We start from the raw sequence: 144179 nt of genomic DNA on the forward strand, positions 1-144179 counted from the left end.
AAGATGGCCGCTATACATAGATTCTTATGAGACGCCCTTGGGATGCCTGCGCAAGATGGCGGTTGCTCTTATGAGGCGGCTTAAGGGTCCTTGCACAAGATGGCTAGAGACGCCCTAAGGATGCTTGCACAAGATGGCGGACACAAGATGGTTGCTATAAACGACTCCTTACGAGAGGCCTTAAGGGTGCTTGCGCAAGATGGCTGCTGCTCTTATGAAGAAAGTTAGCTTAGGGGCTAACGTGTCGTGCTAGTTCGATTCATTAAATTTAGGGCTTAAATGCAAAATGATAAATATCTCGAAAACGGTGCATCGTAGAGCAAAACGGACAAATTTTTTCCGCCTAGTACGTAGGTTCGCAGTATGAGGAACAAGAAAACAGAGTCTAATGATGGGATCAACGGTTCGGTTCCTCCTTAGGTCCTTTGGGATTTGCTCTGTTTTAGCTTGTATTGAAGCGAGTCTTCGTAAAATGATCAGGTCTAGCTATGGTAGAGAGTATAACGTACCGTGCTGGTTCGATTCATTAAATTTGGGGCTTAAATGCAAAATGTTAAATATCTCGAAAATGGTGCATCGTAGAGCAAAACGGACAAAATGTTTCCGCCTAATACCTAGGCTCGCAGTATCAGGAACAAGAGAAACATAGTCTAATGATGAGATTGACGGTTCGTTTCCTACTTAGGCCCTTTTGGCATTTGCTCTGTTTAGCTTGTATTGAAGCAAGTCTTCGTAACATGATGAGGTCTAGCTATGGTAGAGAGTATAACGTACCGTGCTGGTTCGATTCATTAAATTTGGGCTTAAATTCAAAATGTCAAATATCTCGAAAACGGTGCATCGTAGAGCAAAACGGACAAAATTTTTCCGCCTAATACCCAGGCTCGCAGTATCAGGAACAAGAGAAACATAGTCTAATGATGAGATGGACGGTTCGGTTCCTACTTAGGCCCTTTGGCATTTGCTCTGTTTTAGCTTGTATTGAAGCAAGTCTTCGTAACATGATCAAGTCTAGCTATGGTAGAGAGTATAACGTACCGTGCTGGTTCGATTCATTAAATTTGGGGCTTAAATGCAAAATGTTAAATATCTCGAAAACGGTGCATCGTAGAGCAAAACGGACAAACGTTTTCCGCCCAGTACGTAGGTTCGCAGTATGAGGAACAAGAAAAACAGAGTCTAATGATGGGATCAACGGTTCGGTTTCTCCTTAGGTCCTTTGGGATTTGCTCTGTTATAGCTTGTATTGAAGCGAGTCTTCGTAAAATGATCAGGTCTAGCTATGGTAGAGAGTATAACCTACCGTGCTGGTTCGATTCATTAAATTTGGGGCTTAAATGCAAAATGTTAAATATCTCGAAAACGGTGCATCGTAGAGCAAAACAGACAAAATTTTTCCGCCTAATACCTAGGTTCGCAGTATCAGGAACAAGAGAAACATAGTATAATGATGAGATCGACGGTTCGGTTCCTACTTAGGCCCTTTGGCATTTGCTCTGTTTTAGCTTGTATTGAAGCAAGTCTTCGTAACATGATCAGGTCTAGCTATGGTAGAGAGTATAATGTACCGTGCTGGTTCGATTCATTAAATTTGGGGCTTAAATGCAAAATGTTAAATATCCCGAAAACTGTGCATCGTAGAGTAAAACGGACAAAATTTTTCCGCCTAATACTTAGGTTCGCAGTATCAGGAACAAGAGAAACATAGTCTAATAATGAGATCAACGGTTCTATTCCTACTTAAGCCCCTTGGCATTGGCAGCTATCTAATTCTACAAGATGGTGGCTGTTCTTATGAGACACAAGATGGCTTGAGACGTATTAGGGATGCTTACGCAAGATGGTGGACACAAAATGGTGACTATACTTAGCTCCTTATGAGACAGCCTAGGGGTGCTCGCACAAGATGGCGGCTAGTCTTATGAAGAAAGCTAGCTTAGAGGCTACTGCGCAAGATAACGCCTGCTGTTATGCATGCGGTGTAGGGCAATTTGAAATTCTATGTGCAAAATCAACAGAGCACCCCACTGCCCTCTTTAGCTGAAATGTGTTGGCGGATAATTTGAAAAATTCTTTTGACAGCTGTCATCTTTAAACAATGGTGACTATACATAGGCTGTTAAAGCCTTATCATGATGACTTAACAAAACCTTCGACTTCGTCATCCGTCCCATTTAACTTTACACAGGAAGACTTACAAGGCCTAGATATACAGCCTGATCGGCCCTGTCTTAGTATTAAATTGAACGATGAGCCTTAAGTTGTCCAGCAGCCGTTTGGAACAATTTCACAATCACAACCTGAGGTAACCTTTCCTAATTCATTTTCTATAGATGATCCTCCTTCTTTGGAATGCCTATTAAATTCAGTAGTTGAGAATGTCCAAAACAAAACGTAATGGTGGATTTTTCGAAATGTCTGCGAACTTACAATGATGGTAAAAGAACATTGTCTCAAAGCATGTTTAAGAGTACCCTTCATGGTAAGGACGTTGTTTTATTAGACTGGTTACTGTATTCACAGTCAACTGGGAAAGTATTATGTATTCAGTGTTGTTTATTTCAACCAGACAATGCAAAAACTCGTTTCTCTACCAGTTTTACTGACTGGAAGCATAGCTACGAACAATGCAAACATCATGAACATTCTCATGACCACAGGCGTAATGTTCTTACGTACATCTTCAGACAAAGACAGTTAATGCAGGTTGATACAATTCTGTTTACTCAGTATGAAGAAGAGGTAAACTACTGGCGAAGTATATTCTCAAGAATAATTTCTGTTGTACGATTTTTGGCAGTTAGGGGTTTACCTTTCCAAGGAGACAATGAGGATTTTGGATCAACTTCAAATGGTTATATCTTGGATGCCTCTAGTTAATCAGTGAATATGACCCTTTCCTTGCCCAGCTCGTCGGGAAATATGGTAACAAAGGTCAAGGGCATATCTCAAATTTTCTTTTCAAATATGTTATGAATTTATTGAAGTAATGGGGAATTGTGTGCTTAAAACTGTAGTTGATGAAGTAAAAGAAGCTAGATACTTCACTCGCATTGTAGATTCGACGCCTTATCGCTCTCACACTGACCAGTTGGCTATGCTTTTCGATATGTACCTAAAACAGAGCCAAAGCCTGTAGAACGACTCATTAAGCTTTTGTCTGGAATATCACATACATATGCTGGACTAGGTAAAGCTGTATTTGACTGTCTTGAGACTTTCGAAATCAACAAGAACTGTAGGGGCCAAAGTTATGATAATGCTTCCAATATGTTAGGAGTTTACTCAGGACTTCAGTCCCGAATAAAGCAGCGAAGTCCCTTTACTGAATACATACCGTGTGCAGCACATTCATTAAATCCTGCTGGTTCGCCTGCCGCAGAATGCTGCACTGCCACAGTAGTTTTCTTTGGCTTCGTCCAGTGTAAAACCTGCTTGTAGACTTAAGGCACAAAACCTTGAAACTAAATTTTGGAATTTCGAGACCACTTTTCTGTCAGTTGTGTGGAACGACATTTTGGAATAAGTTGACAAGTGTTCTAAAAACTTGCAGTATAAACATCTTAATCTTGAGGGAGCAGTAAAACAATTGAAAACCCTTTAAGGATTCATCAAAGCGAAAAGGGATGCGTTTTACACATATGAGCAAACTGCTTTGAAAATACTCAAGAGTAAGAAAATGGAAAATATTTGCAGATGAAACACGTGGGATTGAAGGAGACCTAGATGAAAGAACAATTTTTAAAAATAATGTGTTCCTTAAAATAATGGACACACTTATAGGAAACTTAGCAAGAAGAAAAGAAGCATATGATGTCGTAGCTTCCAAATTTCAACTGTTACCTCTACTACTGACTTGCTCATTCGAATCATCAGAAGTGAAGAACGGTGCTTTGAAACTTAGTTCGCTGTACCCTGAAGACATCAGTCAAGATTTTGTAAATGAGTGTGCAAACTTTCAAATGTAGTTGAACTCGAGGGATTCCAAAACTTGCCTAAGTGTTTTCTTGTATTGAGCAAAACAATTTGTTAAGTACTTTTCCCAACCTTGCAATGGCAATTAGGATGTTTTTGACCTTACCAATAACCAACTGTACTGCAGAAAGGGATTTTTCAGTTTTAAGCAGAGTAAAAATGCTAAGAGGGCAACACTTCTTAATTAAAAGTTAAAAGATTTAACCTTGAAAACCAACTTTGATGAAACTTTTCAAGAGTTTGCTAGGAAAAAATCTTTTATGTAAAGTAATATTATAATTATACAAGTAGCCTATATACAAAACTTGTATTTTTAAATGTGATCGAAATATATTACAATAAATTAATGATAATTTATATGTGTCTTATTTCTAAAATTATTTACTTACACACAAACTATCAAATTGTACCAATGGCCTTTTAAATAGAAATCAAAACAGCATGATTCTTATTTGGCTGTTACCTTCATTTAGCTTGATAAATTTAATTATGATAATTAACTTTGATTGCATAATGTGGTGTTTTAAAACTCACGATCTTGAAAATGTAATCTTTAATTTGTAAACGATTATATTTTTTAGAGGAACAGAAAAGAGATCGGGGGTGGGGGGGCTGCTAAATATTGTTTGCCCAGGGCTCTAACTACTTGAAATCGGGGCCTGGGTCTAAACAATCCAAATTGCGAATTAATGATAGTAATTTTCAACTGTGAGGTTTTCTATAAGGTGAATGGTGAAAATCTTGTAATGTAGAAAATTTTGAATGACAAATGTACCAAAACATGTTTTACAAAGTGCTAGAATTTAAAAGTAAAAATTGTTCGACACTTCTTCAAATTTCGACACTGCGCTGTTTTGGACATTAAAAATAATGTACGAATACGAGGTAAAGTATATGGGACTGCTTCGGAAAAAGGAGAAAACTGTAAACAAGGAATTGAATATTATTATATTGTAAATACTGTAATATAAGGAGACACTACATTTGTAATGTATTACTTAAATTTTATATTATTTTTAAAATGTGCTGCCTGAGCAAGTTAACCAACGTTGCAACCCATTGACGTGTAATGAGGTGAGTCGTGTTGAGAAATCGTACTTCTTCTCCTCAAACGAAAGGAATCTCTGTAAAAATAAAAGAATACTGTTAACTTTGCCAAAGTAATAGAAATCAATATTCTCCACAGCTCGTGGGTCACACCCCTTAAAAGTCAAGGTAACTGATTATCAGTGCAATACTTCAGGTTGGGAGAGAAGATTTCTCTATGTAAGCAGTTACTTTATTCCTATTTTCTTCCTGAACGTAACATTTTTTCTTGAGTGTTCAGTTGAATAAACTAAAATCCTCTGTTCATTAAAACTGCATTAGCTGATTAGATTCATAACACTCACCAAAAATTAATTATATTTTTATATAGAATATTTTTTAAATACTGGTAAATAAGAAAAGGGACAAAATTTAAGAAGATAGAAACAAGCCTAAAATCCCTGGTACTTGGGTGTGTTCGTCTTCGTATATCACATTTCAGCGCTATTTTTGTACGAAGAATATTTTTCTTATTATTTCGACAACATTTAAAACATTCAAAATAGCTCTGAACCAATTTCACGCAAGGATGAAACACGGACTGAGCGTATATGGTATCCAAACCTTCTATCACAATAAATTTATATATCTTCGACAGTGACAAATTACCACGTCAAATTCCACGATTTAGGAATGACAGTAGCCTGTATCAACACCACGTCATTCCTTATTTTAGTGTTTGGCGATACAGCGGCGAATAGCTTACGTAGAACCTCTTCTACTTATCCATAATAATAATAAAACGATATATTAGTCAGCTATTTTTTCTAATATTTCTCCAGTGATAATACATGCTCAGTTTGGTTGTTAAGAGGAAAATTATAATGACATTGCTTTTACAATCACCGTCTCGAGTAAAACTTACAAAATATACTAACATTTATATTGAGTAACCTTTTGAGAACTGCTGAGAATGAGTATTTCTACATTATAATAGTTTAGCATTATTTTATGGCTTGTAAAACAGTAAAAATTATAGGAATATACAAGGGTGGGGTGGTCATTTGTCTTACCAACGTAGTGCAGGAATGAACCATAATAGTAGGCGAGCATACCTATTCTTTAGAGAACCCTACAGAGTCCAATGACAAGGCCTTGCTGTTATTGTCTTGGGACACGGATGGCGTGGTCTTTAAAAGGTAAGAGGGACTTCCACTCATGATGGGATGGCAATAAGGACCAATCTAGACGTACCATGCGAGAGTAGAGGAAGGTGAGGTCTATACAGGCATGTGAGAAAACAGCGAGAGACTGGCCTTAAAGCTTTTGTGGAACGTGCTTGCCTTAAATTTTTATGGAAGGTGGTTGACTTGAAATTTTTGTGGAATGTGTATGTAGTCCTGAGCACGTAAGACCATACACTAAGGGTGCAACCTTACCCTTTATAGTTACTTTTATAGTTACTTTTCTTGCTGTTGGGTATTTTGCAGTTTTTTCCGTGTCGGTAACCATACAGTTTAGGGACCCTACTTGCCGATACGACGTCTTACATTTACCGTCAATCTGGTACGTTGGCAGAGTTCAGTCGCAGTCCTAGCCTGAATTACGTATTGCCACTGCATTACTGTTAAAATCACAAGTGATTCATTTGCGAGAATATTTAAAGCATATTTTCTTTTTCTTTGGGACTGTAAATCTATTTGGCTATTACCAGGTAAGTAGAATTGTGGCATGTACGGATAATGCATTTAATAACATAGTTGTGTGAAATGATGAACACATCATTTTATTAATTACGTTCCTATTTCGTCCCATACTTACGTACAGAATTCGATTGGGATGTCTAGGAAGGAAGAAAATGCTGCAAGAACTCCTCCGAAAAGGAAAGAAACGTTACTTCCTTTACAAAATTCAATTCAGAGATTGCTACGAGGTATTGAAAAAGGAAGACGACGAGTTATCATTTGTACTGATATGGACCTTATGAGAAGAGTTTCACAATTAACTGGGGGTAAGTGTTCATTTAAATTTAAATTTTGTTTCTATGATAAGATTCAGACAGTGAGAATCAGTTGAAGTGGAAACTATTTCGTTATTAACCTAACCTAACCTAACCTAAACATGTCTTGTCTCGACGTCGATACGGTTTACAGACCCAGCCTTCGTGTATTCTTATTGACTTACGGCATATGTGTATGTAATATATTTGCTCATGTGTATTATTACAACGTGGTTTCAGTTCAGATTTCTAATCTGTTTACTAGGTAATATCTGCCACATGGGCGACTGTCCTAATTGCATATCAGTGATGATTGATTGATTGATTGATTGATTGATTGATTGATTGATTGATTGATTGATTGATTGATTGATTGATTGATTGATTGATTGATTGATTGATTGATTGATTGATTGATTGATTGATTGATTGATTGATTGATTGATTGATTGATTGATTGATTGATTCAAATCGACTGGCATGATTTAGGAAGTGATATTTGAACTTACAGCTTCAATCTCCATTTAGATATACTATATATACTAATACATGATAAATTTTAGCATATAGTCGTGTAAGTAGAAATTCATTAACATCATCATCAGGTGACTGTTGCATTGTAATTGCTTTCACTTAAAATCAGACATCTTTTTCAATCATTCAAAAGAAATAGCAATTTTTTTCTGTTAATATCCCTGTAGAAGGTGGTTTCCTATATTTAGGGTAAAGAAGAAATAACTTAATGCTAAAACTCAAAATTATTACAGGTGCTGATTTGATATTTGCCACAAATTTGAAGAGAAGTCAAGATTATCATGGTGCTATGAACAGTAAGAAATCTCAGATGTTGGTGGAAACACAATTAATCATAGGATTAAGAAATATAGGACCTTGTGTATTGTGATGGATAATGTAGCAAATCACTGTAAGCTCGTGGAGCATCAACCGACAACGAAATGGAGGAAGGACCAATTTGTGGTAACTGTAGTAGATTGAATATTTTCTACTGCTGAATTATATTTAATATTGTTACAGGTTTTTATTTTTCTTTTGATTTATAGTCGTGGTGGGGCAGAATTGGGGTGGCTCCACCAAAAACTCAACAAAAGATGAGCTGCAAAAGATATGTCATATGAATCAAAGTCACTTAAAGAGGTACAGTAGCATTTAAACATAACTTTAGGTAGGCTAATATTGTTTACTTTCATGTATGCATAACAATATTTCTCCTTTTTTAACCAGGTATTGAAACGGGAATGCCCTACGAGCATTCACGTTTCATTCATTCATTAAGAGGAACTCGCTAACACCCGGCCGTAAGCATTTAAAACTTGAGCCGAGCGGACAGGCATTGTGGGAACTGCAAGCAAGCTCGCGCTGTTCCAGAACACCGGCCAAGGTCAAGCGACGTCACGCAGAAGGTTCTTCCGTGTTCCATAGCATTGCAGCATGAACGAAATGTGATATCAATATTTCAATAACGTCACCTTGCAGGCAGGAATAATGAACGCTGCTAGCCGAAATTTAATGTCAATCGGTGTAAAGATGGCCAAGATATAAAATTTTCTTGGGGCCCACATGTGTAGCCACGCCCACCGACCTTCGGCAATATAAGCGAATCGCCAGCCTGGGGTAAATCAGAGAGTGTGCAGTGTGTGCAGTGTGCAGCTGCAGTGTGCCGTAGGCAGAGAGAGTGAGAGGAGTCGGCAGTAAGCCGTGAGCTCAGTGTGTGTGTGCAAGTAAGCACGTCGCGATATAATTCGTCACTCGGTCCGGCTGTGTACTTGAGTTCGGAAACGTTAGTGTTGGAAGCTTTCTCCGTGGGCTTGAACTTTGTGCATGAACAAAAACGTAATTTCGTTTTTATCACTCTGTACGACTGGGCGATTATATTTCGTTTGTGGACCATGAATGTGCGTTAAAACTGTGCCAGCCTTCATTTCATTTAAAGACTGTGTCTATCCATTTTTCGGAACTGTGTTCGTAATAAAAGCGTGCCAGCCTTCATTTCATTTAAAGACTGTGTCTATCCATTTTTGGGAACTGTGTTCGTAATAAAACTGTGCCAGCCTTAATTTCATTTAAAGACTGTGTCTATCCATTTTTCGGAACTGTGTTCGTAATAAAACTGTGCCGACATTCCCTCTTAAAGACAGTACTAACTTGTGGAATACGGTATCGTCATTTCTTTCCGAGGGGCCATGCCAATTCTCATCATAACCTCTTCAGAATCACGTATGATCTTAAGTGTCAGTGATAATCTTCTGAAAATTATGACGTAACAGAACTTGGACTGTCGTTTATTTCAACAAGTGTGTCAATATTGTGCTCATGGTGTACAGTGCAGAGACTGTACCCGGTTAATTTAATTTTCTTTGTGAAGTGCTTAATCACTGCACCTCGGAAGGTCCTAGATTGTTTTCGTTTGTTTATTATTCCAAATACGATAATTCCTTCCATCTTATTCTCATGGAACTGTGACTCTGACTTTATCCTTGTTGCTAAAGCGCGTTCAACATCATTGACTGTGGGAACTATTTCGGTGTGCTTCGCCTTAGAAAGGTGTCACACCAGAGTCCCATGACGTCCGATGCGGAAGGTCCACATTTCCCTGTTCCTGCCTCGGGTTCGAGTCGCTATCAACACTAATACAGAGAAAACACCAACGACGGAAGACAACGCCGACGCCGACCGCAAGACGACGCAGACGCCGCAGGACGACGTCCCCTCCACGCCTTCAAGGACAACCCCACGATTCAGCTGTAAAAGGTGACATAATTCTTTGCATACCTATTCAATAAACTGAAGGATCCACTTTAATCATAATTTTTTTTTCACTACCCTTCTCTCTCACTCTCTTAGCAAGGGCCGTACACGCCTTGTCGTTTCTCATGCTCTCCAAAAAACTGAAGTACGGGCGTTCCTGTTTCAGTATATTGTTGATGAGATTCTGCACAGTGAAGGCCATACTACGAATAAGAGGAGGAAGAAGAAGGCTGAGCAGTCAGCTGTAAAGTTGTAAGAGCTATTCCCTGAGATTTAAGGGTTTTCCAACTTTGCTGGGAAATAATACATTTCAAATTGCCCTGTCCTTTCGGATACAAAAGCGTTACATTTGAAAATTGTAGGGAAAGAGAACAAGATATATTTAAACTTTGAGAGACACTGAATATTCTAGGTATCCGGTCCTGTCTATGTGCTCTGACCAAATTTATCACGTTATTATGCTTACATCTACTTTTTCTTGTACAAGTTGCTTTAGTCACATCGACACAAATAGGTTTTATGGTATGATGGGACAGGAAAGGTCTAGGAGTGGGAAATTGCCATGCCTTAATTAAGGTACAGCCCAGCATTTTCCTGGTATGAAAATGGGAAACCACGTAAAGCCACTTTCAGAGCTGCCGACATTGGGGTTTGAACCCACTATCTAGCAAATAGTGGATACTGGCAGCCCTTAAGCAACTTCAGCTATCGAGCTCGGTGCATCTAGAATGGTGGTGCTTGGATCGCCCGATAGATAAATGTACAACTACACAGTAAATACCGCGTAACTAACTCGTTCCTTACCAACCTCAGTGTTCTTCTCGAATCGAATCACTACTGACCTGCATTTAGGGCAGTCGCCCAGGTGGCAGATTCTCTATCTGTAGTCCAATTGCACTCATTTTTGCCAGTAGTCTCCTATGATCTACCCTATCAAATGCGTTAGGCAGGTCAATCGTAATACAGTGCATTTGACCTCCTGGATCCAAGATATCTGCTATATCTTGCTGGAATCCTACAAGCTGAGCTTCAGTGGAACAACCTTTCCTAAGCCCGAACTGCCTTCCATCGACCAGTTATTAATTTTGCAAACATTTCTAATATAATCAGAAAGAATGCCTTCCGAAAGCTCACATGCAACACATGTCAAACTTACTGGCCTGTAATTTTCAGCTTTATGTCTATCACCCTTATATTTATACACAGAGGCTACTATAACAAGTCTCCTTTCATTTGGTATAGCTCCTTCATGCAAACAATGATCAGACAAGTACTTCAGGTATGGTACTATACCCCAACCTCTTGTCTTCAGTATATCTCCCAAAACCTTATCAATTCCAGCTGATTTTCTAATTTTCAACTTTTGTATTCTACTGTAAATATCATTGTTATCATATGTAAATTTCAATACTGCTTCAGTATTAGTCAACTCCTCTAAACCAATAGAGTCTAGTCAAAAACACCATTATAAAAATATACAGCATCCATAACACACATTTTAAATGTATAAAAATACACTGTGGTGTTAAATTGAGATCTGTCGTTAATGGACTATAGATGAAAAATCTTAATATTGTATGTAATAACGCATAAAGTATATGTTAATGTTTGTTAAAATACAATCCAATTATCAATCAATTACCTGAAAACAAGTCATAAAAAATTTGTTCAGCACTTTTGCTAAAGCCTGTGGTTCCTATTAGATTGGACTAATTTCGAGGGGGAACATTTCCTAAAAGTTTTGCAAGCTGAATGTTGGGCTTGGTTTCATAAAGACATTAAAAATGACGAAGTATCATCGTTATTCATGCATCAGCCTGGTCATCCTGTGTGCCACATAACTGTATGGTGAAAGAAAGATGTACCATGTGCGTTTATCATGATTTAATGCTATTCTGAAAGGAATAAATTTAATTTGATTCCCTCCAGATAATCCGCTGAATGTTCCTATCATCTGCATGAGCCGTGACTTGCCCGATACATTTCAAGCAATATCTGCAGTGAAAGCAAAAGTATGCATTCTAAAACTTAGAATAACAGAGTCAAGATCCTCTTGTATTGTCGATCCAACCATTACTATAGCATTCAATGAAATATTTTTGGATATTTTAGCAGATGTAACAAATACAACCCTCGTTTTTGTAGGTGAGCTACTAATCTTAAAACCTGGATGATGGGGGTAGATAATAGCTTCCACCTTCACTCCCTGTCCTTAACCATTTGCCCCATGGCCTCTTACTCATGAAGAAAGTTAGTACTCGTGCTTAAGTGAGGGCTGCCTACTGAAACGCAGTTCTAGTTGAGTTAGTCTTGACATGGCATGATTGAAGGTGTTTCCCAGAAGCTCAGGTTTCTGCTTGAGGGATAAGCGAATTATGAATCTACCTGTAGAATCCCTAGTGATATTCTCTGTAAAGTGCCTTTCTGTGGCTCTCTCTTCTCTTGTCATGAATGGGGATGTAAGCTCTTCTATTTCCCCGAACTGCTGTAGCTGGGTGTCTAACATGTCCTGTGACTTCAAGAAACATGTGGTTAGAGTAAGACATTTTTCTTCCCTCTGGTGGTAGTGTCCAGCAATAATCCATCCGAGTTCAGTGTCTTTAAGAATAGGATAATCTGGTGATCCAGTTCTGCAACCAAGTTTCAATAATGAAAATAAATGTTCTGCGCCTATTAATAACTCAGTGTCACCTGGCTGGAAGAACTTGGGGTCAGCAAGCTTCAAGTCAGTGAGCAAGTTCCAATGCTCAATCTGAATACACAGCTAACCACTCTACCCCACCAACTGCCAAAGTTATGGATAGCGGAAGCCTTTACCTTTCACCCTTCCAATGGCCTTCATGGCTTGTACGGAGATGACTTTACTTACTCCATGGCTCTACGGTCCTTTGAGGACCTTGGCCTCCTTGACCACAGCTCTCCAGTCGTCCCGATCTTCAGCATGCCTACGCCACCTCCTGACTCCACCGGTTCTCTGATCAGTTTCCACATCCTCCAGTCATCTCATCCGGGGCCGACCTCTCCTTCTGCCCCCAGGGTGCCCTGTCAGTGCCTTCCATGGAAGTCTTCCCTCCTCCATCCATGGCTGTAGAGAGGATTTCGTACACTGTACTCAGTAAGAATATACCTCGATAATTCTTGCATTGCATGCGTGACCCCTTCTTATGTATAGGGCATACATATATTTGCTAGTGTCCAGTCCTCTGGCATTTTACCTGTTTCCCATACATTTTTAATTATCTCATGTATTCTCCTCACCAACAATTCTCCAGTTTTACCATTTATGCAGTTATGAGGTCATTCCCTGGGGCTGTACTGTACTTCAATTGTTTTATAATTTCACTTATTTCTTCAACCGATGGTGATCCCACATCGTCTTCATCCTCATCTCCATTCTCATCGTTCCTCTCTTCCCCCTCACACTCATCTCTCTCTGAAGTTTGCATACTACCTGATCCTACTTTTTGTTCATTTATTGGTCTGACAGAAAGACATGTTTCGAAATGTTTTGCCCATCTCTCCAGAATTCGTTCTTTCCCAACAATCAGTCTATCAGTCTCATCCTTAAGCATATTCACTCTAGGTTGATACCTCTTCCTTACTTGTCCAACCCCATGGAAGAATTTTCTGCCTTGTTTGTTTTGAAAATTCTTCTGCACTTCATCCAATCTCTCCCTTTCTTCTATTTTCTTGTTCCTTATCAATGTCTTTGCTATTCAAAGTTTTTCTTTAAAAACTGCCATATAATTTCGAGTGGGTCTCTGTAGCATTCTTTGTCGGGCCAGATTTCTCTCTTCTAGGAACCTTACCCACTTCTTTGTCATACCATTTATTTATCTTCTGTTTCCTTCTCTCTCCAAGTACTTCCTGCGCTGTTGTATTTATTGCTATCTTGGTTTCTTCCCACATTTCATTGATGTCCATATTCCAGTTTCTGCCCCATCTGTAGTTTTCTTTGCAGCCAGTCTCTATACTGTTCCTCCTTCTTCTCATCCCTTAACAGCTGTACGTTATAGACCTTGCTCTGCTCAGCTCTCTCCCTGGGTTTAATTGCCAGGCTTTCTTGGAACTTGATCTTCACTAGTATGTGATCTGAATCACTGTCCGCACCACGCATGCTTCTCACATCCATAGTATTGGAGGGAGGTCGCGCATCTATCAGCACATGGTCTACCTGGTTCTTTGTCAGACCATCCGGTGATATCCATGTCACTTTATGGGTCTCGTTATGGGGAAAACATGTACTCTTAATCACCAGCTCCTTGCTAAAGGCAAAATCAATCAAATTCCATCCATTCTCATTGGATTCTTGGTGTTGACTGTGATATCCAGCCACCGGCTGGTTTTCTTTCTCTTTGCCTACTTTGGTATTGTAATCCCCTAGGACAACTCAACATCATACTTGGGCAACTTGTCATATACTTGCTCCATTTTTTCATAGAACTGTTTTTTCTCTTCCCCTTCGGCATCCTCTGTTGGGGCATGGACACTAATTACTGCTATGTTGGCAGATCTCCCTTTCAATCTTAACCGGCATAGTCTGAGACTTATTGCTTCATATTCAGTCATATTATGACTGATCGATTTCTTGACCATAAAAAGTGTACCTATTCTATTTTCTTCCTCCCCACTATTGAACAGAATGTAGTGCTGTAGATCTGCCACCTCGATTGTCTTCCATCTTATCTCCTGTAATGCTGTCACATCTATCTGGTATTTAAGTAATTCATCCTCCAATTTTCTACTAGCCCCAGCCTGAAAGATACTTCTCACATTCCATGTTCCAATATATCCATATCGTTGCCATTTAGCATGCTTTAGTCATCGTAAGTTTAGGACCGTCCGGTTATCTCTATTTGGTTTCTGAACAATAAGTACTTTTGTGGTGGTGAAGATGTTGGCCCCACGCACCAACCCCCAGCCTGGAGGACAAGGGTATCACTCTTAGCCTGGATCATCACCTTAGACCTGACCGGCTTGTGTCGCTCTACCAGGAGCATATGCTCCCGCTGGCGTAGCTATAAGGATCATTTGAACACGTAAGCCTCCAAAACATCCGGCAAAACGTATTTTGCCTTTGTCAAAGTAGTGATACCATGGGGAGGACGGAGATGACTTTGCATTTTAAACACTAGTACTCATGTTTACTATTACCTTTGTTTATTCATACCCCCTGCTTTGAAATTCAATGACCATGGAATGGTTCTTGATGTGTAAATTACCGTATATTTATTTTTATTGCATACTTTTGTCATTATTATTATTATTATTATTATTATTATTATTATTATTATTATTATTATTATTATTATTACATGAAAAACCTACAACCTGTTTTCCAGTCATTGACCGGGTCAGGTATGGAATGAATGAAACATATATAGGCTGTTATTACAATGGGGTCGCCACTCCCAAGGTGATTTATTAATGAGTGATAAATGCTATGAAATGATAATGGAGAGTGTTGCTGGAATGAAAGATGACAGGGAAAACCGGAGTACCCGGAGAAAAACCTGTCCCGCCTCCGCTTTGTCCAGCACAAATCTCACATGGAGTCACCGGGATTTGAACCACGGTATCCAGCGGTGAGAGGCCGACGCGCTGCCGTCTGAGCCACGGAGGCTCCCTATTATTATTACATATTCCTTGAAATGTAAATAAACTAATATTTAATAAAGTAAATTATGCTTTATTCCATTGCATATTGATGTTGCTATGATAACTTGACTTCTTTATGATGTAGATACAGTATAAAAGTATTTCTTCCCAAATACATTTGTTATACACCCCCCATGGATGGGGGAAGCAGGCGAAGAACACACCCACGGTATACAATGCCAGTTGTACGGGGTGACTAAAAGGGGCGACGATGGGATGATTGTATTAGAACTATGAAACTACTTGTGATTAGTACCATCTCGTGGGGAACACCATGGGTCGCCTTTACTTGCGAGTAGTACCACTATGTTAGGTACACAATAGGTTTGTGATTAGTAGCAACATAAGGTGAGAGTATGGGTTTTCCAGTACCCGTGATTAGCACCATTGTGAGGAACACTACGTGTCTGGGCGTTGCCTGTGATTAGTACCACTATATTAGCGGCACCGTGGGAGGAACACCATTGGAATACCTGCGGCCGTGATTAGTACACTTAGGTGAGGAAAACCATGGGTTTGCGTTGCCTATGAGTGGCGCCATTATGTGAGAAACACCATAGGTCTTTGTTACCTGTATAAACTAGAATACTTGTGAGTAGCACCATAATGTGTTGAACACCGTGAGTCTACACTATTTCTGATTAGTACCGCACCATGACAAATAGCTTGGTTCTACTTTACTAGCCATAAGTACCATTATGAGGGGCTGTTGACCTAGATTTTGGACTCCTTTAGATAACACACATCCTAGATTCAGGATTGTGCTTTAGAAGCTGTCTCTTGGTCAGTAATACTATTTTTGTGATAGTTTCTGAACTGGATCCACTGATTGTTTTAAATTCATATCCATCCATTCATTCTTAATCATCATCATTTTTTTTTTATATTCTGGTCAGTGGATGATTTTGTACTTTTAAATTGTCATTACAATTTGTCTCATTTTGTACCATTAGGGGCTGTTGACCTAGATGTTAGTTAGGCCCCTTTAAACAACAAGCATCATCATCATCAGATTTGTTATACCTACACCAATCAAACTACAGACTAGGGAAATATCTTTTACTAAGATACACAATGTTCTTACATATACGTATAATTGAAGAACTGAAGATCCATATACAGGTAAGAGGGTCTCCTTGTGGTAGAAGTTGAAACTGTGCAATTTGGGAGAGAGCAAGCCCATGTGGTAGGCTTTTTACGCGTCATCATAAACTGAGTGAACTGGCTGTGCAGTTCGATGACATGAGCTTGCTTTCAGGAGATGGTGGATTCAAGCCCCACAGTCGGCAGGTCTGAAGATATAATGCCAATTTATATGGTTCGTTATTGGACATTATACATTTTCTAGCTAACTCAATCCTGGTTGCCAGCGTTTCGCCCCGTGTGCTAGGTTGGGCTCATCAGTTGGTACCTAGCACACCTACCAAGATGCTGGTTAGTGTATACCGTGGAGGCCACTGCGTAGGCTACTTGTTGTGGTTTTTTTGTGGTTCCCTCATTTTCATTTTAGGCTAATGCTGTGGCTGTACCTTTATTAAGGCAACAACCACTTATTTTCATTTTGAGTCCTAGCCCTCTTTCCTATCCCATTCTTGCCTTACAACCTGTTTTCATGTGATTTAAGCCAATATATATGTAAAAATCTGGTAATGTTATTTGACTCATTAGCGCCCCTGTACCTTTCCTGGGTTTCCCTAATGCTGTAAGCTTAAGATATACCAAGTTGCAAGCTGAAAATATGTTTAAAATTCCCCCCATCCCCTACTGCTTATTGAAGAAGGAAGACAACATCCAAGCAAAAGGAAGAACACCGGGCTGAGTGGCTCAGACGGCTGAGGCATTGGCCTTCTGACCTCAACTTAGCAGGTTAGGTCCTAGCTCGGTCCGGTGGTATTTGAAGGTACTCAAATACATCAGTCTCATGTCCATAGATTTAGTGGCATGTAAAAGAACTCCTTCAGAACAAAATTCTGCCACCTCGGCGCCTCCGAAAACCGTAAAAGTACTAAGTGGGATGTAAAGCTATCAGCATTATTATTAAAACGAAGGACAGATATGTCCTATGTGGTAAGTCCTTGAACTTATGGAAATTGCAATGTATTATACAATCTAGATTCTTTCTCTCTTTCTCCTCTGCCCTCCCAGTTCCTTTAATAATACAGTTTTAGTAATGTGTACATCAGAATAAAGGCAGGAAATATTTAAAATTACTTTAAACGAGTGAAGGAGAGAATGTATGACTAGCTCAGGTTGGTGGGTTCGAGTCCGGCGGTATTTGAAAGTGCTCAATTATGCCAGTCTAATGTCTAGATCTACCGGTATATAACATTACTCTTGCGGGACGAAATTCTGGCACCTCGGCGTATATGAAAACGATAGAAGTAGATAGTAGAAAGTAGAACTAATATTCAATTCCACAGTGAGCTTGAAAGCTGACCTAATTTCCGTTCACGTAGCTTGGCACATTAGTGCTCCTATATGGTCGAGTCCGGCGGTATTTGAAAGTGCTCAAATACGCCAGTCTCATGTCTAGATCTACCGGTACATGAAATAACTCTTGCGGGAGGAAATTTTGGCAGTAGAACTAATAACATTATCATTTTCAATTCCGCAATGAACTTGAAAGTTGACCTAATTTCCGTTCATGGAGCTTGGCACATTAGTATTCCTATATGTTTCCTGGATAAGGTTGAAGATTTAACCAGCCTGCAGGATGAAAATATGCCCAATAATCTCTCTCCTTACTGTTATTGAAGAGAGAAGGAAATGTTTGCCGCAAAAGAAAGGGAAGTCATTAATTGATGTCTGCAACTATCGAAAATCACACTACAAAGACTTATTAAATAAATTGCATCGTTTAACACGCCCCTCTTTTCAAAAATATGGTTATAGTACGCCTACTGTATATCAGAATGAAGACAGAAATATGTAACATTAATTTGAGTGGGAAAGTGTGTTTATTTCCTTAATTCCTCATTGAGCGTGGAAACCGACTTAATTATGAATATCTTGATTTATTTGATCTTAACTTCTATCATTTACTAGGGTACTGAAACATTCATTATCGGTGCTCACATTGAGGTTAGTTTGTTATGGTTATGTCTGGTGATTTTCATATGTAACCAGGCAGGTTGGCAGCAGTGACCAGCCATTACAAAAAAGAGAAAAGAGGAGAACCGGGCGGCGATATTTACTTTCTAGTATATTGCCTTAGGTGGCGATTACTATACTATGGTACTGACCTACAAACTGCGGAATGCTTAGGCATTCGGTAGTATATCAATTATGGTCGCTTGGTGTCTTATATGTTGGTAAATTCTATGGGGTACTTTGTTTCAGGATTTCCATACTTTATGGTCGGGAACAAAAAGTGTGTGTTGCTCAAGTCGAAGTACCTTTAAACCAAGTATTACAATCAGTGAAGAGATAATTGTAAAGTTACACTATCAATGTGATATAACAAGTGCCGATAGTGTGAATCTGTCAGTTGTGTTGATACACAGAGACAGTGACGGGTATTAATCCATACATATTTTGTAATTAGTGCTCATCGGGCTAACTACGAATGGTAGCTTGGTCCTTGCTTTTGGTTTCTCACTGTATTTGTTGTTGTTCGAAATTGTGTAAATATGGGGTCTATCTTTGGTTGGGTTCTTGCTGCTGGTGTTTTGGGGTTCAAGCTAATTAGATTGGAGTAGTATAATTGGATGGTTCTGGCGCCTCCGCCGCATCCTCCGCCGCCCGCCTCCTCCTCCGCCGCCGCCGCCGCCGCCGCCCGCGGGAAATTTGAATTTTGGCGGGAAATTTGAATTTTGGCGGGAAATTTGAATTTTGGCGGGAGATTTGAATTTGTAAACAAAGCCACGTGCTTTTTGACAGCTGTCATCGACAACAACGCATCGCTAACCTCAGTACTGCCATCTTGACGGGCCTAAACCTCACTAGTGCCAACTTAACCTAACTAGCATGAGGTAAACAAAGCCACGTGTTTTTTGACAGCCACGTGCTTTTTGACAGACAACAACGCATCGCTAACCTCAGTACTGCCATCTTGACGGGCCTAAACCTCAGTAGTGCCAACTTAACCTCACTAGCGCGAGGTAAACAAAGCCACGTGCTTTTTGACAGCCACGTGCTTTTTGACAGATTTGTAAACAAAGCCACGTGCTTTTGGACATCTGTCATCGACAACAACGCATCGCAAACCTCAGTACTGCCATCTTGACGGGTCTAAACCTCAGTAGTGCCAACTTAACCTAACTAGTGCGAGCTAAACAAATCCACGTGCTTTTTGACAGATTTGTAAACAAAGCCACGTGCTTTTTGACAGACAACAACGCATCGCTAACCTCAGTACTGCCATCTTGACGGGTGTAAACCTCAGTAGTACCAACTTAACCTAACTAGCGCGAGATAAACAAAGCCACGTGCTTTTTGACAGCCACGTGCTTTTTTGACAGCTGTCATCCGCCATCTTTCAACTACAGAGCACCGTGCTGCCCTCTTTCGTTACCTGTCATCGGCAGTGCTGCCATCTTGACGGACCTAAACCTTAGTGCTACCAACTTAACCTCACTAGCTCGAGATAAACAAATCCACGTGCTTTTTGACAGCCACGTGCTTTTTTGATAGCTGTCATCCGCCATCTTTAATCTATAGAGCACAGTGCTGCCCTCTTTAGCTACTTACCTTTGAAATGTGGTGGCGGATAATTTGAAAAATGCTTTTCGACAAGCAGCCATCTTTAATCCAGAGAGAACAGTGCTGCCCTCTATGTGGTGGCGGCAAATTGAAAAATTCCACGTGCTCTTGTTTGAAAACAAACTCACGTGCTTTTTTGACAGCTGTCATCTGCCATCTTTGAGCACAGTGCTGCCCTCTTTAGTTTGAAATGTGGTGGTGGTAAATTCCACGTGCTCTTGTTTGGAAACAAAGCCATGTGCTTTTTTGACAGCTGTCATCCGCCATCTTTAATCAACAGAGCAATGTGCTACTATCATGCGGGCAATTTCATCACCTGTTATCCGCCATCTTTAATCCACAGAACACCGTGCTGCCCTCTTTATGGCTACTACCTTAAGCACGTAGTAGCGGGCAATTTGAAAAGTTCTGTTAGCTATCATCCGCCATCTTTAATCAAGAGAGCACCGTGCTGCCATCTTTAGCTAGATACCTTTGAAATGTGGTGGCGGATAATTTAAAAAGAAAAATTCTACAGCAGCCCTCTCTCGACGCTAATTGCGTAAGATGGCGGCTATACATGACTCCTTAAGGGTGCTTACGCAAGATGGCTGCTATACACAGGTTCTTATGAGACGCCCTTGGGATGCTTGCGCAAGGTGGCAGTTATACATGGCTCCTTATGAGATACCCTAGGGATGCTTGCGCAAGATAGCGGCTGCTCTTATGGGACGGCTTAAGGGTCCATGGCTAGAGACTCCCTAAGGATGCTTGCGCAAGATGGCGGACACAAGATGGCGGCTATACATAACTCCTTATGAGACGCTTTAAGGGTGCTTGCGCAAGATGGTTGCTACTCTTAGCTTAGAGGCTAACGTGTCGTGATAGTTCGATTCATTAAATTTAGGGCTTAAATGCAAAATGTTAAATATATCGAAAACGGTGCACCGTAGAGCAAAACGGACAAAATTTGTCTGCCTAATACCGCGGTTCGCAGTATGAGGAACAAGAAAATCATAGTCTAATGATGGGATCAACGGTTCGGTTCCTACTTAGGCCCTTTGGCATTTGCTCTGTTTTAGCTTGTATTGAAGCGAGTCTTCGTAACATGATCAGGTCTAGCTATGGTAGAGAGTATAACGTACCGTGCAGGTTCGATTCATTAAATTTGGAGGCTTAAATGCAAAATGTTAAATATCTCAAAAACGATGCATCGTAGAGCAAAACGGACAAAATTTTTCCGCCTAATACGTAGGTTCGTAGTATCAGGAACAAGAAAAAACATAGTCTAATGATGAGATCAACGGTTCGATTCCTACTTAAGCCCTTTGGCATTCGCAGCTATCTATTTCTTCAAGATGGTGGCTGCTCTTATGAGAAACAAGATGCCTTGAGACGTCCTAGGGATGCTTACGCAAGATGGCAGACACAAAATGGTGACTATACATAGCTCCTTATGAGACGGCCTAGGGGTGCTCGCACAAGATGGCGGCTACTCTTATGAAGAAAGCTAGCTTAGAGGCTACTGCGCAAGATAACAGCTGCTGTTATGCATGTGGTGGAGGGCAATTTGAAATTCTATGTGCTTAATCAACAGAGCACCCTGCCGCCCTCCTTAGCTGAAATGTGGTGGTGGATAATTTGAAAAATTCTTTTGACAGCTATCATCTTTAAAAACAATGGCGACTATACATAGGCTGTTAAGGCCTTATCATTCTCCTCCTCCTCCTCCTCCTCCTCCCCCTCCTCCACCTCCTTCTCTACCTCCTCCTCCGCCTCTTATGTCAAGGCATAGCTTTATATCGAACAAGTTTAAACCTGCATCGCGAAGGCAAGCGCGTGCAGCGATAACATTATTGTGCATGTTTTAGAACCCTAATACTGCTCTTAACGACGTCGAGCTAAGGATTGATTACGTGACCGTGACGTCACGACCACGTGCTCTTGTTTGGTAAACATAGCCACGTGCTTTTTTGACAGCTGTCTTCTTGACGAACCCTAACCTCACTTTGAAGGACAATAGAGCGTCGCTAACCTCACTGCTGCCATCTTTACGGCGGTAAACCTCAAGGCTGCCACCTTATGCATGTTATAGCGCGGAATTTAAAATCCAACAACAGAACATTGTTAACCTCACTCTTGCCATCTTTACGGCGGTAAACCTCAAGGCTGCCACCTTATGCATGTTGTAGCGCGGAATTTAAAATCCAACAACAGAACATTGCTAAACTCTCTGCTATCATCTTGAAAAGTTCAGTTTTCCAAACACTAGTTCGAAAAACGTAACTCATCGCACCTCGGGGATTTTATTACGTAAGACGTAACCCCTAGGTTGTTCTGAACATGAAACCATTTACAAATAAAGATTAATTTTCTACAAAGTACAAGCGTTCTTGCTGATAGCGATCGACGAGGTTGTTGCACCTTTAGCCCTTTAGCACTTTAGCCCATTAGCCCTTTAGCCCTTTAGCCCATTAGCCCTTTAGCCCATTAGCCCTTTAGCCAAGGAATGTGCGGTAAGGAGGAGGAAGAGTCCTTTCATCCTTTTTGCTCTTCTGACAAGATGTAACCCCTGGGTTCCATACCCTATCACGATTTTTTTCAGCTATGTTTATGCGATAACTTGTTCGACTGATTTTTACACACAAGACGAATGATGGAAGGTAAATAATTTGAAGTTATACTTTGGCCACATCGTTTACCGAGCGAGTTAGCTGCGCAAATCTTCAAAATTGTACTTTTGCTCTGAACACATCAAACAATGTTCTGATCATATCTTGAGGTTAACAACATCGATTACAGTGTTCGATTCTAGTCTTGTTATGTTTCATTCTGATCTTCTTAGAACAAGGGTACCCCCTAACATGTTCTAAATACATGTTGTATTGAGTACAGTGTTCGATTCTAGTCTTGATCACTTATTTCGTGTTCTGAACACATCGATCAATGTTCTGATCACATGTTGTATCGAGTACAGTGTTCGATTCTTGTCATGATCACTTATTTTGTGTTCTGAACACATCAATCAATGTTCTGATCACATGTTGAAGTTAACAACATCGATTACAGTGTTCTGTTCTAGTCTTGTTATGTTTCAATCTGATCTTCTTAGAACAAGCGTATCCCCTGACATATTCTAAACACATGATGTATTGAGTACATTGTTCGATTCTAGTCTTGATCACTTATTTTGTTTTCTGAACGCATCAATCAATGTTCTGATCACATGTCGTATCGAGTACAGCGTTTGATTCTACTCTTCTTATGTTTCGAAAGTCTAAACATGCACAATAATGTTATCGCTGCACGCGCTTGCCTTCGCGATGCAGGTTTAAACTTGTTCGATATAAAGCTATGCCTTGACATAAGAGGCGGAGGAGGAGGTAGAGAAGGAGGTGGAGGAGGGGGAGGAGGAGGAGGAGGAGGAGGAGAATGATAAGGCCTTAACAGCCTATGTATAGTCGCCATTGTTTTTAAAGATGATAGCTGTCAAAAGAATTTTTCAAATTATCCACCACCACATTTCAGCTAAGGAGGGCGGCAGGGTGCTCTGTTGATTAAGCACATAGAATTTCAAATTGCCCTCCACCACATGCATAACAGCAGCTGTTATCTTGCGCAGTAGCCTCTAAGCTAGCTTTCTTCATAAGAGTAGCCGCCATCTTGTGCGAGCACCCCTAGGCCGTCTCATAAGGAGCTATGTATAGTCACCATTTTGTGTCTGCCATCTTGCGTAAGCATCCCTAGGACGTCTCAAGGCATCTTGTTTCTCATAAGAGCAGCCACCATCTTGAAGAAATAGATAGCTGCGAATGCCAAAGGGCTTAAGTAGGAATCGAACCGTTGATCTCATCATTAGACTATGTTTTTTCTTGTTCCTGATACTACGAACCTACGTATTAGGCGGAAAAATTTTGTCCGTTTTGCTCTACGATGCATCGTTTTTGAGATATTTAACATTTTGCATTTAAGCCTCCAAATTTAATGAATCGAACCTGCACGGTACGTTATACTCTCTACCATAGCTAGACCTGATCATGTTACGAAGACTCGCTTCAATACAAGCTAAAACAGAGCAAATGCCAAAGGGCCTAAGTAGGAACCGAACCGTTGATCCCATCATTAGACTATGATTTTCTTGTTCCTCATACTGCGAACCGAGGTATTAGGCAGACAAATTTTGTCCGTTTTGCTCTACGGTGCACCGTTTTCGATATATTTAACATTTTGCATTTAAGCCCTAAATTTAATGAATCGAACTATCACGACACGTTAGCCTCTAAGCTAAGAGTAGCAACCATCTTGCGCAAGCACCCTTAAAGCGTCTCATAAGGAGTTATGTATAGCCGCTGTGTCCGCCATCTTGCGCAAGCATCCTTAGGGAGTCTCTAGCCATGGACCCTTAAGCCGTCCCATAAGAGCAGCCGCTATCTTGCGCAAGCATCCCTAGGGTATCTCATAAGGAGCCATGTATAACTGCCACCTTGCGCAAGCATCCCAAGGGCGTCTCATAAGAACCTGTGTATAGCAGCCATCTTGCGTAAGCACCCTTAAGGAGTCATGTATAGCCGCCATCTTACGCAATTAGCGTCGAGAGAGGGCTGCTGTAGAATTTTTCTTTTTAAATTATCCGCCACCACATTTCAAAGGTATCTAGCTAAAGATGGCAGCACGGTGCTCTCTTGATTAAAGATGGCGGATGATAGCTAACAGAACTTTTCAAATTGCCCGCTACTACGTGCTTAAGGTAGTAGCCATAAAGAGGGCAGCACGGTGTTCTGTGGATTAAAGATGGCGGATAACAGGTGATGAAATTGCCCGCATGATAGTAGCACATTGCTCTGTTGATTAAAGATGGCGGATGACAGCTGTCAAAAAAGCACATGGCTTTGTTTCCAAACAAGAGCACGTGGAATTTACCACCACCACATTTCAAACTAAAGAGGGCAGCACTGTGCTCAAAGATGGCAGATGACAGCTGTCAAAAAAGCACGTGAGTTTGTTTTCAAACAAGAGCACGTGGAATTTTTCAATTTGCCGCCACCACATAGAGGGCAGCACTGTTCTCTCTGGATTAAAGATGGCTGCTTGTCGAAAAGCATTTTTCAAATTATCCGCCACCACATTTCAAAGGTAAGTAGCTAAAGAGGGCAGCACTGTGCTCTATAGATTAAAGATGGCGGATGACAGCTATCAAAAAAGCACGTGGCTGTCAAAAAGCACGTGGATTTGTTTATCTCGAGCTAGTGAGGTTAAGTTGGTAGCACTAAGGTTTAGGTCCGTCAAGATGGCAGCACTGCCGATGACAGGTAACGAAAGAGGGCAGCACGGTGCTCTGTAGTTGAAAGATGGCGGATGACAGCTGTCAAAAAAGCACGTGGCTGTCAAAAAGCACGTGGCTTTGTTTATCTCGCGCTAGTTAGGTTAAGTTGGTACTACTGAGGTTTACACCCGTCAAGATGGCAGTACTGAGGTTAGCGATGCGTTGTTGTCTGTCAAAAAGCACGTGGCTTTGTTTACAAATCTGTCAAAAAGCACGTGGATTTGTTTAGCTCGCACTAGTTAGGTTAAGTTGGCACTACTGAGGTTTAGACCCGTCAAGATGGCAGTACTGAGGTTTGCGATGCGTTGTTGTCGATGACAGCTGTCCAAAAGCACGTGGCTTTGTTTACAAATCTGTCAAAAAGCACGTGGCTGTCAAAAAGCACGTGGCTTTGTTTACCTCGCGCTAGTGAGGTTAAGTTGGCACTACTGAGGTTTAGGCCCGTCAAGATGGCAGTACTGAGGTTAGCGATGCGTTGTTGTCTGTCAAAAAGCACGTGGCTGTCAAAAAACACGTGGCTTTGTTTACCTCATGCTAGTTAGGTTAAGTTGGCACTAGTGAGGTTTAGGCCCGTCAAGATGGCAGTACTGAGGTTAGCGATGCGTTGTTGTCGATGACAGCTGTCAAAAAGCACGTGGCTTTGTTTACAAATTCAAATCTCCCGCCAAAATTCAAATTTCCCGCCAAAATTCAAATTTCCCGCGGGCGGCGGCGGAGGAGGCGGGCGGCGGAGGATGCGGCGGAGGCACCAGAACCATCCAATTATACTACTGATTGGCATTTCGTTGTCATTTAAGGTGAAGTTTATGTTTTTCAATATCTGTTTGAATTTTTATGGATTGAATTCAAATGGTCTCTATTAACTTTGATGATAGTCGTATCTGGAAAGAATAATTAATTTTTTTTCTATATTCGTTTATGTGCATAATAACAGTTACATTCGCTTTGCCTGTGTTAACAAATTATTATTATCTTTAATTTCTTGTTTTATGTTGTTAAATATTTGGGCGATATGTAAAGATATATTTGGATATTGGTTTTTGAAAAGTTCTGGAAGATTTTTCTTTACATCATATATTATTCCATATTGATCTTCATAAATATATCGATATTTTGTTATAATTGACCAGAAAATTGAAATTAGTTACACAAATTTAGGTCAATTAAATGACGTATAGTCTCGTATAAAAGTTGCATTGGAAGCCAAAAAATATAAACCCAGTTTTCTGGTTCTTAGAGTGATAAGAATAAATGAATATCTATCATATATAATCTACAGGAAAAGGCGTCCTAATGAAGAATTTAGAAAAAAATACGTATAAATAGAACGAAAGCAAATCCCTACATTTAATATAAATGAAATAACAGAAAAAATAAACATATGCTTTAAAAAATTCAAAAATAGCTCCAAGAAATTACAAATTTAAAAAATGGCCCAAACGACGAGACGAAATGTACACCAATCGTCTGTTCCCCGGCCGCAATAATACATCTCCCATTCCCTCCGCTCCTCCTTCCATGCCTTCAACCAATCAGCTGTTCAATGCAATCAGTCAGTCAGTAGCAACAAAAGGCGACAACGCATTCTAAAGACACCTGCGGAGGTGTGAGTATTTAACATTCTCTAGCATCGCCACACAGAAACAAGACAGTTTTTCACACTAAAAATAAATTAAAACTTCTCTTTCTTTCTAGACTCATAATAGCAAAATTAAGAAGAAGCCACATTGGCAGACTCAAGAGCATCCAATCGTATTGAATTCCAATTACAGTTTCTCCAGATAGGTTAAAACCCTTGCATTGTCAACATCTAAAACGCTACTAGATAGCTTATTGAAGATTTTAAAATACAACTCACTGATATAAGACAATAAATTACCACAATAATATATTAATGGGATAATATAAAATTTAACCACAAGAAGAAGAAAGTAACATAGACTCATGCAATTATTTTTAGAAATTTAAAAATAATTTCCACATTTTTAAAACTTGCCTAATGTCGGTTTTGATATATAATTTTTCCCAGCTGACGATGTCCCGTAAAGAGGGACGAAATATATACTAGACCAATAATAAGCGTCTTATATTGGTAGGCAAAATATAATAAATGTATTTAAAGCCGGGAAGTGCTTATATTTTAATTTAGTTGCAGTCCAGTCGGTATATTGATATGTTAGGTCATTTAAACACCGCGAAATGAGTAGTGGTTCTAGAACACTACCCTGAAATACGCCAACTTCTGTTTGTTGCCAGAGTGATACTTTCGTATCTGCTGACACGCACTGCTTCCGCTCAATTAAATACGTGTGCAGCCAAGTCAATGTAGCTGACGAAAATATCTGTGCTTGTAGCTTAGCTAAAAATAATTTCCTGTCCGCACAGTCAAATGCTTTATTTACGTCTAAAAGTACAGGGATAGTCATTTGTCCGTTGTCCATTTCTACTTTAATGAAATTTGTAACTTATAGTAGTGGTGTGGTACTTCTGTGGTTACATCTAAATCCTGATGAGTATTTATCTACTAAATTGTGTTTGTATTGTAATTTGTTATCTGGTTGTGAACAACTTTTCTAATGTTTTCCTATGAGAAGGAAGTATTCAAACCGATCGGAAGTTCTCGGGTTTTGTTGGATTATCGATTTTATCGTATCGGTAGTATTATGGCACTTTTCCATATATTGGGAAAGATTACTGCATGAGCGCGGTATTTATTATGTGTGTAATTGTTGGGAGAGGAATTTCACAAATTTGATAAATTTATTCCGTCACATCCAGTAGCTTCTCTCTTTATTTCATGAATTGTTCTTCTGCCGTCATCAAGAGATACATGCGGAAAATACATTTATTCTCCATCGTGTTTCCTGTTCACATGTAGTCTGTCGATTGTTTCCTTTTTATGCCGTTCGTCTCTATGTGAATTTTGTGAGCAGGCATATTTACTTAATTGGACTAATGGCAAGACATTGTTGTTTCCGTCGGTTTTAATTTTTGCCAGGGCCGATGACCTTTGATGTTAGGCCCCTTAAAACAACAAGCAAGCAATTTTTGTCAAAGCGATGTTCCGAAGAATTTTCCAAACGTTTGCTGAATTGTTATTTTTTAAGGTGTCATGTGCATGGCGTATCTTAGCATTCCTGATGGTCTGACATGTTGTGTTGCGCAATTTTCTGTACTTTTCGAAATTTTCTGCGTTGAATTTTGATATAATATTTGTAAGCTGCATTTCTTTCCTCCATTTTTGACCGTATGTCTTGCGTCAGCCAAGGAGATGGTCTTAGTTTTTCTCGTGCTGTCCATATGGGGGCATTTTTGTCACACAGTCCTAAAAGTAGTTCCTTAAGAAGTGTTATTATGATGTTAACGTCATGTATGAGCTGTACGTTGTGCCAAGGCGTTTTCAGTGCGTCCTCAGTGAACGCCTCTTCGTTTAGTGTTTTGAAGTCTCGATAGGCAATTCATTTAGTTTCATATTTGGGGCATTTCAGTGAGTATGTTGCGTAAATAAAGTAATGTTGGGAAAGTCTGGGAGATTTCTATTGTTCATGAGTCTGCATTCCATCAGTATCCTTTGAGAAGATTAGATCCAGTTGTGTATGCGGAGTATCTATGAGGTGTGTAGGACCTAGGGGAAGGATCGTCATATTGCATGAGGTAAGCATGCTTTTCAGTCGTGTAGATTTGGTAGAGTCACATTTTATCATGTCAGTATTAAAGTCACCCAATTAACTCACAGCCATACCTGGATGATGGGTCCTGCAGCGATTCCTCCAGGTCTGCAAAATATCTCTTCTTCGGTGCACGTTACAGAACACCCAGTAAACACTTAACACTGTGAATTTGTAATTTGGTAGATAGAAAATCTGGTTCATTGTGAAATTCGCCTGGTGATTTGCGCATTTCTCTTAACTTAATATCGTAGCTCAGATTTATAACTAAGCCTCCCCCTCCTTTTCCCACTCTATCGTTTCTTATCAGCGTGTAACCCACCATACGGACCAGAGAAAGCGGGGTACTGGGTTTTGACCACGACTCGGATATTAATATGGCATAGAAGTTGTTGTTTGAGAATATGTCCAAGAATTCAGTGGAATGGAAAAGAAAGCTCTGTGTGTTAATGTGCCCAGATGTCACCTCGTTTTACAAAAAAAGCGCCGTCCTTCGACCATATATATTTCACGCCGTACTTCGAAATGGCCTGCTGGAGAAGCTGTAGTCTCAGGGAAGTGAGATAATCTCGGATAGCTTTGTTTGTGCCCTTCATTCTTTCTTATTTGTGAACATCGTGCTTGCAAGTGCGTCGGACGTGCTAGTAGTAGTGTGTTGAAGCAGTTTCAAGTCCCGTTGTATTGGTCGTGTTCGGACATTTGCAGACAGTTATTTTGTTATCAATTCCAGACATGGTGCTTCTGCATATTGGCAACGATAACTAGACAAATCAACATGACAGCAATAGAGCGTAAAAAGACAATTGTGATTAGTTTCATTGATCGCAATATTCCCCGACCTGCACCGTATGAAGTGCACGACTGGATATTTGACAACCTGAAACTTGAGGAAAATGACATCGAAATGCTACAGCTCAACGGCATATCTAGACAAATCTTCGTTAAATGCAAGATCTCTGAAACATCGGACCGATTAATCCAAGATTATTCAGGTGGGCACACCTTTATTCACAGTAATGGTTTCCGAAGTACAGTGACTGTAGACTCTGCCGGCCTACGCAACAAATTGGTTAGGAACATCAACTTACCGATAGCAGAGCTACACTACTGATCTGCATTTAGGGCAGTCGCCCAGGTGACACATTCCTTATCTGTTGTTTTCCTAGCCTTTTCTTAAATGACTGCAAAGAAATTGGAAACTTATTGAACATCCCTAAATCCCCTTCCTATAAACGAATATTTGCCCCAATTTGTCCTCTTGAATTCCAACTTTATCTTCATATTGTGATCTTTCATACTTTTAAAGACACCATCCAAATTTATTCGTCTACTGTACTGATGTCCTCCCACGCCATCTCTCCACTGACAGCTGGGAACATACCACTTAGTCGAGCAGCTCGTCCCCTTTCCCCAAGTCTTCCCAGCCTAAACTTTGCAACATTTTTGTAACGCTACTCTTTTGTCGGAAATCGCCCAGAACAAACCGAGCTGCTTTTCTTTGGATTTTTTCAGTTCCTGAATCAAGTAATCCTGGTGAGGGTCCCATACACTGGAACCATACTCTAGTTGGGGTCTCACCAGAGACAAATATGCTCTCTCCTTTACATCCTTACTACAACGCCTAAATACTCTCATAACCATGTGCGGAGATCTGTACCCTTTTTTTACAGTCATATTTATGTGATTACTTCAACGAAGATCTTTCCTTATATTAATACCTAGGTATTTACAATGATCCCCAAAGGGAACAATCACCCCATCAACGCAATAATTAAAACTGAGAGGACTTTTCCTATTTCTGAAACTCACAACCTAATTTTTATCCCCGTTTATCATCATACCATTGCTTACTGTCCATCTCACAACATTATCGAGGTCATTTTGCAGTTGCTCACAATCTTGAAACTTATTTAGTAGTCTGTACAGAATAACATCATCTGCGAAAAGCATTATCTCTGATTCCACTTCTTTACACATATCATTGATAAATATAAGAAAACATAAATGTCCAATAATACTGCCTTGAGGAAGTCCCCTCTTAATTTTTACAGGGACAGATAAAGCTCCACCTACTCTAATTCTCTGAGTTCTATTTTCTAGGCAAATACGGTACAGTTCTTTCCATTAATGATGAGACCCGGGGCTCAAGATTTCGATATCAAGTAAACAATGGTGTTCGAGCAGTTAAAATCATGTTAAAACTGCATATCCCTTCCTATATTGATATCGGTGGTTTCCGAGCTTTAATTAGCTGCGAAACAGGTCATCTGCGAGGACAATACCCCAAAATAAAACATCCAGTTCAAACGCTGTCCGAAGTCGATGCCACGACCTGGGCAACACTAGCGAGTGGCAGACTCCTGACCAAAAGAGTTCCGTTATCAGCTGCCCAACTCACACTAGCGGACAATATCAACAACACACACTGTTGAGCACAGTGCCTGAGTTCACACCACCAGAAAATGAGGATCCACAGAACTCCAAACAAGTTCCACTACAACCCCTTATGGATATTGATAAAAACATTGAGGCATTTATGTTAGATATGACAAGTGCAGACAAGATAACTGTTCACTTGAACCTGTACTTAACATCAGTTGGTGAGTCTACGGAACAAGATCCTTCTCCCCCGGCGTTAGATGTCCCAGAACAACAACAACAACAACAACAACAACCCATGAACTTGAATCCATAAGCGACCAACAACATCTAGGTGAAGACTAAGAACCAATGATAGCTGATCCAGCGGAACACCCTTCTACTCCAGATGCTCTAGCGCAGCAACAGATGTTGGATAATGGTCCAGGTCAACTACAAACACTTTCCTTACCAACCAACTCACATGATAATACGGAATAGGATGTCCGAATAATCAAATCGTCGGGCACCAGTTCGAGAGATCCCAGATTAAAACGCCCGGTTGACGACTTTAGTAATAAGCGAGGACCGAACATTCTTAAAAATTTGAAGACAAATTTCGAGGCCAGATCAGTAAGATGTGGGTTGCTAAAGTATTTCTTCTTTTGTTTATAATACTCCTTCGCACTTACGCCACCCCTAGTATGACTTGGACCATTGTATGATTACATTGCCAACCCCGGGGAGGAGTCCAGAGGTACCGCTTTACTCTTTAGAGCAAATATACCCATCAAGTTAACCGAATGTGTTCCCAGTGGAAGGATTGCATCTATACTAACAGAAGACAACACACTTGACGTGAACATTTACTTCCACTCAGGGACACACAGAAGACATGGAAGGGAGGAATTTGTTACCACACAGCTACCATACAATTTGCGACACAACTGTCACAGACTATTAATTGGAGGTGATTATATTTGCGAGTTGCATTCCAAATATAAAAAAGGTCACTTCAGTTCGTCGCCAGCGCTTGAACGACTTTATACAGCTCTCCTACTTCGTGATGTTTGGGAATCCAAATAGGGCCCGTTTGTTCAGTTTACATACTTCCAAAGATAAGCGCCATCCTGTCTTGATAGATTCTATGTCAATAAAGACACTATTCCCAGTGTTAATGACATAAGACTTAACATCGTACCTTTCAGTAACCATCATACCGTTTCCTGAAAATGCGATCTGATGATTCCTTACCCAGGATAGGGAGGTGATACTGGAAATTAAACGACTCCCTGCTAAATAAGGAGGAAATCAAAGAAGAATTTAATCAAAAGTGGACAGACTTACTTAACCGACTAGAAAGGCAGATGCCCCCCAACATATCAACATGATTGTACAGAATGAAGCCTGCTATTCAATCTTTTTTAAACGACATGGGTTGGAAATGGCAAATAACAGAAGACAAACCCTACATTCCTACTATGTAGTCCTCAACGATCTCTTGATTCGACATAAGCAGGCTTTGATATCTCTAACCGATTAGTAGCCCTCAAACGTCGAATAACATCTATCCAGGGCCACATTCTTCAACGTTCCCTTGTGCGGTCCTGCCCTTCTAGCCTCCTGGCGGAAGAGGAATCTCAACTTTACCATATACCCATGGAGAAAAGAAAGGCTCAGGGGAAATTTGTACAAACACTACACTCGGAATATGGTAGACATTTCAATGGTACACAAGAATGCCTAGAGGAAGCAGAGATGTACTTCAAAGAAACATTTAAAGATAACGGGAACTCCGTAGCCGAGCAACGAAAAATTCTATCACTTGTAGAGCAGCACTTGGGTGAGGAAGAAAAACAGCATCTTACCCGTCCCATAACTGAAAAGGAAGTATTTGAGGCAATACATGCAGCTAGTTAAAAGTCCGCACCAGGCCCCGATGGTCTTAGTTATCCTTTTTCCAAGACATACTGGTCTATTATCAAAAATACTTTTGTGGAGCTAATCAATGTACTTCTCGAAGACCTGCCTGATTGTACCGGGTTCGTTTATTGTATAATAATAATCATCCCCAGGGTTAAAATGCCCAAAACAATGTCATACTTCCGTCCAATAACATTGCTGAATACTGATTATAAGTTATTTATGAAAATTCTTGCATGTCGTATAACGCCTTTCATGGGAAGAGCCATCAAACGAGGTCAAACGTGTGGTATTTCAACTAGAAAAATAACACGCAATCTTCAAGGCATTAGGAACACGGTGCTATTTTATGCAAGGAATACAGGTATGGCTGGTTCCATTTTAACTCTGGATTTTCAGAAAACATTCGATCGAGTTCGTCACGGTTACTTGCTGTGAGTCATGAGAAATATGGATTTCCCCGACACTCGCAGTAACATTATACATAATTATTATCAATCCGCCCACTCTAGAACTTTACTGAATGGATTATTCTCTCGTCCGATTCCTATTCAAACGTCAGTATGACAAGGTTACCCCTTGTCTATGATCTTATATTCCTTGAGCATAGAACCATTCGTAAGTGCTGTTCATCACGTCCTTAAATCAATACCTATTCTAAATAATCTGTTTACCATTAGAGCTTACGCAGATGACGTCATTATTCATCTTCGGACCCCTGCAGTCGCTCAACAGCTAACAGGAATAATATCTACGTACGAAATGGCCTCCAACGCCCTTGTAAGTTATCAGAAATTGGAACTTCTTCCTCTTTGTAGATGGTCGAAGGCAGCAATGTTAGCCGACGTACCAAACAAAGAGCGTGTTAAAATCCTAGGGATCACCTTTACCCGAAACATTGAAGAAATCGTCGATTTAAACTGGAACAATATTACTCAAAAGGTGCGCTCGACCCTATCGATACACCTCAGCAGGAGCCTCACCATAATACAAAAAGTATGGCATACCAACTTGGTTGCACTCTCAAAACTGTGGTACACTGCACAAATTTTACCAATGTCAGAAATAATTGCCGAATGGATAGAACTTTGTGTCGGATATTACGGAGGCGATATCCTTTTCGTATAGCCAGGCCACAACTGAAGAAACCCATTGACCAAGGGGTATTAAGTCTCGTAGCAGTCTCCGAAAAATTCAAAGCTCTTCTGATAAGAGAAATGGTGCAGTATTCGTCTTCCGACCAAGATAGAGCACTCCAGTTTTCCCCTTGTGGAAGATAATAAATATCTTCGCTCGTCTTGTTTTAAAACGTTTCTGCAGGCTTTGCACAGCTTGCAACTTCCTAACCACAATATAGTCACTGTTAAACTAATTTATAATCAATTGTTACAGAAACATGTTCATCTTACACACATTATGGTCAAATACCCCAATTTATTGGACTAATATTTGGACAACTTTCCAAATGACTTGCATCCCCTTAGAATGGAAAGTAGCTGGCTGTAAGGTTATAAACGAGTTACTTCCGACAGAAGAAAAGACATTCCACCACAGGATGACCCAATGTAAAGAAATGTTCGGTAATTGGCACTCAGTTTCATAGACTGACTAGTTGTGGAGCCGTCAAGGACATTTGGCAGTGGCTCAGAGTAGCGTTCAAGAGGCTGACGGGAACTAGAAACCCAAACGACGTGTATCGTGCAATATTGACTTTGGATATTAGCAGACGTGATGATAGACATTCTCTGACTCGGCTTAGTATGAGGTATTTGTTTTACACTCTAACCAATGAAAAGGTATCCCTGATTTCCTTCAGAAGCTATTTAAAAGAATGCCAACGGGAAACAGAAAGATGTGGTGGTCCCACCGCCATTTTACTCATAAAAGAAATCCAAAGTATACCGTGATATTTTCAGGTTTGTTGTCTCAGCCGTGTCCAGATTTTCGAACGATATCTCGCATGTGTTATAGTTTCTTTGTTTAATCCACGTCACAAAGGTGCTGGAAAGCGGTGCGAGTGCCAGAGACGCGCAGTGTTAAGTGAAGATCGAGGCTAACGACAAGTAGCATTGCATAGACTGTATTCGTTTGTGAAATGCATGCATTATGTTGAGTAATGTATTTTGATGTAAGTGCATAGGCGTAAGAGGATAAGCACAGGACACTTCGGTGCAAGAAAAGTGCTAAAGATGATAGATAACGATAACACGTTTAATTTTCAATACATCATATCCCTTGTTAAGTGCTTATGTATATATTGTACATTCATGTGTAAGTGTATAATAAAAAATTAAAATAAGAAACTTTGCTTTCTTCTTCCGATAGGACTATAACTTCAATATTATCAGTCTCACAAGACCACTTTCCCTTTTTCTACCCTGTGTGACCTATCAGTGTCTTCTAGACTGAGAGCGATCCCCAGTTTCCTCGGCGATATTAAAAATAATGTCGTCCGTGTTCTCGTGCGGAGACTCGGTTACACCGAACACTCTCAAGCGTCTCGTGTTCTGTTCCTAATCGCCGGGCTTTTCATGTAACTGGGACTCTCGTCATTTTATGACTTTGTTCCTATCTTCGAGAGCATACCGCAAGTCTTCCTCCGTATTGAAATCTATAGACTCCAACAATTGATCCACTACTACCGTTGTCATTTGCACCTGTATCAGGTTAGCAAACGTGCTGAAGACAACCTTGCTACACAGCGCCTCTTGGACGACTTGCTTGCAGTGCTCTCTACCTACTTACAGAAGACAGGAGTGTTCAGTCACCAATACGTAAAAATAGTAGAAGATAAGGATAATATCTAGGTAGATGAGGTTACAAATAAGGCGATGTACTGAAATTGATTACAATAAAGCTATTTACATAATGATACAAAAGTTGAAAGTTAGAAAACAGCTGTGATAGATAATATTTCTGACGAAGTACTAAAGAAATATAATGCCCTATTTGAAATATTTATTTGATCATGGTTTGCTTGAAGGAGCTATGCATAATGAAAGGAAAGTTGCTACAGTAGCCCCGGTGCATAAGGAAAAGTGTGATAAACATTAAGTAAAATAATTACAGGCCAGTTAGCTTGACATGTGTTGCAGGTAATTTCTGGGAATGCTTTCTGTCTATTTTAGACATGATTGCAAAATTACTAACTGCTTTGATAGAAGGCATTTAGAGTTTTGGAAAGGTTATTCCAGTGGGAATCAACTCGTACGATTCCAGCAAGGTATAGCAGGTACAAATGGCCAAGTGGACTGTACTGCTATTGACCTATCCACGGCTTTTGATCAAGTGGATCATAGGAGACTGCTGACGAAAATAAGGGCTATCGAAAAAACTAAATAGTGGTTAAATCGTTGGCTAAATTTCTACAGAACAGAGAATTAGTGTAGTTAAAGCGTTTATGATCCTGGAATGATTAAGAGGGTGGTATCCCACAGTGCTGTATTGCTCAATATTCGCGTTTCCTTACAAGTATAAATGATATGAGTAAAGAACTGGAATCACCGCTAAGGCATTTTTGCACATATTATTCTTCTATATAGAACAGTCAGTAACTAACAGAACTGTGGCTACTACAAAAAGATATTGACAATATTGTGAGAGAGACAAGAGCATGGTGGTGTACGTGTTGAAATGTCACGTTGAAGTCTTTTAACTTTTAATTACTGTGTTGATGGGGTGAAAGTAACTCACCGAGATCACTGTTTTTTTACAATTTGCTTTATGTCGCAACAACACAGATAGGTCTTATGGCGACGATTGGAGACGAAGGGCCTAGGAGTGGGAAGGAAGCGCCCGTGGCCTTAATTAATGTACAGCCCCATCATTTGTCTATTGTGACATTTGGAATCTACGGAAAACCATATTCAGGCCTGCCGACAGTGGGGATCGAACCCACTATCTCCCGGATGCAAGCTCACTTCTGCGCGCCCCTAACCGCACGGCCAACTCGCCCACTGGGGATCACTGTAAGTGCTTATGTGTTAATATGAGGAAAGATCTTCATTGATGTACCGTAGTCATATTAGCGAGGTTGTACATAAAGGTTACAAATCTCTGTGTATGGTTATGAGGATCCTTAGGGGTTGTTGAAAGGACGTAAAGGACAGGGCTTATGCGCTTCTGGTAAGACCCAAATTAGATTTGGTTCCAGTGTATAGGACAACACCGTAATTACTTGATACGTGAACTGGAAAACGATCAAAAGGAATTCAGCACGATTTGTTCTGCCTGATTATCAACATAGTGTAGTGTTACGAAAATGTTGTAAGTTTTGGGTCGGAAAGACTTGGGAGTAAGGAGACAAGCTGCTTGACTAAGCAGGATATTCTTGGCTGTCGGTGGAGAAACGGCGTTGAATGACGTTGATGGACCAATAAACTTGAGTTGAACTTCTAAAAGTATGACGGATTGTAATATGAAGATAAAGTTGGAAATTATGGAGACACTGGAGCAATATTCACTTATAGGAAGAGGAATTGGAGAAAGGCATGATTTATCAAGGGGAATGGTCGATGACGTTTCCAAAATTTTTGAGAAACATGTAAGAAATGGCAAGCAATTGATCGGATATGTGCCACCTGAGCGACTCTCTTAAATGAGGATCAATGTTGGTGTATATAATTTTAAAAATAGGTAATTAATATACTTGAATTTGAAATATCTTCCTCAAACTTATGTTACTTTATTTATGGCATGCTTGGTCCTTAAAAAGAACAATTTTCTCTCGCAAACTACAAAACATTTTGAAGTAGTAGCATTCCCCCCCCCCCATGAAAACACATTCCTTTTCCCCATGAACTAGTGAAATCGGGATCTGCTTAAAAATTAACTTTGATTCATTGTCTCCAAATTCCTTGCAAAATGTTTTTGAGGCAATGACCATGTTTTCATAGCATGCAGAAATAACTCATGCAAAAGCTTTAGCCAGTAATATTCTACAGTAGTATTGCGTATTACTGCCGTGATGTTGTGGGAGCGAGCGATACCATTTGTAGTAAAGCAACATATAAATAATAGCCTACCATGAAAAATGTAATACAGATTTGTCCATAATTATCCTACATATGAGGGTATGAGTGTTCATATGACTGATGAGGTGCGACGTACAACTCTGCTAGATATGTGTCAGTGTTTTCAAGTAGCATATAAGAGTCGATTGGTCGGTGTAGGACCGATATTTGATGCTTGTAGACATATTTCCCTTCCCTTCAAACAACTTATTTATATTGTCTTTCTACAAGGCTCCTACACTACATATTTTGCTGAATTAGGACCAAACATTCAACGAATTTAAGAGTTGTATATTAGTAATAATCATAAATAATAAGTCACATGATCTGTAATTGTACATAATATTCATACCTCGGGAACAAGAATTTCAATTTCGTAGAGTTCACTTAATTTACTGATATTTAAACTACGGCTGTCAGATGAGAATTTATTTAGCTATGTTATCCAAATTCAAAATTCAAATGTGGATTATCAATCTAAAATTCCATTCCCCTTTATTTACCAAGTATTTCTTGTACTATGAGAATGATATATATCACACAGTATACACAATGAAAAGGAAATAAGTTTCCTAATTACATCAATTTAAAAACGACCTAGTTTGTCATGAAATGACTGAATCTCTTAAGTACACCGTATTCACATTCAATTTACCACAGACTACTTGAGTAAATGCCTTTGCCGGCGAGACCTAGTGTTTAGAATGCACTGTGTCTTATGTAATGGGCTAGAATAAATTTGTGACTTTCATTGACCTGTCTTAGTCTCGTCCTTGGATTTGACAATATGACAGTGGCCCAGGTATGACCGATGCTAGTAATGCCATTCCTTATGAAGCCAGTCCATGGTATGAATGGTGTGAAAATATCACTCATAGGATTGGTTTGTGCATGCACTTCAGTGGGCTGGGCAGACTGATTTGTAATAGCAACTTGTGGCTCAGTGAGGAAAGGAACGGGAAACTACCTCACTCCTCCTTCCCCAGTATGCCTCTTCAATGAAGCCTAGGCTATCTATGACAGCTGTTCGCGGAACTGTGGAGGATCAAACTAGCATTCGGGCTGAATGTAAAAAGTACATACTGAAGTAAGTTAGTCATACCAGTGATCCAACTTTGAATGTATAAAAAGAAAAGTTGTGACACAAAGAATGGATATTTTAAGATAATTTCCTTGTCTACAATCACTATACTGTTCTAATTTAATAAAATGCAGAGTAGTACTCCAGCAAATTTGGTATACAATATTGTGTACAGTATAATACTTTTTATGAGCCTGCACACAGGGTTAACTATTCGTGATATGCACCACAATTTGGAAAGATTTTGCAGAGAATAAGTATACTGAAACTTACATGTATCCGAATCCAGTGATGGTGCGGACGCATGTTCCTCGATTTCCTTTATGGAGTACTCTAAGGACTCTATGGACTCGCTTGGGGTCGTAATAGTGGTCCAGGAGTCACTATCATCTGTAAAATAAGAGTAAACAATATCCTTTAATCCTCGTAAAAACACTATGTGTACAACATTTCAGGTAAATGATATGATATATGAGAGAACTATCATGAAATATATGTACTACTTGAACATTTAGGGCAGGTTTTTACGATCCTGATATCTTAACAGGGCCGGCCCCGTGGTGTAGGGGTAGCGTGCCTGCCTCTTACCCGGAGGCCCCGGTTCGATTCCCGGCCAGGTCAGGGAATTTTACCCGGACCTGAGGGCTGGTTCGAGGTCCACTCAGCCTACGTAATTAGAATTGAGGAGCTATCTGACGGTGAGATAGCGGCCCCGGTCTAGAAAGCCAAGGATAACGGCCGAGAAGATTCGTACAGGCCCTTTGAGGAGTGGAAGGTAAAGGCTTCCACCATTGTGAACCGCGGCACGTGATGGGTAGTGTGGTTATCTCTACGCCTGGCCGCCTTTGCCCCCAGGAATTAACCTGGTACTCATTTTTGGTGTAGGATGAGTGAACCTCACGGCCATATGCACCTCCGGAAATGGAAATCTCGTTTCTTAAATTTTACGACTTCCTGACGGGGATTCGAACCCACGTCATTCCGGGCGAACCGAGCACGCCTTTACCGCTTCGGCCAGGCAGGCCCTTAAAAATTAAAATTCAGATACAAATTCCAATAAAATTAAAACATAATATATATAAGAGGTAATAAAGGAGAGAGAGAGGAAGAGAATGGGATATTTTCATAGATTTCTGCTACAACCATCCGTCGGGGTCACTTTTAAGGAAAAAGTTTCAGTGCAAGGGTGGGTGAAAATAATCCATTGTACGATAGAGGAATTCACGGAATATTAATAGAGAGAAAGAGAAGTAAAGATAAAGAATACAACAAGAATGGAGAGAAATTACTTGAAATGTGTGCAATAGAGGAAATATACATTTTGAATGGTGGGAAATTGGGGAAGAAACACAAAGAGCGCAATATATTTAGTGGTAGCATCTCGGAAGGCTAAGGCTTATATCAAAGACATTCAGAAAAACGATTGAGCAGCTTCTCATCATTCCCAGTTGCCATTCGATTACTGAGAGGAGACACAAAATCAAAAGAAATACAACATATCAACTATGTACAGAAAAATTTGATAAGAGATAGATGAAGAGGAACATAGAGATGTGTTTAGGGATTATTATAGTGGGATAACTTTTGAAGTTAGGTATTGAGAATGTGATAGAGAATGGATGAAGCAATAAGAATGGTTGAAAGATCAATAGCAATAGCTGGCAAGAAAAGGTTGTGAGAAAGAATAGGGAAATAAACAAAACTCACGGTATAATGAAGAGAGTAGAAAGTGAAGAATTAAAAGCATTAAAGGTGTACAGTACAGAAATGAGAGATGTCAAGGCTTAAGAATAAGTTTCTACAAGAAGCGGAAGGAGTACAAAGGTTTGCTAAGTGAAAATAAAAAGAACTGGCAGGTCAAAGAGGTACACTTATTAAATAAGTATAGTAAAGAGAACGAAACGGAGAAAGTATGGAACAGAATAAGCAATTAGCAGTCATATGTTAGAAATAATAACTAAAATGTTTAAAAAAGTGTTGGTGGTAGGGAAATTCCAGGTTTTTGGCAAGAAGGAATAATATGTCCGATATACAGAAGGAAGGGGGAAAGATAAAATACGAGTAATTAAGGAGGCATTTCTTTGTTGGATACACCCAGAAAGATTTATACCGGGATCATGGTAAATAGAATAGAAAGAATGCTCATATACTCAGTGTACAAGTCAGGATTTAGGAAACGAATGAGAACCTCAGATAATGTATTTATTATGAAAACAATAATAACTAAATACTCAGAAAAAAGTGGTCGATTATACATCGCAAGTATAGACCTTCAAAAAGCATTTGATTTGGTGAGCAGGCGAGCTGTTGTTGCGAAGCTAGCTAGAACAGCGATTTTTTATTACATGTTACGAGTCTCATTATGATAGCCGTATTGGAGTACAGAATGTAAACTTCAACTCATTAATAGAATGTTCTCTGTGTTCCTAAACTTATATTTAATTTTCCTATAGATTTCAGTTTTCAACACGCGCCACATTGCGGATTCTCCCACATCTACGGCTTTATTGAACACCCTATTTATTGAATCTACGCTAGACAGCTCACGACTACAAACTATTACAAGGATTGTTCTAGAAGGAGACACAACACTTCTATACTGATGCTTCAAGCGCCTTTTGAACTTATCAAGCAACCACTTGGAGGCAACAACTCTACTGTAATTCTACGTACCTGATTCTCAATCAACAACGTTCGAAGATTTTGTTTTCGATATTTTAATTAATCCACGCTTCATTAATATCATATAATTTGTGCAATCCAATTGTATGTCAGATCATTATGACTATGTGTCGTTCTACAAATAACCAACCTGTACTTTTTTAGACAAACACCAGTATTCATCCGATGTACATATAATACTATGACAAGTTTATTATTGAATTTTAGTTACACTTAAGCATCGCTTTCTCCACAGACTAGATTTTGATGACTGTTTTATCCTGTATTAAAGCATGTATTATACTTTAATGAGGAACCCAGTTCAGGGCCCTGACTTAGCTTTAGATTAAGTGTGGCTGAAGATGCTTACAAAGCCTAAGCGAAACATGTACCATTTTAACATCTATGTAATATTTGTATCTTAAACTTAAAGATTGTAAAGTATTGGAATGGTGGTTTTTAATAAATTTGTTTGAAACGTTTTACACAGAACAGGGATGTCAAACAAAATGATTAAGATCACAGAAGAACGAACTTCATTCTGAAGTGATATGCTCGATTAAGGTACAGGAAGACTTAGTGGTAGGAAAGATAATTTCAAATATAGGACTTAAGCAGGGATATAAATAGTCACAATTATTGTTCATACATTTTATCCATGATGTAATGGATTTTCAAGGGAAAGATAATAGGATATGTCCATGCTTGAATAACAACGAAATTCTTGGCGTGATTTTCGCAGACGATATCCTTCTGCTCTCTCTAACATCATTCGGTATACAAATCAGCCTCAAGAAAACTGCTGAAGAATTGCAGAATATGACATTTGAAAATTAGTACCCAGGTAGCAACAATAAAGGGATGTGGAAGAGGATATAAATTAAAGAAAGAAAGAAAGGCACTCGTGGCTAGAAGATGTAGATCTACAAATGTCAATACAATATATAGAAATTATAAGAAACATCGAACTGGAAGCAGAGTGAGCGAATAAGACTAGCTAAAATGAAAAGTTTGGCCGATTTATCAAGCACAAGGTCTTTAGAGAGGAATATACCAAACATTGAAATAAGTTACATAAAATATTTTAAATGGGCCAGTTATATCAAGCGCATTGTACGGAGCAGAAACATTGCGTATTGGAAGTAGACACAAAAAAATTAGATGTTATAAGTGATAAATTCTGTAAAATAAGTATGGGTCTTCCAGAAAGTACAGCGAATAGTGGACTTAGAAGACTATGTGAAGACATCGTCATTCAAGCAAATATAGCTAGAAAAGAAGTAAAATACTGGTTACGAAAGATAGAAGGGAGGGAAATACAAAACTTAGCATTCCAATACCAGATGACACATTTAAATGTTGACTACTTACTAATTAATGTGAAAAGGATACTAGACATAATAGCAACTGGAGGCTACTTGGATAAAGAGCTTGAGAAGAAAGACAAGAAATTCAAGAATAAGGTAATGATTAGAGTGAAAGATATTGACAAGCAGATGCTTATGATGGAATGTAAGTTTAAAAGAACGTCATCGGAATTCTTTGAAAACATTCAAATATGTCAATTAGGAACCAATGGCTCTCAAATGGAGAATTAAGACGTGTGGTGTGGTGGCTAATAGGGATACATAAGAATTAGGTTCTGAGAGGGAAACATAACGAAAATCATTGTTTGTTTTGTGGAAAAATAATCGATGACGCGCATCTATTCAGAGTTTGTAGGGGAACTGGCGCTCCTACAGTTAAATATTTGGGTGGTGAATATAAATCAAGAATAGAAGTAATTTTATACAATTTTAAAATTTTTAAACAAAGAATGGATTGCATCAGGAACAATAGTATTTTCTTCTATTTTAAGAAAATATGTGGCAAAAAGATATGGAAAAGGAAAGCTCGAACTAAATGAATGAAGGGTAGGATATATGTTCGTTTTAGAATATGTAAAATTTAACTACATCTAGAAAAAATGTTGATAATTTGTGGAACAAGTACAAGCAGTATTCGTTTCAAGTATAATATGTCGTAGTAATAGTCAAATAAATGTAACAATGTACCGAATAAATGAATTGCAACAAATGAACGCTCCCTACACGGTTTCAAGCGATCCGAAACTAGGGAATGGGAGTATTCTCTTCTACTCTGTTTATAAGGACAATAGTAATATGTAACATAATGTAACATAATGACATTTGATTAACTTACCAACATCCTCCAGTCGAATCACTTCTAACTGCAGATATGAAAGCTTTCCCAGTAGTGGTGGAATTATCATCGCAACTGCAAAAGAAACAATTTAGTTATATGAATCTATGGAATACAGTCAACTAAAACTGCGATGATGATAATGATATTTGTTTGAAGGGGCCTAACATCTATTACATCGGCCTATTTAAAACCATATTAGTTTCTTGTGTTATCTAAATTGATTACTCAGAAATACGTGGTGATTGGAAGATAAGTATAACTATATTCTTATTCAGCTGGTTATTAATGGGACGCTGAATACCAATTACATCAAAATAAAGTCGCATTTAAAAATAAAAATTAAATTGAACATGTGATATTTTAGCTCTGGTAGAATTTAGTGATGAACGAGTTAGGGCTGTGCTGACATACATGACAATAATTTTAATGTTTTCACACAATTTATCATTTTCACAGTATCTGAAGCTGAATTGCAGTGATGTAGGTACTTCGAATTCTTTTACCCACATTCCACATGCATACGTCCAGAAGCCGCAGTGAAATGATGTGTAGAGCTGCAATTCAGTGAGGTACTTAGAATTTCTTCTTAAAAATTACCCATCCATACTGCCCTAAGCCGCATGAGTTTGAGACGGGTTACTCGGTTCCTCACCTATCGCTGCCAATTTATCTTTTCTGCTATCAGCCATTTCGCTATTCTCACTTGAATTAGATGAAGGAAATGTGGTGGAATTCCTTTGATTTCTCTTATACTGATTCATAGTACCAACACCTTTAACAACCTCTCTATTTCTTAATTTTATAATACTCGACTCACTACAACATTTCTTCATACTCCAACATACATATCACGTACATATAAAACACTTCACTGACATAGTTTGCAGAATTCCAACCACACCTGACAAGTGCACCTACGCTTATAAGCCAAACAGATGTATCAATCATTTAGCCACACGTTTTGAAGCCAATTTGTAACAATTTTGTGAATATCAATAAATATAATCATAAATAAAAATATATAAAAACTTAATAAACATAATTAACCGAAATGTCCGTAGTATGGGCGCCAGAGTTCACCAGAATGGATCCCTCGAATTTAGATAGAGCATGATAAACTTTATATCCCAGGGCGTGTACATAATGCTGCGTACTGTTACATCTGCTACAGACCTTACCTAACCTTCTGAAAACTATTAAATAGGTAGAAACTGCACCTAGGTTCATCAATAACTCCACTGATTATAAAATATCTAACTATATTCTCAATAAAATCCGTGCATGAGCACCTCATCAATACACCAAAATACACTTATAATACACAAACAAAAGATAGCTGGAAGACTCCGTATTTACAACAACAACAACAACAATGAAAACAGTGGGAAAACGAAAGCGAGAACTAAGCCACCATTTGTACTTAGTTCGTTGAACAATGTAGATGTATGTACATAAGAACCCTTCACTGTCTCTGTATCAACACGACTTGCCGATTCTCATAATCAGCACTTATAAAATCACACAGATACTGTACCTCGTGATACTGTGTTCACAGACTTTAACACTTGTTGTAAAGATATATACCTTTGAGCAACACACGCTTATCGATCCTGAACATAAATTATGGAAAGTCTGAGATAGCTTTCACCAACATATCATGCCAGGCCGCCACAAGTGCTACAGTACCTAATGCGTATGCACTCCACAATTTGATGATCAGTCACTTTCCACGAACATAACAAGACTACGTTCCACGAACGTTTGAAGTCCAGTCCATTGTAGCCGTGTCACTCGAATACCGTATATCCAGTTTCACTCCCGTATCGTGTTAGCACCACTTCATCCCCGTACAGTGTCAGCACTCCTTCATGTCCGTACCGAGTGTGTCAGTTGTGGTCCTTTTACGCTGTGATGTCGAAGTATATAAAGACCTCATCTCCCACATGATTTGCCGAGATTGATCCTTGCCAGCCAATCATGAGTGATCCTCTTGTCAAGACCATGTCCTGAACTACTTCTTGGTCCCAGGACATAAACAAACTCTCTGGGGTGTTTCACATGAGTCATAGAACTTTCCTAGTACAACATCGACAAGCTCACGTGATTCTGGGCTATTCATATGATTCATCGAACTTACCGACAACAACAAGTACATCTCATAAGACACTTGGATGACCGCATGAGTCATACAAATTTCCAGAAACCAATATAGCAACGTTTTCCCACTCGTTGTTCAAAACAAATTACTCATACTACATATATGGAGATCTCTCAGCTTACAAATATAAATGACAAAATATATCAATAAAATAATAATAATAATAATAAATCGAATACTGACAATAACATCTCTCACTTCTACCTACAGTGCGAGGTGTGATATATGTACTATCACAATGTCATTTGTACTAATCTCCCAAACGCTCTGAACAAGTTACCCAATATTATTCTTGACCTCCTTGTGGTGCGCGTTACTTCTTGATAGCTCCCCTTTGCAGCGGATCTAAGAACAAAGAACCTCAATTTACATACCTGAACAATGCAATACATTAATTGTATCTATGAGACAGCCGATTCCAAAAATTCTCCATGTGTTGTTAGAATCCTTGCATACCCTTGACATCCTTTTACAGGATACCCACACAAGTACTATGCACGTGAGACCTTAGACTGAACACTGCTTTTATCCCCAAGATATTCAACATCAGCTATTATAGATAGCCTAGGCGCCACTGAAGAAGCACACTAGAAAATGAGTGTTGTGATGAACCGTAAAATGGGGAAAAGGCCATTACTTTTAATGATTTTTCGGATACCTCCTGCGTTTTAATTAGTAATCACCAAATTAAATATATAAAATTTATTATATATCACCACTTATCTGACGTAATAACGAATGTTAAGTAATAGATATTATTGCGAAAAGAAAAATATTTATGATCCGTGTTACCCCAGGAAATGGGGTAATTCTGATCAGTAATTTGTTTTGCTTGGTTATCGGTATTTGACTATCGTATGTGTAATACCGATAATAGTTTAACTTTCAGGTGATTTACTAACATAAACAAATCTAAAACAAGAATTAATAATCACTTAAATATTAAAAATAATTCAATTGATATGTACGACACGGTCTCTCTGAAGGTCTCCTACCTAAACGCACTTGTTCATGATGCAAAGTACACGTTTGAAGCTCTGACAAAACAGGATCCTTTGTCCACTCACGAGGAACCTTATCACAGATATTCTTTACAGCATTCGCTCCTACATTGACCAAAAATGCCTTTGGTAATGTATTCAGCTCTTGTTCAGTAAAAGTGTTTAGTTTTCTTTTTGCAAGCATAAAACCTTACGATTGCCTTTTCAACTGCGTTACACTTAGTATCAGATAGAAATAACAGGATGTCTGTGCTCTACAAATGTTTTCTTCACAATGACGTCATTACGACACTGCAGTTTACATTATGTTGGTCATCTCCCGCCATTCACTGCAACACAACCAATCAAGGAGCATGCACACCTGTCATAAAGACTGTTTAATTGTTTCTCCACTATGCTCCTTGTGAAGAGTTTTAAGAGATGGACATCCTAATTCATGCTAGTCGAAATTTCACATCTTGATAGTAGATACTCATGCTACCATTCCTACATTTCACGACCTTTTAAAAACAAGACCTGCTCTTGAAAAATGAGCGAGCATTATCATAGATAAAAGGCGATAAAGTGTTCCCTTTTCTTCGCTCAGCAGACCTACATATTTTTCTACCCATTGTGTCTGTTTTTTCCTTCATCTGCTTTCAAACAGTAAGGAAAAGGTAGGCTAATTACTAAACTGACGTGGTTTGGCACCCACAATACAGTGCAATCCAACACAGTCACCTCCTTGAGCACAAATTTGTTGCCGTTCACTTAGAAGCCTTGTACATCAGCTCACACGTGTACCATATGAAAAGGCATCAATTTACCAGAGCGTGACCATGATAATGAACAATTCTGAATATGCATAACCATGTCGACGTAATAGCTTCATATTAAAACGGTATTTTTAAAACGCCGGCGTTTATTACGTCACAGCTCTATAACTACTCCAAAGGGGGGGGGGGCGAAGCCAGATGAGGAGGGGGAGGAGGAGGGAAGGACATCTGTCCGTAAAACTTGGTCCAAGATGGCGACTGTGTAGTTAGGTCCCTCTAAAATGCCGTTAGTAAGGAGGGAAGGGCATCTGTCCGCAAAATTGGGCCCAAGATGGCGACGGTGTAGTTTGGGCCCTCCAAAAATGGGTTCTGTGTGGTGGGAAGGGTATCTATCTCTAAAACTGGGCCCATGATGTCGACTGTGTAGTTAGGCCCTTCCAAAATGTCATCTGTGAGGAGAGAAGGGCATCTGATCGTAAAACGGAGTCCAATATGGCGACTGTGTTGTGAGCCCCTCCAAAATGGCGCCGGAAAGGGCATTTGTCCGTAAAACTTGTCCCTTTGTAGTTAGGCCCGTCCAAGATGGCGTCAGGGAGGGCATCTGGCCATAAAACTAGATTAGGCCATATATGCCCCCTCTGGTGGGAGGATGAAAATGGCGATGGGAATGGCATCTGACCGTAAAACTGGACAAATATTGCGAAGGAGTATTCAGGCCCCTCCAAAATGACACCAGGCCGGGCATCTGACAATAGAACAAGGCTCTGTATAGTTAGGCCCCTGTATGAGGTTACGTATGCTGTAATATGCGAATCCATATGGCCCTTGTACTCAAGATGGTGTCGGCAAATTCCGCGAATCCCCATTATCCTATTAATCAAGATGGCGTTGGGAAGAGCAACTGGCCGTAAAATGAGGTTAGTCCGCTCCATGAGGTTAGCTTTGCTCTCTTACGCGAATCCCTATTGCCCTAACACTCAAGATGGCGTGGCGAGAATTCCCATTGCCCTACTGCTCAAGATAGCGTCGGGAAGGGCATCTGGCCGTAAAGGTGAGGTTAGGTCCCTCCAGGATTGCTACTGTTGGCGCCGGGAAGACCGTAAATGTGAGGTTTAGCCTCTCCAAGATGGCAACTGTGAGGTTAGGCTTGCTACTACTGCTCAACTAGGGTTCAAAGACCCCGGATTAGGACCCGCATAGGTACACTACTAGGGGTCAATGACCTCGTGGAAAAATGCTGTTTCAGCACCCATTGTTTCAAAATCCCTGTTGCCTTACAAGTGTTTCTATCCCGAATGCCCATCTACACAGCCCTTATTCTTCTATCTCTCTCTGTCCCCTTTCCCATATCACTCTGACTTCAAGTTGACTTAATGCCAATCACCTGTTTCATCTGGGATCCTGATTTTTCTCGAAATTTCGGGTGGCTGATATAGGCAGCTCTCCCGTCATGGACCGGCAGTTCCTGCTTATTTGAGCACTCCGCTACCTATTGAGTGAGCTAATTCTCCTCCATGCTTCAGCATGTTAGAGTATGAGGTGATAGAAAGCAACAGACACATTCCTGGTAGTATATATATTCTTGGACCTTGTGGCCACCTTCCCTTACCTTAACTTCAGCGGAACATGGTCGGGCCAATTGTTGTGCCGTGTGATTTGTGTCACATCTCTTTTACGAGAAATAGAATGGACTCTATGCCCTTATTTCAATTTTACTACGGCTTGTTTTGAAGACCGAATGCTTCATAAACTTTGCAGTGGACACTAACTCTTTCTTCTTTTCATTTCGTCTCTATGTTACGCATTTCCTTTGCTGCCTTTCTCATCTCCTGTTTCCAATTTTTTTCCACCCTGTGTTGCCTTTCCTCATTTGATATATGTGTTAAGTTTAGGAAGTACATGGTTTCAACACGAAGGCTCGTATTCCCCCATCTCTACCTCACCTCTCGTGTTTATATATCTTACGAATGGATTACAGTGGAAGTTTGTATTCTCAGTGAAGTTTGATGATGATGATGTTTGTTGTTTAAAGGGGACTAACAGATTGATCTTCGGCCCCTCAGAGCAGTTTGTAACAGACTTAACCTTCTTCTGTGCTCTGTACCACGAAAAAAGTTCAATGTTGTAACTAAATTTCAACCTTAACCATTCTAATTATCTATGTTATATTGCCAATATTGTTTATGTAAATGCTAGGCCTACTACCTCAAAGTTTAAAATCTACGTCACTGAGTGACGTGCTTTATTAATGCATATTGTAAGTTATTTAAATTGGGAAAATAATTACCCACCCCATAATTTTGTTGAACGAGAATCAACTAGTATTTTGTAACTATATATATATGTTCAACGTATATATACTTGTCATTCCCATTTGCATTTCTCTTTTCCTATTTCTTGCCTGAATTCCTTATCATAGGTTTTTCCACGGATTTAACCTCTTGGGAGCTTTCAGTAGGTCTAGATTTTCACTGCGCTTTGATTAATTATTTCTGTTATTGTACAGTCGACCCACACTGAACGTTTCTCTTAGTAGATGGATTTTCTGATGTAATATAACTAGTCATTCAGGCTTAGTGTGGCAAGGTCAGGTTCACCCTTCGTTTACTTTGTTGTTCTACTTATCGTTAACGTGGACGTAATAATGATGGAAACGATTTCGCTACACTTATGATAGCAACATACGTCAAATGTATGGTATCAATGCAAACAACTCGTCGTAGCTGCCTATGTGACAGCACATACCATATAGGTGCTTATTTTTGTAGACAGTGAATGGTGGTAATACTGCCCCGTCTGCAAACGCGGACACCATAACACTAATACTCGTTTTTGAGGAGTCCGAAATTCTCTCTGAATGTATGATCTCACGTTTCACAATTACCTCCACACGACCCGGGTTAGCACAGATATTTTTTCATTGTAATTTATAATTGTGAGGCAAAAGCTACTTCCAGTGTGTTCTGCATGTTATGGAAATAATCGATGATAATATCTCTGCTGAGATCTGCCCTGATGCTTTTGGCGTTCTTCCCGATTCTCACGGCGAGTTACTTCCTCAAAAAATCAAGAATCCATTCTAACGCAAGGTGGTTACCCGCGAGCATTTCTTCAACTTTCCCAGAAAGATTCAGATAACACTGGTTGATATTAAGCATATCGTTACTTCTCAGCGAGAAACCTCACCTGGCACATAGCAGCAGTCCTTTGACAAAGGAGTTTTCTCCTCCCTGATTAACGCTGTTGATGCACCGACCTTGTATGAATACCTATCTTTAAAATTTACCATGAAGTATTGTGTATGGTATAACAAACTGTTGGGATGCTTTCCGAATACTTACTTTACCCTGACGGATAGCTTTTTCCGAACTCTCTAAATTAATAGATTTATATCTACCCCTTCTTTTAGGACCCAGTTTCTTCACATATGTCTACACCATGACCTGTATTACAACATAACAAGACAACTTCGTATATAAAATGGGGTAAATTTAAATTCCTGAAGTATAATCTAGAAACTCACACAAAAGCGCGATATGACACAAAATAGCAGCGGATTAAATTACAATATCATCTTACTGTCTGTGTTTGGTGTGTGATGTCCTGAAACTGACGTTTCCAATCATAATGATAATTTAATAAACACCTTACTTCTTCACAACCTCACCTAGTAAACTGTAGCCAAGAACTGCACATATTCTTAGCGCTCATTCAGCAGGCCTTTAGTGTTTACTTCGTTTGTAAGTCACGTATTGGATTCATTGCTGTCGCAGTTTCGCGGGAAGGCTCAGGTTTCAGAAGAAAGACTGATTGATGGATAATTCCCTATTATATCGGTATTACCCCACGTTACTCTAGTTAAACATTGCTTTCCTGACCAAGCTAGAAAGTGCTGTTACATATTAGCCTAACACACCCACTAAAGTGCATTTAAGCCAACTGTACTAAGTGATTATTTTAACAATACTTTTGCACCATTCATCACAGGGACTAGCTATAGATATAATCTTATTACTATCAAATCGCTTATGTCTGCTAAATCTACAATTGATGGGTTTATGAGCAATACGCATTAAGTAAGTTTTTGAGTTCTTTAATTAGCACACTTCAGATACTCTAACAACACAAACACATTCTTTTAAAGACAAGTATTCTCATTCTTATTGTGAGGGCATATATTGGCAGTGAAAGGTTGAAAATGTTCAAACCTCTTTTTTTTTCTCCGAATTAAGATTTTTGTCTTAATCTGTAGTTTTTGTAAACTAACCATATATTGGGAAAGTCAAGAAGCTGACTGAGATCAATTGATGAAGGTAGCAGAGGACATAGTGCACTTTGAACACTGTGTTCTTCTATAGACAGATATAGAAACCCACAACCATTATGGAGAGCTATTTCTTGAAAGTAATGCAGATTTATCCAGTTCACGACTACGGACTACTTTTCATCAACAGAATACTGAAGCAACGAAATTCAGCTCCTATATGATAAGGTGTCTGCAAGAGTGTAGAAATTTCTTGAAACAGATATGTATTATCGCAGAATTTATAACGTAAGTTTAACAACAAGTGTGCTTGAAAATTTTATGTAGAGATTTATAAGATTTGGTGGTGAATACCACATTATTTTCTACGAAAGCCAACAGTCATTTTATTGGGGGCCTTTATCACCATACTGACAGTAAGGCAAACAAAGGAGACGGGCTCCAGAAATAGTTCAAAGCTAAACTCTGCCATCATGACAACGTGAGGTAACACTGTGGAATCACCGGTCGTCGAAGTTTAGTGCTCTGGTTTCAGGCCATAGCAATTTTAAGTGGCAATTCTCAGTACGGTTATCTTCCCAAAGTTTTCCTCTGAACTAAACACTATGCTTGATGATGATGATGCTCGTTGTTTAAAGGGGCCTAACGTCGGGGTCATCGGCCCCTAAACACTCTGCAACAGTTGGCTTCTTCTCGAACTTGGTATATCAAAAGTAACTGACGGGATAGAGCTCTGGGACGTATCTCAAATATTGTTCAAATAATTGTCTTATAATGGGACCTCATCACGCAGTTTCTCAGACATGTTTCACCAAGGTGACCTTAAATTTAGAACTTCATACCGGGAAATGTATCATGATGATGATGATAATAATAATAATAATAATAATAATAATAATAATAATAATGAGCTTTTTACAATTGCCTTTACGTCGCACCGACATTCACTCATCTTCATAAAAAACGGAACTCCTTCAAAGACGAGAGATAGGAAGTTCATATTTACTAGACATGTCCATTAGTATGTTCTTCAAAAACGATTAGCATTTCAGTCACCTACTGTAGGTTCAGCATGTGTCCAGCTTCCTAGAAGACAATGGGTTCTCCATGAGCACTGATAACTTGTTCCATGCGTGATGGCATCGACGCGTATAAGGCGCGAATGGCGTCTTGGGATACAGCCATACATGCTGCATTCACCTGCTTCCACAGTTCATCTTTGGTGATTGGCATTGTCCACAGCGCCGCACACGTCGTTTCACCATCTCCCACACATTTTCGATTGGCGACAAGTCCGTTGGTCGGACAGGCCAGGACAACGATCTGACATCCTGTGACAACAAGAAGGAACCTGTTCGTGTAGGAACATGTGTTCGTGCTTTGTCTAAATGTGGCGTTTGGCGTGTCGTGCAGAAAGGGTATGGCTAGGGGTCGCAGGATTTCATTCACGTAGTTTAAACTTGTCACAGTGTCCTGGACACGCACCAACTGTGATATATGGTTGTACCCAATAGCACCCCACACCATAAGGCCTTGAGTTGGCGCTGTATATCTTGTGCGAATGCAGTCAATGTGATGCCTCTCCCCCTGTCTGAGGCGAATCAAAATGCGCCCATCATTTCCAAACGAACAGAACCTGGAATCGTCCAAAAACACTATCTGCTGAGATTCATGTTCGCAGTGACGTCGTTCCATACACCATTGCAGTCTAACATGTTTATATACATTAGTACAGGTAGGCGGAGAAGTGGACTATGCGCTGGTAAACCAGATCGTTATAAAAGGCGAAGGACTGTCACTCCTGATAGTGTACGATATGTTACACTGTTCCACTGTTGCGCCAGAGCTGATGAGGACACAGATCAGTCCTGCAATGCCATTCGGATGAGGTGTCGATCTTCTCGGGGAAAGGGGGGAGGGTTTCTGGGTGATGCGACCAGACCCACCTCGTCGTGTTCTGCGGCCTTCTGTGAACCATTCTGTACACACCCGTTGCACTGCCAACATACTTTATCCCACACGAGCAGCAATTTCCCGGATGTATTCATCACGTTCTCTCATGCGAATAATGCGCCCTCTTTCAAACTCACTCATTTGACCATACGTTTGCGAGGCATCCTGCACGACTGCTCAAGTCACACTGATCAATTACCTTCGGTTTATAGCGACAAGGAGAGCACAGGCACATTTTGCCAGTCGGTGGTGGTGCGCCGAGTTATCGACGTGGACCTTGAACCTGAGGTCCGACATGGTTCAAATGCTATCATTTCTTCAGAACGCACTAATGCAGACGTCCTGTGAATAAGAACTTCCTATCTCTAGTCTCTCAATGTGTTCTGGTTTTTATGTACATGAATGTAGTTAGGTCCTATGGCGACGATGGTACAGGAAAAGGCTTTGATTGGGAAGGAACCGGCCGTTTTCTTCATTAAGGTACAATCCCATCATCGTCCTGGTGTGAAAATGGTAAACCGCGGAAAACTATTTTCGGGGCTGCCAGCCGTAGGGTACAAATTCACTATCTCCTGAATGTAAGCTCACAGTTGCGCTCCTCAAACCGCATTGCTAACTCGCTCGGTAGTATTATTATTAACTAATCTATAGGAATAACGCACAAATGCAAATAGAATGTTTAATACGTAAAAAATACATCCATATCCTATTGTATGATATTTTCAGTTTATTAAAACTTTGTTGGAACACCATGCTTCTTGGTCTACCAATGTTCACATTAGTAATGTCTGTAGGGAGATAATGCGACTGATTTATTAGAACTGCTCATTCCTTGAGTGTAGAATTTAAGTTGCTGTAAATAATTGTCTGACGTTCCACCACAGAATTCCGTAGATTGTAGTAACTTAACGTTCAGGCCTACAAAGAGATCAAAGTAACAAACAATTACTGGTATTATCTTGTCCTCTAATTTTATGTATTTGTAAAAATAAACATAAAATCTGATGTCTGTAATTCCATGGGCAAATCATGTTGGGCTAAAGGGGACAATGCACCTCTAATAATTGGCTCAGGTTTTGCGCCAGAAGGAAAACATTTACTTCAACAACGTTCCTACAAGTTTCGATGTGCAACCTTGGTATCTAGAACTAGGATTGTTCATAATAATAAGGTAAACGATTGTGCCTTACCCTTCTGTACTTTTGTTTCTTTCTTCTCTGCGCTGTTTTATTTCAACAGAAGTCACTTGACTTTCTTTGTTGGAGCACCACCTTCGATAACTCGTAATAGTTTTAACACGAACAAAAATATCACATATCCTATGCACAGATCACTGTCACAGTGTTTACAGAACACGGCATAGACCTTTTACTTTTAAAAATGAAAATTTCTTCTGAAGCGCTTCATGAAGTACTTACGTTTTGGACGATTTACATTCCACAAACAGTGAAACATAGCACAACCTAACAGGGCAACACTTCCTTTACCACCACTGTATATTTGTAAACTAGAAAACTGGTCAATTCCAATACCTACTAGCTGTATTATTATATTTAAACACTCAGTGCGGAAGCACTTACAGCATGCGTCACTTGATGGTGAAAGAGGAGGCCGTTACTCACTGTGAGTATGGACCATAAAATGTGTGATTTTAAAACTGTTGTAACGTAATAGCACCGGGTCGTATGTCCACTCAGTTTTGGTAAAATCCCACACATATTTTCTATTGTAACATGCAATTGAATTAACTCACCAATACTTGCTGTACAGCTCGTAGCTCCACCGTCTTTGTCTCTAGGTACTTTCCTATTTGTGGTACTACAAATATCATTTCCATTAGTCCTATTATATTCGTTGTAGATCAAGCGCTGATTGGCTGTTGAGCGTGTGATGTCACAGCTTGGGGGATTTAAAAAGTGTGGGCGAGGTGGATGTGACGTCACCTGGTGGGCGATTTCAAAAGGAGAGTTGCTGGCTACGTGTGCAAGATTAAACTTACAGGTTTGGATGCGTCTCCAGGCTTAAGCTCACACGGGTGCTAACTTTACAGACCTGATTAATGTTATTTTTCTTTATGACCCACTATCTCCATTTACGGATTACGAACACGCCAAGGTAACGGAATTTTGTCCCGCAGGAGTTCTTTTACGTGCCAGTAAATCCCCCGAAAAGAGGCTGACGTATTTGAGCACCTTCAAATACCACGGGACTGGGCCAGGATCGAACCAGAAAAGTCGGGGTCAGTAGACCAGCGCCTCAACCCTCCGAGCCACTCAGCCCGCCTTACAGAACTCAGATTGATGTCCATACTATTCGCATAAGATTACAGTCTTCTACTCGACTCCAGGCTTAACCTCACAGAGCTGCTAACTTTATTGTCTAGACCCTTGTTAATATTATTATTATTATTATTATTATTATTATTATTATTATTATTATTATTATTATTACTAGACCTATTATTATTGTACCGGGAGGTACACCTCAATGCCGCGCATAAGAAACTAGCGCCTAAAAGAACGCCTCCATTGGTAAAACAGTGAAACTGAAACTACACCTACTTAGAAATTTAATCAGAAGATGTCACCACTAAAATATCGAGTAATTTTGTTATTGGGCAATTGCCTATACTAACTGAATTTATCAGTGTTTTGGTTGCCATTCATCAAGAAGTTTGGACATTTTCCCACAGATGACACTACAAAAACTATGATCATGCACCCTCGTGCGAAGTGAAAGAACTTTTGATTCAAAGAAGTTTTCTATTCATATTTTTTTCTAATCGTTCATTTATTTTTGGGTTGGCAATATTTTCTTTTCCTTTCCGCCAGTTTTTAATTTAGCCAATCCCCAATTTCTGTAATTAATTTTCCACCTATCACAGTCTTCTTCTCTGATTCTGAGTGTTACTTTTGAAATCTACCAATAAAATTCTGTGGGTTTGTCTTGATTATTTATGAATGATCTCGAACCTTCCCTGAGGGTTTATAAACTGCGGCTTTTTACGTCTCTTGGCCAATCGATCGTCATCTTACTAAGTGTGTGCGTCAAAGCAGGAGGCGGGCGGCCTCTTTCATCAGGCAGCGGTACACCTACAAGGTAATGGCCACATAACATCTTTCTTTGTTGCTACCTCCGCAGTTTAATCCGAGGAAAAGGTCCGAATCTTTAATATGTAACCAACTTTTCTGAAATGTAAATCTCCTTTCGGCTATGTAAAAACCTCGTAAACTCTTTAACTGTAAATCGGGGATAAAGAGTGAATCACCCTCTCGAGCTCTCCTTTATCTTGGTTTGAGGTGACTACGTTTATAACTGTTTTTCATTCTGTAATGTGGTAAATTACTTCCTGCACGAGTCACCTCAGTAGTTTGGGAATAGGCGCCGTTTCATCGGCCTAGTGCCATTTAAGTTTAAGTGTTCATATCTAGGAGTGCCGGGCTGAGTGGCTCAGACGGTTAAGGCGCTGGCCTTCTAACCCCAACTTGGCAGGTTCGATCCTGGCTCAGTCCGGTGGTATTTGAAGGTGCTCAAATACGACAGCCCCGTGTCGGTAGATTTACTGGCACGCTAAAGAACTCCTGCGGGACTAAATTCCGGCACCTCGGCCTCTCCGAAGACCTTAAAAAGTAGTTAGTGGGACGTAAAACAAATAACATTATTATTATTATTATTATATCTAGGAGTGCAAGTATTCGCCTCCATTCATTTTGTGTTTGGGCCTTCAATTTAACCTGTTATTCTACCACGAACGCCCAGTAGGTTGGGTATTTAAACCCCCTGTAAAAATAAGTTCCATTTGTAAATAGTGCCTCGTGAGGCCTGTAATTGTAAGTTGAGGTTGCCTCGAGTAGGCTTGGAAAACTGAGAGCCTGTTCGCTGTTCTTCAAGGTTTCGTAAGATTTATGAATGCCTCTTGAAGGCTAGACGTTGTAATTTTGGGAGAAAGTGCTCTTTGAATTAGGGGATTTCTGACCTTGTCTAAATTTGTGCTCTTTTGTAAATTTTAGCTAGTAGCTCAGAAAATGTTAAGCTAGGGGCTTAAATCCTGAAGTGTTAAGATTCAGAATCTTGGATTTTTCCCAATCTTGTTTAATGTTTGCGACTTGTACCTGTAAAAAATTTTAAATTTTGAGTTCTGAAAATATAACCTTCAGTTTAAGTTTTTAATTAATTTTGACATTGTAGTTAGACCCATTCCCCCCAGCACCTTCTTTAACCTCTTTCTGCTCCACGGGTAACTCCGTAACAATTATTATTATTATTATTATTATTATTATTATTATTATTATTATTATTATTATTATTATTATTATTTAGTTCATGCTTGGTGTGTCAAACCGTGTGTACAGCAACAAGCCGCGTTTTGTTTTAACTATCTGCTTATGCTCTCTCATTAACTAACAGTTCTTATTTTAAATTGTTGCAGTTTATTAATTGGAGGCTTTGTAGCATCAAGGTCGCACACCTCGTATACGTGCATGTAGTATTCGTGTTTGATAACCTGTGGTACTTTAGTAACTGTAGTAGTGTGTTAAAATGTACTAGTAAATACAATAAAACCTTTCTCTTCCGCTTAGGCGTTAATTGAATTCACAAATAATGAAATATAACAAACATGGAATGAATAAAGCTGACAGATTTTGAAAGGAGCCGCATTGTGGGCTCCATTTGGCTTGCTGTTCGAATCTTAAAATATCCAAATTTGTGTGGAATTCGGACATTACAGTGACCCGATATTGGACTGCATGGGAACGCTTGAGCAGTCGTACACGTCGCCAAGGTTTCGGTCCACCACGCCAACCACGTCGTAACCCCTTCACATATGCGCCTACCATCCGAGAACAAGTAATGGACTCCCTGCAACATTCTGTGCCATCCCGGTGATTAGCAGTAGCCGTACTAGAGGAATACCGTCCATTGCATAGACTACCGTTAACACCACAACACGAACGGCTGCGTTCGGAGTGTTGCCATGACGGGGAAGTATGGACTGTTGATGGACTGTGGATGTCGTCGCGTTGTGTACAGCGATGAATCGCGGTTCTGCGTTACGCCGCATGACCATCGTCTGCAAGTAGGTTGGGGATGTGGGTAGAGGTGACTTTCTCTCGATGTTTGGAGAGCCACAGCAGTGTTACACCTGTCATCATAGTGCGGGGAGCAATCAAGTATGACTTCAGGTCACGGCTGGTAGCGATTGAGGGAACTCTGACGGCACAACGGCATGTCAAGTATATCCTGCGTCCTCCTCTATTACCTCTCATTACAGTATCATGGTGCTATTTTTCAATAGGACAAAGCTCCTGACTCTGTCTGAAGGTGAGGAAATCCAGTGGGCTTAAAATCCCCCAGATCTGTCCCTGATAGAACATGTGAGGGACCAGCTCGAATGTCACCTCCGTTCCAGTGCCAGTATCCACGATATCAAGACCAGTTACATCAGCTGTAGGCCAGCCTTCCTCAGGAGTGGACTGAATGTGTTTATGGCACTCCTTCCAACCGAATCAGGCCAGGAGGGGGTGAAAATTGATACTGATAAGTGGGCTCGTACTGCCAAGTTCTTTGTAAATTTGACTGAAATAACATGACGTTCCTTTTCAACCCTCTCAACACGTGAAGCTTCATTTCGTTTCCTCATCCGTTCTGAGTGCTTCAATCGTGCCGTCAGTAGTATATTTTGTTCAACAATTTTATCACAACTGAGCAGAAGTCAAAATTCACAAGTATTACTATTATTTAGTCATGCTAAGTGTATTTAGGGAAGTCTAAAATTCTATTTTCGTAAAACCGCGTTAGTAATGGTTCTGTCGAAAAATACTGCAAAAGCAAAGTTTTAGAAAAAAAATCGTATAATGATTTTTGTCTTAACGGCTACCGGTTTTGGGGAATAAAATTTTAAGTTAAGGGGTGTCTTCACCCTTATGTGATTTTTACTAAGAAATTCATTTGATGTATAATACAACACTGTTTTTAACGTAACAAGTAATTTTTACAAACATTTTGAAACGTAACATTTAGGAGTGAATTGATACATAGAAATCGTTAAAGCAACATTTATGATTAATTTTTATTTAAAAATAGATTTCTACGACCGTCGGTTTGGGAGATATTAAATTTTTAATTAAAGGGATGATTTCACCCCCTCCCTAACACTAGTAAATTTTAATGCACTACTGCAGTTACTACAGTAACAAAGGTTATCAAACAATTTGCACATACACGGGGCTGACCACCTCGATGTTCCAAAGCTCCTAATGAATCAACAACAGCAGCAATTTAAAAGAAGTGTTCGTTAATGAGAGAGCATGAAATAGATAGTTAACAACAAACCTCTTCTAGTTACTGTGCTCTCGTAGGACACCCCAAGCATGAACGAAGTAGTAGTAATAATAATAGTATAATAGCTTAAGCCTGGAGTCAAATCCAAGTCAGTAATATTAAGTTTGCACACGTAGCCAGCGACCCTGCATTTCACACCCACCTCGCGCGAACACTTTTTAAATTCCATGCGCTTTGACGTCACAATCTGTACAGTGTTTGCAGCTGCACCCGCGTGCGCAAATATTCTTACAAGTCTACACGGGGTACTTGGTTCACATTCACATCGAAGTCTTCTACCATTATTCACGCCCCTTCTCTGCTGCGATCTCCCTCGCTGCACCACAGGATTGCTCGTATCCGCCGTCAATTCAATCACAGGACTGAACTGTATCGCGTTCAGACTGAGCTCAAACTGAACTGGCTCGCGTTTATCTGCAGCCGTTATGTAACGAGACCAAAAATTTTCAGAATGGTCCGGGAGTTAGATACATCCAGGAAACTCGCGTCGTAGAAAACTCCGGATTAATCGCCTCGCAATTTCCATCCTGATCTCGTCCTGCCACTACGAGGGGGCAGCCCAGCGCTACCTTTTTCGTGAGTGATGCAGCTGAGGAGGAGGCAGCGGGCCATACCAATGACGTCACAAAACTCGCCCGGTGGTTTCGAACCTCACTGTCGGCAGCCCTGAAGATGGTGTTCCATGGTTTCCCATTTTCACACCAGACAAATGCTGGGGCTGTACTTTAATTAAGGCCACGGCCGCGTCCTTCTCACTCCTAACCCTTCTCTATCCAATCGTCGCCATAAGATCTATATGCGTCAGTGTAACGTAAAGCCAATTCTAAAGTTGCACATTTGGAATGGCGGACAGTATAACAATTGCAGTTCCCCCTCCTCAAAGCTGCTCGTCCAGAGCTGTTCCATGATACAGTGATAGGCGACCCAGGTGAACAACCATCATATTTCCCCGGAGACGACGCCGAAACCTATAGACGACGTCGTTGATCCTGTTGATGATTTTATATGAGCCGTCCCATTGTGACTGAAGCTTCCTTGACCTGCTTTTTTTCCGCCAAACTCGGTCTCCCTCCTGCAAACCAGCAGAGTTCGCCAGCGTGTCGTAGAGGACTTACATCAGGTCACTGGCTACACTCAGATGATGTCGGGCTTAATCGTGGATGTCGTTGAGCCGATCCACAAACTCACATATATAGTCCGTCGCTGGCTGCTTCTCTTACGATGCCGGTCGGAACATTAGATCGCATGGCAGGTGGAAATCCCTTCCAAGCACCATGTTGGCTGGTGTCATGTCCGTCATCTCGTGGGTCGATGCTCGATAAGTCATCAAGAAGGATCCATCCGTGTCCCTCTGTTGCGTCGTAACCACCTTTCTGAGGTGCTCTTCGACGTTTCTCACAAAACGCTCCACAATTCCATCAGACTGGGTGTGAAGAGACGGCATACGGATCCTCCATAATCCAAACACTGCAGAACACCTTGCATCGGCCTTGATGCATTTAACTCGGTACTCCGAAGAAGTTCTTGACCAAGGCATAACTCTTGGTCAGGGATGGCGTAGAATCCTGCCACTTTGTGAAGTAATCCATGGCAAGCAGTAGGTTACGGTTCACGGCGTTGGATTCGGGGAATGAAGCAGCAATATGAAATGGGATCCTTTCGAAAGGTGCTTCAACGTTGTATTGAATCATCTGGACACTACTCCTAGAACATAGGCTTCGGTTGGTAGCGCAGGTGTCACACAACTCTCACGTCCTTTCGGCATCGTTCCCCAGATGTACGCAGTAACAACGCTGTCGCTGGCCGACAGGGTTTTCGGCAAGCAACTCGGTAAGGACTTATTTTCTCACCCTACTGCATGTTACCTGCTGGGTTAACTGCTTCTTTCCGTCGGTAGACTCCCCCACGCGGGTAATGACCCCGTCACTAACCTTGAACGCCGGCCACTGGGCACAGTACGCCTTGAGTCTCGACTGGGTTCAACAATGCCCTTCCATTCCGACCGTTCCCCGACTTCACTTCCCGTGGGATCTGCGTGATGATGTCGTCATCTGGCTGCTCTTTCCGCAGGGTGGTTAAGTCTCATCCTTCAGAGGTGGTGCCCCTCATGTCCCCGACGTCCACAGTGACCGCTTGTTCCGACACTTTCTGGCCGTGACTATGGATGGAGGGTAAGCGACACAGTGCTTCCTTCTTTGTCGGTGTTCGGTGGTGAAATCGTTCACATGGAGACGTTGTATCCTACAAGCTGTCTATCCTTGCAGGTTTCGGATGCTTAAGAGACAGGTCAATGCTGATTGCTAGGTACGCACAAGGGAGAGCTGCTCATACAGGTACTTGTGGATGTCTCCAAGGTTTGTACGATGGCCAAGAAGTCCAGGCGCGTCACGCAGTAATTTCGTTCAGCTATTGACAACGTCTTGCTGAAGTAGGCGATCACTTTCTCCTGTCCGTATTGAACCTGCGACAACACCCCACCAATACCCACGTCGCTCACGTTGGAGTTTACGATGAACTTCTCCCAAGGCTTGGGTTATCCCAAGATGGGTGCTGTACACAGGCACTCCTTCATTGTACGGAAGGTAGTCTCCGCCTCACTTGACTAGCAGTAAGGCCTCCTCTCTTCGGTGAGCCGTGTAAATGGCTTTCAGGTGTCTGCATAGCCGGCTGCAAACATGCGGCAGTACGTCAAAAGTGTGAGGAAACTCCTGAGCTCTCGCTGGCCCTTTGGCACCGGTAAGCCCCTGACGTCTTCTAACTTCTCCCTATCTGTGGCTACTCCTTCGGATGATACGATGTGGTACCGCAAGTCCTTCTGAAATAGCTGCAATTTTCAAGGATTTAGTTTCAGATGAGCCCCTAGGGTCTCTGGAACACTTTATGCAGGTTATAAATATTTTTCCTGAAAGTGCGCCCCATTGACAATTATGTCGGCCAGTTACACGAAGCAGGCGTCGTCCATTAGCACACGAAGTACAGACTCCATCAGTCGCTCGCTGGTCACCGGTGAGTTATAGAAATGGAAGAGCATTTCGATGAACTGGTACAACCTTTGGCCGGTTGACAACGACGTCTTCTATTCGTCTTCTGGTTGGAGCGACACTTGTCAGTACTGTGACCGTATCCAGGTCTCGGCTGCCTGAATGTTGTCAGTGTGTTACTGGGGTTCGCTTTGTCGGCAACGGCGCGTGTCTTTTGGCCAGGTGATAAGAGAACCTGTTTCTGACTTGAAGGGGGTAGCTGCCTGACTGGGAAAAAGTAATAAAAATGAAAGCGGGCGAGAGATAAAAATAACCAGAGTATGGTCGTCTGAAATCACATCGATTTGTAATAAATGAAATATTTATAATATCCTTGGTGGCGTGATATGCATAATTAAGAAGGTACACATGAATCATATTTGACTGAACTGTGTTAATAATGCCACGTGTGAATTATAGAAATTAATAACTGAATTTTTTACTTGATTTCAACGGTGTTTCGGCTAGAAATGATGGTGAAATTATTTAATCAAACCCCAGAAGAATTCAGTACTTGAGTTGACTTCACTTCCGACAACGAGTGCCACGCAATGATATTTAAGGCATGTCATAACAGTACAAGCTCTCACATGTTCCTGGTTTACTCTCTGCAGTTACTTCGTGTACTTCGCTAGCGAACTTCAACGCAGAACGTCAGGGGAATACTATCGTCAGGGATAGTGGACTCATTCCTGTGTTCGACGCTTTCTACGAATTATGCAAATCTACGACCTGAATTAGTGCAATAAACAGACGTCGAAATAGCAGATAAAATTTTAAAGTACGTGTTCTTTTCATCCTAAATTACATGTCTGCTCAGGATTTCTCTTAATACATTTGGTACAAGTTTCAGCAACCTTACGAGAGTAAACGTGGAAGAGGACCTCTACATTATCATCGCCAGAAGATGGAAGTTCGTGCCAGGCACACATTTCATCATGAAGTTCTAAGCCCATCGACCAGCGTCGGCAGCGGCGAAATGCAGGGACTTTCGCCTAAGAATGGGTGATTGAGGACCCCGGATTTCGAGATGTGTAAGTTAAATCGACTACGTCTTATTTATATCTGTTCTATGTAGCTCTTTATTTCTACTCTTAATCTTTCCTTAGATTTGTTCTATAATATCTAGTTGAATTATTTTCAGGGTATTTTACTGGTTATTTCCTAGAGGTGTGACAGGACTTGTAGCTTAATTTGCATACTTGCTTGATTCATGACCACGTGCTGTCGAATTTGAAGATGATGGATCAGTTGAAGTTATTCATGTGTTATCGGAACCATCCATTCTCATTGTACGAACTTCATAATGATAGTGAGTTAATCTGTGTCAGATGAATTTATCGAGGTGATATTTTCCAAATATTTCTAACATTTTCTTGGTAATTGGACTTTTACTCCTACCTCATATTTATGATAGCATGTCATCAGGATATTAATTCCGAATCGAGTGTATGAATTTATTTAGAGTACATGCATTGTGGTATGTGATAACTAATGGATTAGTTAATCATCGAGACAAATTTAATGAGGATATGACCTGTTTTGGGACGGTGACAGGTCCTTATAATTTTCATGACTACACATGCGTGATAATTGGTTACGATGAGTTATGGTCGTCGTTATGATGTTTTCTGTACATGTAATTTATGAGGAATTTGTACGTACGATATGAATCTTTGTGAAATTGAATTTCTCACGTGTTAATGTAGTAATATTTTTATACATGATGTTGATCATGATATAAAGGAAATACGGAATCTTCGAGATTTTACGAGGTGTAGTTAATATAATAACCAATATCTTCTGATGATAAGGACAAGTCCATGTTGACCGATGTACTCCATAATTCAGGATAATATACTTATAGTGCTCATGAAAGTCAGTAATTCTAAGTTTAAGGTACGTGTAAAGTTACTGGAGGACCTCAGGTCTGGAGATAGTTCCTCAATTGAATATTCTTATAATGTTACAGTTCGGAACCAGGCATGCTCACTTTTCGATGTCTTATTTCGTACTCACGTGGAGGCTTTATCTTTTTAACATGTTGGAACGAGTTAATGGGAGAGTTGTGAGATTGATTATCACCCGATGATGATCTATAAATATTGTAGATATTTCTTTCTTTGGCTTTTTTCAGTAGCTAGTAGTAGATTTAGAGATTTTCTAGTGTCAAGACATTTATTTTCTGTGCATTTGTGTTGTGGTGATGTCTGACACTTTGATGGTGTTAATTAATTATGTGGACAGGATTTCCACGTTGAGGACATATTTTTTTCTATTTATTGATTTTTCCGAAGGGTCATAATGCTAATTTTGTTCATTTAATGACCAAGCGATAATAAGTTTTGTTATTGGTTCTCACGAGGAGATAAGTGGGAAGACGTGAACAGATATACTCGACGTCCCGAATTAAGTTTTAGGAAACAAAGGCAAGTTCAAATTTTCATTTAAATGTTAGCAAAATTTTTGATGAACAGAATGTCACTCATATTTTGTCAAGGTAGTAAAATTAACTAATCTTGGATATTTTCTATTTTACACTTTATTAAAATTAATGCATTTTGCAGATTGTTCAAGGAATTCTATGCAAGGTCTCATTTTTCTAATTTACTAAACTTTAAATTACTAAATGAATGTTTTCAAGCGAAGAAAAGTAATATTATATTCAACACACTGTTAGAATGGTAGGGAAAACTAAGCTACGTCTACCATCCCATTTGTTAGTATTTTCCTTGTCACATCAAGAACAATAGTAATTAACGTAACGTAGCGATCATTTTCATTATCATAGATGTCAGGGTGGCAAACATTTGATTTTCTTTGAATAAAAGTGTGATATGTTCTCTATACTTAAAACATTCTTGATTTCCGAACCTTATGTCAATCCTGCCACTTGCATATTTTTTTAAGTCAGCGGTCCTGTGAACTGAGCACCCCTGGGCTGTCTCTTGTTCGCCGGCAGACCTAGTACGGGGACAGTACAGAGGCTCCAGGTCCAAAGTCGAAAACCACTGGGCTCCAAGTTACGTATTCAGAATGTCATCTCTCCTAGGTCACGGAAATAGTCCTTCTTTGCGACTGCGTCGGCTAGAGGTAATCGACGCAAAGGCGGAGCTCTCCGTCCTTTTCCTTCACCAACACAACGGGCTGCTCGATTCCTCGATAACTCCCCGTTGCTTCTTGTCATCCAGCGTCTGGTCGATTTCCACCTCCTTCGTCAGGGGTACCCTACACGGTTGTTGCCAGATTAGGGCAGCGCTGCCGGTGTTAATGTGATGGTACATCCAGTTCGTCCGTCCGTAGTCACCTCCGGTAGCAATGAAGATGTCCCTGAACACATAGATTAGTCCCATAAACTCCCTGAGCTGTCCCGTCTCAGCTGCCTCCGGGTATCGGATGTAATCTTCCATGACTTACCCGATCCCTCGTCTGCTTACAGGGTCTGTGCGTCTTCGTCGTCCACTCGTTCATACGTATCAATCTTGACCCCTCTGGTTATCTTCTCTTGCTGTGATGTAGAATTTATTATTCGTTCCTGAACGGAGCTTCGTGCCGGAATCAGCGTCAAAGACAAGTACAGTCGTTGATTGGTGGTTATCAATCTGGGTTCCACGATCACGTTATCACCTTGTGCGTTTTCGTCTAGTCATTCAGTCACCATCATCTCGCTGGTGGCGGGTATCAGTTCGTCACCGGCAAGCGTCAAGCGTTCTACTCGTTGCGTCCCTGGGCGTCTGAGCATTACCTCTTGTATGCAGAGTCAAAACACACGTCGTCCCACGTCGACAGTCGCCTCGTATGTCCGTAGCGTGTCTAGTCCTAGGACTAACATGTCCATGATAGTTGCGACGAAGACCAGATTCTTAGGCGTTGTTGTTCAGCGTCAGTTAAAGTAGCTACTCCTTCAGAGCAGGGATGGTGTCCCCTAAAGCGGTTCTCAGAACGTAGGGGTGGTTGGGTCACCTGTCTAACTGTCCCTCAGTGATGTCAGGACTGGCGATGGTTAATCCCGCCCCGAGTCTGTTGTTATCTGACACGGCCTGTCTCCAAGCCAGCCGCCAGCGATTAAGCTTTCGTCGCTCGACTCAGCGGCCACATTTAACGCGAAACGAGGGAACAGTAGTGACGGCGCCGGCGAGCTCCTCTCCTTGTCGGCCCTTACTCGTTTCCCTGATAAGGGGCTTCCTCCACACAGCAATTTCTTCGCACGTGGCCACACTAGCCACTGTTCCAGCAGGTGATCTCGAGGGAGCGTCGGCGTCTCGGCGGTGGCCTGCGCTGTTCTCGTGTTATGGGGCGGGTCTCAGGCACGTCTTTGCTCCTCACGGCTCGTATACTTGGTGTCGGGGCCGCCATTCCGCTTACTCCTCCCATCCTCAGAGCTAACGTCACGCCTTATCTCAGATTTTGCTCCCCACTTAGCCTCAGCTTTTGAAGAAAATCAGTCACAGAGACATCGATGAATGTTTGGTCTGCATCCCGCTGAATGTTGTCCTGAGACAGCCCGTCCAGAGCGTTTGTGGCTAGCTGGTCCGCATTTTGAACGCATTCCTGCAGCGTCTCGTTAGCGCGCTGGGTTCTCTCCCTCTGCTGGACTCGGTGACGGCTGCCAACTGATGGTCGACATATCGCACGTCGGGCGTTCCCACTATCTCTCCATAGGTAGCACCCGGCTGGAGGGTGTGTAACTCGTCCTCTGTTTGTCCATGAATTCTGGCGATTAGGTGTACTGCCGTTTCCACCGTTGTCCAAACTTTTTGTAAGCACACGATCCCGAATTTTTTCCGGCAGGTCCTCCAAGAATCGGTCCCGTCGCGTCGTTGCAAGGGAGCTGTACCTTCACAGCGCTGGAGCCACCGTCGTTGCTTTTTGGACTGTCGTACGCAGGGAACTCATTTCCTCCTTCAGGTCTCGAATCCATGAATACCCGACCTGCGGTATTTATTTAAACATTTTCTCTGCCATTTCGTGAACGTCCTTCATAAGGTCAGTATTTAAAATTGCTTCGAGAGAGCGCACTTCCTGTTCTAACTTAAACTGTCCCTGTTCCAACATAAAATGTCCGTCTTTCACTTCTCCAAATTCTGATGTAACTTCGCACTTGAGTTTATTTTTCAATTGGTCTTGGCTGGATATCAATTCACTTTTAAGATCCTTAAGTTCCTGTTGGTTAGATTTCAGTTGATTGTTAATTTTGTCTTGACTGGATATAAGTTCGTTTTAAGTTAACTTGTGATCTTAATAAGGAAAGACGGGAGCTGAACGGCAACCCTTTTTCCCTATTCCTAGAAATGACAAACTACGAAACTACCGCTAACAGTCAATCCTGATTCTGACACCAGTTGTAACAAGTTGGCGGGTAGTAGACAAATAAATATTCGACTGGTAGCTTCTACAGTACGATTTATTTATCCTAATAATGACCACTTACACAAGTACACAGTACACTCGTTAGCGCTCTCTCTTAATTTATCATTTCATTCGCACTATCACGACAGACTAATATTTACAGGCTAAGCCTTTACGTCACACAGTTCTCGTATACACGCACTTGTACCTTATGCAGTTCACTATTAACTCACTGTACTATATTTGTTGCTGCACATGCGCGCGCAAATATTCTAAAAATTCTACACGGGATGCTTAGTTCACATTCACACCAAAGTCTTCTACCAGTATCCACGTCCCTTCTCTGCTGCGTTCTCCCACGCTGCATCACAGGATTACTCGTATCCGCCTTGCATCGCGATTAGACTGAGCCGCCTTAATATAAGGAGATCTAATATTCCAGAATAGTCCGGGGGTTGGATTCATCCTGAAACCTCACGTCTTAGAAAACTCCAGATTAATCTTCTCGTAATTCCCATCCCGGTCTCCAGTACGAGGGATCAGCAGAGCGCTAGCTTTTCGATGAATGATGCAGGTGAGGAAGAAGCGGGTGGGCCATACGGCAGACGTCACACGGCCCGCCAAAGGTAGCACATTTGGAATGGTGGACGCTATAACCATTGTAATATAAAGAATTGGTATTATTCACTCAGAAACGTACGTGGCCGATATGAACGGTGACTGTCTTCTCGCTCACAAAATAACTTAAATTTACTCCAGCTATAACACATAAAATTCACACAGGTTTTTCACTATATATCCACTATTTACATAATATTTTAATAACGCGCAGAATATTGTTTATAGATTTACCACACTCTGTAAAGCTTGAAGCATTCTTCTACCCGGAGACATGCTTCATAGTCCGAACACCAGTAGGTTGATTCCTTCCTCTTTCATTTTCTGTAGCACATTGTTCTTGCGGCTTGGCTATTTCCTCCATGGCTGCTATTTTCTCCACGAAATGTCTTTGTCTCTTGAGCCACAGTAATACCAGACGAGTATCTGCCAGGGAATTTTCTTTGCATGCTACTAATATGTTCTGCAATTTGAACGTCGACTAATTCCACGTGGAACATTAATGTGTCAATCCTCCTTTCCGATGCGTTAGTGTAACATATAGTTTTTCTGCTATTTACTTTACATTTCATCGACACGGAGAGCCATACGGCGACGACGGGCTAGGAGATTGACAAGACTGTGTGTTCTGGGAACGGTAAAGCACGTAAAAGCATCCTCAGGGCTGCCAACAGTGAAGTTATAAACAATGATCTGCCAAATGAACAGTCACAGCTACGTAAGCACGACAGGTTAGCAGAAAATTAATGACTGACAAACTGAGGGGCCTTTTAAATAATTTCATGTTCCACTTTTCATCGTCGTCCTCCCTACGTTGTACACTTGTAGAAGTTGGTCTTTTAGGTCTACAACTTCCAAAAACTAATCCAACACTACCACAGGCTTTTCCTTGCCATGACCATTTTATCTTTTATCTGTCTTCTGTCATTCCTGTAACAGGGAGAAATCCAGCTACCATTCTTCTCATCACACTAGTCCAACACCATTACAGGTCCAAGGTGTTGAGCAATTTCTTTCCCACACTTGAATGCCTTCTGCTTCACATCTTTCGGCAAGTATCGTACTTGTGATTCGGTCAGAGTGCACCCACAAAATCTACCTGACAGTTTTTCAGCCTAAAAACGAGAGCAAGACAATTATACAAGTTTTCCATCCATAGTGTACAACCTTTTCCTGGTAGTGGCCCGTTATTTCAGAGAAAATTGTGTTATTTTCGGATATGTCAGGTATTATCAAAGGGGAATTTAGTACAGTATATTTTCCAGTGTTAAAAATAAAGGGCGATGTATATCCTGTGGAAACCTCGCTCAGTTCAAAGATCTTAACCTTGAATTCCACTGATTTTATGGGTAAATATTGCATTAAAGATAAACATCCTTTCCACAGTGTCTAAGATTCATCAATAGAAATATTCTGATCTGGTAAATATAGCTGAAATGTATTGTTGAGGTACCTGATGATCATATATGGGTACGAAATGTTGTTTGGGACCCTTTATATGTCATTGTCTATGAAAGGTAAATGCTTCCAAACTTGTCAATAAAAATTGTATATTCAAAGAGGGGCATGAAAATAATTGAATTACATGCGAAATATGATCTGAAAGTTGGTCTTTGTACAATTTTCATCAACATAAGAAGAGCAAGAGTAATGTACATGTCATTGACTGTAAAGTAGGTCCTCTAACTCAACCTCGATTTAAAAATGAACAGCATGCCTATGGGGTGGATATACAGTACAGTGTAGTGGTTTATTTTCTTAGCAATAATCACAAAATTGTTACAGAGAAGAACAGTCTCAAATCAATAAGGGGATTACTTACATTTATTGAATTGTTTTTTGGGACCAGGTACATCATGAAGTTGTTCTGAACAACGCTAGTAAACATACCATCCCACTTGAGTGCGTGGGAACCTGTTGCGCAAGCACGCGGCTAAGAGATACCCTCGTCAGAAAAACACGGTTTACTCCTTCCTATTGTGGTCAGCTGTTACGGCGGTGAAATAAGTGGCACTCAAGCTGCATAAAGAAAAACTGAAAGGAAAGGGGAAATATTAAATCACCCCTATGAAAAATAAAGTGTTACATATTTGACACCGGGCGAGTTGGCCGTGCGCGTAGAGGCACGCGGCTGTGTGCTTGCATCCGGGAGATAGTAGGTTCGAATCACACTATCGGCAGCCCTGAAAATGGTTTTCCGTTGTTTCCCATTTTCACACCAAGCAAATGCTGGGGCTGTACCGTAATTAAGGCCACGGACGCTTCCTTCCAACTCCTAGGCCTTTCCTATCCCATCGTCGCCATAAGACCTATCTGTGTCGGTGCGACGTAAAGCCCCCAGCAAAAAAAAAGATATTTGACAACCCCTACGGCAGGGAGTGGCATAATTCATAGACTGTGTGTTGCGTACTAGTACGCCACTCCATATGTAAATGATTGGTTCATGTCGTACCTAGTACAGCACTCCACGCTGTCAGGTTAATCAGAATGAGTCTCATACAGTTGTACCAAGTTAGTATCTAATATTTTAATCTGCTTGTTTTAAACCAGGATAAATGCATACGTTGTCCAGGCACCAGGACGAATTTTAAAATACTGGGAGATGTCCTGGGTAAACTGGGGTGTGTGGTCACTTTAGGTTTCACACACGGATATACTGCTGTTCAACAAAACTTGCACTCGTCTCTAAATGAATAAACAATGACAGCTCTACTGTGCTAAATCTATGGTCGTACGCATCTTAGACAGAGGATTGTTAACAACAAACTTCTAATATAAGACTTAGAAACAAATCTTCGTTTCTATTATTAAGACAGTAATTACAGCTTTTAAAACAGAAAATTTAAATTTGCTAATTTCTATCCTATGCATGCTTCTTAAGAAGTGAGTATTTTCAAGATAAGATAAATTAGAGAGGGTGGCCAAATTATTACACTCAACATCAATTTTGCAACTCACCAGTCCTTATTTACATAAAATTACATAATTAATCATACACAATGATCAGTAGTTGGCATGTATTCCTTTGTGTTTGACAACAGACTGGAGTCTCGGAGGCATACTATGTACCAAATTTACACAGTTTGTTCTTATTTCTGGGACGTGATGCCAGATCTCGGTAAGTCACTCAATTAAGGCTTGCTTGGTAGTGATGATACTCTTCTTCATTTTCATCTTAATTATAGCCCAGAGGTTTTCAATAGGGTTGAGATCTGGTGAGTTCGCTGGCCAAGGGAGAACACTGACTTCCTTTTCAGCCAAATAATTCAACACTGACATTGCCGTGTGACAGGGAGCTCCATCATGCATCATAAAAAATTCCCCCTTTAGAAACAAGCCATTTGCGTTTGGCAGACGTACTTCCTTCAGCACACTAAGGTACAAATACTAATCCATAGATTCCTTTACAACATAAACATCTCCAGATCCCACATTTACATCATTCCCCAAACCATTACACTGGTTGGGTGTTTAACACTTTGTTGAACACAATCAATGTTGTATTCCTCGTTCGATTTCCTCTTGATGTACTGGGAGGATTCATCGCAAATAGAGAAGGTGTATTCATCGGTAAAGATCATCAGGATGGAAGACAGAACTCTTTGTAACATTCAGCCTTTAACTGACACTAAAAGAGAGGGGGAAACAGTTCCATATATAACAATAAAAAACTTCCAAAAATTCTCAATATGTGACATTTCACTCTAGCGGCCCTCCTCAAGTAACTGATCCTTCTAAATGAACTTTTGATGTCTATTTATGGTAGAAATAAGTAAATGAAGAGATTTACCTCTTGCCATTCTATTGGAGTCGAGTGTTTGAAGCATCTATCCCACTTACGGTGCTTCACAAGCATTGAAGGAGTGATCTTGCATTTTTCCGAGGCCGACAAGTTCGAAATCTTTCCCTACCGAGTGTTCTTCGCACTGTTCTTGGCAACACATCCACTCCGTACTCATGCATTTTAGGGGAGAGTTCTTCATTAGTTTACTTCCCGGTTTGTGGGACAATATTATTAAGTTTTCGCACGCCTCGGTCACTAACTTTTGTTTACGTTCACGTTTCCCAATACGATTGCGTTGATATTCTTGTCTTTTACCACACTGTTTCTTTTATTCTGCTAACAGATTTTTGGGATATATTCAGTTTTTTTGCTAAGGAACTCTGCGAGTAAGTCTTTTCTTGTAAAAGAACACATGTAACTGCTATTTTCAGAGGAGATAAATCGCTTGCCTTACCCATAACCTCACTCTTGATTCGTGACACAATTTCCCACTAAAATCTGAGAATAGAACGTCTGCTTAGTTTTTCTTGTATATAAAACACAGAAGAGAATAATTCGCTAAATTAATAGAAGCATTTAACTTCTAAAAGCACACTAATTCATTTAATATTTACGATAAAATACTTCACGCTGAAGAGGCTGATTTTCGTAATCCACAAGATGAAGGACCAGTGACTGCAGTGCTACCGCAACAAACAAAATAACATAACAAATCCTTCTAAATATACCCAAGATATTGTTAAGTGAATAATATTAGCATTAAGTATGTTTAATGAAGAGTGTTTTATTGAAGAACTGTATGTATTCACTTTTTTCACCTTGAGCCTAATAATTTGGCCACCTTCTGTATCTTTGCCATAAAGTTACCAGGTGTATATATAAAATGTTGAAATCTCACCTAATTCAGCTATTTCTCTCTCCACCGGAATTGCTCTGTTTGCATCTTCTTCTTCAGGAACAATTTGACCTAGGAAATGAAAACTTACATTAATTACACTGCATGGATTCATGCGTGATGGTAGCATTAAAGACACTAATATGTTATAGCTGTTGTGGATTTCACGGCCGATGTTATGAACAATGTCAGTACGTTCCCTTAAGAAACAATACCGCGCATCTGACTATGCTGTTCCTGTCCAATATTTTCCTAAAGTCTGGTCACGCCTCCGGGCCACACGTGAATATGCATTCCATCAGAACAATTTTCGATGAGTTCATTTTCCCATGCGCTTGTGTAAAGAAAATTGAACCTTAAATTCACCATACTCTAGGAGGGGGTTATGTCAAGCAAACATACATTCCAAGAATACGGTATAGTAAGAATCATTTTCCTTCACACACGCACGTAGGAAAATGAACACAATGAAAATTGTTCTGATGGTGAGCATATCAATATGTGGCTGGGAGGCGTGACCATTCCTAATGAACGTAATGGAGAAGAAGAGCATTGTCATATATGCGGTGTTATTTCGTAAGGGACGATATGATGGTCCCGACTTTTCACCGGAAATTGCCTTCGGTATTTTGAAGGGTTCCAAACGACTTCTCCGGCTGCAAAGTTCACAGTGCAATGCAATGGTGTCGCAATTCAGTCTCAATACACAGAATATCACATATCTTTTTTTTAAATTGTAGTTTTAATGAAAATAGTAAATATAGAAGTTATTAATGATGTATTTGAAAAATCACGTGTTCAGACAGGTGTTACAACAAACTTATTCTTCAAATCGAAATGTCTGCTTACTCTGGGCCACCATGGTGGTGGGATGGTTGCTGATTGGCTGCTCTTTGGCAAATGATAGCCCAGGCTATGGTGAGCTTTTCGCCTACTGATCCGCTATGGTAGGAGCGGCGCATTCGCTTATCGGCTGTTCTTCAGACAGTGATTGAAAAATTAATTATGGAGGCCGGTGTTTGTAGACCTGAATTGCTGGAGACAGGCTACTGATCACTATTGCTTTCTCAGGCCAGCCGTGGCCACCGTATCCTCCATGATTTACAGTTATCAGGAGTGGAAACCAGGCTTTGTCGATACATTCAGATTCTTCCTTACGGTTGAAGCTTTTGGTGTGCTTCAGAATTTCAGTGGCTTCCCATTGCAGCCGGGCGTGATAAGACAGAGTATTTGCACACAGTGGCAGATTACTGGGTGGTCTGCAGACTGCACCCCCCCACCCGGTTCTTCACACGTAATTTGCACGAAGACACATTACATATTCAATATGGAAATATTGCCAGTCCGTTCTGCGAGTTCCTTTAATACTGGATTTTCACCTCCGGAATAGCGCAATAATTGAGTGCTTCTCTTCACATGATAATGTCGGATGATTCCAGTTCCCTCTCTTGGGACTGCCAGGAGAATGATATGTTATCTAACCATAAGGCTTTGAATCCGCTTCCCGCTCCGTGTGCGCTATAAGGCGCCCGCCAACCCCGCTCTAGCGGTCAGCATGCATTGCAGAGCAGTGTATCTTATTTGTTGTCCACCGATCGCGATAGTAAAAGTTCTAACAACAACATGAGTATTTTAACTCAGTGCAGTTTAACCCTAAATGAAAAGTGTGATATCCAAGCTCGAGGAAGACCGACCCCAGAATTGAAAATCTCCCAGACTGGTAAGAGCCGTGACAAAGAGTACATAATAATTTTCAATCCAGATATATATAGTAAACATGAATGGTTGTGTGGGTGCGAAGTTCAAAATGCACTGTTTTGTTTCCCGTGCCTCACTTTTCGAACTGCCAGTGAAGGAGCAAACAGGAGTACGTGATCTGAAGAGACTTAAGTGACAAAATAAAGAAATACGAAAATTCAGAAAAACATGTGAACATTGTGCTAGACTTAGCTCTTCTAGGTTCCGTAGATGTGCGCCAGGGTTTAAGTAAGGCCTATGAGGAATCTGTACAGAGTCATAACAATGAAGTAAGCAAAAATCGGCAAGTACTACTCAGAATAATAAACTGTATTAAGTTTTGTGGGTTAAACCAACTGGCGTTGAGAGGACATGACGAGAGGCCAGACCCCGAGAATCCTGGTATATTTCTGAATTTAATTAAATACACGAGTGAACTAGACTATGTTTTAAGTCACATCTAGAGAGTGCTTCGTGTTTCAAAGGAACATCGAAAATGATCCAGGAAGGATTGTTGCAGTGCATGCTGGAGGTATGCAGAGAGCCTATTAAGGAAGAGGTATCCGAGTCTGAATTTTTAGCAATCATGGCTGACGAGACGACGGATGTGTCGGATGGATTTCAGCTTGTTTTTGTGCTAAGGTAATGCTGCAGAACGGTTTTGGGATTTTTTAATCCTTCTGGTCAAGATGTAGAGGCTATTTCAGAATGTATTCCTTCCCAGCTTGGCGTTATTCTGAAAGATAAGAATAATAAACTCATTGCCCAGACGTACGATGGCGCGTCTGTTATGAGTGCTGCCGTCTGTGGCGTACAGACGAGAGTTAATGAAGTGTACCCGAATGCCCATTTCATACATTGCTTTGCACACCAACTTAATTTGTTAATGGAAAGAGCTGCTAAGCAGAACACGAAAGCAAGGATATTTTTTGAAAATTTGTCTTCAATACCGGCATTCTTTTCCCGGTCACCCCAAAGAGTGTCTGTTTTAGATTCTTGTGTGGCTAAATGGATACCTGCTTTCTAGAGCCACAAGATGGAATTTTAAAATGAGAACAGTCAATACTGTATTCGAGATAGAAGATGCTTTAATAGATTTCTTTGAACTACCGATGGAATCTGAGTCTTCAAGTGACATACCAATCAGAGAAACATCGGCTTTGCACAAATACCTTCAGGATGAAGAGTTCAACTTGTGGCAGAAATTCTTTCATCTTATCATGCCCCATGTTGATATTTTATACAGTCAACTTCAAAATCGGAAGCCAGATGTAGCACAAATTCGTTGCCATGTTTCAAACTTTGTTAAAACTCTTAATGATGTGAGAAATATAATACTGGACTCCAACGAAAATTATGAAAGAGGAAATGTAGACAAAAGACGCCATGTTCAAGAAACTGCGACAAGAGTGTCTGCGGACAAGGAAGTCTGTGATGTCGTAATAACCCAGGCAAGTAGCCTGTTTCAATTTACAAATCATCTCCAAGTGACAACTCTGGTGATGCCATCACATTTTTCTTCCTTCAAATCACATTTTCCTGAGAAAAAGCTAAATGACTGTGTACGACTTTTGCCTATTTTTGACAAAGATAAACTACAAACTGAACTATCGCTTTTACACTTCAGAGAAGAATTCAGATCACTGTCTGGTGCTATCCAGCTGCTTCAGTTCATCTTCTCGAACAATCTTCAGTCATCACTTTCAGAAATAATGAAACTTCTTTGCATTGCAGCAACTCTGCCAACTACCACGAGTGAACCACAAAGGTGTTTCTCAGTCATGAAGACGATAAAAGTATACCCCCGCAGCACTATGGGTGAAGAAAGACTGATAGCTCTGGCAATGCTCTCAATGGAAATTACTTTGATGAGAAATATACCAAAATTCGATGAGAAGGTTATCAATACATTTTCAGCCTACAAGTCTCGAGAAAGCAGCTCATCTATAAATAAGGTAAAATTCAGTAATTATACATGCAGCCCCCCTAATGTTATATGCACGAGCCGCCACGGGTTGTACAGTGTTGCTGTACTGTATGTCGTGGCCTGCTAGCGGCGAGTGTTCAGCGATTGATGACCTTCCAGCGTATCCCGGCCGACTGTGCTTCTTCAGTCGAGGGGTGATGCAGTGTTGGGTAGTTTCTAAGAGTGGGAGGGCTATACGGGACTTAGACCAAGCGGTGATTGGCTTTTGCCCATGTGACGTAACAGCGTTCGGGATAAGGAAAAGTGTTCACTTGAGGTGGGAGTATGACACTTGGCGGGTGATTTACAAAGAATGGCGGCTGACTACGTGTGCAAGCTTAACCTCATGGACTTGTATTGGGTTAAAAGCGTAACCTCATAAGGGTGCCAGCTTCACTAACCCAAGTTCGATTCTCATGAAAGTGCAAGCCTAACCTTACAGGCTTGGATTCGACTCCAGGTTTAACTTCACAGAGCTGCTAACCTTGCTGACCTGACGATTATTATTATTATTATTATTATTATTATTATTATTATTATTACTTTCATGCTTGGTGTGTCCTATTAATTATAGAGAAACTAGATGTGCTTTATAACTATTTGTTTCAAGTATTTTAATTAACGAACAGTTCTTTTAATTTGGTGGTTGTTGTTGTTGTTGATTCATTCGGAGCTTCATAATACTGAGGTCATCAGCCTCGTGTACTTGTATGTATGTAGAATTTATTTGATAACCTATGTTGCTGTAGTAACTACAGCAGTGAGTTAAAGTGTAACAGTGTCAGGGGCGGGTTAGAAGCTTCCCTTTACTTAAGAATGCATTATCATTCTAACTGTCTTGTAGCTTAAAATTCATCAAAAATAATCCTTTAAGAGTTTACGTATATCAACTCATCCCTAACTGTTTCCTCTCAAATTTCGGGGTTAAAACACGTATCGGATTATAATTTTAATTACTTTTAGCGTTAAAAAACCCTGTGGATGAAAATTTCCTTAATTAAAACATTGAATATGTCTTAAACACATAGTCTTAGAAAACTGTTTTTCATTAAAACTCGTCAAAATAATCTTTTAACACTTCATACTCATCAACCCACCCATAACTGTTTATTTGCAAAATGTCAGATAAACGTAGCCTCCGATGTTTAAAGACAGTTTCAGATTATAGCTTACATAAAATTACGTTTGCAGTAAAAAGTAATTCGGGATGGATATATCCTTTAACTTAAAAGTTCATTAACTTATCTCGTACAAAAATAGTCTTGGAAAACTGTTCTTTAGCTTAAAATTCATCAAAAATAATTGTTTATCAATTTATATATATCAACTCAACCACAATTGTTCCTTTGAAGTTTCGTCTTTAAAAAATCGGATTATATTTTAATTAATTTTAGAGTAAAAAATAACCTTGGGGATGAAAACATCCCTTAATTAAGAATCCATCCTCCCTTAAATCGATAGCATTGGGAAATAGTTTTTTGCTAATGGCTTTACGCACCGACACAGATAGGTCTTATGGCGACGATTGGATAGGAAAGGCCTAGGAGTTGGAAGGAAGCGGCCGTGGCCTTAATTAAGGTACAGCCCCAGCATTTGCCTGGTGTGAAAATGGGGAAACTACGGGAAACCATCTTCAGGGCTGCCAACAGTAGGAATCGAACCCACTATCACACGGATGCAAGCTCACAGCCGCGCGCCCCCAACCGCACGACCAACTCACCCGATAAAACTGTTTTTAGTTTAATATACATCAAAATAGTATTTCTTAACAGTACATGTATACTATATCAACTCATATCTAACTGTATATTTTCAAAATGTCGGGTGATCATAGCCTTGAACGTTAAAAAATTGTTCTGGATTATGTATCAAATTACTTTTAGATTTAAAATACTTTGGGGTGAAAACATGCCTTAAAGTAAACATTAATTATTTCTTGAATCCATAATCTTGTAAAGCTGTTCCCCCCGCTTAAAATGCTTATTTTGAAAATTTGTGGTAATAATAAACTTCAGTTTTATATATCTGTTTCAGATTACACTTAAATTACTTTTAGATACAAAGTTCCGTGCGTTAGGAGCAAAAACGTCCCTTAATTAAAAATTCATTATATCCTAATCCGATGGTCTTACAATACTGTTTTAGCTTAAAATGTCTTAATATCTTGATCCCTTCGAAGACTTTCAGCATACCTGGCTACTGTTTACTCCGGAACGACAGAGCAGGAAAGGGGGGAGGAGATGTGACAGCGATAGTGAAAACCAGTTTAAAGCCTAGGATAATTGCATGTTAAGATAACGAATACAATAGACGACCCGAGTTCGTGCTTTTGGAAGTAATCGTAGCCCATCAGGAATGTGTTGCTTGTGTGGTGTACAAGCCACCTGCGACTGAACATTTGGAGGATGTAGAGAACGCATTATTAGGCGAACATCTGTTATACGAATATGTAATTTTCATGGGGTGACTTTAACACAGACAACGGAAACAACAATGCCGAATGTCGGCAGCTTATGAACATGACTACGTCTTGCGATATGAACATTTTGCAAACACTGCATACACACAACACCTCCACGTCGCACACGACTTAGTGATTGTCAAGAATACGTACAATGTACTACAACACGGACAGACATCAATACGAGGAATTTCAGCTCATGGCTTAATATACATGCCCTACTCTTTAAAGATCCGAAAGACAAAACCAAGGACTATTACGTTCAGAGATCTGTCTAAAATTGACTACAGTATGTTTACTAAATGTTCCATGGCACCATATATTGACAGCTGATGACATTGAAATTAAAGTAAATATATTTAACGAATATCTGACAGCGCTATAGGATCGAAGAACACCAACGAAAACAGTAGGCTGCGGGTAACACGAGCCCCAGCACTGTGGCTAACCCTGGAGCTAAAGGAGTTAATGGCAAGACGAGATGCCACACAGAAAGTTTAAGCGACAACCGACACGAGACAATTTTGACGCATTTAAACGGCCACGACATAAAACATCGCAGGCAGTACACACGCTGGAATTAGACATGCACATACCCTGTTAAAATAAAGTACTAGACCTGCTATAGCTTAGAAGGAACTAAAACACATGAAAATATGTAAACAAGGAGACGATCATCCTACTGACATACCCTTGGATACCCTCAGTACATATTTTACCACTCCCGGACATACCACTGAAAGAGAAACGAAACCAAGAACACTTATAGCAATTACAACTCCCCTGCACCTGACAGAGAAAAATTCTACTTTTCACATGTGACACCCTCGCAAGATGGCTGCCACACATAGGCTCTTATGAGACGGCCTAGGGACGCTTGTGCAAGATGGCTGCTATCCAATTGCACAACATGGCGACTGTACACAGCTATTTATGAGACGGCTTAGGGGCGCTTGCGCAAGATGGCTGCTATACATAGGCTCTTATGAGACGGCCTAGGAACGCTTGCGCAAGATGGTCGCTATCCAATTGCAGAAGATGATGGCTATACACAGCTTCTTATGAGACGGATTAGGGGCGCTTGTGCATGATGGTGGCCATATACGGCTTCTTATATAGAAAGATGACGGCTATGGACGATTGCGCAAGATGGTGGCAATACATAGACTCTTATGGAGAATGATGCCGGCCATGGGCGCTTGCGCAAGAGGGCGGCTATACATGGACTCTTATGGAGAAAGATGACGGGTATAGGCGATTGCGCAAGATGGCTGCTATACAAGAGTTCTTATGGAGAAAGATGCCGGCCATGGGCGATTGTACAAGATAGCGGCTATACATGAGCTCTTGTGAGACGACTATGGGCAATTGCGCAAGATGGCACCTATACATGGGCTCTTATGGAGAAAGATGCCGGCCATGAGCGCTTGCACAAGATGGCGGCTATACATAGGCTCTTGTGGAGAAAGATGACGGCCAAGGGCACTTGCGCAAGATGGCAGCTGCATTTATGAGACGGCTTAAGGGCGCTTGCGCAAGATGGCGGCTGCTCTTATGGAGAAAATTAGCTGAGAGAACCTACTACACAAGTTGGCGGCTGTACACAGGCTTATATGGAGAAAGCTAGCATAGAGGCTATTACGAAAGATGGTGGCTGCTCTTATGAGACGACTTAATGGCACTTGCGCAAGATGGCGGCTGCTCTTATGGAGAAAGCTGGCTGAGGGGGCCTACTGCGCAAGATGGAGGCTATACACAAGCTCTTATGAAGAAAGCTAGCTTAGAGGCTACTGCATAAGATGGCGGCTATACATAGACTGTTATGACCTCCTCCTCCTCCTCCTCCTCTGTCAAGGCATAGCTTTATATCTCTATCGAATAAGTTTAAACATGCATTACTATTACGACGTGATCTTATGCATAAGGCTAGAGTGAGCACGTGCTATTATTCTGTTTTCAACCTGGAGCGATGACGTCATCATATGCATGTTTATACTTGTTCGTTATGAAGGTTACTTACTCAATGAAAGCTTTATAGATAATATAAGTAAGAATTTTTCTGTAGTCTTCGAAATACGGTGATGAAGAATAGAGCGCTTTATTCAAACATGACGAGAACATTAATAGTTGATGTGCAAGGCTTCAAAGTAAACGGAAATAAATTTGTATTTAAAGAGGTGGCTGTGTTGGATTGCAGTGTGTTGTGGGAAGCAAAACATGTTATTTCAGTATTTATTCCACCTTTCCCTTACTGTTTGTAAACAGATGAAGATAAAAACAGACCCAATGGATAGAAAAATATTTAGATTTGCAGTGGTAAGAAAAGGGAGTACCTTATCGTTTTCTATGTTTAATGATTAACGCAAATTTTTCAAGAGCAGATATTGTTTTCTTAAAGGGTTGTGAAAAGAAGGAATGGTTGCGTGAGTATCTACCATCATCGTGTGAAATTATCGACCTGCATGAATTAAGGTGTTCATCCTTTGAAACTCTTCTGCAGGAGCATAGTAGAGAAACAAGTAAACAGTCTTTACAACATGTGTGCTTGCTCTTTGATTGGTTGTGTTAAAGTGCTTGCCGGGAAGTGAACAACACATGTAAATTGCAGTGTCAAAATAACGTTAGTGTGAAAGACACTTTTGTAGAGTAAAGACATCATGTGTTTTCTAAAACATACTAAGTGTAACGCAGTTGAAAAGGTAAACGTAAAGTTCTATGCATGCAAAAATAAACTAAACACTTTTTGAAGAAGTGTTAAATGCATAACCAAAGGCATTTTTAGTTAATGTAGCTGCGAATGCTGTAAGGAAGATCTGAGGAAAGGTGCCTCGTGAGTGGACTCAAGATCCTGCTATGTCAGAGCTTCAAGCGTGTAGTTTACATCATGAACAAGTGAGTTTAGATAGGAGACCTTCAGTGAGAAGTGTAGTACATGTCACCTCATAAAACGGTATCACAGACTTAAAACTAAGGGGTTGACATCGCTTATAAACACTTATCACACCTGCAAAAAGAGTAAACAAGTTGTCGCAGAAAAAGGTGAAGGAACGTGCTGGGAAAAAGGTGAGGAAGAATGCTAGGCATGGGCTCATCAATAAGGTGATTTATCTTCTTCCCTTCGAGCTTCATCTTCCTAGTTACGAATACTGAGGCCCTAGAACACAACTTGACGTTGGCTTGGCACGTGGTGTTCCTAGTATTAATATGTTAGATGCCGCCTGCAAAGAGCATGACATTGTTTATCGACAAAACAATCCTAAACTAAGACATATAGCTGATGAAAATCTGCTTTGTAAAGCTGTGCTGCGTGTGTCGTCATCTAGTTCTTCAGTTGCTGAGAAGATAGCAGCACTTTTGTTGCCGGTGCAATAAAAGGAAAACTGTTACTATGTAGTGGCAAATACAGTAAAATAAAGAAAGGATAAAACAGATTTAATGAAGAAAAAATGTACATGTTCCAAATATGAATTGTAAAACATATTGCAGGTTTTGTTTAATACTAATCCTACAGCATGTCCTAAATTATCTAGTAGTAATAATGTTGTTGCGTATTAACTTAGAAGAAAGGAGAGGTAGAGGATCTAGAATTAAAAAACACGCATGGTTTAAAGTACATCCTCTTTATTAATCCATGAATTAAATCTGTTATTAAAACAAAAGCAATTTACATACAGTTTATTCCCACGGCGTCGAATAACACGTTCAATTACATAGTGATCATGATATTTTGTTTTCTGCAGTTCTTCGATGTAAAATGCTCCTTCAGTACGCTGTCCTCAGATCGCGAAGTAAATACGTAACCGGATTAGTAAGGTTAACACTCTTGATTTGAAAAATTTCAGTGCTCCAGTTCGGGGAGTATCCTTTTGTAAAGACAGACATGTGTTTGCTAATGCCAACAAAATCACCTTCTCTAAAGCGATAGCTGCGCGGATCAGCTGTTTTAACTACATTATGAACAGCAGTTGGCGAGGTGTATTCCTTGTACCAAGATGTGGCTTTGTTTCGAAAGTGTGATGAGGTGTATTGTTGTGGGTAGATACAAGTCTAGGTAGCAGATCAGTCCAACTATACGAACCTTGCGCTGCAAATTCTCACTGCATCATTGTTTTGAGTGTACGGTTAAAGCGTTCTACAACACTTGCCTTGAGATTGCTGAACGTAGAGTAGTGTTGAATGCCAGTAGTATAATAGGCGGATTCGGCCGCCACCACCCCCACCGGCTCCCAGAGGCCTCCTCCACCACCACCACAGCTAGAGACACCCAGGGGCCTCCTCCACCACCACCACAGCCAGAGGCCTCCCAGAGGCCTCCTCCACCACCACCACAGCCAGAGGCCTCCCAAGGTCTCCTCCACCACCCGCGGGAAATTTGAATTTGTAAACAAAGCCACGTGCTTTTTGACAGCTATCATCGACAACAACGCATCGCTAACCTCACTGCTGCCATCTTGACGGGCCTAAACCTCAGTAGTACCAACTTAACCTAACTAGCGCGAGATTTGAATTGGTAAACAAATCCACGTGTTTTTTGACAGCACGTGCTTTTTGACAGACAACAACGCATCGCTAACCTCAGTACTGCCATCTTGACAGGCCTAAACCTCGGTAGTACCAACTTAACATAACTAGCGAGAGATAAACAAATCCACGCGATTTTGACAGCCACGTGCTTTTTTTACAGCTGTCATCCGCCATCTTTAAACTACAGAGCACCGTGCTGCCCTCTTTATCGTAGTAGCTGGAAATTCATCAGCTGTCATCCGCAGTGCTGCCATCTTGACGGGCCTAAACCTTAGTGCTACCAACTTAACCTCACTAGCGCGAGATAAACAAATCCACGTACTATTTTGACAGCTGTCATCCACCATCTTTAATCCATAGAGCACAGTGCTGTCCTCTTTAGCTACTTACCTTTGAAATGTGGAGGCGGATAATTTGAAAAATGCTTTTTGACAGCAGCCATCTTTAATCCAGAGAGCACCGTGCTGCCCTCTTTAGCTAGATACCTTTGAAATGTGGTGGCAGGCAATTCTACATGACAGCAGCCATCTTTAATCAAGAGAGCACCGTGCTGCCCTCTATGTGGTGGCGACAATTTGAAAAATTCTACATGCTCCTGTTAGGAAACAAACTCACGCGCTTTTTTTGACAGCCGTTATCCGCCATCTTTAATCAACAGAGCACAGTGCTGCCCTCTTTAGCTAGATACCTTTGAAATGTGTGGCGGCAAATACCACGTGCTCTTGTTTGGAAACAAAGCCATGTGCTTTTTTGACAGTTACCATCCGCCATCTTCTATCAACAGAACACCGTGCTACTATCATGCGGGCAATTTCGTCAGCTGTCATCCGCCATCTTTAATCCACAGAACACCGTGCTGCCCTCTTTATGGCTACTACCTTAAGCACGTAGTAGCGGGCAATTTGAAAAGTTCTGTTAGCTATCATCCGCCATCTTTAATCAAGAGAGCACCGTACTGCCATCCTTAGCTAGATACCTTTGAAATGTGGTGGCGGCAAATTGAAAAATTCTACGTGCTCTTGTTTGGAAACAAACTCACATGCTTTTTTGACACCTACCACCCGCCATCTTTAATCAACAGAGCACCGTGCTGGCCTCTGTAGTTGAAATGTGGTGGCGGCAAATTCCACGTGCTCTTGTTTGGAAACAAAGCCATGTGCTTTTTTGACAGGTGTCATCTGCCATCTTTAATCAACAGAGCACCGTGCTGCTATCATGCGGGTAATTTCGTCAGCTGTCATCCGCCATCTTTAATCTACAGAGCACCGTGCTGCCCTCAGTAGTAGCGGGCAATTTGAAAAGTTCTGTTAGCTGTCATCCGCCATCTTTAATCAAGAGAACACCGTGCTGCCATCTTTAGCTAGATACCTTTGAAATGTGGTGGTGGATAATTTGAAAAGAAAAATTCTACAGCAGCCATCTCTCGACGCTAATTGCATAAGATGGTGGCTATACATGACTCCTTAAGGGTGCTTACGCAGGATGGCAGCTATACATAGGTTCTTATGAGACGCCCTTGGGATGCTTGCGCAAGATGGCAGTTATACATGACTCCTTATGAGATGCCCTAGGGATGCCTGCTCAAGATAGCGGCTGCTCTTATAGGACGGCTTAAGGGTCCTTGCAAAAGAAGGCTTGAGACGCCCTAAGGATGCTTGCGCAAGATGGCGGACACAGATGGCGGCTATACACAACTCCTTATGAGACGTTTTAAGGGTGCTTGCGCAAGATGGCTACCACTCTTATGAAGAAATCTAGCTTAGAGGCTATCGTGTCGTGCTAGTTCGATTCATGAAATTTAGGGCTTAAATGCAAAATGTTAAAATATCAAGCAAACGGTGCACCGTAGAGCAAATCGGACCAAATTTTTCTGCCTAATATATAGGTTCGCAGTATGAGGAATAAGAAAACCATAGTCTAATGACGGGATCAACGGTTCGGTTCCTACTTAGGCCCTTCGGCATTTGCTCTGTTTTAGCTTGTATTGAAGCGAGTCTTCGTAACATGATCAGGTCTAGCTATGGTAGAGAGTATAACGTACCGTGCTGGTTCGATTCATTAAATTTGGAGGCTTAAATGCAAAATGTTAAATATCTCGAAAAAGGTGCATCGTAGAGCAAAATGGACAAATTTTTTCCGCCTAATACCCAGGTTCGTAGTATCAGGAACAAGAAAAACATAGTCTAATGATGAGATCAACGGTTCGATTCCTACATAAGACCTTTGGCATTGGCAGCTATCTATTTCTACAAGATGGTGGCTACTCTTATGAGACACAAGATGGCTTGAGACGTCCTAGGGATGCTTACGCAAGATGGCGGACACAAAATGGTGACTATACATAGCTCCTTATGAGACAGCCTAGGGGTGCTCACACAAGATGGCGGCTACTCTTATGAAGAAAGCTAGCTTAGAGGCTACTCCGCAAGATAACAGCTGCTGTTATGCATCCGGTGGAGGGCAATTTGAAATTCTATGTGCTTAATCAACAGAGCACCCTGCTGCCCTCTTTAGCTGAAATGTGGTGGCGGATAATTTGAAAAATTCTTTTAACAGCTGTCATCTTTAAACAATGGCGACTATACATAGGCTGTTAAGGCCTTATCATTCTCATCCTCCTCCTCCTCCTTCTCTACCTCCTCCTCCTCCTCCTCCTCCTCTGCCTGTTATGTCAAGGCATAGCTTTATATCGAACAAGTTTAAACCTGCATCGCGAAGGCAAGCGTGTGCAGCGATAACATTATTGTGCATGTTTAAACTTTCGAAACATAAGAAGAGTAGAATCAAACGCTGTACTCGATACATGTGATCAGAACATTGATTGATGTGTTCAGAACACAAAATAAGTCATCATGACTAGAATCTAACACTGTACTCTATACAACATTTGATCAGAACATTGATCGATGTGTTCAGAACACAAAATATGTGATCGAGACTAGAATTGAACACTGTACTCAATACAACATGTGTTTAGAACATGTTAGGGGGTACCCTTGTTCTAAGAAGATCAGAATTTAACATAACAAGACTAGAATCGAACACTGTAATCGATGTTGTTAACTTCAACATATGATCAGAACATTGTTTGATGTGTTCAGAGCAATAGTACAATTTTGATGATTTGCTTAGTGTAAAATCAAAAACTATGGAAACACACTGTGCACATATCGCGTAGCTAACTCGCTCAATAAGCAATATTGCAAAACTACAACTTCAATGATTTGCCTAGTGTAAAAATCAAAAACACACTGTACCCATACTGCGCAGCTAACTCGCTCGGTAAACGATACAGCAAAAGTACAACTTCAAATTATTTACCTTCCATCATTCGTCTTGTGTGAAAATCAGTCGAACAAGTTATCTCATAAACATGTAACATGAAATATCTGTCAGTCTGTTGGCATGGGTTACAAGCATGTAGCTTATGCGGGAAGTAAAACTAAACAGAACGCTAGTGCTATAAGAAATACTCTGCTTACATTTAAGTCCCTAGCTGTTGAACAATTTATTACATAAATATGTAACATGAAATATCGGTTCGGAAACATATTGTTTCAATCTGTTGACATGGATTACAAGCATGTAGCTTGTGCAGGCGAGGGCTACTATGCAAAATGCTGAGCCGAAAAAAAAAATCGTGATAGGGTAAGGAACCCAGGGGTTACATCTTATCAGAAGGGTTAAAAGGATGAAAGGACTCTTCCTCCTCCTTACCGCACGTTCCTTGTAGGGCTAATTGGCTAAAGGGCTAATGGGAAAAAGGGCTAATGGGCTAAAGGGCTAATGGGCAAAAGGGCTAATGGGCTAAAGGGCTAATTGGCTAAAGGGTTAAAGGGCTAAAGGGCTAAAGGGGCAACAACCTCATGGATCGCTATCAGCAAGAACGCTTGTACTTTGTTAAGTGTAGAAAATTAATCTTTATTGGTAAATGGTTTTATGTTCAGAACAAGGAATGGAACCTAGGGGTTACTTCTTACCTAATAAAATCCCCGATGTGCGATGAGTTACGTTTTTCTAATTAGTGTTTGGAACACTGAACTTTTCAAGATGATAGCAGAGAGGTTAGCAATGTTCTGTTGTTGGATTTTAAATTCCGCGCTATAACATGCATAGGGTGGTATCCTTGAGGTTTACTGCCGTAAAGATGGCAGCAGTGAGGTTAGCGACGCTCTATTGTCCTCCAAAGTGAGGTTAGGGTTCGTGAAGGAGACAGCTGTCAAAAAAGCAAGTGGCTATGTTTACCAAACAAGAGCACGTGGCTGTGACGTCACGGTCTCATAATCAATCCTTAGCTCTACGTTGTTAAGAGCAGCATTAGGATTAGCTATGTTTATAAAACTTGGGATAAGAGCAGCAGTATGTATAGCCATGTTTTAAAGCGTGTACACATCACCTATCGATTTTACATGCATCGAGTGCGTACTAATCTTCTTCCGCTAGATTGTGCTGCTACCTTTGCATAACCTATACCCATAAACTTAAAGTACAAAGAATAGCCATTTTTAAAAAGCGTGTACACATTATCTATCGATTTTGCATACACCGACTCTCGTACCAAACTTCTTCCGCTAGATTGTACCGCTATCTTAGCATAACCTATACGCATGAACTTAAAGTACAAAGAATAGCCATGTTTCAAAGCGTGTACGTATTATCTATTGATTTCGCAAGAATCGAATGTCATACTAAACTTTTTTCACTAGATTGTACTGCTACCTTAGCATAACCTATACGTATGAACTTAAGGTACAGAGAATGGCCATGTTTCAAAGCGTGCACACATTACCTATTGATTTTACATGAATCGACTATCATGGTAAACTTTTTTCACTAGATTGTACTGCTATCTTAGCATAACCTATACGCATGAACTTAAAGTACAAAGAATAGTCATGTTTCACAGCGTGTACACATTACCTATCGATTTTGCATGCATCGAATATCATACTAAACTTCTTCCACTAGATTGTGCTGCTATCTTAGCATAACCTATACGTATGAACTTAAAGTACAAGGAATAGCCATGTTTCAAAGCGTGTACACATTACCTATCGATTTTGCATGCATCGACTCTCGTGCTAAACTTTTTCTGCTAGATTGTGCTGCTATCTTAGCATAATTTTATACGCATGAACTTAAACTACAAAGAATAGCCATGTTTCAAAGCGTGTACACATCACCTATCGATCTTGCATGCATCGACTTTCGTACAACGATCGCATATGTGTATTGCTAACGTATGTGTATAAAGTTAAACTTCTCCCGCTAGAGTGTACAACGACCACAATTGTGTGCTACTACCTATGTGCGTGAATTTAAAGCATAAAAATAGCGTGTACACATCACGTATCGATGATTCATGCACCGACTATCGTACTAGGCTTCTTCCGCTAGAGCATGTAGCAATTGCTTTTGTGTATCCCTAACCTATGTGCACGAAATTAAAGCACAAGGAAGAGTTATGTTCCAAAGCGTGTACACATCACCTATCGATGATGTATGCATCGACTATCGTACTGAACTTCTTCTACAACAGCGTGCGATCATCGCGTGTGTGTGCTGCAATCTTAACATAACCTATGTGCACGAACTTAAAGCACAAAGAATAGCCAAGTTCAAACCGTGTACACATCACCTATCGATGTTGCATGCATCGACTTTCGTATTAAACTTCTTCCACTAGAGCGTGCGACAAACTTATAACTATGCTGCTAACTTGTATAACTTATACGCATGAACTTAAAGAATAAATAATAGCGATGTAAAAAAATCTTGTGAACATAGCAGCAGCAGTAAGAATAGCAATGTTTTAAAAGCGTGTCCGCATTGCCTATCGATTATACATGCATCAATTAGAGGACTAAACTTCTCCCGCTAGAGTGTGCTGCTATCATAGCATAACCTATGTGCACGAACATAAAACACGAAGAATAGTTGAGTTTCAAAGCGTGTACACATCACCTATCGATTTTGCATGCATCAGCTATTATACCAGACACATTCCGCTAGAATGTACAACGTTCACATATGTTTGCGCTGCTACTGTAGCATGACATATGCGCACGAACTTAAAGCACAAAGAATAGCGATGTTTAAAAACCTTGTGAACATAGTAGCAGTAAGAATAGCAAGGTTTAAAAGCGTGTACATATCACCTTTCGATAAAGCATACATCAACTATCGTACCAAACAAGTTCTACGCGAGCGTGCGACCATCGCTTGCACGTGTGCTGCTATCTTAACATAACCTATATGCACGAACTTAAAACATAAAGAATAGTTATGTGTAAAAATCTTGTGAACATAGCAGAGTGTTAACTACGAACGTGTAGACATTGAACTTTGCATGCTGAAGCAGCATACTACGTGACCGTGACGTCACAGCCACGTGCTCTCGTTTGGTAAACATAGCCACGTGCTTTTTTGACAGCTGTCTCCTTGACGAACCCTAACCTCACTTTGGAGGACAATAGAGCGTCGCTAACCTCACTGCTGCCATCTTTACGGCGGTAAACCTCAAGGATACCACCCTATGCATGTTATAACGCGGAATTTAAAATCCAACAACAGAACATTGCTAACCTCACTCTTGCCATCCTTACGGCGGTAAACCTCAAGGCTGTTATAGCGTAGAATTTAAAATCCAACAACAGAACATTGCTAATCTCTCTGCTATCATCTTGAAAAGTTCAGTGTTTTTTTTTCGGCTCAGCATTTTGCATAGTAGCCCTCGCCTGCACAAGCTACATGCTTGTAATCCATGTCAACAGATTGAAACAGTATGTTTCCCAACCGACATGTAATGTTACATATTTATGTAATAACTTGTTCAACAGCTAGGGACTTAAATGTAAGCAGAGTATTCCTTATAGCAATAGCGTTCTGTTTAGTTTTACTTCCCGCATAAGCTACATGCTTGTAACCCATGCCAAAAGATTGACTGATATTTCATGTTACATGTTTATGCGATAACTTGTTCGACTGATTTTGACACAAGACGAATGATGGAAGGTAAATAATTTGAAGTTGTACTTTTGCTATATCGTTTACCGAGCGAGTTAAATGCGCAGTATGGGTACAGTGTGTTTTTATTTTTACACTAGGTAAATCATTGAAGTTGTAGTTTTGCAATATTGCTTACTGAGCGAGTTAGCTACGCGATATGTGCACAGTCTGTTTCCATAGTTTTTGATTTTACACTAAGCAAATCATCAAAATTGTACTTTTGCTCTGAACACATCAAACAATGTTCTGATCATATGTTGAAGTTAACAACATCGATTACAGTGTTCGATTCTAGTCTTGTTATGTTTCATTCTGATCTTCTTAGAACAAGGGTACCCCCTAACATGTTCTAAACACATGTTGTATTGAGTACAGTGTTCGATTCTAGTCTCGATCACATATTTTGTGTTCTGAACACATCGATCAATGTTCTGATCACATGTTGTATAGAGTACAGTGTTAGATTCTAGTCATGATCACTTATTTTGTGTTCTGAACACATCAATCAATGTTCTGATCACATGTTGAAGTTAACAACATCGATTACAGGGTTCGATTCTAGTCTTGTTATGTTTCATTCTGATCTTCTTAGAACAAGGTTATCCGCTGACATATTCTAAACACATGATGTATTGAGTACAGTTTTCGATTCTAGTCTTGATCACTTATTTTGTTTTCTGAACACATCAACCAATGTTCTGATCACATGTGTCGAGTACAGCGTTTGATTCTACTCTTCTTATGTTTCGAAAGTCTAAACATGCACAATAATGTTATCGCTGCACACGCTTGCCTTCGCGATGCAGGTTTAAACTTGTTCGATATAAAGCTATGCCTTGACATAACAGGCAGAGGAGGAGGAGGAGGAGTTAGAGAAGGAGGAGGAGGATGAGAATGATAAGGCCTTAACAGCCTATGTATAGTCGCCATTGTTTAAAGATGACAGCTGTTAAAAGAATTTTTCAAATTATCCGCCACCACATTTCAGCTAAAGAGGGCAGCAGGGTGCTCTGTTGATTAAGCACATAGAATTTCAAATTGCTCTCCACCGCATGCATAACAGCAGCTGTTATCTTGCGCAGTAGCCTCTAAGCTAGCTTTCTTCATAAGAGTAGCGGCCATCTTGTGCGAGCACCCCTAGCCTGTCTCTTAAGGAGCTATGTATAGTCACCATTTTGTGTCCGCCATCTTGCGTAAGCATCCCTAGGACGTCTCAAGCCATCTTGTGTCTCATAAGAGTAGCCACCATCTTGTAGAAATAGATAGCTGCCAATGCCAAAGGTCTTATGTAGGAATCGAACCGTTGATCTCATCATTAGACTATGTTTTTCTTGTTCCTGATACTACGAACCTAGGTATTAGGCGGAAACATTTGTCCGTTTTGCTCTACGATGCACCGTTTTCAAGATATTTAACATTTTGCATTTAAGCATCCAAATTTAATGAATCGAACCAGCACGGTACGTTATACTCTCTACCATAGCTAGACCTGATCATGTTACGAAGACTCGCTTCAATACAAACTAAAACAGAGCAAATGCCGAAGGGCCTATGTGGGAACCGAACCGTTGATCCCGTCATTAGACTATGGTTTTCTTGCTCCTCATACTGCGAACCTCGGTATTAGGCAGAAAAATTTTGTCCGTTTTTCTCTACCGTGCACCGTTTGCGAAATATTTAACATTTTGCATTTAAGCCCTAAATTTAATGAATCGAACTAGCACGACACGATAGCCTCTAAGCTAGCTTTCTTCATAAGAGTGGCAGCCATCTTGCGCAATCACCCTTAAAGCGTCTCATAAGGAGTTGTGTATGGCCGCCATCTTGCGCAAGCATCCTTCGGGCGTCTCAAGCCATCTTGTGCAAGGAACCTTATGCCGTCCTATAAGAGCAGCCGCTATCTTGAGCAGCATCCCTAGGGCATCTCATAAGGAGTCATGTATAACTGCCATCTTGCGCAAGCATCCCAAGGGCGTCTCATAAGAACCTATGTATAGCAGCCATCTTGCGTAAGCACCCTTAAGGAGTCATGTAGAGCCACCATCTTATGCAATTAGCGTCGCGAGATGGCTGCTGTAGAATTTTTCTTTTCAAATACACCACCACATTTCAAAGGTATCTAGCTAAAGATGGCAGCACGGTGCTCTCTTGATTAAAGATGGCGGATGACAGCTAACAGAACTTTTCAAATTGCCCCCTACTACAGAGGGCAGCACGGTGCTCTGTAGATTAAAGATGGCGGATGACAGCTGACGAAATTACCCGCATGATAGCAGCACGGTGCTCTGTTGATTAAAGATGGCAGATGAAACCTGTCAAAAAGGCACATGGCTTTGTTTCCAAACAAGAGCACGTGGAATTTGCCGCCACCACATTTCAACTACAGAGGGCAGCACGGTGCTCTGTTGATTAAAGATGGCGGATGGTAGCTGTCAAAAAAGCACGTGAGTTTGTTTCCAAACAAGAGCACATGGAATTTTTCATTTTGCCGCCACCACATTTCAAAGGTATCTAGCTAAAGATGGCAGTACGGTGCTCTCTTGATTAAAGATGGCGGATGATAGCTAACAGAACTTTTCAAATTGCCCGCTACTACGTGCTTAATGTAGTAGCCATAAAGAGGGCAGCACGGTGTTCTGTGGATTAAAGATGCGGATGACAGCTGACGAAATTGCCAGCATGATAGTAGCACGGTGCTCTGTTGATTAAAGATGGCGGATGGTAACTGTCAAAAAAGCACATGGCTTTGTTTCCAAACAAGAGCACGTGGAATTTGCCACTACCACATTTCAAAGGTATCTAGCTAAAGAGGGCAGCACTGTGCTCTGTTGATTAAAGATGGCGGATAACGGCTGTCAAAAAAGCGCGTTAGTTTGTTTCCAAACAAGAGCATGTAGAATTTTTCAAATTGCCGCCACCACATAGAGGGCAGCACGGTGCTCTCTGAATTAAAGATGGCTGCTGTCAAAAAGTATTTTTCAAATTATCGGCCACCACATTTCAAAGGTAAGTAGCTAAGGAGGGCAGCACTGTGCTCTATGGATTAAAGATGGCGGATGACAGCTGTCAAAAAAGCACGTGGATTTGTTTATCTCGCGCTAGTGAGGTTAAGTTGGTAGCACTAAGGTTTAGGCCCGCCAAGATGGCAGCACTGTGGATGACAGCTGATGAATTTCCAGCTACTACGATAAAGAGGGCAGCACGGTGCTCTGTAGTTTAAAGATGGCGGATGACAGCTGTAAAAAAAGCACGTGGCTGTCAAAAAACACGTGGATTTGATTATCACGCGCTAGTTAGCTTAAGTTGGTACTACGGAGGTTTGGGCCCGTCAAGATGGCAGCAGTGAGGTTAGCGATGCGTTGTTGTCGATGATAGCTGTCAAAAAGCACGTGGCTTTGTTTACAAATTCAAATTTACCGCGGGTGGTGGAGGAGGCCTCTGGGAGGCCTCTGGCTGTGGTGGTGGTGGAGGAGGCCCCTGGGAGGCATCTGGCTGTGGTGGTGGTGGTGGAGGAGGCCTCTGGGAGCCTGTGGGGGTAGTGGCGGCCGAATCCGCCTAGTATACTACTAATGCCAAGTAACTTGAGGTATAAGAAAAATCCTTGTTTTAAAACTCTTTACGTTGATCGGTTTGAACAAGCGTTGGGCAACGTTTCGATTCTTCAACAATATGTTAAAGTGCGTCTTTGATTTGAGATGCTGCCTTAGAACGCACAGGTTGTTCAAAAAGCAAACTTCGAGTACACATCGAAAACAGTAAGTAAACCCCTTATCACTAAAGGCATATGGAATCATTTCTACTAAGTCTGCTTGCCAGAGATCACTTTTTCCTCGTATAGTAACGCTTCTTCGACAGTAGGTGATACGTGCTGGTTTATGTAATTCATGTGCAATATTTACCTTTACAGGTGAGATCTCATCTTGACGATCCATTACAAAATGGTACGGACATGTTGTAATTCTCTCTCCATTTCTAGAGTTTGTGATTCGTGACCTGTTGTAACTGTTCCACCTCGTCAAAACCCTTTAGGAGATGAAAGTTATTATCTTGGGACACATGAATATTAAATAAACTATTTGCGGCTGCCCGCAAATTTCCACGCAAATAGAAACAATTAACATTCCATGAGTCCCCATTTCTCTATGTAATGTTTGGGCGCCATGGTTACAGTTTTAAATAAAACTGTAAACCAAAATTTATATTTACTAGCATAGAGACATTTACTGAAATCACAGGGGTAGGATTTTAAATAATTAACCATTAAGTATCGCTTAAGAAAGAAAATTAAAGCAATAAAAAATACAAATGAATTTATTATTTTTAAAAAATGTGATGAACCGGGAAAGTTTCCTTAAAGCGTGGAGGACTTTATAATTTACTGAATTTACCATTGCTTGCTTTATCTAATTGAAGCTCACCAATTGCAGCTTCCGTTCAAGTCATCTGGTTTCCGTGGTTACTCGTTCTCTTCTTCTCGATGTAGAATTTTCTCCATGGACATCCTTCCTTCCTTCTCTGATGTAGTATGGGCTATCTAGACTAACACTCCCTATTTGCCTAGTCTTTAAGTTAGACATTGGCCCTATACTTGTAAAAACTGATCAGCGTTGATCGTATGGGAGAAAATTCAGAGATATTAATTTTTCCATATTAGTAGAAATCTCAATCCAACTGAGCTATACTATTTATACGGTACAGACTCGTACCACATTTCCGTAGACTTGAACTAAACATAGTTCTTCGTCCACAATATTTACTGAATATCACACAAGCCATAAGCTTGTTTCGTTTCTCGTAGATCCGATAACATAACCGCAAATAAGTACTGTATCGAAGCGATAACACATTGTACAAAAATAACTATGTCGCGGAGCGACCACACACTGCTTCAAAAATCAAATCACGTCGTTCAAAGTAGATGTTCACAGTAGAAGTACTAGTGATGGAGTATCTCGTAGTTAGGTTGTAAGGTCCCGTTCTGGTGTTGAGAATCAGTATATGTCCGGGCTCACCCCCACTCTTGGTAACAGTTCAATCTCAAAACTCATATACAACGAAGTATCTGATTCGATAGATCGAAGCATCAACTCCCCTTCCCTTCTTCCTCGACAAGTCCAGAAGGCGTGGCGATGATATAGCTGACCAGCTTGCAAGCCTCGAGCACGGGTCGCTGTTTACTAGCCTTGGTCATAAAATAAACCCATGACTCAAGCAAAATCCCAAGCTTCAAGAATAACCCTCCGTATACACAAATATGAGATGAAATGAAAACAACTATGTTTCAACATATTGACCGTATTTGCAACATAATGAATTCTTATCCTACATAATATAATAATTTAAATACTAAAACGATGTTATTATTTATACAATATGATTCCAAAATGCCTTGATTACAAATAATTGACGTTGAATACATATGTTATTACAAATAATTGCAGATGGCGGATCAACTCGTTATTAAATGATATCGCGTAAAATGATATTATATTAAATTTTTAGGGCTGGAGAAGCCTGGACTGTTACATACGCACTCCTGCTATTTACAGATATAACATATATGAAAATAACACACTATACCAAAACGGCTGATATAAACATCATTACATCTGACAAACACTTAATAAAAAGCATACATAATCAAATCTTGTATCTCACTCTAGAGTGTCTGTTTCAACGATACCAGACAACATTAGTAATAATTCCTGCCGATTTTCTTGCGAAAGTTTGTCAGCAACACTCATAATATTTACAACAACAGGTAAATAACTCTACCTTTGTACGTCACCATCAAAGTGTCCGGCAGTTCCATGATATATTATATACTGTATGTACACCACACACACACGTAATCACACGTGGCTTACCTCCCTTAGATGGCCGCAAGCAATTTCTTGTTTTCATTGCAAAAATATTACAACTTAGAAAATTATTGCATTAATTTCCTTCTGCAGTTTCAAAAAAAAATCCGAAGTGTTACTCATGGCTTCTACAATGGTGTCATGTCTAGGTTCACAACCTATACATGAATCCACGTTTTCCAACTCAAGTACATTTAATGTTGTCAAAACAACATCTTGGAGACATTACACTTAATTCGCAGAAATATATCGTCTCAGAGAACATATATTATGAGTGCGCAACATGACACGATTACCATCTTTCAATCTGTATGCACAAGGACCAACCCGACAATGAATCTGGAATGACCCTGATACAACAAAAATAATTTCTTCGTCACTTTCTCTTCACTGGACGAGAGCATATGAACACGTAACAGAACAGAATCTCCTACCTGAAATTAGTCTAACACCAGACGTTTCTGCTGTCTGCTACGCTTCTCAGCCGCTTTAATCAAATTCTCTCTCGCTAATCGGACATATATCTGAGAGTCCCACTGAGGTTCCTGTGTAATATCTAGTACTTTTGTCAGTTCATTCCTTGGATTGCTGCCAAAATGAACCTCTAATGGGGTGAATTTCGTACTATCATGCTGAACCATATTAATCCATTTCTCAATCAACGCTAAAAACCAACCCACGCAGTGTGCTTGTCATGAACTAAAGATCGAAACATCCTACCTAATTCCTTCATCGTGCGTTCACACATATTCCCTTGCGGATTCCTAATTGAGGAAAAAACATGTGTGATACCTAACTCTGTCATCACAGCCTTCCACTTCTTCGAGGTAAATTGAGATCCGCTATCAGATAATAACCTACTAGGCGTACCTAACTCCTGAACATACTTGTCACTAATAATCTTACTGCAACTAAGACCTGTCTCTTTACTCAATAAAAGATTGACACACTCACTACTCGAAACTTCAATAATACCATCCTCTAACATAGCTTCAATTTGATTGTCTACCGCTTTAGCATATTTATGTGGTATCGGATATCTCGGTCCAGCGAATATACTTTTATCCAGCACTGAAAATGAGTGTTCATACACATGTGTTTTGCCAGGTTTCGATGAAAATACTTCCTTGTGTTCTCTCAACACATACAAGAATCGGTCCCTCTGACCTTCTTCCAAATTGCTACTATCTACCGCTTCTCTCAGAGCATCATCGTGGTTTTCCTCTAACCACACTTCACACAACTTAAAATCAACTCTTTCTTCTTCATCTTTTGAAACCTCATTAACACACCACATGTTACAAACCTCCACTTTCGTCTGAACTTCGGCATCCCACGTGACTTTAACATCCTCATTATCCCACCTTAAATATACTATCGCCTCATTGTAATCTAGCCGAGCTGAGTATAAACTTAGCCAGTCAGATCCCAAGATAACATCAAATATAAGATTCGGAATAACAAGACAGATCTGAATTTTCGACTTCCCGTTAATACAAATAGGTATGGCAACTTGTTTACATATTTGCTTGGATCGTTTACCTACAGCAGTGACGATATATGTGGATTTCACAGGCATTTCTTCAATCTCCATATTCTCCTTCTTACTGTCCTCATACCACCTCAAACTTACACATGAACTTTGACTGCCTGAATCCTATAAAGCCTGATACTGCGCCCTCCATACAACGATCGTAACAACGGGTTTCTCACTTTTACTACCAACTTCGACTTGATCCATTTCCACCTCCCTTAATAACTCATGTTTGAAATCGAGATCATAATCCATGTACGTCATTACACAATTTTTCGCAACATGTACTGAAGACTGATAATCTGATCTCTCATTACCGTCTACTATCAGTTTAAATTACTTTGTCTCCTTGTATCCTGATTTCGGCTTGTACCTTCCTCTACATTGCGTTCCCACTGAACATTTCTATTTTGCTTGTGTGACTGATTACCTACAGGTTGCTGCCGCGGTTGAAATTGACCACGGTGATTGTGTTCTTGTCTTCTGGGTGGTGTCTGATAGTTTGTGTGCTCTCGTGTACTATTACTATTTCCTAACGCATCGAAACTTGCTAGCAATCTTTTCATTCCCTGTATAGAATCTATCTGCTGCATACAGCTAGCTTCGCGGATTTTGTTGGGAAAATGTCTGAGTAATAACTTCACAATATCTCTCTCCGCTGACATCCCATCTACGTTTTTACAAATCATAACGTGGGCTAAAAAGTATTCGGTCATAGAATCTCCCTCGTGTGGCCTAAATTTCCCAAAGACAATGCGTTCTATAGCTTCACTAGAAAATTTTTCCTTGAAATATTTCTGGAACTCCGCCGTACTGGTCATGCTGCTCTTATACACCGCAAACCATGATTTCGTTTCTCCAATATAAGCTTTACCAATTATTTCTAATGCTTCTTCCCATTCAATGATTCCTTCTTCGATTCGCTTTTCAAACCGTTTCTTAACAATGTTTAAAAAATATAAAGGGTTTGTCTGCCTCCCATTAAATTTAGGGAGTTCAGTTTCATATGTGAAATTTGTACCATGGCACTGACTTCCTATATTACCTTGCTTTTCTCTGATTTCTTTACGTATTTGTGCCTCCGACCTATCAATACGTTCATTAATTCTTTTCACGTCATTCGCAATGTGTTCTTGTCTTTTCCTTGGTGGCTTTAATTTCAATAGCAAATTCCTCTGCTTTCTTAAACTTTTCATTACATATTTTGGCATTAATCTCTACCTTACCACACAGATCATCGTATTGTTGTTGTACTCTTTCTCTAACTTTACTATTTTCTTTCTCTACCAACTCTATGACTTCGGTTTTATGTTCAGTTAACTTTCTTTCTACCACTTTCTCATGTTGGCTGCGTCTCATCTCTTGTTCCACTAACTGATTCTCAAAACGTTTCTGCTGCTCTAGTGCTTCATCTAATCTATGATCTAAAGCATCCATCCTAGCATTCACTTCTCTGCTAATTTCGGTTTTCGTCTGTTCTATCTTCTTTCTATTTTCTTTAATTTCTGTCTGGGTTTTCTCGACTTCCTTCCTAATTTCATCTCTCCCTTTCGTTTGCTCTAATATCCCTTGCATCATCACAAACAGTTGTTGAATATTCTTATCACTATTCGTATTACTTTCTTTCTCGCCCTCCATCCTAGCTACATCAGATACTGTGCTATTTTCCATGCTCCCACCACTCTCTACCGTTTTATCTACTTCAATACTTTCATCTACAATATTCCTAGAATTCAGTGCCTCGCCTCCCTTTACTAAGTTTCCGCTACGCAATTTCATGTCCTTTTCACCTTGTGCAGCCATGATTCCCCAAAATCACACATACAAATTATATGGACACTCACTTAACCCCACAAACACAGATTCTATTTTACTGCTTTCTTTCACGAATACTTAATGGTTTTCGAGCTCCATGTTAGTGCGACAAATGTAACTGTCCCACCTCGTCAAAACCCTTGAGGAGATGAAAGTTATTATCTTGGGACACATGAATATTAAATAAACTATTTGTGGCTTGCCCGCAAATTGCCACGCAAATAGAAACAATTAATATTCCATGGTTCCCCATTTCTGTATGTAATGTTTGGGCGCCATGGTTACAGTTTTAAATAAAACTGTAAACCAGAATTTATATTTACTAGCTTAGAGACTTTTACTGAAATCACAGGGGTAGGATTTTATATAATTAATCATTAAGTATCGCTTAAGAAAGAAAATTAAAGCAATAAAAAATACAAATGAATGTATTATTTAAAAAATGAGATGAACCGGAAAAGTTTCCTTAAAGCGTGGAGGACTTTATAATTTACTGAATTTACCATTGCTTGCTTTATCTAATTGAAGCTCACCAATTGCAGCTTCCGTTCAAGTCATCTGGCTTCCGTGGTTACTCGTTCTCTTCTTCTCGATGAAGAATTTGCTCCATGGACATCCTTCCTTCCTTCTCTGATGTAGTATGGGCTATCTAGACTAACACTCCCTATTTGCCTAGTCTTTAAATTAGACATTGGCCCTATACTTGTAAAAACTGATGAGCGTTGATCGTAAGAGGAGAAAATTCAGAGATATGAATTTTTCCATATTAGTAGAAATCTCAATCCAACTGAGCTATACTATTTATACGGTACAGACTTGTACCACATTTCCGTAGACTTGAACTAAACATAGTTCTTCGTCCACAATATTTACTGAATATCACACAAGCCATAAGCTTGTTTCGTTTCTCGTAGATCCGATAACATAACCGCAACTAAGTACTGTATCGAAGCGATAACACATTGCACAAAAATAACTATGTCGCGAAGCGACCACACACTGTTTCAAAAATCAAATCACGTCGTTCAAAGTAGATGTTCACAGTAGAAGTACTAGTGATGAAGTATCTCGTAGTTAGGTTGTAAGGTCCCGTTCTGGTGTTGAGATTCAGTGTATATCCGGGCTCACCCCCACTCTTGGTAACAGTTCAATCTCAAAACTCATATACAACGAAGTATCTGATTCGATAGATCGAAGCATCAACTCCCCTTCCCTTCTTCCTCGGCAAGTCCAGAAGGCGTGGCGATGATATAGCTGACCAGCTTGCAAGCCTCGAGCACGGGTCGCTGTTTACTAGCCTTGGTCATAAAATAAACCCATGACTCACGCAAAATCCCAAGCTTCAAGAATAACCCTCCGTATACACAAACATGAGATGAAATGAAAACAACTATGTTTCAACATATTGACCGTATTTGCAACATAATGAATTCTTATCCTACATAATATAATAATTTAAATACTAAAACGATGTTATTATACATACAATATGATTCCAAAATGCCTTGATTACAAATGATTGACGTTGAATAGATATGTTATTACAAATAATTGCCGATGGCGGATCAACTTGATATCAAATGATATCGCGTAAAATGATATTATATTAAATTTGTAGGGCTGGAAAAGCCTGGACGGTTACACTGTGACCAGCATCTTGCGATGCTCTTAGAATTTGTAACCGTTTAACGAGTAAGTTTGGGTCATTCAAGCATCTTACGTCCGCATACGGCAACAAAGGCTTGTAGGTAAGATTAAGACCGCGTGCATTCGGAAATTGCTTAGAAATAAAGTCACGATACTTGTAACTCTTATTTGCATTTACAGCTTCTGTTATCTTGTTATCTTGTAGCAAAATTTATTGCTTTATATTTTTAAGATCATTTTTTAAATTTATATCCTTGTCAGGTATTCGTGATAAAAGAAGTTCTAAGAGTCCTTTCGTAGGTTTATAGGTAGCATGGTTTACAATAAGTTTGTTGCTATTAAACATTTGAATTTCCTATCCAGAAACAGTCGTCTTCGTAGCGAATACCGTAGGTAGTGTCAGTTTGTCCTCTAAAGAGTTTCTCTATATAAGGTGCAAAGAGCGATCCATCGGTATCTAGAACAAAAGTTTTAAAATGATTACGATAATCTGGCGTGATCATAACCTCAGACATAGATGGTAGATCTTGTGATGATGTAGTAGGTGTTTCAGCAATAAAATCTGTAGTTCAAAACACAACACGCTTAGATGGTGAAGTATCGTTAAGATCTTCTTCCTTATCCTCTTCTTCTTTATCCTCTTCTTGATCTATATCTTGCTTCTTCTCTTCCTCATTCTGCTTCTCTTCTTCTTTATGCTTTTCTGTTTTATCCTTCTCTTCTTCTTCATGCTTCAGTATACTATGTAATGTTTGCATAGAGGCAAAACTTGAAGTGGGCTTCAATGAAGTAGAATTAAAAATTTCTTGTAGTGGTGTACCTACTTGTGTTTTTAAAAATAAATCCGTGTCTGCTTGAATACGTTTAAGCTCTTTGAATTTCCGTCGAATATTGTTTCGAGCATGAATTATATGGTTTGTAATCTCCTTGCTAGATGTTAACATGATGACGGTTTTTGATCAAGTAGTCACTTTAATTCTGCGTTAATGCATATAAAATGATCGAAAATCATGCGATATCGTCAATGTTGAATATCACTTTCTTTATCAATAACTAAAAGGTTGTAACGATGTGAATACCAACATATAGCACACATACGTCATTGAATGTCATATCAGTGTTAACATGATCGTCATACACGTGTCGCATGTTCTGCTTAGGCACACGAGAACAGGTTTGACATACATAGATGCAATCAGTATATTTATGTCGTCCCATACTAAAGAATTCATGAATAACGTTTTGCTGTTCTGTTGCGACATCGTCAAAGATCATAAGAGAATTAGGAAGCACATCGTCTGGAGATGGTATTTGCTCATGTGAATTAAATTTCAAATATTTTATTCCGTCTTCAACTAGATCGAACATTACACTTGATAGAATAGTATATAGCAGTTGATAGAGTGACTTTGAGAAAACGTAAATATTTTCGAATCGTATAACATTTAAAGTAATAACTGTAAGTAAAAGATTTGTTTTCCCTCATCCCGATGGGCCTGATGTAATACATCGAACAGTAAAAGGAAACAACGTTCCATGACATTTCTGTAGTTGTACTGGAACTAGGTAAGAGATGTGGGACAACGTCCCTAACAGGAAGTGTGCCTTACTGCTTTATAATCTTCATTATAACTGAATAATAAAGTAGGCAATAGTAATATATATATTAAACGAAACAAGAGGTAACAGTTTATAATTTGCTTTTGACGAGTAAAGTCGCGTACATAATGGTGGAACAACGATATTCAAACTATATGAAGAAGAAAAAAGCAAAAACTGTTGGATGGAAAGGTGGTATAAAGGCTGCACAAAAATCTATTCGAGGGGAATACAATACGCGTGTAGCTGTTACTAAGGCCCTACGCGCAGCAAGAGCGAGAATTTCTCCAAAGTGCAGAGCAATGATTAATAAACCTGCACGAATTATTACTGTACCAAAATGAGGAGGATTTTTTCCCTGCGCTGTTTGCTGGACTAGCAGCCTTAGGGCCATTGCCGGGTGGTGCTAGTGCTGTAGCAAGAACTGTTAAGGCTGTAGAAGAAGCGAAACAACAGTTGAGAGAGAGTGAACGTCATAACAAGACGATGGAGGCAATTGCATTACGAGGCAAAGGCGTACACATGAAGCTGGCACCATACAAGAAAGGGCTTGGCATCTACATCTCTCCAAAAACGTCTACTGAATGCACTGCCACATCGAGCTGTGACGCACGAGGAAGTTTTACGTTTCCTAAACAACTAGAAATTCATTATTTTCGAGAGGTGTATATGCGCGATCAACTACCAGCATGCCAACGTGAACGTGAAAGTTCCGTAATTAACTTAGACAACAGTAGCGGACCTGGAACTCATTACGTTGCCTATATGTAAAACGTAAAAATAAAGTATAGTACTTCGATAGCTATGGAGACTTACCACCTCCATTTGAGTTCATTCGTTATTTCCGAAGCAGTGCAGACATTGTTTACAATAAAAACGGTGTGCAAAAATTATATACACGCATGTGCGGACGATTATGTCTTATGTTCTTATATCAAACCCAGAGAGTAGAGAAAGAACATTAGTGTCCGCGTGACGACTAACAGTGAAAGAACGTTTGCTGTACGTGGAGAAGGACCTGAAACAACCGTCTATTTTAATCCACCGATCGAACTTGGATGTCAACTACATAGTCTTCGACTAGTATCGTTTGAAAGCTACAATAAAATATATAATGTGCGTGATGGTGTAAACAAGTTCTATTACGATGAGTATGTGCTAACGCTACCCTCAAGCAGTTATTCAGTAGACGATATTCGTGACTATATTGAAAGTATGTTAATTGATCAGTTTGGAGAAGAGAGTTTTGTAATTATAATTACAAGTTCTCATGTACTGTTAGCAACATTACACATAAATGTGTTCTGGAATCATCATTTAAGACTGACTTCAAATCACAACCTGATTCGTTTAGTCCATTGCTTGGATTTTCACCAAGGGAGCTCCTACCGAACGTACGTTACGAGTCTGATCAACTTATAAGATCCTTCGATGATCATCATGTGAACAATACGCGCACGTCCTACATGACTTTATTATTACCGAGTAACGTGGATATAGTATTCGTGAGAAACCGGCAGTAGTTCTTCATCATCCTGTGTCTGTAAAACACATTAGTAACATCACTCTTAGGCTTGTAAATAAACATAATCAGCTTTTCAAACCAGTATGGAAAACATCTGTAAAACACGGTGTGCATTCCGAAGACATACTAAATGTTTGCGAGGACTCATCGAGTTAACAGATAACCATAAGCAGATACCGGTACTCCAAGATTTAGGTTATATGCTACAACAATATGGAGGAAATGCTAGACATTATGAATACATTAGAAACTCATGATGTTGTAGTACGAAGTGACCTTCATTCTTATCAACCTTTTAGGTTTGGATTAAATAAAAGTGATGAAATTCGCTTTATTATTAATCAGCAAGATGTATACAACCTACCACACGAAAGCTATCTCTATATAGAAGGACGACTAGATAAGTCAGATGGAAGTGCACCAAGCACATAACAACTAAACAACCATGCTCTAGGTTTTCTATCTTCTGAAGCGCGGTATGAGGTAAATAATGTCGAAATAGATAGAACGTTTTTTTGCTAGGGGCTTTACGTCGCACCGACACAGATAGGTCTTATGGCGACAATGGGATAGGAAAGCCATAGGAGTTGGAAGGAAGCGACCGTGGCCTTAATTAAGGTACAGCCCCAGCATTTGCCTGGTGTGAAAATGGGAAACCACGGAAGACCATCTTCAGGGCTGCCGATAGTGGGATTCGAACCTACTATCTCCCGGATACAAGCTCACAGCCACGCGCCTCTACGCGCACGGCATAGATAGAACGAAGGATGTTGGTATTACAAGTGCAAGTACAAGTACAATTCCCTGAAGGAAGCAGAAACACCAATAAACTCGAAAATTACACTTCATCGTATATTGTGGGGTTTCCACATGTAAAATTATCTGATCTTGAAAAAATTGCGGTTGCTCAAGATTTTAGAAAATGATACACCATTATCTATATGTTTTCGAAGTTGGGAGCTGCACGAATATCCTATGTTACCACCTAAAACCAAGCATAGCTGGGCTGTTAAAACATCACGTTTTACTGAGAAGCCCTTGTACATTATTTTGAGATTTCAAACCCATCGTAAATTCAACCACGAAAAAGGACGCTCACAGTTTGATCACTGTAAATTAGGAAATGTTAGACTATATCGCAACGGAATAACGTACTCCTACGAAAACACTGACATGTTTTGTAAATTCCAATCATCGCATTATGAGAAAGAAGACCGTCCGCCATTTTCGCCTCAAGAATTTAAAAATAAAGCACCGATTGTACTTATAGACTGCTCCTATCCTGAAGAATCACTAAAAGTATCTCCTGTTGATATTCGTTAAGAATTTGAAACATCTGAAAACATTCCTGCTAACATTGACAGTTCCGCTTTAGCCTTAGCCCGAGCAACACGTATCTCGAGCAAGTGTGTACAAGTGTGGAGCCGTAAAGTGAAGTGGGGAAAGCCCGTTTGGTTTCAGTGTTTTGCGTATTATACGCTTAGGGAACTAACGACATTACCGAACGATGATAATTGAAAGGAAAAATACAATCGTCATCACTTTCACAGAACGAGATATACCACGACCAGCCCCCTACGAAATCCACGAGTGGATTTTTGAAAATTTGAAACTTGATGAAGCCGACATCGAAACATTACAGCTCAACGGAATTTCCCGACAAGTCTTCATTAAGTGCAGGAGGCAAGAGACAGTTGATCATCTTCTCAAGCACTATGCAGGTGAGCAATATTTTGTTCATAGCAATGGCTATCGTAGTAAAATAACTGTTGATTCGGCCGGCCTGGGGATTAAACTTGTGAGAGTTTTTAACCTGCCCACCGAAACATCTCATGGACACATTTCAGACGTTTTGCGTCAGTACGGGACTGTACTTTCAGTAAGTGATGAAACGTGGAGTTCCAATTTTCGATATAAGGTGCACAATGGCATACGTGCAGTACGCATCATGCTTAAAAAACATATCCCTTCCTACGTAGACATAGCAGGAAATAAGGCTTTAGTAAGTTATGATAACCAACCACCAACCTGTGCCAGCTGCAGTAAGATAGGCCATTACCGTAGTGAGTGCCCAACGCGCCGTTTACCAGTTCAAACACCTGCTACACCCGACAAGCCAACCTGGGCGACCTTGACTTCAGCCTTAGGGAAGCTACCGACGCAACGTATACCTCTCACAACAACACAACTCACCCCAGATTTTCCAGAGGTGGACACACGATCAGCTGATACACCAGACTCACGTGTAAACACACCGTCCGCACAACAGGCAGAAATAACCACAGAAGAGGAAGAGACACAAGTAGTGCAGCCAGCTCACAACCACCTTGAGGAGACAACAGAACCTGTTTGCGATAGAAATTCCCCAATGGAACAGTCGCTCAGCTCATCAACCTACCAAAATAATACCCAGTTAAATGATGTACCGGTACTATCAGAACCACCCTCACAGCACCAGACACAACTTTGTGAACCTGTCAGCGAACCGTCCCCGACACCTACCAGTGACATGAATGGCTTAAAAAATGACACCACCACACAGTCTGTGCAGACGCATTCCGCACAGTGCACAAACAAAGTAGGCGGTGACGAAGGTAGTTTAATGGAAACGGAAACCACCAATTCAAAATCCAACCAAGCAGTTAGTCACAGGGATCCAAGATTAAAAAGATCGGTTGAGGGGAATGATAGGAAGAAAGTAATAAAATTAAGTAAATGTCTTTCACAAACCTAATCTGAAGAATATTTACGTGCTGTTGGGTAACGCCAAACGAGTATGGAATGTGCTAATGTTTTTTTCTTGGTAATCTTAGCTGTGACGTCAGTAGTTAGCTGCTACGGTACTCTGAATGTGAACTGCCTCCGAAGTCAGAGCAAGCAGGTCTTGCTAAAAGAATTTATTAAAGATTATGATTTAGACGTAGTTTTCTTGCAAGAGGTTAACGTCACGAACTTAGCTTTCCTTGGATCTCAATACAGTTATATAATCAATGCCGGAGAAAATTTAAGAGGAACTGCCATCGTCTATAGAGCTGGGATAAATATAAAACTTAGTGAATGTCACCCGAGTGGAAGAATTTCATGCATACTTACCGAAGATAATACACTGATGATTAATATATATCTACACTCAGGAACACACAGACGCCAAGAACGGGAAGATTTCATTCAGAAGGAGCTGCCTTATTTTCTGCGTCACAATTATGATTATATTATTCTCGGAGGTGATTTCAACTGTGTATTAAATGCAAAAGATCAGACAGGTGAATTCCATCCCTCCCTGGCATTAGGGAGAGTATATCGCGAACTTCGGCTATGTGATGTGTGGGAAGTTCTTCATGGTAACAGAGTCGAATATACTTTCTTCCGAGGTACGGCTGCTTCACGTATCGACCGCTTTTATGTAAATAAAGAATCAGAGAATAATATCCGAGCAGTAACTGTTAATGTTGCACCATTCAGCGATCATCATGCAGTAGTGATGAAGACTGCGGGGCATCGACCGGCGGCACAGATGGGAAGGGGTTACTGGAAAATAAACAGCTCCTTACTGTCTGACGACGATATACAAAATGAATTTTCACTCCTGTGGAATGATCTGGAAACTCGAGTGCGAAGAGGTGGACAACTTTCGATCAAATCTTGGCTATACAAGTTTAAGCCAGCTATTCAGAGCTTTTTCAAACGAAAGGGAGTAGAAAAGGCCATCAACAGACGCCGTACGCTGCATTCTTATTACGTGATTCTTCACGATCTTGTCACCCGTCAGCAAGCCGGAAATGACGTATCCAATCATTTGACCGCTGTTAAACGCCGAATCAAGTCAATACAGGAAACTATTCTCCGAGGAGCAATCATTCGCTCCCGTGCAACATCAGTCATACACGAAGAGAAAGCACAGTTGTACCACCTTGCCTCCGAAAAGAATAAAGCGAAAAATAAATACATTCACTCGTTAATTACAGATGACAATAGGAGTCTTACCACTACAAGAGACTGCATTACTGAAGCCGAAAAATTCTTCCAGAGAACATGTAGTGAAAGTGAGATATCGATACCCGACCAAAACAAAATACTCTCTTACTTAGATCAACGTTTGCCTGAGGAAGGAAAACAGCAGCTGACCCGTGAGATCACCGAGGAGGAAGTTCTAAAGGCCCTGCGCACTGCCAGTGACAGATCAGCTCCTGGCCCAGACGGTCTCAGCTTCACCTTCTACAAAAAGTACTGGCCAGTCATTAAACATACGCTCGTAGAATTGATGAACATTCTATTAAACAACTCCGAAGAATCAACTGGATTCAGCGAAGGCATAATCATTCTTATTCCAAAAGTGTCAATGCCCCGAACTTTATCAGACTATCGTCCTATAACCTTACTAAATGCAGACTACAAATTATTTATGAAAATTCTGGCCAACAGGTTACGGCCGTTTCTGGCAACCATCATTCAGCTAGGGCAGACGTGTGGCATTCCGAACAAGAAAATCACTTTTAATCTCCAAGCAATTAGAGATGCTATATTATTATGTGAACACTACCCTCACAATGACGCAGCAATACTTAATCTTGACTTTGAAAAGGCTTTTGATCGAGTTCACCATGGTTATTTGTTTACGATTCTCGATAAGTTTGGTATTCCACAGTCAACATGTAGTATAATTAGATCTCTATACACTCATGCTCATTCCCGAATTCTCCTCAATGGTCATTTCTCCAAGCCTATTCCAATACGAAATTCAGTGCGACAAGGATGTCCTCTATCTATGATCCTCTTCGCCTTAAGTATAGAACCCTTCATTCGAGCTGTCCATCACCTCCTAAAGGATGTACCAAATCCGCACAAGATGTTTACCGTCCGAGCGTATGCTGACGACGTAACACTTTTATTACGGAACCGAGCCCAAGCAGATCAGCTGATTGGCATAATATCTGTGTACGAAAGAGCCGCCAACGCGAAAGTGAATTATCAGAAATCTGTCTTGTTACCTCTCGGTGCCTGGCCAAACCACATCACAATTGCTGGAATCCCTGTCAAAGAAGACATAACAATTCTCGGTTTGAAATTTACAGGCAAATTTCAGGAGACAGTCGAAAAGAATTGGACTGCAGTCATCAACACTGTCCGGAACACAATGACGAAGGATCTCAGCAGAAATCTTAATCTAATACAGAAACCTGGCACATTAACTCATTCGCTCTGTCCAAGATATGGTACGCGGCTCAGGTCTTCCCCATTTCAGAGAAACATGCACAAAGAGTAGAACTTGGAATTAGTTACTATCTATGGAGAGGATACATATATCGCATATCAAGAAATCAGCTCAGAAGGCCAGTTGATCAAGGGGGCCTAGGTCTCATCGCCGTCTCCGCTAAATGCCAAGCTCTGCTTCTGAGGTCAATTCTACTGGCAAAGAACGGACTCGGGGATATTAATGATATGCATTTTTGGACATCACCTCGAACTGGAAGCTTTAAACGAGTACTGCATACTATTGAATCTTTCTATCCTCATGTGAATCAACAGTGCATTCCACCCACGCAAATCATCTACCGTCGTCTTTTAAACCGTCAACTTGTTACCCCACAGATCATGGAAAAATTCCCCAACAGAAATTGGAAAAATGTCTGGAAGCAGTTCACAACACAAGAGATCCCAACAGACTGGAAAAGTTCAGCATACATAGCCATCCAAGATGCCATACCAACCGAGGAGAAAAAATTTCGCCACAACTTGGTCCAGTCACCCTTGTGCCACAAATGTGAGATTCCAACTATTGATACACAACTCCACAGACTAACTCGATGTGATGGTATGATGGACGTTTGGCGATGGACACTGACTCTGGTGCAGCAGTTAACATCTTCCAATAACCCTAACGATATATATCGTATCTTGTTAGCTTTGGACATACCCAACAGGAACAACAAGTTTGCCCTAGTATGGCTAGCAATGGGCTTTCTTCATTATGCGCAGACCAACGAGAAATGCTCTGTCCAAGGTTTTAGGCAGTTTCTCAAGACAGCGAGACAAAAACTGAAAGTGTATAGTGCTTCTGGAGGTCAGGAGAAATTCAATGAACTTTCTGTTCTTAACTTGTGATGATACAGGTTGTGTAAATAATACTTTGTTTCTGTTTGCATTTATTTGTTTCTTCATTTAATAATCTAAATTAACGATGTAATTGTATAGTGTATCGGTCACCGACGAAAGTGGATCGCCTTCCCGTTCCTCAGTAAAGTGATGGATCACGTGTGTTAATTATATATATATATTTTTTTTTTATTTTTTTTTTAACAAAAACAAGATATCTTAATGGTCGTGATATCTCTCAAGATTTGTTTGGTGTTTTTTTTTGTTGATTTGTATTTGAAGTTTATCTGTAACAGTATGTCTAATTTACGCAGCACTGTAATTAATTATGTATCCTTTACTTTGCTCTAGAAAATAAAATAATTATTTGAAAAAAAAAAAAAAAAAAAAAAGATGGAAAACCACGGAAAACCATCTTCAGGGCTACAGACAGCCCACTACCTCCCGAATACAAGCTCACAAAAAAAAAAAAAAAAAAAAAAAAAAAAACACAGCCGCGTATTGTCTTATTATTCATATGTGTGATGGTACTTACCATCCACTAACGAATATTGTTACAAGACTATAAATTAGGATAGCCCTTTATCATCAACATTAGTGTGTGCATCGACATCGAACGCTATGGAACAGAAAGAGTACACGGTTAATAACAAACAAAACTGTCAATGTATATGCTGTTCGCATGCTCATACGCAACATCTAATTTATCTCACAAGAGTAAGTGAGGTTATTAAGATGTTCTATAAACATAGAGCCTTATATGAGATGCCAACCATCTTATTCAATATTTACAGCCAATATTTTTATCTACGTACGTTGCCCCTTACGTACATGATTTTGGGACATCCTTCCTCTACACACAAAGATGTCAATCGATGTAGCTTTATGCAAAACCTGTCAACCTCATTACAAGCATCGAGATGAAAATGGTGATGATGATGATTGGGATGGAACAAATCCGAGGATTTAAAACTGTACACAGTGTATGGATGATTTTTTCAGTATATGATGATGATGATGATTCAGAAATGGAACAAACCACATGAATAGCAACAAGGTAAGAACCGCATTATCTCCTTTTTAAAGCATAACATACATATTATATTTTATAATCACTAAATGTTTTGTTTAATTTGAATGTTGCAGGAGGCCTTACAATTTTGGAAGCATGCTACCTCTTCTCAGAAAGCTGTTAAAGAGCATAGCAAACTTGTCAACAGCAAAACGAACACTGCTGTAGTATATTGTAAATAAATATTCCATTGCATTCAAAATGTTCTACTTATTGCTTTCCTTTGCCTCCTTACACATACTCATTCTATCTATAAAGGCTTGAGTGAGTCACCTTGATAATGAACAGGGATAAACATGCATAACTACGATGACGTCATCGCTGCAGGTTAAAAACAGAATAATAACACGTGCTCAATCTAGCCTTATGCATAAGATAACGTCATTATAGCAATGCATGTTTAAACTTGTTCGATCGAGACATAAAGCTACGCCTTGACAGAGGAGGACGAGGAGGACGAGGAGGAGGAGGAGGAGGTCATAACAGCCTATATATAACCGCCATTTTGTGCAGTAGCTTCTAAGTTAGCTTTCTTCATAAGAGCCTGTGTATAGCCACCATCTTGCGCAGTAGGCCCCCTCAGCCAGCTTTCTCCATAAGAGTAGCCGCCATCTTGCGCAAGTACCCTTAAGCCGTCTCATAAGGACAGCCGCCATCTTGCGTAGTAGCCACTTACCTAGCTTTCTCCATATAAGCCTGTGTATAGAGGCCAACTTGAGTAGTAGGACCCCTCAGCTAGCTTTCACCATAACAGCAGCCGCCATCTTGCGCAAGCGCCCTTAAACCGTCCCATAAGGGCAGCAGCATCTTGCGCAGTATTCCCTAAGCTAGCTAAGAGCCTATGTATAGCCGCCATCTTGTGCAAGCGCTCATGGCCGGCATCTTTCTCCTTAAGAGCCTATGTATAGCAGCCATCTTGCGCAATCGACCATAGCCGTCTCATACGAGCCCATGTATAGCCGCCATCTTGTACAATCGCCCATGGCCGGCGTCCTTCTCCACAAGAGCCTATGTATAACAGCCATCTTGTGCAATCGCCTATACCCGCCATCTTTCTCCATAAGAGTCCATGTATAGCAGCCATCTTGCGCAAGCGCCCATGGCCGGTATATTTCTCCTTAAGAGCCTATGTATAGAAGCCATTTTGCGCAATCGCCCATAGCCGTCTTCGTTCTCCATAAGAAGCCGTATATAGCCGCCATCTTGCGCAAGCGCCCCTAGGCCGTCTCATAAAAGCTATGTATAGTCGCCATCTTGTGCAATTGGATAGCCACCATCTTACGCAAGCGCCCCTAGGCCGTCTCATAAGAGTCTATGTATAGCAGCCTTCTTGCGCAAGCGGCGCTAAGCCGTCTCATAAGAAGCTGTGTATAGGCGCCATCTTGTGCAATTGGATAGCTGCCATCTTGCGCCAGCGCATTAGGCTATCTCATAAAGAGCTGTGTATAGCCCCATCTGGTGCAATTGGCGTCGAGAAGGGCATCTTACCGTAAAACTAAGGAATGCTCCTTCAAGATGGCGGATGTGGGGTTAAGGTCGCTCTCTTAGGTGTAGGGGAGCGCAAGTATCCATTAAAGTGAAGTTATGCCCCTCAAGATAGCGACTGTGAGGTTAGGCTCGCTCTCTTATGCAAAATCCGCCAACCTCGGGTTACTGACCGCGGAGTTGAAATCGGCCTAGGTACACTACTAGGGGTCAATGACCTTCCGTAGAACTCAAATTTCCCGTCAGCAGTCACGTGATACTCAGAGCGGCCTTTGATTGGCCCGCTGTTGAACCGGCTTTGCTCTTTTACTCACCAGGATTACTTGATCCAAGAACTGGAAAAATCCAAAGAAAAACAGCTCCATTTTTTCTGGGTGATTTCCGACAAAAGAATATCATTACAAGAATGTTGCAAAGTTTGGGCTGGGAAGACTTGGGAGAAAGGGGATACGCTGCTCTACTAGGTGGTACGTTCCGTGCTGTCAGTGGAGAGAAAGCGTGGAATGACACCAGTAACCGAGTAAGTTTGATTGGTGTCTTTAAAAGTAGGAAAGATCACAATAAGAAGATAAAGCTTAAATTAAAGAGGAAAAATTGGGTCAAATATTCGTTTTTTTACGACGGGGAGTTATGGATTGGAATAATTTACCAAGGGTGATGTTCAATAAACTTCCAATTATTTGAAATCACTTAAGAAAACCTAGGAAAACAACAGATAGGTAATCTTCCACCTCAGCGACTGCCCTAAATACAGATCAGTAGTGGTTGATTGATAGGTTTTCATTTGTAGCTACCGATATTGTAAGCGTGTCTGACCCTCAATAATAACCACCAGCTTTGCAGGCCGAATTATTTCGAAAGTATAACCTATCGCAGCGAAAGTGGATTTGGATACTTGAGAGGGGATCTGTAATGATAGTGTGACTTCATTTAAAACGGATTTTCATTTAAAGCTAAATAGGTGCTGTACGCGATAAAAATGGGGCGAGCATCTGACACGGTGATCATTAATTTTATGTTTTCGCTATGGTTAATGCTTATTTATGCTTTTAAGTGTCTACATAATTAATGGTATTATTTTTGCGTTATTGTTAGAGGTCAGGGTTCAATCTAGAACAAAGGCTTCATGAGACAGAGGGGTCGTTGGTTGTGTTGTAACGCAGTCAGCTTGGAATTCTATTAGAATTAGCATCGCATGGCTCTATTCGATATTTTGAGTTCTCACACCGTGGAATCCCATAGAAGGTCATTGACTCCGACCACTGGTATACGGGTTCCAGATTTAATTTAAATTTTGGTACGTTTTCTCTTCTGGTTAATGTCAATTGATTATAAAATTAGTGACTTCATGGCGAATGCTATAATAAGGGTGTAGGCATGTACCGTATGTCGTCATATGCGTGTTAGTTGTTTGTTGTTTTTAGTGCGGTTGGACTCAAATTCATTAAAAGGATTTAAACGTTAGTCGTACGCTTGTGATAACTGATTTATTTAATAATATATACAGTACTTCCTTTTCTTCACATTAACGAGCAACATAACTTACAGAATGTATGTAAATATGCATTTTAAAGTCGTCAACAATTCACGATCATCTGTGATTACTCAATGGAATGTTTGTTCATACCGACCAGGGCTTATCCCGTTTAACTAAAAACAAATGCTTGGATATAGCGAATTTGATAGTTTAATTTTCAGGTAATTATTACGGACCTGAAGATTAATTTCCTAATTGACTAATTCATTAAAGGTATCTTTTGAAATAATTTTACTTTTTTGACGTCGTGTCGTGTGTTCCATTGAAACGTCGTTTCTCTGTGATGCTGATTTGCGATTACCATTTTATATTTTTAGTAACATTGATCACCTGTGTTAATTTTTGTTGTGAGTGATGCAATTTTTTTGTTGTGATGCAATCTTATTTTTTATAACGCTATCTTCGTCGTCAATTAATATAGAATGGATTTTAGAGTAATTAGGCTCAAATTAGAAGCTCAATTGACTTCGTTAAATGTTAGTTATATTAGCGATTTTTCAAGTTATTTTGGAGGTTAGGTCGTAACAGTCAAGGGTATAATCGATAATTATCTGGTAACCTTTTGGCGATTTTAATCATTGGCCATCCTTACTAGAGGTGAAACATGGCAATCGAATCTTCGGGAAACTGAACCTTCAAACCCAGACTACTTAACCTACGGCTAACTTGAAACCTGTACTTAGATTTCAGGTTCGTGTTTTCTTGCGTCTTCACAATTTAACATAAATGATCTTCAATATTATGAAGCCAGTAACTAGGCCAAACCAATGCACTGGTAACATATAATTCCACGAATATGGTATAGTCAATAACTTCTTTCTTCCGCGTGATAGAATATCTTCCAAATTGTATTTAATTTTTTTCAAGTTTTAATCTTGTGTTTTTGGGAAATAAACCTCACTTTCCTAAATATTCCATTCTTTTCATGTAGTTGATATATTCTTCTATACCTTTCGAATCAGAAGACAATATGAGTACACCGAACAGCAACCACCCTGAGACAAGAAAACTTCACGAGTGTAGGCCAACGATTCTGGAGTCCTAGTATCGTCTTGGCAAGTGTAAATAAGGAGGGAAATATTCGATAAATTTGCAAGTTATTTGAAGCTCTTGAGGATGGACTATGTGAACAATATTAGTAGGGAATCTGTCACCTGGGAGACAGCCCTAAACGCTGGTCAATGTTGATTGATTGATTGATTGATTGATTGATTGATTGATTGATTGATTGATTGATTGATTGATTGATTGATTGATTGATTGATTGATTGATTGATTGATTGATTGATTGATTGATTGATTGATTGATTGATTGATTGATTGATTGATTGATTGATTGATTGATTGATTGATTGATTGATTGATTGATTGATTGATTGATTGAACGTGTCATTACAAATCCTTGTTATGGTGTCATTGTATGACATGTAGCACCAAATGGACTTTTTATGGCCTTCAAAAATATAACTTCCTATGCCGGGTTCAAACCCACGATCCGTAGGCTGACACTCCACCACTGGTTCACGGAGGGAATAAATTACCCACACAGAAAGAGTGATAAATTTTTCATCAGGAATTACGATCTCTCCCCACAGATAATACAACTTTTCTACTAGGTTGAGTAATTCATAGGACTCACTCCATCATAACTTAAATCCTGTAATAAAATTACTGTATTATTTGGTGAAACACTATGAATGTGAATATTGGACCCAGTAACGAACACTGAAAGTAATTCATTTATCCTCGATTCTATAGGTTATTCAGTCTACTGGGTCAGTCTATATCAGTTCCATAATTGACACTTTAGTTTCATTATGGGGCATGTAAATTACCTTAGATGATTTAATGGAATAAGAAATTTTCTTCAGTTAGCCACGTAATCATTTCCTCATTCTATAACCATAATTTATTCACTCAACATTAATGTTCATAATGTACATTGCATAGCTGAAAACGAGACCGTTAATTTGAAACCCGTAAATCATTACAAAAATTCACTCTATTCAGCATATTTCATATTTTCATTGAAAAAAGGCTTAAAGAGAGGTCAGGCAGAACACTAGCTTACCTTCGTCATCTCTTGGTCTGTCAAGCTCAGTCACAATCTTCTGGGTTAGATTTTTAAGGATTCCATGCACTGGAAACACACATACAGTATATTATACATCAAATTTATATCTATTATGAAATGGAAGGCAAAAAAAAAAATTTGTGGTGTAATGAATAATTGGATAATCCCACTGTTACCAAGTATTGTTAACAAAAAGATGTTGGAAGGCTAGAAGATCATATCAGGATTGAATGAACAAAGAAAACAAAAAGAATGTACCTGAAATCTGGCCAAATGGAGGAACAAGTGTGCGCGACCCATGTTGGAAACTTACGTGACTTAGAACGTACCAGTACTGAAGATCAAGTGATAGACCTGGCATTGAACGAGACTTCATCTGAGAAGTTGCTGAAGCGGGAAGCAGATTCATGTCAGGTCATACGGAAGAAGAGGAAAGACAAAAAGGAGAAAAAGAGAAGGGATGGGGATATTATGTGTTTTCTACGTAAATGTAGCCTGTATGCAAGTGCTAGAAATGAGCCAAGTGTATGAATAATAATAATATATATGCATTTGTGTAGTTACTGATCACAGATAATATCAGAAACAATCACTTTATACACTGTAAATGTCAAAGGCCGCGAGCGAAAAGGTTACAATTCAAAATCCATGACTTCTCAGGAGAAGAGTTTAAGTATTTTAGCAGTTTACAAGATTGACTCGCAAGAACACATTAAATTCTTACAAAAATGTTGTGAAAATTGGTGTGTACTGTCCCCGTGAAAATTGGCGACCTTATGAATATTTTAACAAGTGGAAAGCAAAGATTTTATTGTCTGCTTGAAGCTACAACACATCACTTGGGAACTTGTGGCGAGCCGTGAACGAGTTTTTTTTTGTCGTTCAGAGGGGTGCGATACGTCACCGGCAGGACTGTGTCAAGGTTATAGCTAACCACGTGACTACCTTCGCACGCGCGACTCAGCCTGTTTCTAGAATAGTCTGCGCAAATTAAAGGTGATCATCAGCCAATTACCGTACTCGCTGAGGAACACGCCTTCCTGGATTAATTATAAAAGGCCTTGCTTCGAGTGAATCGCTCTCTTAATGCTTAATGCTCTTCGCTTTACGCTCTTCTTAATGCTTGTTTGCTGTGAGAGACATCACATCACCGGACCACGTGGAAGGAGAAATTTCAAGACAAGTCGACGCCCGTTCTACCAGAATTTAGTCTGATAATTAGTGAATTCTGTGGAATAAAAACACCTAGGAGCCAAGTTAAGTGTGACAGTGTAGACGAGCTGTTTATATTCTGCGTGTGCTTGTTCAAAATACTTAATTTTGTTATCTCAGTTACAGCTTGTGACCAGCAATCAACGAAGACGTCTTGGAATTGAAGATCTCAAGATGAAGAATTCCGCAACTACCAACATCATTTCATCGAGGGACATCCATCGCAGAGCCTCCATGGAGCTGTAAAAATGTAAGGCGTCTCTGGTAATTGGAAGAAGACTGGCCGGAGTATGCTGAAATAACTGACTGTCGACGGGAATCGAACTCTACAAAAACTTGAGTACCTTTTTAATTTAATTTATCTGTCCTATCTTCTGTACAACTAGAGATCTTTCTTCTTAAGTCGTAGATCTATCAGTTTGCTGTAGTTAGAAATGTTTCATTTTCCTACTTCTTAAGGTGTCATGGTAGACTAGGTACGTGTGAATGAGATTTTGAAATCTATTAGAATAGACATGTAGGTTGTCTTTGACTGACTTCCCATGCTTAAGAAGCTTAAGTTTAATAATCACTGACCACACGATAAATCCACTTTCTTTGTAATATTGAAAGTTACCGGACGGAAAAGTTGCGTGTACATTTTGAGTGAATAGGGTCGAACCTAGTGTCTTTTAAAATCACTTGCTGTTTTTTTTTATGATGAAGTCATCTAATTTTACGACATTCCAGGAGAATCAGTAGATGTAATAATCACTTAAATAATAATAATATTGATTGAAGATCGGGTAAAACAGAAGTAAACGCTCGTGAGCCATAAAACTACTGTAGAATTCCTAAATGTGAGATAGAATGTGCTCTGTTCATGAAGGGTCTGGAATATGGCCTATCCTGAGGGATATTTGTTGCATAATTGAGTAAATGATGAATTAGTGGTGATATTGATTTATTCTTGTGTATTTGGAGCGCAAGATAGATTATAATTAGTGGAGCACGTGTTTGTGAGTGTATTTCACAGGTAGGAAGTAAAAATAATGCGAGTAAGGCTCACGCTTGCGGTAAATTCAACCTGTAGCCCACATGATGGTAGTGCTTATGGATTTTACTAGAATCTTCCATTATAATCTCATGAATTAGATGAACTTGCGCTGATATGTGAAATGTACTTCTATCAAGTGATACTCATGACTTCGATCACTAGCCACCATTAATGTAAGAGAATTTCTGTGCACGAATTATTTCTGCGAGACATTACGCGTCCCGACCATCGATAAAAATCATAACTAAAATTGCCAAGTCAGGATTCGCTGTAAATAGTGTACATAAAACGTGTTTCCCTAGTGTGAATGTGTGTGTAAATGTGTATATTTCTCTTGTGCCATGTTTATTTCATTTAATTTTGATCTGGTCGCGCACTCGCCGTGACGCGGATCACATTCATCGTTGTGTGTTGCCTTAAGAAATAATTTCATGCCCTTAAGGGAAAGTTTAATTAAATTAAGTCAAGGAAGACTAGGAAGGAATTTAATTTTTTTGCGAGATTTAAAAGGAAAGATCATCTCGTTACTTTGTAAAGGCACTCGATTTGTAACAAAATTTATTTAACTAGCTCACACGTTGGTAATGTAAATTTCTAAAAATCTGAAATACTTTAAGATTAATTTGAATAGAAATGAAATGCAAAGATCAAAGGTAGAAATTTGTCAGCCGCATGATTGCTTTAAAACATTGTAAAAATAAGTCATTAATAATTAATCAAAAATTATTACTCTGAAATATTAATGATGAACATTAGATAAATGATGCGGTGGAGAAGTAGTAAGAACACGATCGTGTTACAATGAAACAAGTTAATTGAATGATAATAATAATAATAATCAAGATAATAATTAATTAATTTAAGAATTTTGGAAACAGTTTTTCTTTGCTACTGAAGTTCATGTTGGTGTCATTAACCATTATTAAATATTGTAAATGACTAATTCAGCTGTGTACATAGTAAATACCACGTGTTGAGGCAACTTTAAATTGGTGAAACTTTGAACACATGTTTATTTAGTTCTTTCAGTCAAATGTTTGGTTTAAAAAGGCAAGTGGCCTAATTACTTCTTTGGTTTCATTTACAGCACAGTAGAGCTGGAGATATGAACACAAGTCACTCTAGATCGAGGAAGAAACCCGATATTATGAAAGCTCTGTTATGTAAAAAGGAAATATTAGCAAGAATATTTTGTTGTTTAATTGCTTATGTGAATAAATGTCAGAGTGTTGTTTTAATATTTCTTTTTATCCTGCTTGGTCATCAATCCTTACAACCCTTAAATGCCTCTAGAAAGTGATAGCCAACGATCGAACGGTCCACCTTGGGACTCATCGCTCGATGGCTGGGCTTAGCTCGGGAAAAATGGGGGCATTTAAGATGGCTTAATCCAAGCGTGGGGCTCGAGATTGGCTTATCCAAGCTCGAAAATGATCTTGTGCTGTCCAGTGTTTATGACATTGACAAGATCAGATGACCAATTAAATTAGGCTGACTCTGACACATTTATTCGCCCAAATTCTTGTGGCTAACATAAGCACATGTTAAATGTAACTTGTATGAATATTGTTAAAAACAAATTCTTGCTGGTAATTAGAAATTTGAATTTGCTGCGATGATAATTAATTAAAGTTAGACTCATAATTGCGACCGATATTGGTGAAAATTTGGAACTTTCATGATATCGACAAATCGGTGCCTTCACAAATTTGATAGAGTTCGATTCCCAATATTTCAGTAGTCCGGTTAGAATCCTTCCAATACCAGAATAGCCATTTAATGAATAATTGTAACTATGGAGGACTTAAGGCAGATGTTGTTGGCTATGGAGGAGAGGATTAATGCCAACTTGAACATTAGTCAAGCTAATTTGGAACAAAAACTTAGTGAAAATCAGGCTCATTTAGAGGAAAGACTTAGCGGAAATCAGAAAAGCTTAGAGGAAAAACTTAGTGAAAATCAGACTAACTTAGAGAAAGGACTCTTTGAACTCAATAATAGTCAGGCGAACTTAGAGAAAAAATTTAGTGACACTCAGGTACGCTTAGAAAAGGGACTTAGTGATCTCAGTGACGCACAAATAAACCTCGAAAAATCTCTCGGGGAAGCTATTGAAGAAAAGTTGACGGACATTAAAAACCAAACTGAAGAAGGTTTAGGAAAAATATGTTCGGACATTAAACTTTTTAACGGCAAGCTAGCCTCAATGCAGAGCGAGCTCGTAATAGTCAAGAATGATTTCGCTACTATGAAAAAGGAGGTAAACGAAAACATTGCCAAGTCTATGGCGGGCATGTCCAATGAATTCAGTGAACGACTGGCAAACGTTCAGCAGGACATATTAACTGGAATCGACAAATACAAAGGCGAAGTTGAACAATCATTCCTGAATATTGAGGAAAAGATTGACACAAATTCAGAGGACCTTAAGGTTACGAAAACGGCTTGGGCGAAGAAATTCATTGGATTAAACGAGAAACTACAACAAGTCGAAAAGGGCATTCTCGACAAAATCGAGACATCCCAAGTCGATACCTCGGAACGGATGGATTATATCCACGAGTCGCTTGAGGATAGTTGGGGCGAAATAAAAACCATCAAAACCACCCTGATGAATGCCATACATAAGGTCACGACTGAGTCAAAAACTGAAACCGAAGGGATTCGAAAGGAGTACACGGATGGAATGAAGGAGCTTGTACATGAAATGCATCTCCTGAAAATCCAGAACGAGAACACTAGCAAGGTCACCAACTCATTGCTAGAGAAGCAGGCATTACTGGAGCAACGTGTAACCGGCACGGGTCTGACGTCAACTCCACTTGCAACTGCAGGGACAGGCGCTGCGAATACAATCGACATTTCTTCAGAGCCGACAGTAAATGCGTCTCAAATGAATACAACCGGCCAGACGCAAATAGTAAATATAATTCGTCTTCACGAAGACCAACCCAAGAAATTCAATAACGTTAGAGGAAACGTGACTCCGAAAGGTTTTATTCGGGAACTGCAGGATTACTTTCGCGATGCGAAAATTCCACCAGAAAGGCAGCTAAGAGTCACCGAAAAATTCCTGGAAGACTCAGTTCATACCTGGTTTGTCGCATTTCGATTTTCGTTTGACGATTTCGAAAGTTTCAAGAAAGCATTCCTGGAGAAGTACTGGAATAGCGACGTCCAATACAACCTTAGGACGGAGTTATACGCCAGGAAATATGCATCATCTACGCCTACGAGATATGCGGACTTCCTATCCAGCCAATTAAGAAAATTAAGGGAACTAGACTCACCGCCATCAGAACCTGAGTTGGTTAAGTTGATCACCCGACAGTTACCACCAGATGTGCAGAGGATCATGATAGCCTCAAATACGCAATCTGCAATTCAGGCTGAGGCGTTATTAAGACAATTAGACATGACGTCCAAGGAACCAGTTCGTCAGGGACGAAACTCGGAACCTCAGATCCATCAGGTAACAACGAATAAGGAGGAAGAATCGAAATCAGTCAACCAAGGGAGAACGTGGAAACGTAACCCTGGAGGGCAAGATTCACCTCGTGATCGATCGCCCGTACGCAGAAATAGACCCATTAGAAACTGGGAATATTCCAGACGTAACGAGAGGAAGCGTCCATACTCAGATTACCGAAGGAGCTGGAACCGAAACCAGGACTTCCGCCACTCAAGAGGAAGGAGAGACTGGCGAGAAGAAGAAAAGGAGAAATATCTAAAAGACCTTCAAAACTCGACGCAGGAAAACGAACGATGGCGAAGAGCAATCCAAACCCAGGATACCAACCCTGATATCGTGGGAGCGGAAAGCCTTCAATACCAAGAGGCCAAGGCTCGGGGAAGCCAACATAACAACTCGAGTCAGGAGCACAGCCAAGGTGCCATTAAGAAAAGACCTCATCTCCAATGAGAAGAGATAGAACGAATCCTGAAGGCAAAATCACTAAACTTCAAGAAGGAAGTGCGATACAGGTCGACGCATAGACTCTACCGAACACCTACACCACTAGCTGACACCGTGTAACCATCTGTTAAAAGGGAAAAATAAGTTACTGAAGATGGAAATAAAACTTGAGGAACACCCTGTATGGAGAGACTAGGCTACTGGATGCCAGGAGCGGAACGAGGAACTCCGAGTCTCACACCTATCGCGAGCTCAATTAAGTTATTACCAGGTGATTCAACAACCAATTTTCCGGAACAATAGTAATGGACACTGTTATGTAATAATTTCATCTACAAACGAAATTATACTCCAACCAAGGGAGAGATGTCCCCGTGAAAATTGGCGACCTTATGAATATTTTAACAAGTGGAAAGCAAAGATTTTATTGTCTGCTTGAAGCTACAACACATCACTTGGGAACTTGTGGCGAGCCGTGAACGAGTTTTTTTTTGTCGTTCAGAGGGGTGCGATACGTCACCGGCAGGACTGTGTCAAGGTTATAGCTAACCACGTGACTACCTTCGCACGCGCGACTCAGCCTGTTTCTAGAATAGTCTGCGCAAATTAAAGGTGATCATCAGCCAATTACCGTACTCGCTGAGGAACACGCCTTCCTGGATTAATTATAAAAGGCCTTGCTTCGAGTGAATCGCTCTCTTAATGCTTAATGCTCTTCGCTTTACGCTCTTCTTAATGCTTGTTTGCTGTGAGAGACATCACATCACCGGACCACGTGGAAGGAGAAATTTCAAGACAAGTCGACGCCCGTTCTACCAGAATTTAGTCTGATAATTAGTGAATTCTGTGGAATAAAAACACCTAGGAGCCAAGTTAAGTGTGACAGTGTAGACGAGCTGTTTATATTCTGCGTGTGCTTGTTCAAAATACTTAATTTTGTTATCTCAGTTACAGCTTGTGACCAGCAATCAACGAAGACGTCTTGGAATTGAAGATCTCAAGATGAAGAATTCCGCAACTACCAACATCATTTCATCGAGGGACATCCATCGCAGAGCCTCCATGGAGCTGTAAAAATGTAAGGCGTCTCTGGTAATTGGAAGAAGACTGGCCGGAGTATGCTGAAATAACTGACTGTCGACGGGAATCGAACTCTACAAAAACTTGAGTACCTTTTTAATTTAATTTATCTGTCCTATCTTCTGTACAACTAGAGATCTTTCTTCTTAAGTCGTAGATCTATCAGTTTGCTGTAGTTAGAAATGTTTCATTTTCCTACTTCTTAAGGTGTCATGGTAGACTAGGTACGTGTGAATGAGATTTTGAAATCTATTAGAATAGACATGTAGGTTGTCTTTGACTGACTTCCCATGCTTAAGAAGCTTAAGTTTAATAATCACTGACCACACGATAAATCCACTTTCTTTGTAATATTGAAAGTTACCGGACGGAAAAGTTGCGTGTACATTTTGAGTGAATAGGGTCGAACCTAGTGTCTTTTAAAATCACTTGCTGTTTTTTTTTTATGATGAAGTCATCTAATTTTACGACATTCCAGGAGAATCAGTAGATGTAATAATCACTTAAATAATAATAATATTGATTGAAGATCGGGTAAAACAGAAGTAAACGCTCGTGAGCCATAAAACTACTGTAGAATTCCTAAATGTGAGATAGAATGTGCTCTGTTCATGAAGGGTCTGGAATATGGCCTATCCTGAGGGATATTTGTTGCATAATTGAGTAAATGATGAATTAGTGGTGATATTGATTTATTCTTGTGTATTTGGAGCGCAAGATAGATTATAATTAGTGGAGCACGTGTTTGTGAGTGTATTTCACAGGTAGGAAGTAAAAATAATGCGAGTAAGGCTCACGCTTGCGGTAAATTCAACCTGTAGCCCACATGATGGTAGTGCTTATGGATTTTACTAGAATCTTCCATTATAATCTCATGAATTAGATGAACTTGCGCTGATATGTGAAATGTACTTCTATCAAGTGATACTCATGACTTCGATCACTAGCCACCATTAATGTAAGAGAATTTCTGTGCACGAATTATTTCTGCGAGACATTACGCGTCCCGACCATCGATAAAAATCATAACTAAAATTGCCAAGTCAGGATTCGCTGTAAATAGTGTACATAAAACGTGTTTCCCTAGTGTGAATGTGTGTGTAAATGTGTATATTTCTCTTGTGCCATGTTTATTTCATTTAATTTTGATCTGGTCGCGCACTCGCCGTGACGCGGATCACATTCATCGTTGTGTGTTGCCTTAAGAAATAATTTCATGCCCTTAAGGGAAAGTTTAATTAAATTAAGTCAAGGAAGACTAGGAAGGAATTTAATTTTTTTTGCGAGATTTAAAAGGAAAGATCATCTCGTTACTTTGTAAAGGCACTCGATTTGTAACAAAATTTATTTAACTAGCTCACACGTTGGTAATGTAAATTTCTAAAAATCTGAAATACTTTAAGATTAATTTGAATAGAAATGAAATGCAAAGATCAAAGGTAGAAATTTGTCAGCCGCATGATTGCTTTAAAACATTGTAAAAATAAGTCATTAATAATTAATCAAAAATTATTACTCTGAAATATTAATGATGAACATTAGATAAATGATGCGGTGGAGAAGTAGTAAGAACACGATCGTGTTACAATGAAACAAGTTAATTGAATGATAATAATAATAATAATCAAGATAATAATTAATTAATTTAAGAATTTTGGAAACAGTTTTTCTTTGCTACTGAAGTTCATGTTGGTGTCATTAACCATTATTAAATATTGTAAATGACTAATTCAGCTGTGTACATAGTAAATACCACGTGTTGAGGCAACTTTAAATTGGTGAAACTTTGAACACATGTATATTTAGTTCTTTCAGTCAAATGTTTGGTTTAAAAAGGCAAGTGGCCTAATTACTTCTTTGGTTTCATTTACAGCACAGTAGAGCTGGAGATATGAACACAAGTCACTCTAGATCGAGGAAGAAACCCGATATTATGAAAGCTCTGTTATGTAAAAAGGAAATATTAGCAAGAATATTTTGTTGTTTAATTGCTTATGTGAATAAATGTCAGAGTGTTGTTTTAATATTTCTTTTTATCCTGCTTGGTCATCAATCCTTACAACCCTTAAATGCCTCTAGAAAGTGATAGCCAACGATCGAACGGTCCACCTTGGGACTCATCGCTCGATGGCTGGGCTTAGCTCGGGAAAAATGGGGGCAGTACGTAGTTCTTACATCATTTACTATAACCTGGAAAAGAGTTTCAACTCAAAATGAACACTCTGAATAAAGCAGAGCGACTAGTGTCAAAATATTCTACTTTTATCTCTAATGTTAAGCAAACATACGCATAATGCTTCGACATTGCAAACAACATACACTGAAAACTTTCAACTAAAAACAGGGGGTCCTTTGGCCACTAATTTCAACACGGATATGATGTTCACAAATTCTTTATTCTTACAACTCAATGGCAAGCAGGAGAAGGGGTAGAAGGACGACTGCGTGGGTACGCTATTTGTCCGTAAAAGAGGGGTTAATCCCACATTAATGATGAGAGGGTGATGACCGTATACCAGAAAAAAAGACCTTTCTTTTCCCAAGGCTATCTGAATAAGTGGGAACTCACACAAACTGTGTAGAATGAAATACATTATTACGTTTTCTATCAGCCCAACTCCAGCAATTTGAAGAATTACATTGAATTTCCTAAAATTTACTGACAATGGTTTTCAGGAAATTTTACTAAATTATTTAAATTCTGACTTCGAATTATCCAACAAAAAGACCGACAATTTTAATGACAAGCAAATTTCTAGCACAATTTTACATACGAATTTCAAGTGGAATACAATTCTGTTCAAATTACACAATAATTCAAATTATCCACGAATTGACTCTATATCCATGCTGATGTATTATACTTTCCTCCTCAAGTTACCCGAGAAATAAAAATCACTAGTTAAGAACTCCGGACAATTCAGAAGCCATTAAGCATTGCTCATTGTTGCTGCCTCAGGAAATTAAAAATGGAACTTCAAAAATAATATCCTCGATGACTAATTTTGAAACGTATCTTGTTAAAAAAAAAGCTCTTGCTTCTCAGGAATTTATTTTGCAAAAAAAGTTCTAAGGTAAGCGGATAAAATCTACTATTAACAGCGGAATAATGTTATCAAGATGTGCGATCAGTCCTTGCTCTGGAGGTGTGATCACTGTAATCCCGTGGTGTCACTGCAGTCGGTGATCCACTGGCGGAATTTCATTGAGAATGTTTCTCTTCAGTGCACCATTTCCATATTTTCAATACTGTTGTAAGATCACGCCCAATACGAGCAGCAATCTCTCAGTGCAAACGTCCACCTACATGTAGACCGATCACTCGTCTCTACTCACTCTCCGTTGTTTGTTTAAACTGCACCGTTTTCGCATGACGGCTACAGTGACTCTTGGAAAATGGTTTACAGCCTATTGACTCTGAGATACGAATTACCTGCCTCCCCAGGAGGACATAAATGACAGTCCAGTAGGCACTGTCATTCCCAGGAATGAAGAATCACTCTGGAATTCTAACCACTTGTTTGCAATCCCCTACGTTTCCTTCACTCCAGTTTCCACATTTTTTAACATTCCTTCATAGTGTTGAGATTATCAAAACAATGTGTGTATAAATGCATTAATGTAACTGTGGCTTACCTGATTCAGCTGTACAACCTCTAGGTTCATACATTCCCCACCGAATGATTTCTTCAAGCAGGTCACGAGCTTTAAAAAAGAATATATTACCTGTATATGCCATATTTACAAACACTACAATAAGAAATAAGAATAATTTACAGAAAAATAATCAGTAACAGAGCCAAAGGAAGATTTTGATGGTGAGTACAGCGTAGTGATAGTATAGATGAATGTAGATTGTATCTTACTAATAAAACAAGAACAGGGAAGGGAACATGGGGTTAAATTAAAGGATAAATATAATAAGATTATTGTTTATATCACCATGAGTATTTTTAGTTTATTGATATTTCAACAGAACTAACCTTGCACATATGACATCCTTCGACGCCGGACGGTTCTCTTTGGTGCTGGTGAATGTGTTTTTTTCCCTGTGAAAGATTTGTCACATCAATACAATTTGTTTTTAAAATATATTGTAATGGTATACAATTTTAATTCAATATTAAGCCACTGAAGTAAGAAACCTTTGAAATCGTTTAAGAAAGGGCTAGGTAAATAATTTGTAGGGAATCTGCCACTCTGGTGACAGCACTAAATGCAGATCAGTGGTCATTGATTGTCTACTTTAATATATTTTAGATTGATGCTCTGTGATAAGCCTTCTCTAGATCAATGCAAGCTAGCAGCAACGGTCCATCCCACTTAATCAGAAACAGAGCCAAAGAAAGATTTTGATGGTGAGTACAGCGTAGTGATAGTATGGATGAATGTAGATTGTATCTGACTAATAAAACAAGAAGAGGGAAGAGAACATGGGGGTAAAATTAAAGGATAAATATAATAATTTTTATATCACCATGAGCATTTTTATGTTATTGGTGTTTCAACAAAACTAACCTTTCACAGGTCGCATCCTTCGACGGTTGACGATATCCCCTGGTGATGGTGAATACATTGCTGCCCCTGTGAAAGATTTGTCACATTAATACAATTTGTTTATAAAATATATTTTAATGGTATATAATTTTAATTCAATATTAAGCCACTCAAGTATGAAATGTTTGAAATCGTTTAGGAAAGGGCTAGGTAAATAATTTGAAGGGAATCTGACACTCTGGTGACAGCACTAAATGCAGATCAGTGGTCATTGATTGACTATTTTTATATATTTTCGATTGATGCTCTGTGATAAGTCTTCTCTAGATCAATGCAAGCTAGCAGCAACGAACGGTCCATCCCACTTGTTAATCTTTGAGTGATTCGAAGCACCCTGATAATGTGGTCCTGTCGGTCTCTCTGTGATGTGAAACCATACTGGTTTTCATTCGACTTACTCTTCACAACTGATCGCACAGGTATTTTGAAAATTTCTGTGAATAACTTGCTTGGTATGCTTACCAATGTAATACCTGAATTGCTGTTACAATGCCTCCTGTACCTTTTCTTATAGATGGGTGCACTTACTGATTCATCCAGCCATAAGGTACCTTGTTTATATTCCATGTTAAACCTATTAATCTATGAAGGCACTTTATCCCTGCCTTCACACCACTTTCCTCTATTTTAGGTCAAATTTAATCTTTTCCTGCTGCTATGGCAATATAGTTTATTTACCGCACCTTCTATTTCCTCGAGCGTAATTTCATTTCTATCATTGATCTTCTCCCTATGAACTCCATTGTTTGGGACTACAAGAGAACCTATCCATTACGTTAAGAAAGATTTTCAAAATATTATTTCCATTTGACCAGTCATTGTCTGGTATTAACAGTATTAACAGTATTAAATTAACGTTTCTCTCTCATTCTAAGATTACTTATTACATTCCTGAAAGGTTTCCCTGCTGCGTGTCAAAGCCTTTGAAGGATATTATCAAAATCTTTCGAAGATTTGTTCCTGGAATATACTATGATTTGTATTTCTCAATCTCTTTCACCTGGATACAACCTCTACTTAGATCGGTTCTGATTCAGGACCATTTTGATACATTTATGAGCTGTCCTGACTTCAGCATTCCATAAAGACATTTAATTTTTCCTATCTTTACACACAGCTGTTCCTAGGCATTGCTGTGCCGCTTCCACTAAGATATCCTTGTATGCCAGTGGTTCCCAAACTTTTATCACTTGCAAATCCCCTGTAAACTACACTTATGTTCATAAAAACAGCACACCTTGAAATACTAGAGATGGGAACTTCATATTCACAGGACATGTTCATTATTATGTTCTGCAGAAACGGTTAGCCTAGGTTCAGGATAAGTCCTGCTGCCTTGTAAACACTTGGCCTACATGGGCACTGATAACTTGGTCCATGCTTCATGGCATCGACGCTACCTAGTAAACACTTGGCCTCCATGGGCACTGATAACTTGGTCCATGCTTCATGGCATCGACGCGTATCAGGCGCGAATTGCGTCATGGGGTACACACATCCATGCTGCATTCACCCGGTTCCATAGTTCATCTTTGGAGGATGGCATTGGGTCACAGCGTTGCGCCCGTCGTTTCACCATATCCCACACATTTTTGATTGGCGACAAGTCCGGTGATCGGGCGGGCCAGGGCAAGAGTCTGATATCCTGTGACAACAAGAAGGCATGTGTTCGTGCAACAACATGTGGTCGCGCATTGTCCTGCTGCAATATGGCGTCTCGGGTGTTATGCAGACAGCATATGGCTACGGGTCGCAGGATGTCATTCACTTATGTAAACCTAATCACAGTGCCCTGGACACGTACCAACTGTGATTTATCGTCGTACCCAATAGCACCCCACACCGCAACGCCTTGACTTGGCGCCTTATGCCTTGTACGAATACAGTCAATGTGATGCCTCTCCCCCTGTCTACGGTGAACCAAAATGCGGGCGTCATTTTCAAGCAAACAGAACCTGGATTCGTCCGAAAACACTACCTGCTGCCATTCCTATCCCCAGTGACTTCGTTCCATACACCATTGAATTCTACCATGTTTATACACGTTAGTCAAAAGTAGGCAGAGAATTGGACGACGCCGCTAACCCAGACCGTAATGAGCGACGACGACGGACTGTCACTCCTGGAAGTGTAAGATGTGTTACACTGTTTAACTCTTGCGCCATAGCCGAGGAGGACGCAGATCTGTCCTGCAATGCCATTCGGATTAGTTGTCGATCTTATCGGGGGGAGGGGCGTCTGGGTGGTGCGACCAGACCCATCTCGGCGTGTTCTATTGCCTTCTGTGAAACATTCTGTACACACCCCTTGCACTGCCGACACACTTCATCCCACTCGAGCAGCAATTTTCCGGATAGATGCATAACGTACTCTCAAGCCCGTAATGTGCCCCCTTTGAAACTCATTCATCTGACGGTACGGTTCCCGCATAAGCCTGCGAGGCATCCTGCAAGTCTGTTCAAGTCATTACCTTCGGTTTATAGCGGCAGCGAAGGCCGCAGACAAATTTTACCAGTCGTTGGTAGTGCGCTGATATATCGATGAGGACCTGAGGGCCTACATGGTTCAAATGTTAATCATTTCTTCAGAACACACTGATTCACATGTCCTGTGAATATGGACTTCCATCTCTAGTCATTCAAGATGTTCTTGTTTTTATGAACATGAGTGTAGGCTATAAATTGTACGCCTTTAGCAAAATATCTGGAATTGATAAATATGATACTGTTTCAGATTTATATATTGGAACTACAGATAAATTTTCCAACTATATTGTAAAAAGTAATCAATTACGAGTAATAAGGTAAAATTTGCATAGATTGAGTATACTCAGTTTCAAATAAAATTTCAATGAATTCAAAATAGTATATTGTGGAAAGGAAAACTACATTGCATCAATTATGAAAATTACAATAACTTGCCATACATTCCAATTTACGAATTTATTTTCCTAACACTTCTAAAACAGGGGTCGAAGGGGTAGTATGTGGTCCTGTGGGTTCACTTCTTGCTGGTGTAAGTGTACTAATAAAGCACAGGAAATTCCATTTATTCCTACCAAGTCCGATACATGCACCTCCACGCCGCGGGCCCTGGGTAACGGGTACACTGCGTGTACACGGCTAAGTTATATAAGGGCGAAAAGGCGAGTTCTCGACGCTTCAAAATGGGGACCCACCAGCTAACAGAGACAACCCAGAAAGAAAACATCGGCCCTCCAGGATTGCTGGGGGTTGGCGTTGGGCCGACAACCCAATCTGTAAAAAAAAAACCTCGTTACGAAACCTGAAAAATAAATAACCTGCCTGACCTTTTTACGACGACCTCGCAAAGGTATAAAGGACTTGAAAATTGGTTCGTGGAATGTTTTAACTATTTACCAAGCTGGAAACCTAAGAAAGTTGCTCGATCAGCTGAATGAGTATCGACTAGGTATTACTGCTATTCAAGAAGTGAGATGGATTGGTGAAGGAGTGATACAGAGAAAAAATCACATGGTATTCTATAGTTGTCACACGAAGGATCACATACTTGGTACTCGTTTTATTGTGGATAAGCAGATAAAACACCTCACCGCTGATCATCGGGCGAAATCGCGTAGATTGTGCAGACTTAAAATTACAGGGAAGTTCTTCAATTACAGTCTTATCTGTGCGCATGCTCCAACTGAAGCGAAGAGCGACGAAGGTAAAAATTCATTTTATGATGAATTGGATGAAATTTATATTGAGTTCCCAAGAGCAGAATGTGAAACAAAATTCAGGGATTTGAATGCGAAGATAGGAAAGGAAGACGAATACAGACCTTGTATTGCAAAATACAGATTGCATTATATTTCTAATGATAATGGAATCAGGCTTACATATTTTGCATCCTCAAGAAATGTGGTCGTGGGAAGTACAACTTTTAATCACAAAGACATACACAAAATGACAAGGAAGTCGGCAGATGGAAGTGTTGTACTTTTAACCAAATTGACCACCTCTTAATAGATGCAAGACACTTCTCTAACTTGATGGTTGTTACAAGTTATAGGGGGGTGGCAATATTGTCTGACCACTACCTTGTGGTAGGAAATATTAGAAGCCGAATATGTAATGAAAGAAAGGTACATGAATCCAATTCAAGAATGTTCAACAGTGCTCGGCTGAAGGAACCAGAAACTGCTGTCATATATGCTAGCTCGCTTAATGAGGGCCTGACCGATTTGACTAATAGTGAGAATATTGATGAAATCTGGAAGAATCTTAAAGACGCACTATTAAAAACTGCAAATGAAGTTTTAGGAAGGGAAGATTAAGTCTGGCACAACAATTGGTTTGATGAAGAGTATGCACGAGCAACAACCTTAAAAATGAAGTACAGTATACAAGAGAATGCAACAGAGGAACCACGCCCGAAAAGGAGTGGAAGAGTATAGAACTTCCAGAAGAGAAGAAAAGGGATTGCAAAAGAAGAAAAAGATACAGTACGAGAGGAATTAGAATAAATGGAACGGTAGAAAGGGATGAATCATGTGAGAGCTTTCTATCAGAAGTTAAGTAAAAGTCGTAAGGATTTCCAGCCTAGATCAAGTTCGTGTAGAGATAAAGATGGCATAATACTGGGCATTGAGGAAGCAATACTAGAAAGATGGGCCCAATATTTTGATGAACAGTTGAATGAATGTCCAGGTGATAACCAAGAAACCTTCCCTTCTGTAAATACAAGAAAAGTTAGACATAGATGTACCGATACCTACTACTGAGGAAGTTGAGCTTGGCATTAGGAAGTTAACGAATAACAAAACCCCGGGAATGGATTTAATACGATCAGAGCTTGTGAGAAAAAGCTGGTATAGAATTTCTTAAACACTTTCACAAACTAGTGGCCAAGATATGGGTAGCTGAAACAACCCTTGATGAATGGAACATAGGTATCACCTGGCCGGTACATTAGAAAGGAGATATCATGGTGCGTTCTAACTACAGAGGTATCTGCTTATTATCCATTGCTTATAAAATATTTTCCAATGTTCTCTTTAGCAGATTGGTGCCTTACGTGTAAAATGCAGTTGATGACTATCAATCCGGATTTCGCCAAGGAAGATCTACTATTGATCAGATCTCTACAATCTGCCCGATACTTGAAAAATGTAAAGAATTTGGAATTGATATACACCATCTATTCATTGACTTCAGAACAGCCTATGACAGCATTGATAGGAGTAATCCCTATGTAGCAATGGACGAGTGTAAGATCCCTAAGAAATTGATCGCCGCTGTGAAAGCTACTGTGGAAAATATATTACAAGTTCTGTAACGACCAACACAGGAGTTAGGCAAGGAGATTCATTATCATGTCTTTTGTTCAATATAGCTTTGGAGCCAGTTGTTAGAGATGCGAGTATCAACACAAGGGGAACCATCTTACATAAATCAGTTCAAATTTGGAATATGCAGTTGATATTGATTTAATCGCAAGAACATCAAGAGCATTGCAAGAAGCTTTCATAAGCCTCGAAAAACCAGCAAGAAAGATGAATTGCAGATTAATGAAGGAAAGACTTAGTACATGCCCGTAACCAAGAAAGACTACCCTTGTGCGTCTACATTCATAGAAATTGGCCCGTATAAGTTTGATGTTGTGCGTAGCTTTACCTACCTTAGATCAGAAGTTAATTCCAAGAAAGATGTTAGTTCTGAAATCCAAAGACGTATACTGTCTGCTAACAAGTGCTATCATGGCCTCAGAAAACATTTGAAGTCTAATTTGCTGTTCAGGAAAACTATAGTCCTGATGTATAAAATTTTAGTAAAGCCTGTATTAATACAAGGTGTTGAGACCTGGACACTCTCAAAATCTGATGAAAGACAGCTCGGTTTATTCGGAAGAAGGATTTTGAGACAAATTTTTGGGCCAGTGGAAGAAAATGGTTTCTGGAGAAAAGGATATAACGAATCGAATATTGTTAACTGTATGAAGATCAGAAGTTTGGAGTGGGCAGGACATGTGCTCCGTGCTAATGGCATAATGAAAAAGGAGATATTTAAAGAAGTGCCAGAAGGAATCAGGAAAGTTGGCAAACCAAAGTTAAGGTGGGAAGAAGGGGTGAGAGAGGATGTAAAGATGATTGGAATCAAGAATTGGAGGAGCTCTGCACTTAACGTGAAAAAATGGGGAAAACTTCTTCAGAAGGCCGAGGTCCACAGAGGGCTGTCGCGCCAGTGATGATGGTCATGATGAACACTTCTAAAACACACAACCAAAATTCTGTTAGATCCTTGAGCTTGTTTTTAGGAATATACTATTTGAAATAATGTTATACTGATGTGATATATAATCTTAAATATTGAACCACATGTAGCTTCTTACTGTATTTATTTTTATAAAAATATAAGGAGAGAAATACCATTCTACCATATCCGTATTTTTAAATTGCAGCAGAAATTGAAGCACCTTGTCAGAAAGTAGATCAATGAATGACAACAACAACGGTCGATAACTCTTGTAAATTTTTCAGTCATTTGATGCAACTTAAAAATCTGATCCTGTCAGCATCTCTGTGGGCTGAAACCACACTGGTCTTCATTCAACTTATACTCCATCATAGTTCGCACACTCCTTCTAAATTTTTTTTGTATACCTTGCTTGGTAATAAGAAATTTCTCCTTAAATTTCCTTACCAAAGAAGAAACAGGTGAGACTTCGATCAATTTCTATTTTTTCATTGGTTGATAAGAATCTAGCTACTTGTATGTATTATTCTTAAAACAGATTGCCATTCCATCTGGTCTCTTCTTAAGGTCTTACGATGTATATTTCGAAGGACAATTTTAGGCCTTCTAAATATTCAGAGATTTTCTCAGTCATACCCTGTGTGAGTTGAAGCCTTCTCTCAGACAGGAAACGTCGAGAGTTTCGAATGCTTCGGATTGGCCTTTTTAAATGCATGTCCTCTTCGTTTCTATATTTTTAACCATAGATTAATTTTTCTGAAGTGCTGAAGATCGTTATCGAGCTACTTTGAAATGATTTATTTATTAAGACTAAACCTTATTAGTATGCAAATTGCAAGAGCCGGTAGCCAATTACTGTCATGGAACACCGAAGCAAATTGGAGTGGTTGATCTTCAAACAAAACGTGTGCCGCAAGTCTTAGTTTGAATAGCCTGGTAAGAACTTGAGCCATCATACTTCCGTAAAAAGTAGAAGTCATGAATGAAGGTTGTTCTCTTCTTCACAAAGTGCTTTGAAAATCTTCCAGTATGGGGAATTACATTTTATAAAATTTACCACCAGTAAGACTTCAACAACAATGGCTTTTGGATCATGTTGATGTCAAATTATTGCCTATAAATTGTGACGAATTTTTGTACAGTCTGTACGTACGAACATCTTCCTTAACTGCACACACTAAATCATCTGTGATGACAGATAGTTCGCCCCTCCATAGCACTCTTCACTGAACATTCGCACCCATTTCCTCACCATTCCATCCGTCATTGCAACGTCCACCATACATGTCACACACATTTTCGATTAATGTCAACTTGTTTAATGTTTCGTGCATTTAAGAAACGAACCACTGGCCCTATCTCACAATCAGCGGGTTGATCAATCGTCTCATTCACAAGAAGTTGATCCCACAATGTGAATTTATTACCTACCTTTTTTAATATGCATTTTGATGATAAACTTACAATTAAGTGAGTAATGCCAACTGTATCAACACAACTTAATGTAATTTGCGAGCAACGAGATCTTTGTAAAAAATTCCGAAGATTGGTTACAGAATGTTGTACATAAACCGATGCAGGTTATCAAGAGAACGTAACTTAAAGGCATCTAATTTTAAAATAAAGACATTTGCTTTCACAAGGAAATATCCTTCCTACAATCAAATTTGTTCAGAACAATAAAATAATAGGTCAAATATCAAACTTCACATATTTTGGCACCAACATTTCAATTAATAAAGGGACAATAAATCTAACATTGACACATTAAAGGTATGAAGAAATATACGTGATATGACAAAGCAAGAAAGGAAATGCGCATTACGTTTTATTAAGTCATGGCTCTACCTTCCGTGCTCCAATGCTGTGATGTACGATTTTTTTATAAAAGGAATATAAATCCATTACATCTTTGGAGATTATGTACCGCACATAATTAAAGAGGTATACAACAGGTGGTGGAATACACAATGAAGATATTACAATGAATAAAGAATTAATTAACTTATGGAATACGCTGATAGCAACATGCAGAAATGAGTTGAACACCTTCTTGAGTTGCAAAGTTTAAAAATCCATAGAAATGCCTAAAACTCTAAGCCAGTTGGCAGAAAAGATGCAGAAACCTAAGAAAGCGAGTACTAGGCATGGAGCGATTGAAACACAATCCAGTGCCATTCCCACAAGGTCATTCACTTCTGGTCATTACTATAAGGTCGTTCAGCTCCGACGTCATCCTTAACCTAACGTTGTTACCTGATCTAATCTAACATCGTAGGTGGGCTCAAGACGGTACCCGTAGCACATGTTCGTGGCTGTGTTTATTTCACGTGAGAGACACGTGTTTATTCTTATTGCCAGACCCCCGCCAAGTCCTCGGGTTTTGAAGGAAAGGCGATTGACTGTGGCAGATGAAAGAAACTGTGGTGGTCACGTGTAGTCTGTCGTAAATGTTTAGTCCTTTTTACATTCAATCTGTCTTTGAAAAACCTGTTTAATCTTGTTTATGGCGATATATATTGTAAGGAAGGGAATTTCGATGGTCTCGTTCCTTTGTAAGGATAATGATAGGACGTTTAAGGGAACTGGGAAGTGTTCCAAGTAGAGAGATGCGCATCTTGGTATTACATTCATTTAAACACAAAGTTTTCAATCGATTTTTCACTTTTTCAGTGGTTTATCAATGCGTGTTCTTCGATTATCTTCACTTTTATTACTTTAAATGAAAAACTGCTAAGTAAACGTGTCATAAACTTACTGAAAATTCATAAAATCTTTGAAACATTAGATACAATCTCCGCGAGCGGTTTTTGGACTTGATATTTTTCATGTTTTCCTATCACTGTTAGTTGACCCTGTTAAGTAAATTCGTCTTCCCAACTGAAATATATTTCAGTTAAGAAAATAAATACCTTGCACAAAGAATCTTCTAAATTCCTAAAATTATAAATTTAATACCTTAGAATCTATAAACCCAAATTGCATAATTTTACTTATCAGCAGTAACTATGACATGTAAAATGTGTTGTCCAAATTCCAGCTTTCTATGGCCTACAGCTGCTGAAACATTTACCTATGTTTACAAAAATATGGTATTGAGATACATTGATTAAAACATAAGGCTTAGTTTTACAACTTTCTACAATGCATTCCTAAAGAATAGTCATCATTATCTGCTTCACCTGTTTCACCTACATTCCTTTTCTTATTTCTTCAAACTTGCCTTCCTTTGATGAGGCCTCATCAGCTGTTTCAACATATTTTACTCGATCTTGGTCGATTCGACGACAAAGCAGTAGTGGCGTAATGACCTGTTTCTATGCCTATTGCCTTCAAAACATTAATTCTCCCCAATGCAGCCTCATAGAATGTGATAACAGCATCTCAGACACCAATACCTATTGCACTATATTTTATGAAAAAATTTTTGGTAGGCGTTCCCACACACGATTATTAAAACTTTCATTCACATTTTGAGTCTGCCCCTGCAGACATTTTTCAACATTTAATTACACGACAATGAAGATCACGCTCTATTAAACAGTGTTTGGGATATGTATTTTTCTACGGCTCACCTGCGTAGAATCTCCCATTGATAGGCTGTCCCGATAGTTCATGAATTAAATATCTAATTGGCTTGGTATGCTTGACTCTGTTGATTTGAAAACATTCTGCGATCCTGTTAAAATTTTATCCTTCGGTGGAGAGGGACTTGTATTTGCTGATGCGGACAAAACAAAATTAATTTTTCGAAAGCGACTGTAGTAGTATAATTGGATGGTTCTGGCGCCTCCGCCGCATCCTCCGCCGCCCGCCTCCTCCTCCTCCGCCGCCGCAGCCGCCGCCGCCGCCGCCGCCGCCGCCCGCGGGAAATTTGAATTTTGGCGGGAAATTTGAATTTTGGCGGGAGATTTGAATTTGTAAACAAAGCCACGTGCTTTTTGACAGCTGTCATCGACAACAACGCAACGCTAACCTCACTGCTGCCATCTTGACGGGCCTAAACCTCACTAGTGCCAACTTAACCTAACTAGCATGAGGTAAACAAAGCCACGTGTTTTTTGACAGCCACGTGCTTTTTGACAGACAACAACGCATCGCTAACCTCAGTACTGCCATCTTGACGGGCCTAAACCTCAGTAGTGCCAACTTAACCTAACTAGTGCGAGATAAACAAATCCACGTGCTTTTTGACAGCCACGTGCTTTTTGACAGATTTGTAAACAAAGCCACGTGCTTTTTGACAGACAACAACGCATCGCTAACCTCAGTACTGCCATCTTGACGGGCCTAAACCTTAGTGGTACCAACTTAACCTCACTAGCATGAGGTAAACAAAGCCACGTGCTTTTTGACAGCCACGTGCTTTTCGACAGATTTGTAAACAAAGCCACGTGCATTTTGACAGACAACAACGCATCGCTAACCTCAGTACTGCCATCTTGACGGACCTAAACCTTAGTGGTACCAACTTAACCTAACTAGCGCGAGGTAAACAAAGCCACGTGCTTTTTGACATCTGTCATCCGCCATCTTTGAGTACAGTGCTGCCCTCTTTAGCTACTTACCTTTGACAGCTGTCATCCGCCATCTTTAAGCAGTGCTGCCCTCTATGTGGTGGCGGCAAATTCTAAATGCTTTACAAACCTATGCCCCTTTTTGACAGCTGTCATCCGCCATCTTTGAGCACTGTGCTGCCCTCTTTCATCACCTGTCATCGGCAGTGCTGTCATCTTGACGGGTCTAAACCTTAGTGCTACCAACTTAACCTGGCGCGTGGTAAAGAAAGCCACGTGCTTTTTTGACAGCTGTCATCCGCCATCTTTAAACCACAGTGCACTGTGCTGCCCTCTTTATCGTAGTAGATGTAAAATTCGTCACCTGTCATCGGCAGTGCTGCTATCTTGACGGGCCTAAACCTTAGTGCTACCAACTTAACCTCACTAGCTCGAGATAAACAAATCCACGTGCTTTTTGAGAGCCACATGCTTTTTTGATAGCTGTCATCCGCCATCTTTAATCTATAGAGCACAGTGCTGCCCTCTTTAGCTACTTACCTTTGAAATGTGGTGGCGGATAATTTGAAAAATGCTTTTCGACAAGCAGCCATCTTTAATCATGAGAGCACCGTGCTGCCCTCTATGTGGTGGCGGTAATTTGAAAAATTCTACATGCTCTTGTTTGGAAACAAACTCACGTGCTTTTTTGACAGCTGTCATCCGCCATCTTTAATCTATAGAGCACCGTGCTGCCCTCTTTAGCTACTTACCTTTGAAATGTGGTGGCGGCAAATTCCACGTGCTCTTGTTTGGAAACAAAGCCATGTGCTTTCTTGACAGCTGTCATCCGCCATCTTTAATCTATAGAGCACAGTGCTGCCCTCTTTATCGTAGTAGATGTAAATTCGTCACAGCTGTCATCCGCAGTGCTGCCATCTTAACGAGCCTAAACCTTAGTGCTACCAACTTAACCTCACTAGCGTGAGATAAACAAATCTACGTGCTTTTTTGACAGCTGTCATCCACTATCTTTAATCTATAGAGCACAGTGGTGCCCTCTTTAGCTACTTACCTTTGAAATGTGGTGGCGGATAATTTGAAAAATGCTTTTTGATAGCAGCCATCTTTGAGCACCGTGCTGCCCTCTTTGTGGTGGCAGGCAATTCCACGTGACAGCAGCCATCTTTAATCATGAGAGCACCGTGCTGCCCTCTATGTGGTGGCGGCAATTTGAAAAATTCTACATGCTCTTGTTCGGAAACAAACTCACGTGCTTTTTTCTGACAGCTGTCATCCGCCATCTTGCATCACAAACCTCAGTGCTGCGCTCTTTAGCTAGATACCTTTGAAATGTGGTGGCGGCAATTTGAAAAAAATCTATGTGCTCTTGTTTAGTAAACAAAGCCACGTGCTTTTTATGACAGCTGTCATCCACCATCTTTAATCAATAGAGCACTGTGCTGCTATCATGCGGGCAATTTCATCACCTGTCATCCACCATCTTTAATCTACAGAGCACCGTGCTGTCCTCTATGTAGTAGCGGGCAATTTGAAAAGTTCTGTTAGCCGTCATCCGCCATCTTTAATCAAGAGAGCACCGTGCTGCCATCTATGTGGTGGCGGCAAATTCCATGTGCTCTTGTTTAGTAAACAAACTCACGCGCTTTTTTGTCAGCTGTCATCCGCCATCTTACATCGCAAACCTCAGTGCTACACTCTTTAGTTGAAATATGGTGGCGGATAATTTAAAAAGAAAAATTCTACAGCAGCCATCTCTCGGCGCTAATTGCACAAGATGGTGGCTATACATGACTCCTTAAAGGTGCTTATGCAAGATGGCCGCTATACATAGACTCCCTTGGGATGCTTGCGCAAGATGGCGGTTATACATGGCTCCTTATGAGAAGCCCTAGGGATGCTTGCGCAAGATGGCGGTTGCTCTTATGAGGCGGCTTAAGGGTCCTTGCACAAGATGACTAGAGACGCCCTAAGGATGCTTGCGCAAAATGGCGGACGCAAGATGGCGGCTATACACGACTCCTTATGAGACGCCTTAAGGGTGCTTGCGCAAGATGGCTGCTGCTCTTAGCTTAGAGGCTAACGTGTCATGCTAGTTCGATTCATTAAATTTGGGGCTTAAATGCAAAATGTTAAATATCTCGAAAACGGTGCATCGTAGAGCAAAACGGACAAAATTTTTCCGCCCAATACCTCGGTTCGCAGTACGAGGAACATGATAGCATAAGTCTAATGATGAGATCGACGGTTCGGTTCCTACTTAGGCCCTATGGCATTCACTCTGTTTTAGCTTGTATTGAAGCAAGTCTTCGTAACATGATCAGGTCTAGCTATGGTAGAGAGTATAACGTGCCGTGCAGGTTCGATTCATTAAATTTAGGGCTTAAATGCAAAATGTTAAATATCTCGAAAACGGATAAAATTTTTCTACCTGATACCTAGGTTTGCAGTACCAGGAGCATAAGAAAAACATAGTCTAATGATGAGATCGACGGTTCGATCCCTACTTAGGCCCTTTGGCATTGGCAGCTATCTAATTCTACGGCTATACATAGCTTCTTATGAGACGGCTTAAGAGCGCTTGCACAAGATGGCTGCTGCTCTTATGAGACGCCCTAGGGGTGCTTGCGCAAGGTAGCAGTGACAAGACGGTGACTATACACAGCTGCTTATGATACGGCCTAGAGGTGCTCACACAAGATGGTGGCTGCTCTGATGAAGAAAGTTAGCCTTGCATCGTGCAGGTATCTTTACAGCACTAAACCTCATACCTTTGAAATGTGGTGGCAGGTAATTTGAAAAATTCGACGTGCTTTTTCATAAGCTGTTAAGGCCTCCTCTTATGTCGAGGCATAGCTCTATCGAACGAGTTTAAACCTGCATCGGGATAGCTAGAGTAAGCGCGTGCTGCAGTGATGACGTCATTATGCATGTTTAGACTTGCAAATCACAGAAGAAACGTAACAAGGCTGGAATCGAAAACTGCACTCTATGCTGTTAACTTTATCATGTGATCGAAACATTGATTGAAGTATTTAGAACACGCAATAAGTAGAACCAAACACTGTACTCGATACAACATGTGTTTAGAACATGTCAGGGGATATCTTTGTTCTAAGAAGATTAGTTTACCGCACATTCCTTGGCTAAAGGGCTAATGGGCTAAAGGGCTAATGGGCTAAAGGGCTAAAGGGCTAATGGGCTAAAGGGCTAAAGGTGCAACAACCTCAT

The 144179-nt window shown here is 40.1% G+C and overlaps 1 long non-coding RNA gene across 1 annotated transcript; it reads right to left on the reverse strand.

Moving 5' to 3' along the window:
* Positions 1-39755: 39755 nt before the first annotated feature.
* On the reverse strand, positions 39756-118453 carry LOC136863166 (uncharacterized). Its single transcript, XR_010859158.2, has 4 exons — positions 118410-118453; positions 74478-74546; positions 44333-44407; positions 39756-39859 (listed from the first exon to the last, which is right to left on the reverse strand). It is a non-coding gene; the product is annotated as an uncharacterized lncRNA (long non-coding RNA).
* Positions 118454-144179: the final 25726 nt, after the last annotated feature.

This window comes from Anabrus simplex, chromosome 2, assembly GCF_040414725.1.
Source record: "Anabrus simplex isolate iqAnaSimp1 chromosome 2, ASM4041472v1, whole genome shotgun sequence".
Lineage (NCBI taxonomy): Eukaryota > Metazoa > Arthropoda > Insecta > Orthoptera > Tettigoniidae > Anabrus > Anabrus simplex.